This window comes from Poromitra crassiceps, assembly GCF_964638095.1.
Source record: "Poromitra crassiceps genome assembly, chromosome: 19".
NCBI classification, from domain to species: Eukaryota; Metazoa; Chordata; class Actinopteri; order Beryciformes; family Melamphaidae; genus Poromitra; species Poromitra crassiceps.
In genome coordinates, this window is record NC_139646.1 from 4,371,556 (window position 1) to 4,515,734 (window position 144,179).

A 144,179-nucleotide genomic window follows, 5' to 3' on the forward strand; every position below is an offset into this window, starting at 1 on the left:
TGTCCTTATCTTTGGCATTAAGATATCAATGAGTGTATCTCCGGAGACATCTGTGGACCTAATGCCATCTGTCACAATGAAATACCATTCTACTCCTGCACTTGTGAGGCCGGCTTCATCTCCAGTAGTGGAGCCCAGAGTTTTCACAGGACTGACAATGTTACATGTATAGGTAAGATGCCAAGGAACACCCACTGCTCTTTACACAGTCAGCACAATAGCAAGGCCATGTTTCAATGAGGCAGCGCTCTCCTAAACAGCTGCCAGGTTCTGCAGCGAAAGTTCAACTATAATGAACTTTGACCCAAATATGCTGACGTCTTCGAGGTGCATCCAATGGCATTCTGGAATTTACAAGAGCTAGGTTGTGTTGATAGGAGAGGATGGGGTATTCTAAAGTAACGTTGCTTTAGAATACAGCGCGTGCCCCTGTAGTTACCCTGTATAATAGGCACCCGATAGTTATGGAATAACTACAGTATAGGTTCTCCTAAATTGAAATTACATTTAAATTATTATTTCTCACAGGTCATACGTACCCTGTAACAACAGAATACTGTAGGTAAAAAATAGCTATGGTATTATAACAGAATAGGTACCCGGTAGTTACAAAAATAGGTACGGTATAAGTTCTTTATAAGTCCCCATTCATTACCCCCTCATTCCATAAATTCAGATGTTGTTACCCTACTTACCCTGTAAATTCAGATTTTGTTACCCTACTTACCCTGTAAATTCAGATTTTGTTACCCTACTTACCCTGTAAATTCAGATTTTGTTACCCTACTTACCCTGTAAGTTCAGATTTTGTTACCCTGTACTTACCCTGTAAGTAATCTAAAGCATTTCCAAAAGTTGCATAGTGTACCTTGAATCTTTTAAATAAACATGCCTTTTTCTCTTAGAAAATTTCTGCCAAGCAAACAAAATCTACGGATTCAACTTCCCACTCACCCCTATCGGCTTGTTTGGATATGCTGAGGAAGTTTGTCCTAAAGGAACAAATAGTGGCAAGTTTATCTCAACCATGACACTGTAGAGAGCTACTATCCATCTACTGTATATACAGAAGATCTACCATCTATTTACCTACCTACCCACTTATCTATCTAGAAACAGTTGAAGTGACTGGAGCACACAAAATCACTGGCAAAGAAAATTTAATAAGGTGCAAAAACTAACGTTTCGACGCGAGCAGCGGCTTCTTCGAGTCAGACCCTCTAGAGTTAGAGTCTAACCCTCTGACTCTGAAGAAGACGCTGCTCGCATCAAAACTTTAGTCTTTGCACCTTATTAAATTTTGTTTGTTTGTTTCTAGTATTCTGTCCTCCTCTGAGAGCACCGACCTCCCTTTGTGGACGGGCTGTAGCGCAAGAGATTCCTTCCACTTATCTATCTATCTATCTATCTATCTATCTATCTATCTGTCTGTCTGTCTGTCTATCTATCTATCTATCTATCTATCTATCTATCTATCTATCTATCTATCTATCTATCTGTCTGTCTGTCTGTCTGTCTGTCTATCTATCTGTCTATCCACTTATCCATTCATTCACCTGTTAATCTACCTATAATCTATCTATCCATAAATAGTTTTACTTTTCAGATCTTCTCTGCAGAAATGATGATTTGTTTAGAATATCAGGTTCTTTTACCCATATTGATGATTAATTGGCATGTCTTTGTGTCCAACACGTCACCTTCCTGTCTAGCTGGCACACCGAAGGCCTCAGCAAGATGTTCAAACCAGAGAGGATTACAGAGTTTCGATGAGCTACAAGTTCTCCAGTGTGACCTGACGCTCAGGGACATACAACAAGCTGTGAGAACACAGGCTCTCTTCCCTTAAAACCTCAAATACCATCTTGCTTAACCTGTACTGTTACTGGCCACCTACTGGCAAAAGCAAATATCTTTTTTAGGTTTTAAGGAAAATGTGATTTTAAGATTCAATATGACATTACATTACATTACATTACGTCATTTGGCAGACGCTTTTATCCAAAGCGACTTACAATAACACATTTTTCTGTCTGCAATAGAACAATCAACTATGGAGCACAGTCTATGACAACTACAGCTTCTGAAGGAACAGTGGTACAAGTTTAGGTTAGTGGTACAAGGTTGGTTAGGGTTTTTTTTTTTTTTTTTTTTTTTTTTATATAAGGAAAGAGAGAGACGAGGTTAGATCAAGAAGGGCCCAGATGGAGCCTGAAAAGGTGTGTCTTTAGTCTTTTCCGAAAGATCGGCAGTGATTCAGCTGTCCTGACCGAAGGTGGAAGCTCGTTCCACCATTGAGGTGCCAGGGACGAGAAGAGTCGAGATCGGGATGAGCGACTTTTGAGCCCCCGTAGCGAAGGAGGGGCGAGGCGACCTGCACTGGTGGAGGAGCGAAGGGAGCGGTGAGAGGTTTGGAACCTGACCATGGATTGCAGGTACCGGGGAGCTGTCTGGTGTACTGCCCTGTAGGCCAGTACCAGTGTCTTGAATTTGATGCGGGCCGAGATGGGAAGCCAGTGGAGCTCCTGGAAGAGGGGAGTGACGTGAGAGAATTTGGGTTGGTTGAATATCAGACGGGCTGCAGCGTTCTGAATGAGCTGGAGCTGAATGAGAATACATTACTTGTTAAGAAGGGTCATTTTTGCACATCTCTAAATAAAACAAATATCATTCATCTCTCAGCTTACCAGCCCAGCTGATTTTGAGATGTTAGCGGCCAGCACTCAAATCCTGACCTCCAGACCTGATAAACTGATGGCAGAAGACGTCATCGCTGCAGTCGAGATCGCCAACACACTCCTCCTGTCTCCTAACGTCACACAGGTATGAAACACCTCTTCCACCACTGCATCAAACAAGGGGCAGACCCCTGCACATTATTAGGGGTTCAAGAGCGGCTAACTCCTACCCTGAAAACTCCTACTGCTAGCCTGACATCGCCAGACCAATTTCGCAAATGCAAATCCATCTGCCAGAGCAAATAAAGATTGAGCTTGCAGATTCGTCAGGTTCCCAGGCTACCATGGTGATGGAACCCTAATGTATTTGTTAGGATTATTTTTCTCCACTAAAAGTATGTGTACCTCAGAAACCATGAGCCCCAGAGGAACCACATTCGGCAGGTGGGTTCCTATGGCCCCCCACTACTCAGGTAAGGCCAGACCCCCATGCAATGTCGACCCGATGGTGGCGCTATTGCAACATATCATGTAACACCATCTGCTGGGGAAACAGATTTATTTAACTTTGCCTGCATCTATTGCGCAATTTGGATTTGACTTGTGTTACAAGACCAAGCTTCCTAAAGGATAACACTTTTACAGCCTGAATTCTCAATTTCAGAGATGCCGACTTGATCAAGTAATAGTTTTTTAAGCTGATATTGGTTTGGAAATGAACTCTTCAACTGTATTTTTATGAGACTACAGTTCTTTCTATCTGTTCTGATCTATCCTCCTATGCTAATGGTTGTGTTACAGAGAGTTAGGGTGGCAGCAATAGCTACAGTCAGCCAGTTGCTGGATTCCAGTGTACCGCCTGTGCTTGAAAATCACAGGTACGAGTTGAGCTAGGCTAGGGTTTAAAATGATGTTGAACTTTGGTAGTATCTTGGTTTGCGTAACTTTATCCGTGATAAAACCATAGAGATAAATAATATGGATGCAGTATATCCCATAAAATTTCTTCTCCCTGGCGGAGTTCAAACGTTGGCCGTCACCATCTTGATTTTTCATCAGCAGAGTGGGAGGGAATGGGTTGAGTCCTTTCGCACCTCACGTGAGATGAGAGTTTCCCCAGAGCCGCAGCTCCGCCTGCTGTCACTGGACAGGCGAGTTATATAAAGAATGACCCCCCTAAAGATGTTAAGAAAAGGTGAAATTAGCTATATAGACCAAAACCATGTTTTGCCCCTCACTGGAAAGATGTTTAATCCTTTTACAAAGTCAGGCATTTTAACATGGGGGGAATGCCTACTGCCCCCGATTCCTAGTGGCCATTCGAGGAACTACAGCTTTTCAATTCACTTCTGCGTCAAAACCTGGGTTGTGCAACAACCCAGGTTTTACGAGTGATAACGAGGGTTCTCACCTTATGCTAAAAGCTGCTCAGAGCAGCGTCAATCTGAATGGCAGGTGATTGGCGCTCCACCCATGACTTGTCACTATATAAGATAGGCCAAAGTTCAACACCACTTTAAATTTCAGGCCTGTGCAGACATTTAGTAGGCAATAATTCAAACATTACATGTTGTAATTTTGTGATAAAGACCACGCCATGTCTGTGTGCGCCTGTATTATGTGTCTTATGCATGTGTCCACTATTCCCGCGCCCAGCCTCACAGTGACGCTGGAGCAGCTCTCTGTGAAGCAAAGTGTGGATCTGAACACATCTCAGTCTCAGGTGGTCCAGCCCAACCTGGTCATCCAGTCGGCCCAAATCCCTGCTGAAAACATACAGGGAGTCCAGTTCACTTTGTTCAAAGGTGAGCTAACTGTCGTATAGCAGCCAATCACATCACACTTAAGTCTCTCAAAATGGAAAAGAATGTGCATGCTCCATCAATTTCCCTGTTTATAAATATGTGGGGTTAGGTGTTACACCCAGGGGAGTAGTGGTAAATACAGGAGGGGAAACTATCCAAGGTGAGTAGTTACCCACCTTGTTTCCCCTCATTGATTGATACAGTTGATCTCAAAATGCTGTAGGTGAGTAAAGTCTTTGCCTCATTTCAAAGAGGTGGGTAAACCGTGTTTTCTTGCATTGACCCTCCACTACGCCCCTTACACCTGGACCCTTCTTGAAGTAACGCTTCCCGAACTAACCTTCTTACACTTCAAAATCAACAAATGTTACTTATTCCTTGTGAAAGTCTTAGGTGAAGAAGCCTGTGATGCAGGTAGTTTAACTACTGTACTGTTGACAAAATGTACTATTGTAAGTGCTTTGGACAAAAGCGTCAGCTAAATGATGTAATGCAGTAATAATCAACTTGCAGCCCGGGGGCCAGATGCGGCCCGTGATAGGGTGCAGAGTGGCCCCCCGGCCATTTTCTAATTCACAATGAAAACTGTGATGATTCGCGAGCGACCTCTGACCTATGACCCCTCCCCTGAGAGTTAGAATAGCGTCATCGGAGCACTCATAAATCACGGAGGTGAGAAATCGTGATAACCAGCGGATCTCTACCTAATAGAGGCTATCCCATATGACTAGAAATACCCAGAGCAAAGGCATGCATGTAAGTTCCCCGATGAGTAACAACATGTTAATCCTTTGTATACCTCCAAGTCTTAATCTAGGACCTCTATCCCCTCCTCCCCGAGCATCGGGTGGGCAGTCTACCGATACAGGTGGCCTGACGGCACTTTTTCCCTCCAGGGTGAAAGAATTGACTAACCTAGATAGTAGAATCACCCAGTAGGCTACATATTTTGCAAACGAGCTGAAGCCCGAGATCATTCTGTCCTTTCTACATGCATGGAGGAGGCTATTAGCTGAACCCAAAATCATGCCTCTTAACCCTACCTTATAGGATTTGTGGACCCTTCTCAAAAATGTTTTGAAGAAGAAAAATAAATAAATAAAAATCCTGGGGTTTTATAGGTTTTATATAAGTTTACACTTTTCCTTATTAAGCATACAAATCATTGTCCAGTACATTTTGTCCAACACACATGACATCATTGTCCAATATACATTACCTTATTTTTCAACATGGTGTTCATTATACATTCCCTATTTCAGCATCACTCTTGGCTTAGATGACATTTCATTGTTTTCCCTATCTATTTGCTATTTCCCTGTGATTGCTGTCTATTTTGTAATTCACCCTACCATTCAGTTTCACCTCGTTTGATAACGAGTCTTTTTCTCCCTAACTTAGGCTATTATCCCTGCGATAGATAAATGAGAGCCTGTCTGCGTCTTCACATTCCCTGGTGGAGCCGAGACAATTCCATCTAAGTGACGGTTCTCCCGTCTGGCTCCCTGCCTGGGCAGGAGAGCAAAGAGCTGTGAGGTCCGCTCCTTTGGTCTTATCGAGGGCGTGACTATGTTTTGCTGGGTCACGGTGACCTAACCTCTAATTGGAGGCAACACTGTCTATCTGCATGATATCATCCCTGCCCATCTATGATGATTCAGCCATCATGTTTGTGTGTGCGCTGATGTGCGCAGTTCAATTCTAATCAGCCCATGATATCACACTACTCCTCACCCTAGCCCATCTTTAAACATTTCACATGTAATATACAGCCAAGATTACATTTACCACACTTTAAAAGCAGCATTAAACTCAGTTAGTCATCGATTGTCACATCTTCACAACCCTCAGTCAGTACATTATGCTTTTTCAACTTTCCATGTTTCATCATGCTACTGAAAAATCCTTCATTTGTCAACATACTGCATTTCAATTATATAATTCAATCCATGCTCCTAATATAACATTGTGACTTCAGTGCACACAGAATATATATAGAAAAACTTAGGTGAATAGCATTTTAATTTACTAGGAGTCTCCTCTCCTCCAGTCAGCCTTTCCCGCCTGCTGCAGGTGGAGCAAAAGTTCATCCAAAGCTCAGCTTTCCCAACAAAACTAACGTTAAATAAAGTTTGACTGGGGTCCTGCTAAATTGTCAAATATCGCCACCTACTCGCCGCCCAGGCACTTGTATGTACTTAACTAACTTACCCTAACAAACTATCCTTAAAAGCCATTTAACTATCCTGTGTGTGCTTGAAATTGTCAGACTACCCGGCTGATTTATGTTTTACGGTATTAATAGACAGATATTTATAAATACCTTCCAAAATAGGCTATATATCATGATTTATTTGGAGAAACCAAGGACTTCTATGGAAAATCTAACATCCAGCCCCCATATAGCCAGAATGGAATAATCCTGGTTTCATAACCACACGATTCGACTGTGAGATTGGCCGTCGAATCAGGCTCCTTAGAATAAAGTGTTGAATCATCGACTATTCAGGGTCACCCCTAGTAATGTAATATAAATAAAGGTTATGGTAATAATAATACTAATTCTGATTCCCAATGTTTAGGATCTACTTGCAGTTTCGTGGCAGACCGAATTCAGCTCAACACCAATACTTCAGAAATTGTGGTGGAAACTGGGTCCGTAGCCGACGTCCTGGTATACATACGATTCCCCCCCGGTGAGTTTTCCCTCTATTTTCAAGTCGAAAAAGTCACAACTTTCTCATCCACATTGCACAAACCATCCTCCCACTGCAAAAAATACATTTCAGACTTTAACAAGGGTAAATTCAGTTCAGGACCACGTGCATCATGTAGCAATGAGGCGACCTCATGCAACTCAAGCCCATTCGAGGAAACTACATCTTTCAACAGCCCAAGTTTGGCAGGTTTAAAGATGTTTTTGATATCTTCAAAGCTTGAGAAACGAGAGAGATCTTCACTGTCAAGAAACAAGCAGCACAGCTCTAACGTTAGACAGAAACAAGCAGCACACAACTCTAATGTTAGACAGAAACAAGCAGCACAGCTCTAATGTTAGACAGAAACCAGCAGCACACAGCTCTAATGTTAGACAGAAACAAGCAGCACACAGCTCTAATGTTAGACAGAAACCAGCAGCACACAGCTCTAACGTTAGACAGAAACCAGCAGCACACAGCTCTAACGTTAGACAGAAACAAGCAGCACACAGCTATAACATTAGACAGAAACCAGCAGCACACAGCTCTAACATTAGACAGAAACAAGCAGCACACAGCTCTAACATTAGACAGAAACAAGCAGCACACAGCTCTAACGTTAGACAGAAACAAGCAGCACACAGCTCTAACGTTAGACAGAAACCAGCAGCACACAGCTCTAATGTTAGACAGAAACAAGCAGCACACAGCTCTAACGTTAGACAGAAACCAGCAGCACACATCTCTAATGTTAGACAGAAACCAGCAGCACACAGCTCTAATGTTAGACAGAAACAAGCAGCACACAGCTCTAACGTTAGACAGAAACCAGCAGCACACAGCTCTAACGTTAGACAGAAACAAGCAGCACACAGCTCTAACGTTAGACAGAAACCAGCAGCACACAGCTCTAACGTTAGACAGAAACAAGCAGCACACAGCTCTAACGTTAGACAGAAACAAGCAGCACACAGCTCTAATGTTAGACAGAAACAAGCAGCATACAGCTCTAACGTTAGACAGAAACAAGCAGCACACAGCTCTAATGTTAGACAGAAACCAGCAGCACACAGCTCTAACGTTAGACAGAAACAAGCAGCACACAGCTCTAACGTTAGACAGAAACAAGCAGCACACAGCTCTAATGTTAGACAGAAACAAGCAGCATACAGCTCTAACGTTAGACAGAAACAAGCAGCACACAGCTCTAACGTTAGACAGAAACCAGCAGCACACAGCTCTAATGTTAGACAGAAACCAGCAGCACACAGCTCTAACGTTAGACAGAAACAAGCAGCACACAGCTCTAACGTTAGACAGAAACCAGCAGCACACAGCTCTAACGTTAGACAGAAACAAGCAGCACACAGCTCTAACGTTAGACAGAAACCAGCAGCACACAGCTCTAACGTTAGACAGAAACCAGCAGCACACAGCTCTAACGTTAGACAGAAACAAGCAGCACACAGCTCTAACGTTAGACAGAAACCAGCAGCACACAGCTCTAACGTTAGACAGAAACCAGCAGCACACAGCTCTAACGTTAGACAGAAACCAGCAGCACAGAGCTCTAACGTTAGACAGAAACAAGCAGCACACAGCTCTAACGTTAGACAGAAACCAGCAGCACACAGCTCTAACGTTAGACAGGATGAAAACGCAAACAACACCCACAGTGGTGTTGTTTGCGTTTAATCCCCCGATGCAAGAATTAATAAATACTCCGGGGTTACGGCAGCCAATCAGCGTTAAGCAGCAAGCGACTGTTGGCAGTGAAATTTCGCTCGAGTTGGGATATTTCATCTCGGGCGACGAGCAAATTTTCGCTCTGTCTCTGTCGCTCAGACGCCCATCGATTTTTCTCCCGGGCGAATATACGCTCAATCGCTCGTTTGCATTGACTTTGTATGTAAACTCGATGCCAGCGAAAAACTTTAATAGGTCGGTGTGAATGAACCTTCAGTCAAAGTGTTGTGAAACTTTGTACACATGTGTACTGTATCTGATCATGAACAATTTGGGCTCTAGCATAACTTCCACATTAAAAAAAATAATGGTGTCCACCATTTGGTAATTGTTTTGTTTTGAAAACCTTCAAACATCATTCAGAATGACACCAAATGCAGCTCAGGAATCTGCTTGCAATATTATGACAACCACCACCACTACAGCTACAACATCAACTATCACTACTATTACTTACTACTACAAATACTACTGTACTAATAATCATTTACCTTTCTTTCTCTCTGTCTGATTTCTTGCATCTGAAGATGCTGTGGCTGGACAGCGAAAGCCATCAAACATCTCCGTGGGTTTTGTTCTCTACCAGAACGATGGTTTCTTCAGGTCCCGGCTCTACAGGAGACAGAAGTCCACCTCCATCAGGGTCCTGTCGGCCAGTGTCAAAGGTCACGACCGTGCTGTGGTGCCACAACATGTGGAAATGCTGTTCACACCCACAGTAAGATAACTAAGCTGTCAGCACATTTACATCATGACAATTTGTATATTTTACATCATTTTACATTTGTACATCATCTGAGCCTTACCAACGTTTACGGCCTTGACCTGGTCTGTACACTGCTCGTTCATATAACTTGCCGTCAGGTTTAGCGTGATGTATGGGCAGATACCATCACAGTAGTGTTTTCAAATTCATAAATGTGAAATACCTGTACTGTACGTTATTAGCATTACACAAATTTGAAGAGGGATGGTGGGATCTTATGGAGGCAAACAATTTGATAGTGGCAAAGACAGCGTGGAGTTTACTAGTACCATGAAGTTTTCATTGAAAGTTGTATCAGTGAGTTTCATCTCAAATGTCTGAGCCATGGTATCCTTGACTTGATCTTGGGGCGGCTTTAGCTCAGGAGGTAGAGCGGGTCGGCCAATGACGCAAGGGTTGGCGGTTCAATCCCCACTCCCTCCCAGCTGCTGTCGCTGTGTCCTTGGGCAAGACACTTAACCCTCCTTGCTCCCGATGGTGTGTAGGCACCCTGCGTGGCAGCCTGCCGCCATCGGTGTATGAATGGGTGAATGTAGACTATCTACTGATTGTAAAGCGCTTATGTTGCAGAACTCGACAACATTTATTTATTGTTGTTGTTGATGTTTTAGATCAACACCAATGCAAAGCTGTATGACTACGCCTGTGTGTTCTGGGACTACAGCCTGGGTGACTGGAGCACTCATGGCTGCACCAAGGGCAACGCAGTGGGTGGAGTTCCACGATGTTTCTGTAACCACACCACTAACTTCGCTGCACTCATGGTAAAGTGCTGTGGCTCTATTGTGGCAATGTCTTTCAAAATGAGGTTAAAATGTTTTTGTTTTTGTTTTCTTTTTTCTTTAAAAAAAAACCTGTTACAGATAGGACAACCATAAACTGAGAAATATGATTTTGTTTTAATATTGGAATGCTGGTAACGGGGAAAAAAGTGAAGTCCGTCTGAAACAAAAATAAATGTGTTCTGAGTTTGTCACTCCACAGAAACGTGTTATTAACACATTCACTGCCAACAGTTTTTTTTTACTGTAGGTAGCTTCTGCCAAGGGTTTTTTTGAGGATTCTGGCTCATCTTTCAAGAGCCGAGGATTATTTTCTGCTAGGAATTTGTGAACACAAAATATCTCAAAAGAACTAATAGAATGTGTGCTTTCTCTGTCTAAAAGAGTTAGTTTGTAGAGTTAGTAGTTATGTAGGCATTAGCAGTTGAATACAGCATGGTTTCAGCATCTGAAAAGGAAAGTTGAGATAAATGCCTTTTTGTGAAATTCGATAGAACAGTCACTTTAACCATTTATTTTTGGCATCAGTAACACATCAGACATCTAAACGTTCTGAACAGTAATTTCCTCCATAACACCACCCCCACCCCCCTCTCCTTCAAACTCCTCCCTCCATGTGTGTTCTCCTCCTCCCTCCGTGGCTCTGCAGCGGCCGTGTCACAAGCGAGTTTCTGCTGTCTGTGCTGCCTGGCTGCTGGCGGCCGCTCTTTGGGCGAGTCTGGATGGGGCTCGTTCGTTTTCGGTTGTGAGCTCAGCTGGAATGAAGCTGCGTGCGATTCTGGGCTTTCTGCCGGTGTTTCAAAGTGTGTTCCACCCGTAATCTACTATGCAAATTTGCAATCCCCCACCGCCAGCTCCCAGCGCGAAAGCGAAAGCGTTTTCGCCAATCCATTTTCATGAGAATGGCTTCCTCACGCTGCTGTCTTTGCTTGGCTTTCTCTCGTCTGGAGAGCACTGTCGCCACTTAGTGGGTCGGTAAAATAGGTTAAACACATTCAATAGCTCCCATATTTTTCTAGGAGATGTAAAAGGGTTTGATCCATGTCCCACCGTCAATTTTTTTTTTTTTTTTTTGACGAGATATCTCGTCCACGGCAGTCAAGCGTTGGTTTCTGCTTGACGAGATATCTCGTCCACGGCAGTGAACGTGTTAACCACCCAGCCAAATTTGAACTATTAAAAATGTCGGCAAGTTGTCGAAGGTGCAGTGTCGAGGTGCGGACATGTCTGCCCTGCACATCTTACAAGCACCGCTCCCAATAAGGAAGCGGTCAGGGAAATGGAGGTTCACTGCACCCCCCAAAGTAAAGTCCCACCTCAACGAGATTCCAGTCTTCATCCCTTCCTCAAACATTTCGCCTCTCGGCCTCTCTTCTCAAACACCTTTCAAATGGTGACTCTTTGGAATCTGGAACCTGGGACTTTTTCTCCTTCTTCCTCCACTCATCCATGACCACAATCATTCTTCTCTCCTCTCCTCCTCCATTCTTCTGGTGGAGGAGATCGTCTCCGTCCTGCCGTATTAGTGACCCTCTCATCTCCAGCCCTCCATCTCCCCGATCGCTTCCTTATCGGAAGCCGTTACCATTAAGGTTTGCAGGACAGCAGAAGATGTGGACTAAGCATTACCTGACTGACTGACTGACTGACTGACTGACTGTCTGCCTGCCTGCCTGACCTGAATTTAGCTTGTGATGAAAAATAGGATTTTGACAAATACAAAAGAAACATTAATGTGTAGAGAAATCACTGTTTGATTCTGTCCTCTGGGTTTGTTTCTCCAACAGATATTCAGGGAGAATTACAAATATGCAGAAGCCCTGAGCTATATCTCCATCATTGGACTATCTTTCTCTATCATTGGCTTGACAATAACAATCATTCACCGCATTACGGAAAGGTAAGACAGGACACACCTTCTTTTCCTCCACATGCACAAATGTGATTAGATTGTGTCACTGCCTGCCTGGTGTTGCACAACGCTGGATCTGCACAAAATGGCCCTCATTTCTCAAACAAGTGTAGAAACCAGAGCAGATCTGAAGGCAGAAATCATCTTACGACATGGTTCCCGTGTGATTGTATGAACCAACCAGTGTTATGCCAAACTCTGCATGTTTTTAGTGGGAAGGTTCATGTTGAGGCGAGCATGGGGAGAGCATGCAAACTCCACACACAAAGGCCCTTTTCAAGCGATAGCCCACCTGGGCACTATAGACACTAGTCGTGTTTCCATTACTCTCAGAAATGCGCAAAATCTATATATCGCAATAGAAAGTGGGTAATGGAAACACGTGAATTTCGAAAAACCTCCCAAATATCGCAAAAAGTTTTTTCGCTCTCATGAGGTGGTTTTTCAGACGTGTCGATATAGAAGTTTATCGCAAAAGTGTAATGGAAACACATTTTTCGCATTTGCACGTCATGTGACCCATATTATCCCTTGGAAAAGGAGCGGAAAATAAGTTTGGTAAGTAAGGTTCGATAGCCGTGTCAAAACCTCCGCAGCAAGTGGAAAACTTTGAAGCAACGCTACCTAGCAGAAAGACGAGTGTTATGCAAAAGCGTAGCCGGGCAAATTAGATAATGTTTAATGGCAGAAATCGGTCCATGGTGACAGCAGGCTGCCTGTGTGCGCGCATTTGGCACAGCGGCGAGATGAGAGGATGAAAAGCACACACTGGTGCGGTGGTGCTGTCTGAAGTGAATACAGTGACTGTGAGTAGGCTAATACATTGCACACGTTTCAGGTGCAATTATAGAACCAAATCAGCCTTTTCCCCCCTCCATCTCTAAATCGGACCAGTTGTAGGCTATTAGGCTACCTTTTTTCCTCTGCCTGTCGCGCTGACTGCATTCACGCAGCCAGCAACATTTTGCGACTCATTTTCTTTTGAATTGATAATCAGGCTCGTTTATATGCATTGTAACTTCATGTTGGGATTTGCATTGACCATTGGTTGGATTTGAGCATGCAGGGGACGGGATATGGGGCAGAAGATCCCCGTGCGTAATCACTGTGGCAGCTGCTGCAACGGGGAATCACTCAAACGCAACTTCAATGGAAACGCCTACAAGTCGCAATTGTACATTGTCGAAGTTGTAGAAATATCGCAATTCTTTTGCGAAAAACTGTAATGGAAACACAGCTATTGACAGCATGGCGAGACATACCCCCATGGGTGAAGTTTGCGTTGGTTCCTATGGTTGGTTCAGGGGGTGCACAGAACCCCCTAGTGGCCATAGCCAAAAATGAATGTTTTAAATATCCAATTTATAACACAAAAGTTATATTTTATTGTAATGCCTTGCTCTAGATAAAGGGTAGAATAACTGTGTGACTGTGATTATTTTCAATGTTTATTATAAAACATAATATTATGCTGGTCTATCTATGAGCCATATCTGAGCGGCATAACCTTGATGTAAACAACAGATAAAACGTGTGCGTAATGACGTCTCCATGCCGTGGAGAGGTGTGTGTTCGCACTTCATACCTTCACCAGTCTCCTTCCCTCCCTCTGACATGTGTCATTCTGTGTGTTTAAATTGTGTTTTCTGAATTCCTATGGAATGATGGTATTTATTGAAGTTATAGGCTATCTGTCGTGAGAATGTGCCACCGTGACACCTTTTTTCCCATTTTGGACATTTTGGGTGTGTAGTAGACAGCAGCGTTCCTGACAAAATGGAGCTACGTAAAGCTCACTACAGTGAAGCAAGTTACAAAATGTTCAAGACATCATAAAGACAATCTTTATGATGCTAAATGATAGCTAAATAAGAGCCAGGTTCAAAGTAAACAGAAATAGCCTTTAAGGATTGCTTTTCAACTTCTTTAGTTTTCAAGGAAAAGCTCGAAACCAGAACTCCACTATTGTGCTGGTGAGTATCTGCATCAGTCTGCTGGCCTTCAGCATCATCTTCCTCTCTGGAGTCAACAACCCCAATGAAGCCAGCAGCACCCAGGTGGAAGCCACCAGCACCCAGACCACCATCCCTGATTCAGACGTCCATGTTGAGCCAGATGAGGGACCCTGCACGGCAGTGACGGCTCTTCTCCACTTCTTCCTGCTGGCGACCTTTGTGTGGAACGCTGTGTTCGGCACGCAGTTGATGCTTCTCATCCACAAAATACGCCGGAGTCTTCCACCTGCCTTCACCCCCCTCAGCATTACGATTGGATGGGGTAAGAGATTCAACATTCAAATATTTGAAAGGATTGAAGTTTAAGCGCACAGTGGTACCGCAGAAAACAATCAATTTGTGTGTTTTTCTTTTGACAATAATGTGTTTCTGTGTGAAATGAATGCTTTTAATTTTTGCATTCTCAACAGAGATGCATTAATGCATAAAAAAATACTGATTGTTGTAGCTAGATACAATCAAGTACCGGTAGATAATTCCTCAACCTCAGGAGCCACAATTGCAGATCATTTTTCCGTTTTCAAACTAGAACGACATCCGTCTGTCCAGACTTGTGCAGAAATTCCGTCAAGGCGTTACTGAGATATGGCATTACCGAGCTTGAAAATGGCGTTTGTGAGGTCACAGTGACCTTGACCTTTGACCACCAAAATGTAATCAGTTCATCCTCGAGTCCAAGTGGACTTTTGAGCCAAATTAACCAAAATTCCATCAAGGCATTCCTGAGATATCGCGTTAACGAGCAAGAAAATGCATATTTGTGAGGTCACAGTGACCTTGAAGTGACCTTGAGATATATCGCGTTAATGAGCATAAAATTAGAGGTCGTGAGGTCACAGTGACCTTGAACTTTGACCTTTGACCACCAAAATCTAATCAGTTCATCCTTGAGTAGAAGTGGAAGTTTGAGGCAAATTTGAAGAAATTCCATCAAGGTGTTCCTGAGATATCGCGATAACGAACATCAGACTTTTATGGTTTCTGACAACTTTTATGGTTTCGACAACCCGAAACCATAATGCCTCCGGCCTGGCTATCGCCGGCGGAGGCATAAAAACTATAACTATAAACTATAACTCTTTCTTCTTCAGCACAATTAATTACATTTTATTGTTTTGTCATATCAACTAGTGTACAAATAAACTGAAACTGAAACAAGAATGTTGGCAATTCCCCTTGTTTCAAGTAACTGTTATACTGTATATAAAACCTGCATTGAAAAGTGAATACTGTGAAGGTAAGTAAGTAAGTAAGTAAGTAAATAATTTATTTCGGTCAGTTTGTCAATTTCACATAAATGCATTACAGTAATAATGTGCGTTTACATATAGGAGACCGAAAAGGTGTAGGCTGAAGCCGCAGCTTATGAATACCTACCCTTTTTTACATTTCATTACATCAAAAATCAAAAACAAAAAATAAGATAGTTGCAAGAATCAGTTGACAGCGAGAAGGAAAGTTTTCAATAGAGCTTAGAAGCCCTAATGATAGCTTTTAAGTACTTGATTGTACTAGGGGTTTGTATTTGTTAAAGGGATAGTTTGGTTTGTTTGAAGTGGGGTCCTATCAGCTAGTGAGATACACTAACTTAATTAAGTACAGTGTTCAGGAGTGAGTGCGCATTGTGGAACGAGACCGCGCACTCAGCGCAGCAGCCAAACCAGCCTTTTCTCTGTAAGTACGGGGGGTCAACAACTAAAATGTAATTTAGCCACCTAAAACACCTAAAATAACGCCCACCTAAACAAATCGACATCCGTGTACATGCACGCTCTATTTTGACCATTTTCAGCGCTTTACTTTTCCGCAAAACAGCAGTTTCATTCGGCACTGCTTTTTCTCCCAACCGTACAACTACTGTATTCCTCCGCTAAAAGCCAGCACAGAGCACAGAGCCACGGTTTAAAAAAACAGGAAGGCTTAGAAGAGAGATAAAACACTGACTTACTTTAGAGACAACAAGTCACCTGGCCTCTCTGGTCTGGGATGTTTTCCACAATTTATCCTGGGAATGGTGAAAAAGGTCTGCAGCCAGGGCACCCAGGCATTTAGACAGGAGGCGCATCTCTCTGCCTGTTCACTTCACTCTCTGCAAAAGTTCCTCTTCTGTATTCTCTCTGGTTCATAATTATATCCTTTTGTCACCAAGGTGAATGGCATATCATCCTCGCTATCAAAATCACTCATATTTTCGTCCGTGTATTCTATTTGTTGTGTCTTCAAACCGGGAGAAATAAAATAGCCTACCCCCAAATAACTGCGGAGTAATCCAGTGCTGCGGCTGTGTGTTGGCTTTTAGCGGAGGAATACGGTAGTTGTACTGTTGGGAGAAAAAGCAGTGCCGAATGAAACTGCTGTTTTGCGGGAAAGTAAAGCGCTGAAAATTGTCAAAATAGAGCGTGCATGTACACGGATATCGATTTGTTTAGGTGGGCGTTGTTTTAGGTGGGTAAATTAAGTTTTTTTGTTTAGTTGTTGACCCCCAGGACTTAGAGAGAAAAAGCTGGTGATGCTGCTGCTCTGGGTGCCGGATCTCGTTCGACGCTGCGCCCCACTTCAAGAACACTGTACCTAATTAAGTTAGTGTATCTGACTAGCTGATAGGACCCCACTTCAAACAAACCGAACTATCCCTTTAAGTACTCTTAGTTTAAACATTTTTTTGAATTTACATATAGAATTGCAAATTTTAACTCATCGCAGAGACTATTCCATAGTTGTACACCTTTGACAGAGATGCATCTACTTTTAAAGTTTGTTCTTACTCTCATTTGTTTGAACATGCAGGTTCCCCTTAGTTCGTACCGGCTGACTCGGGGTGAAAACAATTTCTGAATGCAGTTGGGAAGACGGTTATTATGTGCCTTGTAAAGTATAATGGAGGTTCTGAGCTCAACTAAATCTTCAAATTTAAGGGTATTTCATTTAATAAAGAGTGGGTTTGTTGGGTCGCAGTATTTGGAATGGTTGACAAGGTGAGCAAGACTCATGGGGCTGTTTCTTGGTTTATTGCTTCCCTTGACAGAATACAGAGCATACAGTAGTACAATGTAACACGCATGAAAACAAACTGATACTTTATAGGTTGTTTATTTAAAAAGTAGCTTGATGAAGCTTCACACACTTTGGTGTTCATGTGTGTGAAACATGCTCCAACTTCAAGCTGCTTATTTTATTTAGAGAATATAAGAATTGTTTTTTTTATATATATATTTAATTCAAGCCACATGTAACTTGTTTGATTTCCTTGCTGTGTTATTTTAGGAGTACCAGCCCTTATCGTGGCGATCACACTAGGAGCTACCTACAGGGTCGACGCGCCTTTGGGATACAGACAAGAGGAATTGTGGGTCAATGACAGTATTTTATTGCCTCTCTGCACTTGTCTCTTCTGTTCTAACAAATAGCTTCTTACCTTTGGACACATCAAGCATTGCCAAAAAGGGCCTTAAAAGTGCTAAAAGTGTAAATATTTGCCTTTATTATAGATGTTGGTATGTTTTTCCTTTTCACTTTGTGATTTTAAAGATCACGTGATGTCCAGATATTTCCAGCAGCTACAGTGGAGTTTGATATGAGAAAAATGTTTCAGGATTTAAAACATCAGCTGTAAATGTTGGTGTCGCTCACTCAGAATCATAGAACTCTTACTAATTGTACAGTATTATCACTATTTTATTTCTGTACCCTCAAGTTGCTGGCTTGCAGCTCTGGACAGCGACGGGCGGTTTGACTTTAGGAAACCAATGTTTTGGGGGTTCGTCCTTCCAGTTGGCCTGGTCCTCATCTACAATGCTGTACTCTTGTGTTTCTTTGCAATAAAGACATGCAGAACAAATCCCAACCTAAACAGGTAATGTTGGAGCTTAAAGTTTAACTGCAACTTTTGTACTCCTGCAACCATTTTTAAATTGACTGATCTTACACACTCTTGCGCACTTATTGCTACTCTGCACTAGTGTGCCATTGGTGAAGCCTTTGCGTGCCAAAGGTGTGTGCCGTAGTTTGCAGAGATACTGCTATACTGCTACACAAGGAGGGCCACTGTTTTTCCCTTGGCCAACCCAACATTATGCATGCGTGTGTTCCAATGAGCTGAAGACTGACTGTATTTAGACCTAAGCCTATTAAACTGGAAAAGATAATACAGTCCAGTTAGACACAAGGTTATGCACACAATCTTAGACAGCAAATCAAGTGTTTATAGTCAGAAGTTACACAAAAGAAAAAAAAAAATGTGCTGTATCAGACAAATTAATCGCATAGCCTACAGGCACTTACTATATTAATTGCAAAATGTCTGTCTGTCCATCCGTTCGTTTGAGCACATTTATCTTCCTAGCCGTTGCTCCAATCGCCTCCAAAATTTGCCAAAACACTTTTCAGGGGTCTGGAATGAATCTGGTGCAAAAAAGGAGAAGAAAATCTGCTCACAGAGGGTCTTCTTCTTTTTGGTGTTTTATGGCAGCTGGCACCCGCCACATTACCTCACCGCCTCCCTCTGGATTCATCCACCCACTGTCTCCCCCCATCCTGCCCTTCTGGTCCTCTTAGGTCTCTTCTTCTTCTTGCTCCTCTTCTTCCCATCGTCTTACGGCGAGAGCATCCAGCTTATCGGAGCATTACCGCCACATTCTGCTCCCAGTATGGATCAGACAATCAACTTACAATCTAAACCCCTAACACACACTCGCACAACCACACACACACACACCTAACTACGTCACGCCCTACTAAACACCCCTGCCTTCACAACTCTCCGCTCACAGAGCGTGTAGCGGTATTTTGTTTTTAGGCCTTCACACTCACAGAGCCATTGTGACTTCATCAGCATCCCTTCTCTGCTTCCCACTGATGATGTCACCGCATCAGTGATGATGTCATCAGTGATGTCACTCAAGCAAGTTCGCTGCTGAGTTTCACCTGTCTGATTATGATGATGATGATGATGATGATTATTATTGACAGCACTAACAACCAGTTTTGCTCCACAACAGCAATTCGTAAATGTGCTCATATCGCCACCTACTGGCAACACAAACAATGATTTATTTCGAGTACCGTTCGTCCGATCGACTTCAAACTGGTGGGGTGCTGCTGGGGACCCCAGAATGTGCAGTGACAAATTTTGTGCAATTCGACCAATCAGAACATGGCTTTCATGTGTCTCGAGAAACGTTTGTCTGATCGACTTCAAACATGCTGTGTGCACTGCTGGGGACTGGAGAAAGTGCATTTTCGACTTTCATGCAATTCGTCCAATTGGGGGGAAGCGCTGCAGGGGATGGGTGATGTGGGAAGGGAAGGGGCACTGCACTAGTTATATTAATGTGTCACAAATTTGGTTACAAGTAAATATACTTGAGTGTCATCAGCATAGATATAATCAATGCTGTCTTCTGATGATATAAGCTAGAGGGAACATAAATATTAAAAAGGAAGGCCACAGTAACTGTCGCTAGTAGTCATGTAGTCATAGTTTAGTATTTTTCATTCAGTATTGAGCCATCATACAGTATCAACCTTTACATGTATTTATCTGCAATGTTTGACTCCAGATAATAACGTCCAATCACCTATGCTCTTTCTGTTGTGCAGTACAAAGCAGACGTCTTTGGGGAAGAAGTTCCTCCATAGTTTTTCAGTGGCTGTGTTACTGGGCCTTTCCTGGATACTGGGCTACATGGTGCTCAGTACCAGCCAAGAGCAGGGAGTGGTCCACCTCATCTTAAGCATTGTCTTCTGCCTCTGTACCACCACACAGGTAGGTTACAAGAACACAGCCACTTTGTGGTACAAGGTTACTTACCTCGCATTGGCTTCTGGTTAGTTTTAGAATTGATTTTAAGATTTTATTGATTACTTATAAAATGCTAAATGGCCTTGCGATATTCTGGAAATATCACAATTCTTAAAAGAAAAATCTATGGCTGTAGCGGGCTCAGTTTTAAAGCCAGAGTGAAGTTTCTGGTATGAAGACCTAAGGTATCACTTGATGCCAACCATGTCATGCTAGGAAGGTGGCAACAAGTTAAGCGAAATTTTGGCGAGGTCAGAAAAACAAACATTTTCAAAGGGGTCCTCTTTTTCACAGAATAGAGAAAAAGCCAGCACTCCAAATGTCCTTTCACAGGTTTTAATAGTTCCTCAAACCGGGCAGCAGCAACGAATGTTTCAGCCAAAGGCCTTCCTCAGGCCTTCCTCAGGCCTTCCTCAGGCCTCCCTCAGGCCTTCCTCAGGCCTTCCTCAGCGTTGTGCTGAGTCAGGCACCTGTGAAAGGACATTTGGAGTGCTGGATTTTTCTCTATTCACTGAACTCTTTGCTTTCCCCACCCAGTGAGTTTTTAATCCATTTTGAGTGTGCTCGCTACCGGTGAGTTTTCTATTGTCATCTTTTTCACAGCCTAATGTTGGCAGGCCTCTTGTGTGTATGTGTGTGTGTGTGTGGGGGAGGGTGTGTGTGTGTGTGTGTGTGTGTGTGTGTGTGTGTGTGTGTGTGTGTGTGTGTGTGTGTGTGTGCGCGTGCGTGCGTGTGTGTGTGTTAGCCTTTCTTTTTTTTTTTACTTAATTTTTATTTGGTTTACATCAACAACAATACATTGTATTCCTTCGATTACAGTTGTTTGCTTGTTCCTTTTCCTTTTCCAGTAGTGTGCTTATTGTACACATTATCATTGCATGCTATTTCATGGTTAAAATCAGCTAATTTTATTTCATGGTAGAAAAAGGGAAGTGGTCCCTGCGAAATTTGGTTTGGTACATACCGCCCCCTTCTGGCAGCAGTGTCAGGTTAGCATAGTGGTATGGTCTGAAAAGTTTGGGAACCCCTGAACGACAGCAATAATAAAATAAGAGTGGGTCTAACCAATTTCTTCCTGCTCACTCTCCAGGGTTTTCAGATATTCATCTTCTTCACAGCAAGAACACCGACCTTCAGGAAAGCCTTCTGCAGGCTCATCAGGCATAACTCTTCTGCCAGCACCCAGAGCAAAGAAAGCAAAGAACAGGCAACGCAAAGCACTGGCATTAACTTAAGTCAAATCAACTCTCAACTACCCAGCTGGCACACAACGTCATTAGACGTTGATCTTTGGTTGGATGGAGGTCGTGACGTCCGTGACCATAATCCAATGTCAGTCCAACGTCTAATGTCAACGTCAGGTTGACGGTTAATACTGACGACATCTGACGTTGATATTATGTTGGTTTTAAGTTGTGTTTTTAAATAACCAAAATCCAACGTCTGGTAAACGTTGTAATATTAACATCCACACAACGTTAAATTCTAACATCATCAGACGTTGATATTTAGTCGATTTTAAGTTGTGTTATAAAGTAACTAAAATCCAACGTCTTCTAAACATCCCAATATTAACGTCATTATAACGTAAAATCCCAACATCATTAGACGTTGAGATTATGTTGATTTTAAGTTGTGTTATAAAGTACCTAAAATCCAACGTCTTCTAAACATCCCAATATTAACGTCAATATAACGTAAAATCCCAACATCATTAGACGTTGATATTATGTTGGTTTCAAGTTGTGTTTTTAAATAACCAAAATCCAACGTCTGTTAAACGTTGTAATATTAACATCCACACAACGTCAAATTCTAACATCATCAGACGTTGATATTTAGTCGATTTTAAGTTATGTTATAAAGTAACTAAAATCCAACGTCTTCTAAACATCCCAATATTAACGTCATTATAACGTAAAATCCCAACATCATTAGACGTTGATAATATGTTGGTTTTAAGTTGTGTTTTTAAATAACAAAAATCTAACGTCTGTTAAACGTTGTAATATTAACGTCCCCACAACGTTAAATTCTAACATCATCAGACGTGGATATTTAGTCGATTTTTAGTTATGTTATAAAGTAACTAAAATCCAACGTCTTCTAAACATCCCAATATTAACGTCATTATAACGTAAAATTCCAACATCATTAGACGTTGAGATTATGTTGATTTTAAGTTGTGTTATAAAGTAACTAAAATCCAACGTTTTCTAAACATCCCAATATTAACGTCAATATAACGTAAAATCCCAACATCATTAGACGTTGATATTATATTGGTTTTAAGTTGTGTTTTTAAGTAACAAAAATCTAACGTCTGTTAAACGTTGTAATATTAACGTCCCCACAACGTTAAATTCTAACATCATCAGACGTGGATATTTAGTCGATTTTAAGTTGTGTTTTAAAGAAACTGAAATCCTACGTCTTTAAACGTTCCAATATTAACATCAATATAACGTAAAAACCCAACATCATTAGACGTTTATATTATGTTGGTTTTACGTTGTGTTTTTAAGTAACCAAAATCCAACGTCTGGTAAACGTTGTAATGTTACTGTCCACACAACGTTAAATTCTAACATCATCAGACGTTGACATTTAGTCGATTTTAAGTTGTGTTATAAAGAAACTAAAATCCAACGTCTTCTAAACGTTCCAATATTAACGTCAATATAACGTAAAATCCCAACATCATTAGACGTTGATATTTTATTGGTTTTAAGTTGTGTTTTTAATTAACCAAAATCCAACGTCTGTTAAACATTGTAATATTAACATCCACACAACGTTAAATTCGAACATCATCAGACGTTGATATTTAGTCGATTTTAAGTTGTGTTTTAAAGAAACTAAAATCCAACGTCTTCTAAACGTCCCAATATTAACGTCAATATAACATAAAATCCCAACATCATTAGACGTTGAAATTCTGATGGTTTTAAGTTGTGATTTTAAGTAACCAAAAATCCAACGTCTGTTAAACTTTGTAATATTACCGTCCACACAACGTTAAATTAGAACATAATCAGACGTTGATATTTAGTCGATTTTAAGTTGTGTTATAAAGTAACTAAAATCCAACGTCTTCTAAACATCCCAATATTAATGTCAATATAACGTAAAATCCAAACATCATTAGACGTTGAGATTATGTTGATTTTAAGTTGTGTTTTTAAGTAACCAAAATCCAACGTTTGTTAAACGTTTTAACATTAACGTCCACATAACGTTAAATTCTAACATCATTAGACGTTGATATTTAGTTGATTTTAAGTTGTGTTTTAAAGAAACTAAAATCCAACGTCTTCTAAACGTCCCAGTATTAACGTCAATATAACGTAAAATCCCAACATCATTAGACGTTCATATTTTGTTGGTTTTAAGATATGTTTTTAAGTAACCAAAATCCTACGTTTGTTAAACATTGCAATATTAACGTCCACACAACGTTAAATTCTAACATCATCAGACGTTGATATTTAGTCGATTTTAAGTTGTGTTATAAAGTAACTGAAATCCAACGTCTGTTAAACGTAGTAATATTACCGTCCACACAACGTTAAATTCTAACATCATCAGACGTTGATATTTAGTCGATTTTAAGTTGTGTTATAAAGTAACTAAAATCCAACGTCTTCTAAACATCCCAATATAAATGTCAATATAACGTAAAATCCCAACATCATTAGACGTTGAGATTATGTTGATTTTAAGCTGTGTTGTTAAGTAACCAAAATCCAACGTTTGTTAAATGTTTTAACATTAACGTCCACATAACGTTAAATTCTAACATCATTAGACGTTGATATATAGTTGATTTTAAGTTGTGTTTTAAAGAAACTAAAATCCAACGTCTTCTAAACGTCCCAGTATTAACGTCAATATAACGTAAAATCCCAACATCATTAGACGTTTATATTTTGTTGGTTTTAAAATATGTTTTTAAGTAACCACAATCCTACGTCTGTTAAACATTGCAATATTAACGTCCACACAACGTTAAATTCTAACATCATCAGACGTTGATATTTAGTCGATTTATTACTTTTTTTTTTTACTTTATTGCATGCTCAGGGTCAGCGACCTTTGTTGGCGGACGTGTCCTGGGTGCCGGTGTTGGTGGCATTGGCAATGGCCGTTGCCCTTGTCTGGGCAGTGGAACCGGGGGTTGCGTAGTTTGGGTCATTGGCTCTGGGGCTGCCGTGCTGACCTGACCCTGGTCGTGGGAGGTGCGAGGCACGGGTGAAATGTTGAGCCGGGGTGCGGGCACCGGTAAAGTGGGTGGCGCCCTCCGGGGTGCTAACCCTGAGGCCGGTACGCACGCCGGCTCGAAGGACCAGTTTGTAAGGAAGTTTATGTGCTTGCCTTGTGTGAAGTGTGAAGTTGCCGGATCTTAGGTAAGGGCTCACGGGCAGTGGTCGATTAGAACCACAGAGATGTCTTTTCAGGCTTTAATGAAATATCAGGCAGATAGGAGCAAGGCAGAAGCCACGTATAGAGCTTACAGATTGCAGAAAGGGGAATAGGACCAAGAAGCATATCATAACAGAACAACACCTTTTTATACCCCCCCACATTCGGGGTATGACACCGTTGGTGATGTCACAACGTCCGGGGAGGTATGACATCATCGGTGACCTCATAAAGTCACGTCTGCCATCACAGTCAGCCTAGACCGTCTGCCATCGCTGATGACCTCACAGGTGAACTCTGACATCATCATCGCTGATGTCACGGCGGTGTCATCATCATTACGTCGTTGGCTCTGGAGCTGCCGTGCTGACCTGACCCCGGTCATGGGAGGTGCGAGGCACGGGTGAAATGTTGAGCCGGGGTGCGGGCACCGGTGAAGTGGGTGGCGCCCTCCGGGGTGCTAACCCTGAGGCCGGGACGCACGCCTGCCTCTGGTCTTGGGAGGCGGGAGGCACAGGTGGAACTGCCTGCTAGCCTGAGTCGTTTTTGAGATATAAGCTTTTACATATTACATGATAAAGCATGCGCGGTGTACACCAACATATGCAGGGTGAACACGGCTGTTTCTCAAGAGAGGTGAGGGCTAGAAGGCTGATCTTTTGGTATGTTTGTGGCACCCCCTGCTACTCTACGACCACCAAGTGTTAGCCTTCTAGCCCACACACAGCCCGCCCACATGCCACCAGGGCTACTTACTATCTAAATTGATCTCAGAAGGGTGGGGGGTGACGCCCCTTGGCCTCGCCCACTTCCATTTAAGGTTATCATTGTAGTTCAGGACCTCCGGCTGAACAGACGTGCAAAGAATTTAGTCATTCTATCCATCCGTTGCAATGCTATGGCAAATTAGCTGTTCCCCGGCCTTCTGAGCGACCCTGATTGGCTCTCATCTTGGCATGGCTTAACGGAATGAAGCGATATTCGCTACACCAGTTCAGGACCTCCGGCTGAACACACGTGCAAAAATTTTAGTCATTCTATCCATCCGCTGCAATGTTATGGCAAATTAGCTGTTCCCCGGCCTTCTGAGCGACCCTGATTGGCTCTCATCTTGGCATGGCTTAACGGAATGAGGCGATATTCGCTACACTAGTTCAGGACCTCCGGCTGAACACACGTGCAAAAAATTTAGTCATACTCTCCATCCGCTGCAATGTTATGGCAAATTAGCTGTTCCCCGGCCTTCTGAGCGACCCTGATTGGCTCTCATCTTGGCATGGCTTAACGGAATGAAGCGATATTCGCCACACCAGTTCAGGACCTCCGGCTGAACACACGTGCAAAAAATTTAGTCATTCTATCCATCCGCTGCAATGTTATGGCAAATTAGCTGTTCCCCGGCCTTCTGAGCGACCCTGATTGGCTCTCATCTTGTCATGGCTTAACGGAATGAGGCGATATTCGCTACACTAGTTCAAGACCTCCAGCTGAACACACGTGCAAAAAATGTAGTCATACTCTCCATCCGCTGCAATGTTATGGCAAATTAGCTGTTCCCCAGCCTTCTGAGCGACCCTGATTGGCTCTCATCTTGGCATGGCTTAACGGAATGAGGCGATATTCTCTACACTAGTTCAGGACCTCCCCCTGAACACACGTGCAAAAAATTTAGTCATTCTTTCCATCCGTTGCAATGCTATGGCAAATTAGCTGTTCCCCGGCCTTCTGAGCGACCCTGATTGGATCTCATCTTGGCATGGCTTAACGGAATGAGGCGATATTCACTACACTAGTTCAGGACCTCCGGCTGAACACACGTGCAAAAAATTTAGTCATTCTTTCCATCCGCTGCAATGTTATGGCAAATTAGCTGTTCCCCAGCCTCCTGAGCGACCCTGATTGGCTCTCATCTTGTGCATCTAGTCTTGTAGCGAAGCTTGCGGGCTTGCCTCGTGAAGTGTGCTGGATCGAAGTTGAGGGCTCACGGGCAGTGGTCGATCAGAACCACAGAGATGTCGGTCCTCGGATGCGGTTGAAGGAATACCACTCGTGACCTGGCTGGTTGTAGGCAGTCGGTCACCAGGGCCTGGCTGGTTGTAAGACAGCCAGGGTTCCGCTCGGGTTCGGATTTGGTCGTGGTAAGGGTAGACATTATGAAGTAGAAAAGAAGTATATAAAAAGTAAGTATACCGGATACAGCGTCACAGAACACTTTGTATATATATGTTATGTCTGACATCGCCGATGACCTCACAGGTGAACTCTATGCTATGACATCATCGGTGACCCCGTAAAGTCCCGTCTGCCATCACAGTCAGCCTAGACCGCCTGACGTCGCCGATGACCTCCCAGGTGACCTCTGACTTCATCATTGATGATGTCACGGCAGTGTCATCGTCATTACATCATTGGCGCGCCGGTTCGCGAGCATCGACTGCCCCAAGAACAGGCCTAACGGTGGGCCATTATGGACCCTTTTCTACAAGTCTATTGAGGGTAATCTTCAGCCACATCAATCACATGGTTTCCTCCCGGTGTGCAGGGACCATATTTTCCATTGGGTAATGTGGGACGTGCACACGGTGACCTTGGAACTTTGACCCCACATGCCTGTCACTCTACTGAGGGATGGTACGCTCATGTGTATATTACAAGTCTTTGGTGTCTAAACATGATTATGAAACAATAAACTCCCCAAGTCCTTCAGGAAAAAAAGTTCCTTTGATCAACCTCTGCCCTGGGGGCCTGACAGCCCTTATGCCGCTTAGCAAAACGTTCTCTGAACATGCAGCACTCCAATCTTTTAATATCTTGTATATGGGTCCCATATGAGTAGATTTGTGTTGTTTGGTGCCAATCGCTTTTCTCGTTTCAAGATTGCGGGCGCTGGAACATACACAGTCGTGCCAAAATGAAATGGCCGCCATTCAACCAAAAATGGATGAAACGACTTGAAACTTGACATAACACCTCATTTCTATGGGTGAAGTAAACCGCAGGACAACACACTGCGGCCCCCACGGACCCCGCCCGCAGCAAAGCACCCCCGACGTTCACTTCACATCAAGGATGCCTTGCCACAAGCAGAAACCGCAGGAGCTACGACATGCCGCCCCCACGGCGGTATTCCTTGGTGAGAGTGTGGCCAGAGCACTCACACCGTTGGAAACCCTTCTACATCCTCAGCAGGTATCTCAGGGTCACCAGCGTTTCGCCCCCCCCAGCCTGTACGCCTCGCCTGAGTGGGGCTGCGAAGATTAATCTTCGTCTGTAGAAGGGCTCCAACTGCGAGCTCTAGTCAGCCACACCCATCTTGCACCCCTTCTTCTTGTGCTCTGAGCAGGTTGAGCAAAGAGGTCCAGGGCACTGTGGTTTAACTCCTGACCCCGGTCCTCCGCCGACTAACAAGCAGTACTAATAAACCCAGAGATAACTCTCTGGATAGTATCAGGTGCTTTGCGTTGCTGTAGCTGCTCTTTGCACTTGGTCTTGTACTTGTAGCTAGCTTGCGCAGTGCCTCAGGGTGCCAGCCCTAACACTGTTGCGTGCCGTCTTTCCGAGCTGTCATCCGTTCTTTCACAGATGTCCGTGGGTCTTCCCCCACCGCCAATCTATACATATATTATGAATATATACTATAGTCAGATTTACATTCAAACATAAGTTGCTGCTATTTGGGCTACTTGGTGTTGGTGTGTGCTGTCTGGGCTACTTAATAATATATAATAATAATCATAAAAAAGGTATTCTGAACAAAGTAGCGCTCCGCCCTTTTAACCCACATTTTTTCTTCAAACGACACGAAACGTCAGCATCTGCATCGTTAGACTGTCCTACACAAAAGTATCAAACAGCTTTTCGATTGGTCAAAAATTGAGCCCACAGTGCATCAAAATGCACTGCCTAAACAGCATCTTAATTACCCTAATTACCTAGGGTAATTAGGTTGTATTTGTGATGTCATCAGTCACTCGAGCAATTGTGATGCCATCAGTGATGTCACTCGAGCAATTGTGATGTCATAAATCCTTCCTGGCTCACCCTATATAAGTGGAAGCAGTGTGTCCGTCCTGGCTCACCCTATATAAGTGGAAGCAATGTGTGTTTTTACATGCAAGCATCCAGTCCCATAAAACACCACTATTATGTTTAGGTAGAGGCTAAATAATCACACCATGTTGCTTGTTTCATGCTCTTTACTTCCCTGCCGTAAACCCACGCTTTTACAACAATGCCGTACATCGGGTGCAGTAACTCTTAAAGGCACAGTAACATGTACCTAAGTTAACAAGGCCAACCAGGCCGTAACATAACGTTATCAGACATTTTCTCCCCCCACCCCCCTTTTAAAGAACATAACATTCAGTCCACAACCCCCTGTGTCCCTTATCACCCAGTCACATAGTCTCCATGCCAGGCGGGCGGGACCCTCACTCTCTGAGGGCGCGCAGGCTGGGGAACAGCCTCTGGCTGTGGCGGTAGGTTACCCCCCACCCGATTTGCTCCTGGTCTGGGCTGCCAGCTGAGCGCCGTCGCTGCAGACAGGGGTGGTGCAGGTGCTGTTGGAGCTGCGACTCTGTGCAGGCGGTTTGCGTGCCAGCGGCTCCCGTTGTCCAGTCTGTACGTGGCCGGAGCCAGCTGCTGAGTCACCTGGAGGGGTTCAGACCAGAATGACTTCAGCTTGTTCTGGCGGTGGGGATGTTTAATCCTGACCCAGTCCCCTGCAGACAGTGTGGGGGTCTGTACTCTGCGAGAGGCATCAAACCTCCTTTTCATCTGGGCCTGTGAACCTTGGACCCGGGCTCTGACTTTCTGGAGCCCTGGCCTCTCTTGTGCAGGAGCTGGCTCAGCTCTCAAACAGTCCAGTGGTTGCTTTAGCTCGCGCCCGATCATGAGCAGTGCAGGTGACACCCCCGTGGTGGAGTGCTTGGATGCCCGGATGGTCAGGAGAGTTTGGTTGAGTGCGGCACTGAAGGTTTTCCCTTCCTCCAGGCAGGCTCGGATTCCATTTTTGAGGGTTTTATTTAGTCTTTCCACCCCCCCATTACACTCCGGGTGATACACTGCTGTCCTGATGTGTCTGATGGACCGCAGTGCCAGGAACTCTGATAACTCTGCTGATGCAAATTGGGGCCCATTGTCCGTTGTGATGACACTGGGTAGGCCCCATCGCCCAAACAGGTTGGTGAGGCGGTCGATGACTGTGTGTGTGGTGATGGAGCTCAGTTCGACAGCCTCCGGCCACTTCAAATGCAGGTCATGCACCACCAGCAGGTAGCGCGCATGTGCGGGCACCCCATGGAGCTCCCCACAGAGGTCAACCTGGATATGTTCCCATGGTGCAGATGGCCAAGGGATTGGAGTGAGGGGTGCTGTAGCCGGCTGGCCTGTCTTCCCGCTCAGAAGGCAGCAGGCGCAGTTACGCACCAGCTCCTCTATGTCAGAGTCTATATGGGGCCACCACACTGTATCTCTGCAACGTTGCTTCACCTTGACCACCCCCAGATGCCCCTCGTGCGCCATGTGCAGTATTCCGGCCCTCAGAGTCTCCGGTACAATGGTGCGGTGGCCGTGAGCGAGGCACACAGCCCCCCAGCAGGAGAGCTCATCACGGACCCGGTGGTAGGGAAGCAGATTGTCGTCCACCGTGGCAGGCCAGCCATCTTGGACATAAGCCCGGAGGGTTTTGAGAGTCTCGTCTTCAGCTGAGGCCTGCTGCAGCTCTGCCAGGGTGACTACCGTGCTGAGGGGCCCATGCAGAATGTTGACCCAGTCTTCGTCGTCCTCCAAATCGGGTGTCACCCCACCCGTCTCCTTCGTCACGGAGACCGCTCTGGATAGGAGGTCAGCCGCTGTATTAGCACGCCCCGGCACAAACTTAAGGCTGAAGTTGTACTGATTCAGCCTATCAGCCCACCTCAGCAGTCTGATGGGCCTGTGCCCCGAGCCCCGGGTTGCCAGCAGTGCCGTCAGCGCCTGATGGTCCGTGCGGATGGTGAAAGCCCTGCCGTACAGGTAGACGTGCCAGCGTTCGCACGCCCACAGACAGGCCAGGGCCTCCCTCTCCCCCACAGAGTACTTCTGCTCCGCCGGAGAGAGTGCCCATGAGGCGAAAGCTACAGGGCGTTCCACCCCCTCCTGGACCTGGGAGAGCACCGCACCAAGCGCCACCCCAGAAGCATCACAGGTGACCAAGGTGGGCGCGCTCAGACTGAAATGCGTCAATGTGGGTGGGGACGTAAGCTGCTGCTTGATGGCATGCACGGCCTCATGGCAGGCAGGGGTCCACTCCCACACAGCATCCTTTCTGAGCAGCTGGCGCAGGGGGGCAGTTGAGTCAGAGTAGTGTGGTATGAACCGCAGATAGTAGGTGGCCATCCCCAGGAAAGAGGAGAGATGGGATGGCGACTGCGGGTCTGGCAGGGACAGAATGGCTTCAGTGTGGGACATGATCGGGGCAATACCGTCCTTGGAGAGCCTGAAGCCGAGGAACTCGACCTCCGCAACTCCAAACACGCACTTTTCAGCATTATGTGTGACCCCCTGCTGTTCAAAACGTTGAAAAACCTGCTCCAGGCGAGCATCGTGCAGCGCGGTGGAGGGTGCGTGTACCACTACGTCGTCCAGGTAGATGGAGACCCCCTGGATTCCGGCCAGGATGAGTGACATCTTCTGAAAGCAACTTGGGGCCGATGACAGTCCAAACGCCATGCGTTTATATCTGAAAACCCCCACGTGCGTGACAAACGCTGTGAGGCTCATGCTGGCAGGTGCCAGGCGAGTCTGCAGGTAGCCGTGACGTAAATCCATCTTACTGAAGACAATGGAGCCGTGGAAATGACTAGTAAGCTCCTCGGCCGTGGGTAGAGGGTACTTATCCGGGATGATGGCTTTGTTTACATCCGTCAGGTCGACACAGAGGCGCAGCCCGCCCCCCCGTTTCTTGGCTATCACCAAGTTGGACACCCACGGTGATGCGTTGATTGGTTCAATGACATCCCCCTCCACCAGGCAGCGTAGCTCCGCCTCCACTGCATCACGGAGGGCGAGGGGAATGCACAGCAGAGGCTGGATAACGGGGCGGACAGACAGGTCAACAGTAGGCCGGTGAACAAATCCAGACATGCAGCCCAGCCCTTTAAACAGATGTGGGAAACGGTCGGGCCAGGAAATGGCGACCTGCAGGACATGCAGGCCCCTCGCATCAGTCATAGTAAAGCCCAGGGCGAGGAACAGATCAAGACCCATGATGTTGGCTCCCCTCTGTGTGATGTAGAACTTGGTGTCAGGGGCAAATTGTTGGTCATATCTGACAGGAAGGCGGGCCACACCCAAAGTGGAGATGGGGGAGTGGCCATAACCCGACAGAGCGTTACCTGCTGCTTCCAAAGGCACGTGTTTGAAGAGTCAATCATACGTGCATTTGTTCAGTATTGACACTTTTGCCCCCGTGTCCACCAGGAGCGGTACGCTTGCTCCACCCACACGACATGTGCAATGCTTGAGTGAGGTCTGTGGGCTCTGTATTGTGTTGATTGGAACAACAGCTGTATCTGAGTGGGCAGGAGGGGAGCGACAGCAGCGTGCAAAATGATTCATCATGTTGCAGTTACGACAGCGCTTGCCCACAGCAGGGCATGACTGATCTCTGGTTGCATGTCTAGAGGAGCCACAGTTATTACAGCACTTGGGCCCGCCCTCTCTAAGGCCTCTGTCCACTCTCTGTACATTCCAACTGTCACTCACCACGTCTGCAGCAGCGGTCCCTGCCGTCTCCTGAGCCACAGTCTGAACTGACGGGGCGAATGACGTCACAGGCTCGTGCACAGCGCGGCCCAACTTGCGCACCTCCGATAGAGCCGTTTCCAACTGCTTCCCAATCACTAACGCATCCGCCAGTGTCATGGAGTCTGGCTGCAGTAACAGCCTCTCTCTCAGCTGGTTACAGGACGTTTTCTCTATCAGTTGGTCCACTATAAGTCCATTCTCTAAAACCCCAAAGTCACAAAGCCTAGCCAGCTCGCGCAAGGCAGACACAAAGTGCGCGACCATCTCACCCGGCTTCTGAGCCCTCTGACGAAACTCAAAGCGGTGCATGCGTCGGCTCCTTCCCGTGCTGAAGTGAGACTTTAGGGCCGCGGTAGCTGTAGCATACGAGCCATCCGTTAACGTGAGTGTGGCGAAGATCCGCTGTCCCTCCTGGCCGAGGCAGTGGCGGAGGAGCGCGCACTTCCTATCCTCTTCCAAATCGAGTGCCCCAAAGCCAGCAAATAATCCTCAAACGACCTCTGCCATCGATCCCAGGGAACAGCTGGGTCACTGGGGACGGGTAAAAAAGGTGGCGGCGGCGGCAAAATCAAGTCAGCCATCCTCGCTAAATAGGCTAAATAATCACACCATGTTGCTTGTTTCATGCTCTTTACTTCCCTGCCGTAAACCCACGCTTTTACAACAATGCCGTACATCGGGTGCAGTAACTCTTAAAGGCACAGTAACATGTACCTAAGTTAACAAGGCCAACCAGGCCGTAACATAACGTTATCAGACATAACAACCACCACCAAGCATCCAGTCAGCAATGGGTCGTGCCCGGCCACAACCCATTGCTGCGCAGCAGCTATAATTTTAATTATATTTTATTGGGGATACTGTAATCCTTTAAGGGACCACTCTCATTTGTTTTGAAACCATGCAGTAGCTATAGTAAAGATAAATTAAAATGTGCAATGTGTATACAGTGTTCCTGGCCATGGCATAAGGGGTTATCATACCAGTTTTTTATAAAGCAGGCTCTGGTAATGTTATACCTTCAAGGATTTTAGTAACCACATACTACTACTGATGTTGTAGAGGTTTTAAAGGCAGCCGTGGGGGACCAGTTCCCACCATCAGCTGTCTCTCTTAAGGGCCTGGCTCAGGTCTTGAAGCTTGCGTTGACACGGGTGTGTCTGCCAGGACACGGTCTAATAATCTCTGAGTACTTCTAATTATCCTGTCCTGTTCCGGACTGCTATTGGCTTCGTCTCCTGAATCACTCTGCATGGGGCGTGGTGTTCGTGGCATAGTTAAGAAGAGCTCATTCTACTTGATGTCATACATCGTCGGCAGGGGCATCACATCTGTCATGATGTCACAGGGCAGCATTGTGATGTCATGGATGGACTCAGGGATGTCATGTGATGGACTCAGAAGGCCCAGAATGTGCCCTGGGAGCTGGCCGGCCCCTGGTGTTGATGCGAAGTCTCCGAAACAACTGACATAATTATTGTTATTGTTATTATTATTGTTATTATTATTGTTATGATTGCTATTATTGTGATTACTATTATTATTATTATTAGTATTATTATTATTATTAGTATAATAATAATAATAATAATAATAATAATAAAGTCTGACATTTAGTCATTTCTGGTCATATCAAAATCAAGACTGAGCAATTACAACATTTTGATCAAACACAAATATAAGTAAAATTAATAACAAAAAATAAGTCAGAGGTCTAATCATAAATCAAAATCTGATTGATTGTCTGTACTACCAACAGGAAAGACAGATCCTCAAGAACAGATTGGAGAGCAATCGAATCAAGCTTGAGTTAAAATAAATATTGCAGTTGAATTCAGGGAATGTGGGGTATAGGGATATATTTTTTTTTAGAGGAAACTGGACGAAATAGAAGAATATAGTCAGGATAGTGTTTTAGAAGTCCGTTCTGATCCACACTCCATTTCAGAAGGTGGCGGTAATGCACCATAAGTTGTTTGCCAACCGCCATAAAACACTACTAGAAGAAGAAGAAGCTGGCCTGAGTTTGAAGTTCCTGCGCGGGTTAAAGCATGAAGATGTTCACTTTTTGGCTCTCATCGGATGGTCTCATGGGATTAGCAGTATATTCAACTAAAGTAAGCAGGAAAGGTAAGTCCACTACTAGTAACAAATGAGGTTAGACCAGCCAAATCTGTGTTTTTAAGTCGCGCAAAGTGACGCTAATGGCGTTAGCATTAACGTTAGCATTGAGCTAACGCTAATGTTATGGGCTACGATTGCAACTCCCCAGCAAGCCTACATTACTAACGTGATTATAGGTACAGGACACACTGGGCTGATGTACCACAGCCTGCCAGTTAACTTTCAGACCATGTCCGGCTAATTTGAATGAGTTTAGACTTATTTTAGTTTAAAGTGTGTTGTTACTAGTTAGCTTGCTAGCTAGGAGTTCTCTTCACAATGCATGGCTTGCAGAAATGGAAATTCTGGGCCAAACTCAATTTATTTGGTGCAGGGTAATGGATAGCACAACTTAGTTGTGTCTTCTGATTTACTTCTCAACATGTGCTCATTAGCTCAGTGTCTATCAAAGTGTTTGTATGCAAAATGAGAATGTAGTGGGTAGCTTCAGCAGCACACATTGCTGTGTATTAATGTGTAAATGTATTCTTGTTAAGTTAGCTAAGAAAGCAGTATGATGAAACAGTATGAGATTTTGGTTGATTAAATTGATTGAGGACAAGGATGTTTGTACTCTATAGACCAGGAAATAACTGGGAGCCTGTAAGATGTTTCCCACCTGCTGCTGCAGTGTCCTCCCTGAAATCCATCCACAGCTTTCCCCCACCTGGATTTCATCTGTCTCCCTCTGCCTCTATGCTTCAGGTAAAATCTATTAGACTTCTGAGTACAAACTTGCTTGAATGATTCATAATTCACTGTATGAGAGAGTGACTGAGACGCTTTTATAGAAATGTCAGAGAAACCTGTATGTAAGTCATGCCTTTGCATATCTTTGCCAACAGCTACAGTGTGTCTAGCCACATATGTTCCGCTGTTCTCTGTTCCTCTGTGATCCACTCTGAACTCGCGTCACACAGCATAGCATAAGGAAATTGGGGAGTCAAGTGTTCAAAACTCTCTGCTACCAGTCTCCGACGTCCAATCACAGATCCAAAGATATAATAATTTCCCTATGGAAGCCAGTAGTTTAGGCGGCGGTTTTAATGATATTCCTGCATGAAACAACCTTTAAAAAGCAGTCTTTCCACAGCCTGTGCTGAATTTACAGCAGGGTGTTTGATCTCACTATCATGGTGCATGCGTCTGAGCAAACATACAACATTGCAGTCACACGGATACGGCAGCACATTGATCAAATCATCAAATCAAGTGTTGAACTTGAATGATTTGTGTCTTGTAAGGACATACAGGCTAGGCACCACAAATATGGTGCATGACAGAAATAAAACTGATCTATCTAGTATCTATCCAGTGCACCTGGGAAGTAAAACTTCATGAAATATTATTATATCTTTGGATCCGCGATTGGACGTCGGAGACGGGTAGGAGAGCGTTTTGAACACTCTACTTCCCCAATTTCCTTATGCTACGCTGTGTGATGCTAGTTGAGAGTGGACCACAGAGGAACGGAGAACAGTCAGGCTGGGGACCTTCAACCTGCCTCTCGTCTCAACATGATGGAGCCCAGCAGATACAGGTAGAGCTGTTGTGTGGTGTGTTTCATTTCATGTTCACATGGATGACCAACAGAAGTTTGATGACCACTATTGACAAAGGCGCATTATCTCACAACACTACTATAGACGGTTTTCACAGAATGGCCAGTCCTCCACTTTAATGATTTTTTTAATGCAACAGGAAGTGAGCTGGGGTTCAATTTAGAATGTTTTTGTTGTCAAGTTAAAACCATTTATAATAAGGCATTATGACTGCATACAACCACACATAACATTACACTGCGTCATTGTATGGTAACTAGGGGTGGGAATCACCAGATGCCCACGATACGATACTGAAACGATACTTGAGTCACGATACGATAGTATTGCGATACTGCGATATTTTCGATATTGCGATATATCGATATTGCGATATATTGAATATTGCGATATTTCGATATATTGCGATTTCTTACTTTTTCAACTGCAAATGATGTCCCCAAAGGAAAACTTTGTCAACATCTGGTTTATATAAGAACAATTTTTCAGTCTGTACATCTGACTTCAACCATTTTATTGCAGCAACATTGTCAAGTAGACAGACCAACAACTTTCATAAAGTCATGTCATAGTTGCATGCACCTGACAAACTGAACTATTTGTTACAGTCTACTTACAGTCCACCTTAACTCATTGAATGCCAATGACGACAGCTGTCGTCAATTCAAATACTGACGTAGAGTGCCAATGACGACGGTTGTCGTCAATTGCGTTTTTTGACGGTGGGACGTGGATCAATCCCTGATACATCTCTGGTACAACTATTGTAGCTATTGGAGGTCTATAACCTATTTTACAGAACCCTTAGGTGGCGACAGTGCTCTCCACATAACAGAAAGGCAAGGAAAAAACAAAGAAGAAGTCGTTATGGAAACGGAAATCGCATCGCATCCGTATGCATCGATATGCTGAAGCACGTTACTGCAGCTGTGCCTGCAGCAGCCAATCTGCTCCCACAATTGAGCCGCTCTGTGTCGGTTGCGACAGCACATCCGCACATCCACACCGTGGAGTTATTATTCTCAACTGGAAGCATCGTTGCCGGTGACAAACACACGCGGAACGCTGTAAAAAAGCTGCACCCTTCACTGTGCGCACAGCAAACTCAGCAGAGAGCCACCACAGACAGGAGGAGGAGTGTGCAGTTGAGGCGAGGCGAGGCGGGGCGGGGCGGGGCGGGGGGGGGGGGGGCACGCAGAGCAGCACGCAACACCCAGACAGACCCAGGCAGCAGGACAGGATTGACAAACGCAAGCCAGAATATCCGATGCCCACCAGCAGCAAATCAAGACCAGCAAGAAGCTGCAACCAGCAGCGCACGCAGGGGCCAGCGCTGCTGGTTGTAGCTAAAAATATTATTCTGCCAAACAAAATTCCCTGGCCTAAACTGTTTTATTGAAGGAAATTATTTTTGAGGTGTGACTACATTAGAAAAGATTAGCTTCAGAGTCAGTGTGTGCTTGAAATGTTTAATTTCACAAAAGGCCAATTATCTCAGCTTCTAGAAAAAAATTACTTTTTTTGGATGAATCAAGCTATCTTCTCCGGCTCATAACTAAAGAACGGAAAATGGGATCAATAAACTTTTTTTTGCAGATGATAGAATAGAGTCTCATCGTTCTTTGTGCGTGTTCAGTGTTTACATAGTAATATCACACAATATTCTGTGGGCCTCGAGAAATCACTGAAAACGCTCTGAAACTCTGGCACTGGGAGCGTCCGTTCTCCAAAAGTGGCTGGCACTCAATGAGTTAACTGGATGTGTGTGTGGACTACTGTACTTATGTAGTTTTTGCAACTTCACTTCACTTACACAAACATCTTGTGCAGCCCATTCAGTAACTGGGGAATTTGTAAATTACTGTTATGACAAAACTGTTACTGTTAAAACAAAATGAAAATATGCTACCGTTTGTTTACTGCTGGCCTTGGAACTAAAGTTTATAGTAGGACGGTGGCCTGGCATGGCCTGCAAAAAAAAAAAAAAAAAAAAAATTTTTTTTTTTTGCAATATCTATACTTGGCGTCCAAATATCGATACAATATCGTCAGGCAAAATATCGCGATACTGTGGTGTATCGATTTTTCCCCCCACCCCTAATGGTAACACACTTGTCTGCTATCTTGTCTCTTGTGTCTGCTTCCAGGGCCAACCAAGTGATGCATCTGCCTCCCCCTCTGTCCAGCCAATGGACACGTCCACTGCCATCCACTCCAACTCCTCACACCTCTTCTGCCCAGTCTGAGGACAACAGCCCATGCTGGACCCAAGTAAGAAAACATCTGCATCTCACACTGGATATGCAGTACAAGCAACTTAAAAAAAAAAATCTACTCCAAATTACAGGATTATTATTAACTTGTTGGATTAAATGTGGATGCAGGGGAATGTGATTGGCTCATTGTTGTTATACAATCTCTTTACTTCCACGGTGATAGACAGCTTGAAGTCTGGCATTGTAAGCGTGTATCTAACTTCTGTATCATGATGTACTTACTGCCGGGCACATTATAGAGAGCCAAAGTGAACGTCACTTCCTGCCTTTCTCTCGGTACGAGCATCTGGAAAAATATGAATGGGGGTGAATGGTGAGAGACAATACTTTTTTGATCCCGTTTGAATTCTGCCACGGGGTACACATGTACATTTGTCAATTTAAAAGATAACTTTGCAAGTCAAGAAAGTCGCAGTTTGTTCTGAAACTGAAACGTAAGGTTTAGTTTTGTCAATCAACTACATCTCTCGTGTCTCACAATACGTCACACCATCAACAACGTGGACTGGCAGGAGAGATGTCACTTATGCGACTGGTTGTGCATAGTCTTTCTGATTTTATAACTTATAGTGGCACAGTTTTACCACAAACTGCGACTTTCTTGACTTGCATGGTTATCTTTTAAATTGACACAAAATTACATTTGTACCCCGTGGCACAATTCAAACAGGATCAAAAAAGTATCGTCTCTCGCCGTTCACTCCATTCATATTTTTTCAGATGCTGGTACAGAGAGAAAGGCAGGAAGTGACGTTCACTTTGCCTCTCTATATAATGTAAATCCAGCTTACAGTCCCTGGCTGGCTCACTATGCTGCTTCCCAGCCGGGGAGAAAGGCGCTGCCGTCATGCCGCCAGGAATGAGCCATGAACCGCGGATGGGACATTGTGAATAGCGATATTCTAGAATGAGAGTTATGAAAAGCCAATTAAATTACATAGGCCTTTGCATTAACATTAATCCAAGTAATCTTTTGCATGCTTATCTGCACAGATATGGACATTTCCGGTGATCTGTGCCTCCTTGTGCTGTTTGATGCCTGCCCGGTAGTGATGCGCGGGTCACCCAGAACCCGCCGGGTCCCGCGGGCTGGGCCGCCCCGCAGGCGGGCTGGGTTGGCAAATTATGAAAATATCGCGGGTGCGGGCGGGGCAGGCTCAGAACGTGACAAAGCAACATTATTAAATAATTTAGAGCAATGAAACACGCAGAGTAATTAACCTTAAAGACGTTAACTCTCTCTCGCATGTAGGTACACACAATCAGACAGACTCCTGCTGCACTCTCTATAGCCTACATGGAGTAAAGAAACGCTTCAATGAGGTAGCCTATGTGCTCTCAAAACAAACACTTTGGAAGGATTATTCGCTGTAATTATTATTTGAAGTGTCCATATAATGCCACCGCAGATTTTCTGTTGTGGACTCGACTGTGATCTATTTGTCAACTTTACTGCAACATGAGTAGGCTGTGAACAATTGAGTGCGCATGAGGTAATTAAAAGAAATCAGACAGCGAGTCTGGCCGTATCTGCAAGCCGTGTGCGCACCTGCTGCACTACTACGTTTAGCCTACTACTGCAACAATTGAGAGCGCATGAGGTAATTAAAAGAAATGGGGAAGAATAAGAACTGTTTCTGTAGCCTGCCTAGTGCCTACCTCTATACCTGCTACCTCCATTTGAAACACTGCGCGGTCACGCCATCCGCACTTTGGGGAAGCGTAGTCGGTCGTGCTATCTGAAGACCATGGATTAATTGAAGAAAGACCGACATGAAAGCAGCAGCGCAACTCATCCAGAGCAGGCCTAGGCTACAACTGTTGTCGCGCAGGGCAGCATGTGAGTGTCTGTGTGTGTGTGTGTGTCTGTGTGAGAGAGAGAGAGGGGGGAGAGAGACAGAGTTATTAGCTGCTTTGCACACCTTGGAAGCTCTGCTGTGCTCCTCCTGCGTCCGGAGACATATTACATTAAATTGGCCGTTGCGGGCTGCTGGGTTGGGCTGGGTTCGGAATTTTCAGATATTTTAACGGGGCGGCCGGGGCGGGCTGGCTCCGATGACGGGTTGGGTTGGGGCGGGCCTTAAAAAAACCTGACCCGCGCATCACTAGAAAGTAGACATCATTATTGTAGTAAGCTAAATTATTTCATACTTGTAAAATAAAACTAGAGAAATTATTCCATTTTCGATTTGGGTCTTTTGAGAGGGGGGTGGGTCGTTCTCGCGTGGGATCCTTACGTCACCTGACAACTTGGTTTTCACTTTGAAAAACATGTCAAAGAAGCTGTCTGAGAGAGCCAAGTCATTAAAAAAATCGATCCTAACCCCTAAACTAAAAAGATTATTGCTCCTAAGGGACCCTAAAGCTGCGTTCACACCGACCTATTAAAGTTTTTCGCTGGCATCGAAAATACGCTCTCCGCCCGGGATGAAATATCCCAGCTCGAGCTAAATTACGCTGGCATCAGTCGCTCCCTGTTCAACGCTGATTGGCTGCCGTGTGAGAGTGTGTCAAATATCACACTGGCTTGGAACAAACCGCTGGTTATTGTGTGGCAACAAACCGCATTGACAGCTGACATGAAGGCTACGTTCACACAGCCAGCCTTAGTGCTTGAATCTAATCTTTTCCCACCTAAGTGACTCAGGTCAGTCTTTTTTATGACTGTGTGAACAGTACAAGTCACATTGAAAGTTACTTTTTTAAAGACGACCTGGGCTACTTTCAAATGTGGAAAAACATCAGATTCGAATCTGATGTTTTGGAATGTGACTCCGGTGTGAACAGACATCTTGCCCATATCTGACTTAATGCTTCAATGTGACTTTTACGTCATTCCAGAGCGACATTCGTCACTATTCTGCACTGGTGGGAGGAGGGAGGACCAGATTGTGATTACAAACATGGAGGACAGCTGCGAGGGAGGTAATCAGTGGAGGAACAGTGAGGTTTTAGACCTCATAAGTATTAGCAAGAAGTAGCAGCTATTGCTCCACAGAAAGCCATTATTAAAAAAAAATCTAAAGGCTCTCTTTCTCCTCTTCCTCGCTATCATCTGCACCTATATGACGGCACGGTGGCTCAGTGGTTAACACTGTTGCCTCAGCAAGAAGGTCCCGGGTTCGAACCCCGGTCCGTCCCAGGTCCTTTCTGTGTGGAGTTTGCATGTTCTCCCCGTGTCCGTGTGGGTTTTCTCCGGGTGCTCCGGTTTCCTCCCACCATCAAAGAAAGACATGTATGTTAGGGTTAATACTCCTGGCTGTCAGTGCCCCTGACCAAGGTACTGGCAAAATAACTGGAGTTGGTCCCCGGCCGCTGCACAGTGGCTGCCCACTGCTCCTAGTTCTAGGAAGGTTCCTAGTAGAGGATGGGTCAAATGCAGAGGATGGATTTCCCCAAGGGGATAAATAAAGGATAACTTAACTTAACTTAACTATATTCCCTGTCTTCCACTGCACAATAACTTGTAAATTGAACCGTAAACAACAGATGAAACAACATCGTCAGCTACCGCCATGTTTACTGCTGTCTTCTTCTGGGTTTATGTAGAACAGCAGTGTGCTGCACATGCGGGTCACTTCAGGTCCGCGACCTGTTCACACTGGAGTCTGATATGGGCCACTTTTAAAAAGTCTGTGTGAACAGCCACACAAAAAATCAGATGTGAGCAACAAGTCAGATTCAAGCACTAATGTTTGCTGTGTGAACATAGCCGAAATGAAGTCTGTACTAGCTCACGTTAGGAGCACGCTGATAGGCTTAGCTTGTAAACAACTACAGTGGCTCGTAGTGGACAAATATCATGACATTGCGTAACGTTATAGCCCCCAGATGTCCGTCAATTATTGTGCCTGTTGACGAGCGATTTAAACAGAGCGACAGAGTGATTCCATAGGGTTGAATCAAGCGACAGAGAGAAAAATAAATATCTCGGTGTGAACACAGCTTTAGGAGCAAGAAATAAATGAGCACAGAATGATTAAAAAATAAGGAGGCTCTAGTTAGTCTCAAGAGATCAGAATGAGCAACAGATTTTTTTGCTATGGTTAGATGGATAACAGTGAAACTATGATCAATATAGTATTTTTTCTATGTTCTCCAATTGTGTTAACTATTAACTACTACTAACTTAACTACTTTATTCAGAATTGACATCACAACATACGTTTACTTGCATTTCACTTATGGTTATCCGCTTGTGTAAAGTAAAGGTAAAGTCCCACTGATTGTCACACACCTGAGTGTGCGAAATTTGTTCTCCGCATTTGACCCATCCCCTGGGGGAGCGGTGAGCGGCAGCAGCACCGCGCTCGGGAATCATATGGTGATCTAACCCCCCAATTCCAACGCTTTGATGCTGAGTGCCAAGCAGGCAGGCAAATGGGTCCCATTTTTATAGTCTTTGGTATGACTCGGCCGGGGATCGAACTCACAACCTCCCAGTCTCAGGGCGGACACTCAAACCACAAGGCCACTGAGCTGGTGTAAGCACACAAATTGAAATATATCATGAAACGACAATGGTTTAAGCAAGTGTACTCAAACTTTTGACTGAGTAATGGCTAACTTAAGTTCTGGCCAAGGGACAACAGTTGGAAATTAGCCATCTGGCTAACACTGTCACATTGACAGTGATGTTATGTGCACTGTAGTGCGAAAGCATGTGAACTAAGCACAAGGCCAAAACACATGCTGTGTGGCACTAAAAATCATTTTCCAAGGTTGGCAGGTCTGCTGTAGCAAGAGTGAGCAAAATCTCAGAACACTGGCAATTGTACAGGAAAGCGGAAATGTCACAATTAAAAAAAAAAAAGATAGTGGAATATCCTCAACTGTTATGTACACAAGGCTGAATTAATTCAGTGATAAGCTCAGTGTCTTCTTGCCCCTAACTGTAACTTCTGTTCCAGCTACTAATGTTGGAGAAGACTTGCTGCACTCACTCTCCCGGGATGAAATCAACAATCTTTTTCCCGGTCCTGAAAACTTCCTGAGGCTGTATGGCACCTTGTGATGTGAGACAAAAGGGTCAGTGCAGGGAGCACGTCAGTGCAACACCAGCCCCCTGCAGGAAGCACCAGCACCCCAGTGCAACACCAAGATCACAGTGATAACATGTATGTGGTATTGCATTTAATATACTGTATGCATCTGTGAGTCTTTGGATGAAAACGTTAGGCCACGCAACAGCTTTAGTGTCTGTCCAGGGATCTTAGTATTCCATTCATTTGTAAGTGTTTGGAAACCTAATATTTCCCAATACTTTTTTCTTCTGATGTAACCTGCAACCAGCACCCAAGTGCCATGCCGATCTGAAACCAGCAATGCCAGTCACCTGCAATGAGCACCGCAGAGCAACGCCAGGATAGCAGTGATGAAACATGTATGTATTTTTTAATACTCTGTATGCAATATTGCAACAATACATTAGCCCACAGTCCACATACCTTTTGTTTTTGGGTCATGGTTTCACTACGCATTTTATGCATAAGGAGAAAAAAATGCTTCCATTTCTAAAATGGAAGCATGGAAAATGGAAATGCTTATTAGCAAAAAATCTATTTCTGGTCTATAATATGAAAGTATAAAAAAACACTTGCAAATGTAAAAGTGCTTCTTAGTAGGGCTGAACGATTTGGGTAAAAAATCTAATTGCGATTTTTCTGACCGATATTGCGATTTCGATTTAATTTCGATTTTTTTTTTAATCAAGTTTCAGTGCAATATTAACTGTAATAAATGTAAAACACAATGGAGCATTTGCCTACCACATTCAAACATCACAATCAACAAACTGCTCTATATTATAATGCAAGGATGAGAACTTGGATAAGAATTCCTTCCAGCAACATTTATTTGCTTTTAAACAACAGCTGCAATTCTCTCTGTGTCTCAGTCTTTAACAATACAAACAAAACAAAAAGCACCAGCATCGCTGCAGCTCTTGAAGTAACTGCCCAAGGATCGCTTGGCCTTTTTTGCAGCCGATGGCCTGGCTCCTTCCTGTGCTGCACTTTGAGGCACAGCAGCAGCATCTGGGGGTGATGGCAGCCCTCTTCTCCTGCAAAACACAGACACAACTGTTAAGTTTCACATTAATGCAATTCACAGCACACACATTCATTCACACATCAAATACGGGGCACAGGGCAGGCTATATACACAAGCAGTGTTTCAGTGAAGCCCTATTTTGCAAGGAAAGCCAGGGGAGAGAGGGGGAGGATAAGGAGAGAGGAGTGGGAGAGGAGAGAATTAATGCAAGTTACCTTTAGTGCCACCTGCACTTGTTCCATCTCTCTCTTCACCCGGGCCTTGATTTGTGGGACATTCTCTGCACTTATGTAGCTTGTTCGCAACTTTTCTGAAAAACAAAATAATTAACCAAATTATTCTATAAGTACTACATGGCTGTATTGCATTTTTAAGATTGGAACTAATTATAGATGATGTAGGAGGGAGAGAAAGTAGGGAGGAGAGATGGGGAGGGAGAGAGCAGAACGCTGGGAGAGAGGACATTAGCTACTACAGAATCATTCCATTTCCCAGACTGACAATATATTGGCTATATAATATATTGGGGGAGGTGAAGAGGGGCATTTAGACATTACTGTAGGCTTACCAAGCTAACGTTACAATACAAGTAGCCTACTGCATTCAGGCAGAGTCAGACTGATAATGTTAAGTGAGAGGGGAAGAGGACATGTAACGTGAGCTAGCCAGTTAGGGCTAGCAAGCTAACTTTACTAGCTAAATGAGCTATCTCCTTAGGGAGAGAGCTAGCGTTAGTAAAGTTAACTTGCTACGTTGCTAGCCCTAGCTGCTAGGCTAAATAACGTACCGATGGCGAGGTGTAGTCTGTGGTGAAGCACTGGAGTCTGGTCCATCTGTTGATTTCCATAGCTTTTATGACGTTTGAAGCGTTGTCGGCACCGCGCTTGCTTAACACTGTCTAACTAACCGATGCTCTAAATCCAAAGTAGTTCCAGCCTTTCTTCGGTGCTAAATCATCCGGCGGCCGCTTCTTGTTCTTGTTCGGCTGAAGCTATTACACTTCCGAGTCTTGTTAGATAGCTGCCCTTCCATTGTAGAGAATCCAGTCAGTGGCGCACTATTAAAAATCCAGTCAGAGTGAATAATGTGTCAACTTTTGTAAAGTTCGCTAATCGGCTCGCTAGCTATATTCTGCAGACTGCTGCAGCCATGGGGCTGCAGCTAGGTTTCTCCTCCTCCATCCAGGCACGTTTGATGCTGGTGCTGCTGCGTAAACATACGTCCGTCTACTACGGCGTGCTGCTGCTGCGTAACGACGTCACGTAACGTGTACCTACATGCAGTCATGTCACATGTTAAATCGAAGCCTTTGCGATTAATCTAATTGCGTTGTTTCAAATCTCGGTTTCGATTTAAATTCGATTAATCGTTCAGCCCTACTTCTTAGCCATGACTACTTGTAGGATAACCTAGGTAATAACATTACGAGACATTGTACATTTTATTTTCGAAGCAAATAGATAGCCGGAGCTACTTTCCTGATAAAACAGGAAATGTCAGGAAAGTAGTCTCTTATGGGGTTGTGTTTCTGTGGCTTTCTCTTTAAAGCTGGAGTGAGTACATTTACAATTGCTGGAGTGAGTACATTTACAATTTGTTTATATAAACAAATGTCCATTACGTTCAAGGCATTGCCAAACAAGTTCCCACAATGCTGTATTTCTCAATATACCAGAGTTTTCAATCCGACACAGTCGTGCCCGACAGGTAGAAAACTCAGGTATACTGAGAAATGCACAGAGAGAGTTATGTGGTGCAGATAGGCTTAATCAGCATTGTGTGAAGTCGTTTTGCAATAGCTGAATATGTGCATAACATAAACATTTGTTTATGTTATGCACTCCAGCTTTAAGCAGCAAGGCCCAGTTCCATGTCTTTACGGTGAGACTTGTGCAGTATATTGGATACTGCATGCCTACATTATGTTTTGTACTTTGTCATTTTCACAATGACATAAGGAGAAGTGTTCACACTGTGATTTTTGTTTTAAGAGTCGCTTTATTGAAACTTGGTTTCAGTATCTGGTCAGCAAAAAAATTATACAAAATCTTTTTCTCCGATTTGATGTATAATGATTGTTTTAACTGTGATGGTTTTTCTAATTGGTAGTTTTCTAATCTTTTAATAATAATAATAATAATAATAGATGGGACTTATATAGCGCTTTTCCAGGGCTCAAAGACGCTTTACAATAGGCTAAACAAAACTAAACACTGAGGGGGGCGGGGGGAGACGTTAGTGAACATATAACGACAGAGATTACACTAAACACTGAGTACTATGTGGGGGGGGGGGGCGATAGTGGTGGGACAAGACAGTAGACAGAGACAGCACACTAGCAAGGATAGGGGGAGGGAGCAGAGGGACTAAGGGAAGGCGGTGGAAAAGAGATGGGTTTTGAGGCGGGAGTGGAAGACTGTGAGGGACTCTGATGTTCTGATGTCTTGGGGGAGGGCGTTCCAGAGTCTGGGAGCTGCCCGAGAGAAAGCTCTGTCCCCAAAGCTGCGGAGTTTGGACTTGGGGGTGGAAAGGAGGTCGGCTGAGGAGGATCTGAGGGACCGGGAGGGTTGGTAGGGGGAGAGGAGATCTGTGAGGTAAGGGGGGGCCAGTTTATGAAGGGCTTTGTAAGTGATGACCAGGATTTTATAGTTGATGCGGTAGGGGATGGGAAGCCAGTGGAGTTCTTTGAGGACAGGGGTGATGTGGTGCCAGGATTTGGTGTGGGTGAGGAGTCGAGCTGCTGCATTCTGAACCAGTTGGAGTCTGTTGATGAGGGTGGAGTTGATGCCGTGGAGGAGTGAGTTGCAGTAATCCAGGCGGGAGGAGATGAAGGCGTGAATGAGAGTTTCAGCAGTGGAGTGTGAGAGGGAGGGGCGAATTTTGGCAATGTTACGGAGGTGGTAGAAGGAGGATTTGACAATTTGACGGATGTGGGGTTCAAGGGAAAGGGTGGGGTCAATGATGACACCAAGATTGCGTGCCTGGGAGGAAGGGGAAACAGTGGTGTTGTCGATGGTGAGGGTGGGGTTGTTGGTTTTGGAGAGAGTGGACTTGGAGCCGATGAGGAGAAGTTCTGTTTTATTGCTGTTGAGTTGTAAAAAGTTTTCTTGCATCCAGGATTTAATGGCAGACAGGCAGGAGTTGATGTGGGAGAGGGGTGGGTTGTGGGGGGAGGTGGTGCTGAGGTAGATCTGAGTGTCGTCGGCATAACAGTGAAAGTCCAGGTTGAAGTGACGGAGGATCTGACCGAGGGGGAGGATGTAAGTGATGAACAGAAATGGACCGAGTACAGAACCTTGGGGGACACCGTGTGAAACTATAGAGGGAGCAGAGGAGTGGTTGTGTAGGGAAATGAACTGAGAACGGTTGGAGAGGTAGGAGTGAATCCACCTGAGTGCAGTACCTTCGATACCGAGATCTTCCAATCTGGAGAGCAGGATGTTATGGTTCACGGTATCGAAGTTTGTTTTACATTGACTTTTGTCATCTAGGTTTCAGAAGACCCAAACGGTTTCCTGCGCCAACAACCTCTATCATCTCCAGTTGTGGTCATCAGTGAGGAAAACTGCATGATCGCCATGGGAGCATGCCAGTGGCGACCTTCGAAAGAGATCGGTTGAAAGAGGGACTTGTCTACCCGATGGCATATTATTATGTCCTACACCTCACTTACTCCAAGTGTGACTCAACAGTGCTCTCAGTACTGCAAGCTGAGATCCACCATGATGCCATCCGTGATGGACATTCAACCCCTTCCTACAAAAAGCCTATGGGCGAATGGAAGGCCTTCATGAGTGAGGTGAGTGTGAGAGAGTGAGGGACAGGCAAATGGAAGGCCTTCATGAGTGTTCTTTTTTTGGAGGAAAAATATATATTGGTCTGCCATCACTGTAGAAATGTCTTAAAACCTTGTCAATTGTTGTCTGAGCTTCAGTTCTGTGTTGTAACAGTCATGTTCTGCCATTTCACATTCAAGACCTTTTAAATGTGTTATTTTTTCGATGTGAATATATATGTTCTCAATCATGATGTTCATTTACGCTGAGTTAAAAATAATTTGCGTGCTTTTAAAAGAAATAATTTTATGTTACATGCATGTGACATTGTGTCCATGTGGGGGTGTGCGAAGAGTGCTCCAAGTGGTGCTCTGCTTTAACTCCCTGTCGTGGGCGTCCCCCCCCCTCCTCTCTTTCACTCATTCAGAGCTTCAACACAACAAACATGGCTGCTGTGAGCACATACGGTCTTGTCTTGGACATGGACAGAGCGAAATATGGGATTATTTTGCTTACGTTACATTGCTGACAGTGACAGGGACTGACACTACATAGCCCGTCAGTAAACAATGTTTAAAAGTGCGGAGGCGAACTGGCGAAGGGAGCTGACCAAACGCCGACAAACATCCCGACTTAAAAGAGCAACAGGTTAGCGAATGTGATCGATAACCTAATTACATTCCCTCAAATAAGTTTTTTATTTTGTGACGAGCAAACATTTTTCACCGTCAGTTTGACGAGGAAATGTGCTCAGTACGAGCGACCCTCTGCCAAGTAACATTATTGAGTCATGACGCTGTTTATTTAATAGGGTGATCTGGTTGTAAAAATAAAACATTTACATCAGAAAGACATTGAAAGCAGTGATTGATAAATGAAATCCAATGTTTTTCTACAAATTGCATCATTGGGAGGTTGATTCTGGCACTCAATATTAAGGGTGGGCAATATATCGATTTTATATCAATATTGTGATATGAGACTATACATGGCAAGGCTGTCCAAACCCTTTTGAATGGGGGCCAGATTTGATAATGTGAAAATACCTGGGGGCCAGCTACTTTCTGTTGTATCTGAATTCTGTTGAATTGATACAGTACATAGAAGTTATGGCAAACTTAGTCTCGACGCCAGACCCATGAGAGTTCTTACGCTGATACACTAGGTTACTGCATGCTGCAGAGCTCTCTCTGGGTCTGGGACACTTTCCCTCAGAGGGCTGGTTATGGGAGGGAACCGTTCACTTGGCCAGTCATATGCCAGTGATGGCTTCAGTCCTCTCCAATCAGTAACGACTTTGCGATCAGACAACACGGGAGGCGCAGCCCATTTGCTCTCTCATCGGTGCTACGACCTGTCACTCATTCAATTTCAACCCGCCTTCAAAACCAGCAGTGGCTGTTAACTGGCACAGACTCACTTATGTAGTATACGGAGCGCAGCGATTCAACGTAATATTTGAGTCTGGGGAGAGACTATGGCAAACTAAGACAGATGGAATTGAATGCTTATGGGAGAGGAGAGTGACTGCTGTGAGGAAGATGTTGAAGATGATGATGGCTAAGACACATCCTTGTTTTACTCCTACTTTGACGTAGAAGGGTCAGACTGTTGTCCACTTATTTGAACGTGGGCTTGCATGCCGTCATGAAATAGCTTTAGAATGGAGAGGAATTTGGGTGGGACTCCAAATCGACTGAGTAGGTCCCAGAGTAGCTTTTGATTTACTGTGTCGAATGCCTTCGAGAGATCAATGAAAGCCATATACAGGTCTTGCTTATGTTCTCTGCACTTCTCCTGGATCCAGGCAGTGGTGGCCGATACAAATTGGCACTGACCTCAAACTATCCAATCAGACAAAAGTTGACATTTTCTCGGAAACGGAAGGTCAGATCGAGATGCCTATAAAGGACTATAATATATTTTCTCACCCCAAATCCATCCATGAGTCTCTACGAGTTACAGTTGCAGAGATACGTCCGCCCTGCATGCAGGACTACAGGAGAGACATAGAGGACAGCGAAGTTGGGGGTTTAAGTCACTGATCAAACACTCGATTTCAGTGATTGCTGTCAGAATATAGAGCCATTTAACACTTATTTTAACACAAAAACATTGCTGAATGTACCTTTAATGTGATAATCTAATTTCTTACGTTCTGAAAATAAATCCTGTTTTCTAAAATTCTGTATTCAATGTTGATTTTTTTCTTTTTGTGATACGAAAGTTTTGACATCAACCAGATTTAAATTTCTACCCATGTCTAGCCAACATTGGAGGCTGATGCCTAGCCAACGTTGGAGGCTGATGTCTAGCCAACGTTGGGTTTTGATGTCAACCCCAACCAAAATTCTGTGTCTATATAACGTTGGAGGCTGATGCCTGGCCAACGTTGGAGGTTGATGTCTACTCAACATGGGGTTTTGACGTCAACCCCAACCAAAATTCTATGTCTATCCAATGTTTGAGGCTGTCTATCCAACGTTGGAGGCTGATGTCTAGCCAACGTTGGAGGCTGATGTCAGCCCAAAGTTGGGTTTTGACATCAACCCAATTTTCATTCTCAACCAAACTTCTACATCTATCCAACGTTGGAGGCTGATGTTTATACAACGTTGGGGGCTGATGTCTGCCCAACGTTGGGATTTGATGTCAACCCGATTTTAATTTCCAACCAAAATTCTACATCTATCCAATGTTGGATGCTGATGTCTAACCAACGTCAGAGGCTGATGTCTATCCAACGTTGGAGGCTGATGTCTTGCAAACGTTAGGTTTTGACGTCAACCAGATTTTCATTCTCAACCAAAATTCTACATCTATCCAACGTTGGAGGCTGATGTCTATACAACGTTGGGGGCTGATGTCAGCCCAACGTTGGGATTTGATGTCAACCCGATTTTCATTTCCAACCAAAATTCTACATATATCCAACGTTGGATGCTGATGTCTAACCAACGTCAGAGGCTGATGTCTATCCAACGTTGGAGGCTGATGTCTTGCCAACGTTGGGTTTTGACGTCAACCAGATTTTCATTCTCAACCAAAATTCTACATCTATCCAACGTTGGAGGCTGACGTCTATACAACGTTGGGGGCTGATGTCTGCCCAACGTTGGGATTTGATGTCAACCCGATTTTCATTTCCAACCAAAATTCTACATATATCCAACGTTGGATGCTGATGTCTAACCAACGTCAGAGGCTGATGTCTATCCAACGTTGGAGGCTGATGTCTTGCCAACGTTGGGTTTTGACGTCAACCAGATTTTCATTCTAAACCAAAATCCTACATCTATCCAACGTTGGAGACTGACGTCTATACAACGTTGGGGGCTGATGTCTGCCCAACGTTGGGATTTGATGTCAACCCGATTTTCATTCCCAACCAAAATTCCACATCTATCCAATGTTGGATGCTGATGTCTAACCAACGTCAGAGGCTGATGTCTATCTAACGTTGGACGCTGATGTCTTGCCAACGTTGTGTTTTGACGTCAACCCGATTTTCATTCTCAACCAAAATCCAACGTCAGTTCAACGTTGGAGTCCAACGTCGATATGACGTTAAACTGACGTCCCGTGCCAGCTGGGTAGAAGTGGACTCAGCGAGACCGCTTTTAGCTGTGAGCAGGCCACCCAAATCACCCAATATGACATAGAACACCACCCTATGTCATATTGGGGCTATATATATCCCTTGTAGATTTAACGTGATTTAGATGAGTGACAGTGTAACGCGGTTCTACTGTCATGTCCTACTGTGATGTCAGCTCCAATAAATTGGCTCTACTTCACATTTTAGTTTTACAATAAAAACACATTTCTGCAATGACTTTACATAATGTAGGCTATATTTATGTGCATCATCCTACAGTACCTCTGCAGCAGGGGAGAGAAAATGGTATCTTTCTGGACAAACTTTCACCAATCTAATTAATCTCATCATATAGGGATAGGCTATATTTTTCTAGCTGATGCGTTTAGAACATTCTTTTCACTTTGATCTTGCTAGGGGCACGGTGGCTCGGTGGTAGAGCTGTCGCCTCGCAGTCAGAAGGTCCTGAGTTCGATTCTCGCCTGGGACACTGTGGGCGCTGTGGTTGTGTTCCCCCCCATATCTTCAGTGCCTACTGCCCAGGTGGGGTATCTCGTCGTAAGGGCCTTTCTGTCTGTGTGGAGTTTGCATGTTCTCCCCGTGCTCCCCCAGGGGGGTTCCTCTGTATATAACCCCCCCCCCCCCCCATTAAAAAAACATGCAGAAGATCAGATCGTCATCGTCATCCGACCAGTGACGACAACATCCGAAGTCGGTCCCCGGGCGCTGTACGAGAAAGCGACCACTGCTCCTGGCCTGCCCCCCAGAGGAAAGGACAAAGCCAGGATGGGTTAAATGCAGAGGACAAATTTCACCGGCCACCGTCAGCATGTGTGTGTTGTGGCCCTCCGTGCATGTGTTGATTGTAATCGTGTGACAATAAAGACGGGCTTGTCCGTCTGAAATCGTGTTTTTTTTTTTTCTATAGTGTAGGGTATTTACATGCTTGCAGTATTTAAACTGCAGTTAGATTGGTTTGATAAGCATAATAATATGGAATAATAGCCTATATATGGAGACAGACAGATGGGATGAAGGGAGGGGGGGGGGAGCAGAGCGCTTGGCTTGTCTGGTTTTACTGGATTTCTCGTGGAATTGGAGCTGAAAAGTGAAGCATGTGCTTCGTTTACTGCACTTACCCAATGACCAGACAGTGCATAATTTTACGCTTAAAAGGCATGGTTGTAATGCTTTAGGCTGCGTGTAGCACCAACACCAAGATATCGAGTGGGCTGGTCCACGCCCACTGATCAGCGCTGCCAGGCGCTCAGCGCAGTTTAAAGGCTGATGCAACGATAGGGGCCATAATGTTTAAACTCAAACATATGAATTGATGGAAAACCAATATTTTGGAAGCATTTATATGATCATGGCGTTTGTTTCATGTGTCTAGCAAATGAAGATGATGAGAAATTTAGAAATTTAAGTTTAAGCTTCCTATGAGGAATCATAAACATCACATTGAAGCAGATAATCTGATAATCTGATATTTTAGTCTCAAAATGTACACTGTCCCTGTTCAAAAATAAATAAAAGAAATTCATTCATTCAATTATTCGTTCAATTTCATTCATAATGAAAGTTAATTATGTTCATTATAGACCTATGTAGTCTTTATGGACATGACTTTAGGCATCCGTTTTGTTAGATTCTCATAAATCATGAATGTTGTCAGCTTTGAACTAGAAAATTAAAGCCGCAAGGACCCACAGTTTTGTATTTTTCCCCGGTACTCCTCATAAATTCAGAGGCCTGCAGGTCTGTATCCTACAGTAGATCTCTGTGTCACCTATGCTATACTATTTATATTATTAGTGTTTACATCAATGTATCACATATATTGCACTTATCTAGCACACTCTTGCCTCCACAGGTTTCTGGTGTATTTCACTGATGCAGCACACTATGATAACATCTGGGGGGTTTCTGCTTATCTAATCACACTCTCTGTCACAGGAAATATGTCTGTGGTGAGTTGACTCATTGCTATGATGGTCTTTTGGTGACTGACTGTAATGGCTGCTACATTTATTTATTTATGAAAGCCAGCACCCCCTTGTTGATATTTCTAAGAATTTGTTAGAATTATTTGTAAGTCTACAACTTACAAACTCCAGCCCCCATGATGTATCTGCTCTGTTGCGACATAGCCTCACTGTCTGTCAAAAGGGTGAAGCAAAAGATAAAGCTCTTTATAACCTGTCTGCATCTAATGAACATTGAGTTCTGAATCTTGGCCTACCTCTTAACATGATCTCATGTTAAGTGGGACAGACACCGTATAGACTATATAAAATGATGGACAAAGTCTCTGTGACGTCAATCACTGCCTCTCTAGCCTGTTTTAAGCAGACAATTGGACTCGAGTCATAGGGACTCGGACTCGAGTCGACTCGAGTCGCAAATTTGACGACTTCCGACTCGACTCGGACTTGGAAGGTAAATACTTGAAACTCGACTCGGACTTGGAAGAAAATGACTCGAAACTCGACTCGGACTTGTGACAAGATCAGCCGAGTGCACCAGCTGGGCGTACGCCTAGGTTTACACGCTACGTCCGATGTAGAACTCAAAGTTACTACTAACTTAATTTTATGACTAGTGCACCCTGTATGCGCTGCGTCTGTGTATGGAGCAGGCGTAAAAGTTACACCCAAATGCATAGCTACTCACTGACAGCTGTCTCATCTTGATCTGCGCGTGATGCGGCCGGAATCTTCTCCAAAAATATCGATCGATATGTGCTGTAAATAGACGTAAGCTGATGCGTCGGAAGATCTTTCAATTTCTTCCTGACTTCGTCAACTGCCCGCAATGCGCAGTCTGCCATCGCATTCAGTACTGATTGCACTTGTGATCAAACTGCTTGTGTTGGCGCTGTTAAATTGAGCTGTGAGAACGTTTCTATGCTTTGAATACAACTCTATAAGTTTGAGCTGAGTTGGAGCTGTCTGTCAGCTGTCTCGAGCTCGTCTGAGAGAAGTGTGTTGCTTGGCAACAAGCACGTATTAACGTGAACGCGCACGTCTGCAGCCTAAATAATCTCTGCCTTGTCATTTTTTCTAACCTGTGACTCGACTTGACATAACCTGTGACTCAACTCGAGACTTCCGAGTTGACTTCATTTGACCTGGTATATGGACACTTGTTTCACAGCCAAAGTCCAAATATCCAAATATGAAATACAGTATCAGCCCTTTGTTGAACGTATTATGACCCTACCAAATTATTGTGCCAGTGTTTGGGAGTCTGAGGCACATTCACAAGCTTATACTCCATGGATTGCAATTGTAAGGATTGCAAAAGACTGTGAAACAAGTGTCCATATACCGGGTCAAATGAGCAGCCACTTTTTATTCCTCTGTTCTGTTTTATTTTTGCCTTGGTTATTTTGTTTTCTAGTCCATTCTCCTGTTTTTGTTTATGAAATTAAATTAAATTAAATAAAGCACTGAGATTTGGGGCTACCATAAAACAAATGTATTATGATTACTATTATACTTGCCACCATACTTGACTAATAACTGTTTTGGTCATGGGTTTCATACACTGTCTGTAATAAAACAACTAAAAGGCAAACATCTTGGTCCCTATCGTTGCATCGGCGCTGTTTCTAGGCCGAACGCCTGGCGCAGCTCAAATCAGTGGGCGTGGACAAGCGCACTTGATATCGTCGTGCTGGCGCTAGACGCAGCCTCAACCATTACAACCACGCCTTTTAAGCGTAAAATTATGCACCGTCATGCTCATTGGATAACTGCAATAAACGAATTGCACGCTTGCCTTTTTAGCTCCAATTCCAGTGATCCCGCAAAACCAGACGAAAGCCAAACGCTCTGCCCCCCCCCCCTCCCTTCATCCAGTCTGTCTGTCTGCATTATAGGCTATTATTCCATATTATTATGCTTCTCAAACCAATCTAACTGCAGTTTCAATACTGCAAGCATGTAAATACGCTACACTATAGGAAGATCAAAGTGAAAATAATGTTCTAAAGGCATCAGCTACAAAAATATAGCCTATCCCTATATGATGAGATTAATTTTATATTGGTGAAAGTTTGTTCAGAACGATATCGTTTTCTCTCCCCTGCTGCAGGTAGAATGATGCACATAAATATACCCTACATTATGTAAAGTCATTGCATAAATGTGTTTTTATTGTAAAACTAAATGTGAAGTTGGGCCAAGTTATTGGAGCTGACATCACAGTATACCACATGACAGTAGCCGTTCTGAAGCGCGTTCCGCTGACACTTATCTAAATGACGTTAAATCGACAAAGGATATATATAGGCCCAGGAGGACATATATGTTTCACTTAGGGTGGTGTTTTAATTTCGATGATTTATTTGGTCCAATATTGAAATGTTCTACAATTGCAGGCTGTGTTACCATTACACATTATTTTAGATCGACCTTTTATATCTATTTCGCCTCATTTGGTTGCTATTTAGTAGCGAAATTGAGTACCCAATTGCATGCTGGGGCATTCACAGGCAGTCAGAGAGAGACAGTCGTATTGTGCCTGTCAGACTGCCTGCAGCCTCAAAGCGGTACGGACGGAGTTGTTTTACCCAGGCTGGACGCGTTGTCACACAGGCTTGTGACAGTAACTCAACGCGGAAGGATTTATTTCACAATAAACTGGTAAACGCACACCAATGCCTGCTCCTGTCAGTAGGAGAGAGGGAGAGAGTGACACAGAGAAGGGTGACAGAGGAGAGAGGGTAGGGACTGGCCCACTGAATAGGCCTGCTTTTCAAAGGCGCAAGGCGCTAAATGTAGGCCAGGTGCGAAGATAGCAGTACGCCGGTAGTTAGCGCCGACACGCCCACTTTGGCCCATTCTGGGACTGCGCCACGCCCATTCGGCCTAAAGCGCATTTGGCAGCCTAAAGCCATATTGATATCGTCCCAAAACAGGCGCAAGGCACGTTTTTTTGCGTTTAAGGCCCGTTTTAGCGCCGAAGGCTTGTGGGAGAATAGGGCCCCACATCAGAAGGGGAACCCTGGGACAAAATATGATCAGATGGGGGTCCGTGGTTTAATTTGAGTCAGTTTAGTGGTCCTTGTGGTCCACAATATTTATAACAGCCGAGCTCCCGAGTACCTCAAAGACCACTTCCTGAGGAGCGGTGATGCTCATGCGCACCACACCAGAGCCAGCATTGCTGACCTGTGCCTGCCGAGGTTTAAAACCAACATGTTGTGAGGTCTCCAGACCATAGTTCAAGCTGAAGGCCACTCATGCATAATCCGATCATCCCCTGACGACAGTCAAGTCCTAGCATAACGTGGTCAGTCAAAGTCCTAGTATGACGTCTGCTATGACGTCAAATATGACGTCAGTTAATCCTCATATATATAGCAAGGGTTCTACGTCACCTCTCTCTCTCTGGCCGATCATAGCAGCAGCAGCTTCACGGCAGTCCATCTCCCTCGAAGCCGTCCGAAGCGTTGTTTTGCGCCACCCACCTCCCCAGTCCGCCACCAACGAGTCTTGACTCCTGATCCCCCACGGGGGGGGGGGGAATCTCCTAGCCCATGCAGGTGCCCTCCTCTTGCCTCAAGAGCAGCGCCACTGGCCAATGGAGTCAAGCGCCAAAGTAATTGCCATGCACCCCGATTGCTAAATAAAGTTTGTCTAATCCTACCAACTGGCCTCTCATGATTGAATTAATTTTCTGGTGCGGTGCATTGGAACAAGCTACCTTTACTTATAAAAAGTACCGGAAACCAGCATCTTAAAGAAAAAAAGGTCAAAACCTGGCTTTCGGACAACTTAAATGCATAAGAATGGTAGCCTGCTACATTTTTGTTTTTCACTGTTATTGAAATCTGATGAATTCTTTATCTCCTGTTTAGTTGTCAGTTTTATTGTTTGAGTCGGCCGAGCCATTCAGATTTTCGTCATCTTCGCTGCCATAAGATCAAGAACCACAACGGAAATAAGTCTGTGACTTTGTTGTGTCATCCTTGTCAGTTTTTAAAGCTATGATGTATTAATTGTACTGTTGCTTTGTCTATTGTCGAATAAAATAAAATAAAATCTTGATTCGAAAAACTTTGAGCATTGAAAGTCCCTGCAGACTGTGGTTGAGTTTGTTCTTCAGAACCTAACCTAAAATAAACACTGACATTTAACACATTTACACTCACATACACAGAGAGAGGTGTTAACCACAACCAAACAAAAAGCAGTTTAACTTTCCATCTGGTGGCTTTCTGCAGCACGCATAGGGGGACTATGAGATGACGTACCCCTCGGCCAGATACAAAGATCTCCAGCACCTCTGTGACCACAACAGGAAATGTTTGCAACAAACACAGGCTTGTATGAGCCCCATCACCTAAATCTCAAGTCTATTTACAGCTCAGAATGTACGTAGTCACAGCATGTTAGAAAAACACTTAGGCTATCTGGCAATAATTTTTGACTACTCTTAAGTCACTTCACTTCTAACAAATAAATGACCTTATTGCATGTTGCTATGCTTTTTTTCTTTCTTTTTTTATTGCACTTATGGGAGAGAAAAGATTACAAAGTTACAATTACATGTTGCAAACACATTTTCGGAGTTCTTTCCTCCCAGCGGCTGTCAGACTTTTTAATTCTGTACACTCCTGAGTGAAGAATGGTTTAAATTGCTGCTCTCATTTGGCTCAATTGGCTACTAAATGCACTTTTATCCAGCACTTTTGAATGTAATTTTAATGTAATTGTTTTACTTTTGAATGCAATTTTTACTTGTGTAATTGTTATATTCTGTTTTTACTTTTGTTGACTATACATGCTATTATGTTGCCGTCTCTTTTTTAACCCTGTCCACTTGCTGCTGTAGCACTGTAATTTCCCCTTGTGGGACAAATAAAGGATTATCTTATCTTATTATTCTAGGCCTAAAAAAATATATGTTTTATATATATACAGTATATATAACTTAACCTACAGTACCCATCTGACCTGAACCATACCGTCCCATCTCCAACCTCCCCTTCATCTCCAAAACGGGCCTTAAACGCAAAAAAACGTGCCTTGCGCCTGTTTTGGGACGATATCAATATGGCTTTACGCTGCCAAATGCGCTTTAGGCCGAATGGGCGTGGCGCAGTCCCAGAATGGGCCAAAGTGGGCGTGTCGGCGCTAAATACCGGCGTACTGCTATCTTCCGACCTGGCGTTAATTTAGCGCCTTGCGCCTTTGAAAAGCAGGCCTATTCAGTGGTCCAGTTGCGCGGAGCGCTCCCCTCTGGCTCTCTCCCTCCCCTCTGGCTCTCTCCTCTGTCACCCTTCTCTGTGTCACTCTCTCCCTCTCTCCTACTGACAGGAGCAGGCATTGGTGTGCGTTTACCAGTTTATTGTGAAATAAATCCTTCCGCGTTGAGTTACTGTCACAAGCCTGTGTGACAACGCGTCCAGCCTGGGTAAAACAACTCCGTGTACCGCTTTGAGGCTGCAGGCAGTCTGACAGGCACAATACACTGTCTCTCTCTGACTGCCTGTGAATGTCCCAGCATGCAATTGGGTACTCCATTTCGCTACTAAATAGCAACCAAATGAGGCGAAATAGATATAAAAGGTTGATCTAAAATAATGTGTAATGGTAACACAGCCTGCAATTGTAGAACATTTCAATATTGGACCAAATAAATCATCGAAATTAAAACACCACCCTAAGTGAAACATATATGTCCTCCTGGGCCTATATATATCCTTTGTCGATTTAACTCATTTAGATAAGTGTTAGCCTGTCATGTGCTATACTGTGATGTCCGCTCCAATAACTTGGCCCTACTTCACATTTAGTTTTACAATAAAAACACATTTATGCAATGACTTTACATAATGTAGGGTATATTTATGTGCATCATTCTACCTGCAGCAGGGGAGAGAAAACGATATCGTTCTGGACAAACTTTCACCAATATAAAATTAATCTCATCATATAGGGATAGGCTATATTTTTCTATCCGATGCATTTAGAACATTCTTTTCACTTTGATCTTGCTATAGTGTAGCGTATTTAAACTGCAGTTAGATTGGTTTGAGAAGCATAATAATATGGAATAATAGCCTATAATGGAGACAGACAGACTGGATGAAGGGGGGGGGGGGGGGGCAGAGCGTTTGGCTTTCGTCTGGTCTTGCGGGATCACTGGAATTGGAGCTAAAAAGGCAAGCGTGCGATTCGTTTATTGCAGTTATCCAATGAGCATGACGGTGCATAATTTTACGCTTAAAAGGCGTGGTTGTAATGCTTTAGGCTGCGTGTAGCGCCAGCACGACGATATCAAGTGCGCTGGTCCACGCCCACTGATTTGCGCTGCGCCAGGCGCTCAGCCTAGAAACAGCGCCGATGCAACGATAGGGGGCTTACTGTTTAAACTTGAATTATAGTTGTTGTTTTTCTTTGTTCTTTGATGTGATTTTATGGATTTTTGGCACCTATATGTAACCTTTTAAGGTTGAGATAATTGTATTATCATTATATGGTCCAAATATTTCAGTAAAGCACTTGAAACACTTGAAATATTCTTGCTTGGGTGCTATCATTCTACTTGAAATGATGGTCAAATGCACCCCTTCCTATCTAGGATGCACCCCTAGTCATCTTGTTCTGGAACCGGCCCTGGCAACATCTCCAGACTCCGCCCATCCCTGTCCCAACACAGCACCGAAGTCCTCATCCACACATTTGTTACATCCCAGATTGATTACTGCAACTCTCTTCTCTCTGGCCTACCCACCAAATTGCTCAACATACTCCAAATGCCTGGATCATCACCTGCACTAAATCATCTGAACACATCACCCCTGTCCTCATTCAACTCCACTGGTTCCCCATTCACTACCGGATCGACTTCAAAAACCTTCTACTCACTTACAAAGCCCTACACAACCTACCCCCCACCTATCTCTCTGACCTCCTCCAGATATACACCCCTTCCCACTCCCTACGCTCTTCTGCAGCTGGCCTCCTGAACGTCCCCCCCTCTCGCCTCAGTACCATGGGTGCTAGGGCCTTCAGCTGCTCTGTACCCAGACTCTGGAACTCCTTGCATCCAACAGTCTGACTCCATCACCACATTCAAATCCCACATCAAAACCCACCTGTTCAAACTGGCCTACTCACTTTAATCATATACACCACTCAATCTATGTTATTCACCTGCCGTGTGTATCTCCTGTCTTTTCTTTTATCTACGCTCGTCGTATTTTAATTATGCTGGTGTTTGCCATGCTTGTTGTTTTTATGTATGATCTTTTAGAATGTTATGTCTCTTTTATGCACTGTACAATGACCTTGGTGTTTTGAAAGGTGTCACCAAATAAAATGTATTATTATTATTATTATTAGTAGTAGTAGTAGTAGTATTATGCCACTTATCCCCCATTCGGAATGACCTAATTTGACTGTTTCAGAGAAGAGGTAGTAGGCCTATGTCTAAAGAAATCTCATTTGCAATAGAACGGTACCAGATATCTCCATACAACTACTGGTCAGTGTTCAATAGCACCCTAGACAATTCAGTAATGGTATATTGTTTAGGGATTTCTGTTTTTCTGATAAATGAGAGAAAATTGATGGAGTCCTATGTTCCTGTCACCACAAATAACAATTTCCGCCTAAACTAAAGCTATGTTTACAGGACTATAATTCATGATCTTTTTAGGTAAATCATTTTCTGACTATTTGGTGATGTAGGGCAGCCACCTGGTTCATACCTCAGCAAATGTGATGAGGAAAAGAGTGAGCATTCTCAAGTTATGGGCTTTTTTGTCACCTTTCCCCTATCCGGACTGGCCTAATTTGGCTCTTTCTCAGGGATTGGGATAGTTCTAAAGAACAGCCAAAAAAACATTTTTTCCCCCAAAATAAATTTTGACAACAATCAATTTCATTAATGGGAAACCCTAAAGATAAGAAAAATCATTGTTGTTGATATAGAGAATGAAATTCCACAGCCAAAAGGTAAACAGTGAACCACTTGAAGGAAACCAGTTGAAATGAAATGATGGAGCCAGGAGTCATAAGAAGTCGTCTGATATGATGTATTGAACATAGATCTTGGCCAAGAGCAAGAGATGCACTCTTGGCCAAGAGATGCACTCTTGCATATTCACGAATGGATACACAGGCTTACATACATTGAACAGAAAGTCAAAGATACTTATAGGACACACATCAGATTACATGTCTTGACGCACACTTGAAGGCCACTCTGTAGACTCAACCTATCTGTTATTCTGGCCCTGTAGAGCGCACCGTGGCACGGTGACAGGGCACAGTGTGCGATAGAGAGGAGCTGCAAATGTAAGGTACAGGTTATCTAAATACGTCTGTCTGTGTATGTACACAGGTTATCCAAATATGATGTCTATCTGTGTATGTACACAGGTTATCCAAATATGATGTCTATCTGTGTATGTACACAGGTCATCTAAATATGAAGTATGTCTGTGTCATAACTATATGTAACTAAAATGGAAATGTATATGAATATATTAATAACTAGTGATTGTCCAAATAAAGGCTAATGTGATGTAAATTTTCTCTATCAGTCCCTCCTATTGTTACTGTTTCAATTGTAACAACAACATTGAAAATTTAAATACAATTATAGTTATCTAAAATCATGGCCTTCCAAAGCAATGTGACTGATTTCTATATGAACATTCTGTGGATAAAACACATAAAAAATGGGGGGGTTTGGGAGAGACAGAGAGGGGAACATATCAAAATCAAATGCACTATTTCAAAATCACACAAATCACACAAATCAACGGTAGTAGTCTATATTAAGAGAACAAATCAACTGTAATAGTCTATATTAAGAGAACAAATCAACTGTAATAGTCTATATTAAGAGAACAAATCAACTTTTAATATTTGCTGAATGGAAACATCCTGGAGCCCCAGAATGCACGTGGCTGTGCACGCAATCAGATGTCGGTGCTTTGAAGGTCTTCCTCGGAGTCGGTGTCTTCCATGAAGAATGGGGACCAGGCCAGGTCATAGGGCGTGGCTGAGGCTGAGTCATAGGGGCTGGGCATACTGGACCATGTTTTTTTTGTGTAAGGATGCCTGTGGCAAAACCATCCTTTTCATGGACATGCAAGTGGAAGGCTTGTTGATAGTCTGGGAGACTGAGGGCTGGTGCGGTGACAAGCGACTGCTTTAGGGTTTGGAAAGCGTTCTTCATTTCTTGTAACCAAGTAATCCTTGTTTCAGTGTTGATGGCCGCAGGATCGAGTCATTGCGGCTGTAATCATGCAACCAGTGTCTCATGTACTTTGCCATCCCCCCGAAACGATGTCATGCTTGTCTTTATGGCAGGAGGAGGAAGGGAGCACATACTTTCACCCTTTCTGGGGACAACAGTCTTTGGCCATTTGACAACAGCTGACCAAGGTGTGTTATAGTGGGCAGGCAAAACTGTAACTTGGCAAGTGATGCATGATGTCCTTTCTCAGCAAGGCAGGTCAGCAGTGTAACAGAGTCCATTTCACACGCCTCCTTAGTTGGTGATGCTATCAGCAGGTCATCAGCATATATCAACAAAGAACTTCCACTTGGCAATGTCACTGATTACAAATCTTTTCTCACGGCTTCAGCATCCTGGAATCAGAAACCTTGTGGCAGATTAATTTGCTCTTTTCCCAGATGTTATTTGTTAGTATGACAAACAGTTAGGGAATACTTCATTGCGAACTTCCATATTTTACAATTATTGTACTCCTTTAATTTTGGCTCTTGAGAAATGTATGGATTTGGAAATGTATGAATTTGTTCACTTTTGCTGTTTATAATGCTTTTGGTTTCATTAGTATGGTTGTGGGGTTCTTTCAGACTTGTTCCTTATATATTCTTGAACTGGTTTCCCAATAATGTGTGGCCTTTTTCCACCTACTATGTCGACTAAAACATAGTGTGTCGCCTTCTGGCCATCTATAATTATGTCAACCTGTGAAAGAATATGTTGGTTTCCCCAATAATGTGTGGCTTTTTCCGCCTACTACAATTATGTTAACCTGTGAAAGAACACTTCTCAGGCTCACTCGGTGCTTGTATCTCTGGCCGATCCTGGCCAGTGCGCAATAAAAGACAGCTATGCCAATCTACACCCCGCCGAGTGAGTTTTTAGTAATTCTGAGGAGTTCTATTATTTGCATGGTGTTGGCCTTGCCAATTACCCAGGGCGTTCCCCTTCAGTCTCAAGAAAACCCACAACAACTAACTTAGGTTCTTTTATATCAGACAAACAGTTAGGTAAGGAATTATAAAATTTAATTAAACTTACCGAACGGTTTGTAGATATCCGTTCTTCGTGACGCCAGTTGATAGAGAATGAAATTCCACAGCCAAAAGGTAAACAGTGAACCACTTGAAGGAATTTGACATAGATCTTGGCCAAGAGCAAGAGATGCACTCTTGGCCAAGAGATGCACTCTTGCATATTCACGAATGGATACACAGGCTTACATACATTGAACAGAAAGTCAAAGATACTTATAGGACACACATCAGATTACATGTCTTGACGCACACTTGAAGGCCACTCTGTAGACTCAACCTATCTGTTATTCTGGCCCTGTAGAGAGCACCGTGGCACGGTGACAGGGCACAGTGTGCGATAGAGAGGAGCTGCAAATGTAAGGTACAAGTTATCTAAATACGTCTGTCTGTGTATGTACACAGGTTATCCAAATATGATGTCTATCTGTGTATGTACACAGGTTATCCAAATATGATGTCTATCTGTGTATGTACACAGGTCATCTAAATATGAAGTATGTCTGTGTCATAACTATATGTAACTAAAATGGAAATGTATATGAATATATTAATAACTAGTGATTGTCCAAATAAAGGCTAATGTGATGTAAATTTTCTCTATCAGTTGTGTTTTGTTCTACCTCGGGTAGGGGTATCTCGAAATCTGAGGGCCCTTTCTGCTAGACTATAAGACACTTGTGGCACTTGTGATGTCACCAATGGCATTGTGATGTCATCTTTCAGTGATGATGTCATCAGAGAATTGCCGTCCAGCCGGACCCAGAGGCCCGTATCTGCCTTGAATGTTCCCGGGATTCGGCACCATTTATTGCAGAGGTTTCAAATGTCAGCCGACGTGAAGCATTTGCAACAGTTCCCTAAACATGATGATGGTGAGTGTTGAAGATGTGGTATCCTGTTGTTGTCTCCAGAGTTCTAAAAGTCTATCAGAATATCCCTTACATGGCTTGCTGTCATTATCTCCCATTATCTTCCATTATCTATATACCATGGAAAAGCGTTCACCCTTCACGGACTAAACCTGCCATCCTACCTCAAGATAGATCTGTCATAATACATGTCACAACATTAACAGACAATATCAGTGATAATAGGAAAATATATTCTAAATATTAAGGAAGTCCAACTATGACCTCCTGCTTCAAGACGTATCGTAACATGTTGATTGACAAACGTCTCGCACCTTAGTTCCAAGCCCTTTTCACCTGTATTGTGAATAATAACAAATAATGCAAAGATTTGTACTCTGATTGATTTGTAGCCTGTTTCCGTATGGAATTTCTTTCAACTTTTCATATACCAACTCGGTAACACTTTACAATAAGGGTCACTAAATTAAGCCTTATTCATGTGTAATAAGCATTAGTTAATGCTTAATATGATCCAACTAACCCTTAGTTAATGTTTATTAACTCTAACCTGAACCATTAGCTAACCCCAACCCTAACCCTCACCCTAACCATTAGCTAACCCTAAACTATTAAATAATGTGTAAATTAATACATGGTTAACATGAAAACCATTAGTAAATTATTACCAGACACATTAGTTAACTGTTAGTTAATGGTTATTAAGCATTAACTAACCCTTAATTTAGTGACCCAGTGTTACCATATACTCGTATAGAAATCTGAAGTGACGTGTGTTGTGCAGCACAGTGCAGAGCGCCTTTAAAGTACACCACAGAGATGGCTCACCTCCACCCCCTTCTCTTCTATTTAGTTGACAGTAGCCCCGTCTGCCCCTCTTTCTTTAGAAGACTCCACAGGAAGGTGGAGAGTTGTGCAACTTAATTCACTTAACATGCAGTTGGATGCTCAGTAATAGACAATGATGAAACAACAGGTATATACAATTTAGTCTGAAAAGCTTCTTTTTGTATACTGAATTAAATGTTTCTGAGACAGATTACTCTATTCCTGGAATAAGAAAGAAAGAAAGAAACTGTAGAACTTGCACTTTATTGATCAGAATGAAGACCATTTGTATCTTCTGCTGTCTTCTTTATGGTAAGTGTTAAAAATAATGCATGTGTTCATTTATTCTGCCATTCAAGTTGAACAAGGGCACCTTAACACTTCAGTGTTATTTCATGTTTGGCAGCTATGTGCACTGTGGAGGCAGCAGACATCAATGTAGAGGGATTTGAGCAAGGTGAAGTCTCATTCAAATGCTCACACTCGTATGCATGGTCAAACGACAAGTACCTCTGCAAGGCTCCTTGCAAAGACAGCAGCCATACACTGATTTCTGTACCGTCTGGTGGAAGAAGAGAGAAGGGGAGGATTTCCCTGGTGGACTCAGGAGCTGGAGACTTCACTGTCACCTTCACTCAGCTTAAGAAGTCAGACTCTGGGACATACTGGTGTGGAGTGATCAGATCTGCTCTAGATACATTCCAAAGGGTGAATGTTGCTGTAATGGATGGTAAATACATAATATTACTGTCACTTTGAATGCCTCATATATATTCACCACAATGCTGTGCACTAACTAAACATAGTGAGCAACTGAAATGATCATTATACTGGTCCTTCTTCTACACAGCCATTGTGATTGAAACAACAACTGACACTCCTGGAGTTTCTTCCACACGGACAACTCAGAATGTTTCCACGATGACACATCCAGTGTCCCAAATGGACAGGAGGACTACAAATATTTCAAAAGGTAGGAAAGGAAGGTAATCTGCTCTTACATGTGCTACTAAGACATACATGCTGCCCTCATTTTTAATAGTGTATACTACTTTATTCAAAGGTCTTTGCAAGCTTCATTTTTCTATTTTTTTTACTTTTTATATCATGTAGAGTCTGATATGTTTTGAATGTTTGTTGCTGGTATGCCAAAAACAATTTAATCAATGCGTATCTATCTATCTATCTATCTATCTATCTATCTATCTATCTATCTATCTATCTATCTATCTATCTATCTATCTATCAACGTGTATGGTAAATACATGATACTGTCACTTTGATTGCCTCATATTCACCACAATGCTGTGCACTAAACATAATGAGCAACTAAAATGATCTTTATACTGGTCCTTCTTCTACGCAGCTACTGGTTATACAGCCAGCTCCTTTCCTTTATTTTTCTTTTATTTATCCATGTTATATCCATAATGTCAGGGCAGCATACCATTTGTTTTGTACTTGATAATAATTTACTTTTCCAAGTCTGAGCTAATAGCTGACCAGAGTTGATTATACTGTATGTAAAAAGTCACACGCATTGCCGTACTGTATACTATGAACTCATCATAAGACATGATTTGACCCCCATTATTCAAGAGATTGTTCATAGGGCTGCAATGTTTATTTTCATTATCAATTAATTTGTCAATTAATTCCTCAACTAACCAATTAGTCGTTTGGTCTATAAAATGTCACAAAATGGTTTCCCCAAAGCCTAAGAAGACATCCTCAAATGTCTTTGTCCTGATCAACAGTCCACAACCCAAAGATAGCCTAATCAGTTTTCTGTCATAGAAGACTAAAGAAACCAGAGAATATTCACATTTAAGAAGCTGGAATGAGAGAGAGAAAAAAGTCTAAACCAGGCGAGCCTCCCCAGGGAGGGAAAAAGTGAACAGCGAGCACACTCCAAAAAATATGCAACTTCGGTGCAGGGCACATGTAATGTCAAGTCACAACAGAAAAGCCAGCACAAAAAAAAAGTCCTTTTAGAGGTTTTAATACTGTACCTTAGTCTGGGTAGGGCAGCAGCACAGCAACAAACACGTTTCGGCACGTAGGCCTTCTTCAGTTTTTCTGTTGTGACTCCCCAGGGAGGCTCAGTGAATGGAAGTGAAAAGTATTAGTTATTAGCCTACATTAGTTCTCAAAAAGAGATCTCATAAAATAGCCTAAATGTGTGTGATTTGGTTAGATAGTTCAAAGATACAGTTTTTGGTTTACTGTTTTTCCCACTTTCCCAGAGGCAGAAACTAATAAATGCCTTCAGACAGACCATTTCTATATGCATTTGGTGTACATGTATGTCAAAAAGCTATGGAGTTATGTGCTTGCAATGGAATCAAATAACATAATCATGATGGGGGGCTTTGACCGTGCTTTGTCTGAGGGGAGGCTCACAGTCTCAGACTTTGAAGAAATAGTTGGTGATTAATTTTCTGTTGATCGACTAATAATTCTAACTGCAAGGCACTGCTAGTGTTGGGGAAGAAAAACAGGGGAACTGGCAGGGAGATAGTGTGCCAGTTTACATGGGTCCTGTTGGGATGTGTGTGTGTGTGTGTGTGTGTGTGTGTGTGTGTGTGTGTGTGTGTGTGTGTGTGTGTGTGTGTGTGTGTGTGTGTGTGTGTGTGTGTGTGTGTGTGTGTGTGTGTGTGTGTGTGTGTGTGTGTGTGTGTGTGTGTGTGTGTGCACGGCTGGACTGCAATGTATTCTTACCGGTGCGATGGCCGGCGGGCCGCTGCATATTTGGGCCGGTCAGGTTGGTGAAAGTATGTATTATGTATTTGATTGGGCCGGTAGCGGCCCAATCAACATTATCTGTGCTGTTTACAACAAGCTCTGTGGCCATTAGTATCTGTTTCTGGGTGTATGAGGCGTACCTGAAGGCACCATGAGGGGCTCACCCACTTACCGTGCAGAGCGAAGTAGAGGCTCAATGGATTTTATGTGCAGATAGCGCGACTACGCTTCCTCAAAGTGCGGATGGCGGGACCGCAGTCCATTCAGGCGTCAATAATGAATGATTCTGGTCTCTGGAGTGGCCCTCCAATCGGTTTTTGAGCGACAGAAAAGTGGATTTTATGCAACAATTTGGATGCAACAACTAGGTGTCATTAAAAGAAGAGGATGTTTTACATCGGATAGCGTCTTAACTTCACGTGAAGACTCAGGTAGGAGCCGGCTTTTAGACCTAGACGTGAAAATGGCACAGTGTAAAATGGGAAATGCGTTACATTCGCCGGGCGCTAATGCGCTCAGTATGAGCCAGAAGCGCCCGGCGAGCGGGGTAAAGTTGTAACAGACTATGGGGAAAGATACATCAGACATATGGGAAATGTTTCTGTGGCTATATTATGTCCAAAGTAATCTACTCTATATTTTTTGGTTTTGAGTAGGCTATCTAAGTTTTAGTTTAGTTTTATAGTTTCACCTATAACAATACTGATTCCTAGTGGTAGGAAGGGACGCCAACATGACAACAATCAATACACTTGTATTTGCGTTAAAAAAATCAGTGTTGTTATGTTTAGTACTGTACTGTACAACCCATGCGAGCGCGAGCTCGAAAAATTGGGCCGATTCGAAATTGTGGGCCTGTCTGACACATGGCAGGTAGCTTTTTTGGTCCCAGTCCAGCCCTGTGTGTGTGTGTGTGGGTGTGTGTGTGTGTGTGTGTGTGTGTGTGTGTGTGTGTGTGTGTGTGTGTGTGTGTGTGTGCGTGCCTGCCTGCCTGCCTGCGTGCGTGCGTGCGCGCGCGCGTTCGTGCGTGCATGCATGTGTGTGTGGGGGCTGTACCCAGGAGGTAGCGTGGGTCGTCCACTAATTGCTTTGGATAAAAGAGGTTGGTGGTTCGATCCCCGGCTCCTCCAGCCTGCATATCAAAGTGTCCTTGTGCAAGATATACTGAGCACTGAACCCAAAATTGCTCCTGATGGTGTGTCAGCACCCTGCGTGGTAGCTTGTGTGCTTGTGCTTGTGTGTGTGTGTGTGTGTGTGTGTGTGTGTGTGTGTGTGTGTGTGTGTGTGTGTGTGTGTGTGTGTGTGTGTGTGTGTGTGTGTGTGTGTGTGTGTGTGTGTGTGCGTGTGCGTGCGTGCACGTGTCTCTGGTGTCACACCAGGTGGGTCAGAGTTTCTCCGAGCGTCACTGGATGTGGTTTCTGGACGCTGTACTGTGGCTGCTTTGTGGTTTTGAGTTTGAGAAACAGAATGTAACTTTGCCCATCTCTCCCCACAGGCTTACTGTCTCTGCTGATGAGAAGTGTCTCCACATGTGATAAGGGATACATCGCGGTTCTTCGTGCTGATGCTTCTTTTTGTGATGCTAATTATCTGACCTCTGATCTTAACTATCGCTCATCACCTCATCCCTTTACCACCACCTTTCTTCTGTAGCCTACACACTAATGCTCAAACATGACAATTAAGACACTCAAACATTCAAAAGAAATGATGTTCCTATACAGTTCCTTCTGCTGACTGGAGTTTTGAGGGAATATTAACCTTAAATTACATTACGTATGCTGCTCTTATCCAGTAACTTAACAGAGACTGTCAGGGTTAAGTGTCATGTGTAACTTTTAAGTCTAGTGATGGCTTTGATCTATGTGATGTATATCAATATTTGTATTCTTGTTGCTTACTGTATTTGTATGTACATCTACAGATGAGGATGAGTGTAAAGACGAACAACCACCATGTGGGAATCACTCACACTGTATCAACACAATTGGCAGCTTCTACTGTCAGTGCCTTGATGGGTTCATGACTGTTAAAGGGCTAAAGGACTTCAATGCCTCAGCTGGACGATGCCTAGGTGACCCTGTGTGTGTGTGTGTGTGTGTGTTTGTGTGTGTGTGTGTGTGTGTGTGTGTGTGTGTGTGTGTGTGTGTGTGTGTGTGCGTGCGTGTGTGTGTGTGCGTGCGTGCGTGCGTGTGTGCGTGCGTGTGTGTGTGTGCACCCGTGCCTGGCTGTCTGTCTGTCTGTGTGGTTAACGTACACATGACTGATGATATCTCTCTCTCTCTTGTGGAACCTCCTCCTACTGTCTCTTCCCTTATTCCTCTGTCAGACTTCAACGAGTGTGACATCCCAAACATCTGTGGTGAGACTGAGAGGGCCGACTGTACCAACACGCTTGGGAACTACAGCTGCACCTGCAAGGCTGGGTATAGACCTACAGACCTCAGCAGTAACTGCACAGGTGAGGCTGTGCTACCTCTGTATGTACTGTAGCTCACTGGTGCATTTAATCTGTAAACACATTTAGCCTACTTCCTTGATTTGACACATTTGCGGGTGGGTTATAGTTAGTTCCGGCCGAGCAATTTGATTGGACAAGAGGGATCCTACCAGTGCTGATATTTCACGATAACAGCACTGGCTCTTCACTGTGTGTAGGGTAGGCTATATCACTCCGCTTCACAGCTGCTCTAATCAACAAAACGCTTCACAGCTGCTCTAATCAACAAAACGCTTCACAGCTGCTCTAATCAACAAAACAAACACCAGCCACGTTACATTGAACGTCATTCACAAAGCGTAACACAGCTACCGACAGCGCAAAGATGGATTTATTTCCTAAGAGAACTACTGTAAGTAACATGCCATCACCAGACTCTTATTTCACGGGCTGTACAATCAATGGAAACGTGCTAATGTGTATGATAAAAAGTAGGCAGCCTGCAGTTAATTAGGCTACATTTTCGGCAACTGGTAGCAGAAAGCTGAGGGGACTATTTTTGTTGGCGGAGGAATAAATAGAGAAATCATATATTTTCGCAGCTTTTTGTCATTTTTTTTATCAGCTTTGTTTAATAGAACTGTTGTATAAAAGCAATATCACACTCAAGGTCGTGCTGTTGTTGGCTAATATCGTCACTGCTGTGATTATCGTCGACCGAATCACAGCCGTGACGATATTAGCCAACAACAGCACTCCCTCTCGTGTGATATTGCTTAAGTGAGGGATCATTCACAAGTCTAAAGCAGAGGTGCAGAAAGGCTGGATTGTTCAAAGATCTGATGTTTATATTGGTTAGAAATGTATATTTAATATTTATGCCTACTATTACAGCATGAGGTCATCATGAAAGATACTCTATTTTCCAGGAAGCAAAGGTAATGGGAGAACATTGGAGTCTTTAAAGCAATCATCAGCAAATAATGCAGTAGACATTCAACAAACAACTTGGCCATCACAGAAAAGTCCTTTTTCTTGGAGGCCAAACTTTCAGTCGTCCTTAAAAGTTTCAATCCATCATTACCCGCTGTGCTTTCCTCAGAGTGTAGGCTGGCTACTGTAGACTAGAGTACGTTTCAGAACAGCTGCTAGAGGAATATCAGTCATTAATTATGGATCTGTCTCTACCTCTCCCTACACAGACATAGACAAATGCAAGAACATCAGCAACAGCGACACCTGTGGCGCCGAGGCCTACTGTACCAACCTGACTGGGAAAGGCTGCATCTGCCTGGATGGGTATACAGACCTCAGAGGTGACTGCACAGGTGAGGCTGTGCTACCTCTGTTTGTAGTTCACTGGTGCACAACGCATCTGTAAAGACCCCATGAAATGGCATCTGTACTTCCTTGATTTGACACATTTCCTGTTGAAACAGGATGTTGGGGCGAGACGTAAGTGAGGGATCATTCAAAAGTCTAAACCAATGGAAGAGTCCACAATCTTATTTCAATCATGAGCGTAAGAAGGTTCAAATCAACTTTAATGATACGATAAGGATTGGCGTATGACCCCATGATGACGCTCAGTGAGAGGAGGGCGTCAACATAGGATAGAAAATGAAAAAAAATGCCCCCGATGTGTAAGGACCTTAAGACTTGGTAGAGGGGCAGGATTGTTCAAAGATCTCATGGGTATGGTTAGAAATGTACATTTCGAGTACTTACGTAAGTGCTCTTGTGTGTGTGTGTGTGTGTGTGTGTGTGTGTGTGTGTGTGTGTGTGCCTGCCTGCCTGCCTGCCTCCCTTCCTGTGTGTTTATGGTGTGTCTGTGTGGTTAACATACACATGACTGATGATGTCTCTCTCTTGTGCAACCTCTTGCTACGCTCTTCCCTTATTCCTCTGACAGACATCATCGAGTGCTGGAACACGAGCGAGCAACAGTCACAGTCTGGGGCACCGAGGCCTACTGTATTTTATTTTATTCATATAAAGATACTCTATTTTGCAGGAAGCAAAAGTAACAGGAGCTCATTTCATGGGGTCTTTAAAGCTATCATCAGTAGACAAATCATGTGAACATCAAAAACACTTTTCTCAGAGTGCTTTGAAGGCCAAAGTTTCAGTCATCATTAGAAGTTTCAATCCATCATTCCCCGCTCTGCTTTCCTTAGAGTCCAGTAGAGTACGTTTCAGAACAGCCATTAATGATGGGTCTGTCTCTCCCTCTCCCTCTATATCAGACATAGACGAATGCAAGGAAGCTGAAAACATTTGTGGAATGAACGGGAATTGTGAAAACCTTGATGGGAGCTACAGGTGCAAGTGTCCATCTGGATACAGTACTGACAACAACGAAAAGACCAAATGCTCAGGTGAGTTCTATATACGTATAATCATAGGCACCGATTTATGTTCCTGCCAGTGGGCGAAGGTAGCTCATTTCATCGTCAGCAAATAACACAGTAGACAAATAATTTGGACACCACAGAAAACGAATGTATATCAACCACTTTTCCCAGAGTGGTTCAAAGGCCAAAGTTTGAGTCATCATTCATTCCATCATTCCCTGCTCTGCTTTCCTCAGAGTCCAGTAGAGTCCAGTAAGTTTCAGAACAGCGTCAGCCATTAATTATGAGTCTGTTTCTACCTCTCCAGACATAGACGAATGCAACGAAGCTGAAGCGAATAATGAAAACATTTGTGGAATGAACGGGACTTGTCTAAACCTTGATGGGAGTTACTTGTGCAAGTGTCCATCCGGCTACACTACTTACGGCAATAAAAAGACCAAATGCTCAGGTGAGTTTTATATATAATCCATCTATTGCCTTTTGGTTATATTTCCTATTAGAGGCTCAATTCAAGGCTTTCATTTCCTCCTATTATGTGCACGTGAGGATTGGCTCTATTCCAGTTTTGTGCCTCCGCCCGGCGATAGCCGTGGCCGGAGGCATTATGGCTTCGGGTTGTCCGTCCGGCTCAAACGTTGAACTGATGAGGTTTTGATGGTCAAACAGTCAAAGTTCAAGCTCACTGTCGCTGCATGTCCGTCTGTTCCATCAAGGATAAATGCATAAATATGCAAGGAGGGTGCTCTGCTCGTTGTTAAGCTGTCTTGCTATTTGCCAAACAAAAAAAAGTTTGTCGCGGTCCGCCATGTTTCTTGGTTGCGTTTTGCCTTTGTGCTCTGGAATGCTTTGAAGGTGGGGGGGGTGGGACTTTTCCACTGGGAAACACCCACGTCCCAGGTGTCTGGAAGGCAGCATTATTTCCATCCCTTGTCCCTGTTGTGTTGACAGTCTACTGTGGAGACAGGCATGTGCTATACAAGTGCAATACAACATTAAAATGGATGGATAGGACGGTCATAGAGGGTTTGGGGTTCGAGGGTTGGTTGGAGAGAGTGGCTAGGGGGATCTGGGTGGTGGGAGGGGGTGTGGGGGTCGAGGAAGGGGGCGGGGCTGGGGAAAAGGGGCTATAGATGCTGCTGTTTGTGTTGGTAATTATCTGACCTCTGATCTTAACTATCGCTCATCACCTCATCCCTTTACCACCACCTTTCTTCTGTAGCCTACACACTAATGCTCAAACATGACAAGATACTCAAACATTCAAAAGAAATTATGTTCCTATACAGTGTGTGTGTGTGTGTGTGTGTGTGTGTGTGTGTGTGTGTGTGTGTGTGTGTGTGTGTGTGCGCGCGCACCCGTGCCTGCCTGTCTGTCTGTGTGGTTAAACTTACACATGTGATCTCTCTCTCTCTCTGCAACCTCCTACTACTGTCGGTAACACTTTACTTGGATAGTCCGCCTACAGATAGTCACTACAGAGTATTAGTAATGTTTCAACAGCTTATTATTTGACATTCAACAATTAATCAATTCAGCTTCATCTGTAGATGTTTAACAGATGATCTATAGAGTATTATGTGACAATTCATGAACATATCTACATATTTTCATAATAAATTAGTTGAACTTGAACTATGCACTCAACCTATGCTTTACAGATGTCACGAATATTCAACAATTTGTAAACAATTTAATTAATATTAGTTGAACCTTCTAATTATCAGCGATTCTAATTATCAGCTCAGACTAAATTAGTTGAACATGACCTATGCACTCAACATATGCTTTACAAATGTCCAACAACTTATATACGAATATTCAACAATTAGTTAACCATTTAATTAATATTTGTCGAACATTCTAATAATCTAGAGACTTCAGGTCCATGGCGTTGCTGTTTCCATACCAGAGGGAAACGCAGTTTCGCAGTTTAAACAAACATTACACAGAGATCTAATGCAACTTCAGCACCACAGACAGGGAAGGCTCCATACCACCAAAGACAAAGTTCAAAAACTGTAGCAAGAAGTCACTTCAAGTGAGATGATGTGACAGTGGGAGCTGCAGAAGGTGAAAGCAGCAGCACATTGAGACAATGGGCTGAACCTGGAGTTTAGTCCAGACCAGCCCACCACCATCAGCCGGACACCAACCATCCTGGTTGATTATTTCACAACACAATCGGTCAGCTCCATGGCTCAGACTAAACTGTGCCCGGCTTGCCCATTGGGTGGGTCTTTAAGCACTGTGATTGGCTCGAAGGTCCGAACACCGCCAGCCGGCAAATTTGTGTAAAAACTAACCAACTCAGTTGTTTAAGCCACCAAATGTTTACTGCTCTGTAATTTATTTTTTCAGACGGTCATCAGATAGCACGGCCAACTGAATATATTGCAATGCATAGGCTATCCAGTATTATGGTTGTTATGCATCACAAACCGCACGTCAGTTTCAAAGTGAAAACCTTTCAAGAAGCATAAACTCATTGTGACGTTCTTCACTCTTTTAAGTTGTGAAACCGATCTCTCACCCTTAGTCTACAGTTAGTGACAGGGTGAGAGATCTCTCACCCACAGTTAACAGACAGGCCAAGAAAAGCCAGACTGTGGTGAACATGTCAGACTTGGGGAAGTCGTTTTCAGCCTAGCTTTTCTTAGCAGTTCCTCTGGTGAACGTTTTCTCTCATCACACAAAATGCTTGAACTGGATACATTCAAATGTGATGGAGGGGGGTGGGGGGGGCACCTACACACCAAACACCATTCTTTCTCATTATGCATTCGTTTAGTATTGAAGATTAATTTCGGCCATGGAGTTTTGTTTGTATATTTGGTATGGTATGAATTGTTTTGTTTGAATTATTAATGAATTAATTGAAAGATCATTTTCAACTAACCTTTTCTGCTGTGAAATTTAAATGAGCTCTGGTTAATGGTGCTTGGTCACATTTAGTTGATCTCTGAAGTATTTTCATGCAAGTGTTGATTTCTGTGGTGCCCGTCTTTCTTCCCACATTCCTCTTTCTGTGCTTTTGCTCTTAGATGTTGATGAATGTGATTTGGAGGTTAACCCATGTGGGGAGAATACAGTCTGTTTGAATACGATGGGCAACTTCTACTGCAAGTGTGAAGATGGTTACATATCATCACAGAATGAGACATTTTCAGGCAGCTCACAAGCAACATGTGGAGGTAACTGACCTTGTCCTTTTTCATCACTAACTGCAGAGACTGCTCCATACATTTGGTCTGTGTTTCCTCCAAATATGAAATGCCTGCTGTCCTTATCTTTGGCATTAAGATATCAATGAGTGTATCTCCGGAGACATCTGTGGACCTAATGCCATCTGTCACAATGAAATACCATTCTACTCCTGCACTTGTGAGGCCGGCTTCATCTCCAGTAGTGGAGCACAGAGTTTTCACAGGACTGACAATGTTACATGTATAGGTAAGATGCCAAGGGACACCCACTGCTCTTTCACACAGTCAGCACAAATAGCAAGGTCATGTTTCAATGAGGCAGCGCTCTCCTCAACAGCTGCCAGGTTCTGCAGCGAAAGTTCAACTATAATGAACTTTGACCCAAATATGCTGACGTCTTCGAGGTGCGTCCAATGGCATTCTGGAATTTACAAGAGCTAGGTTGTGTTGATAGGAGAGAGGGGGGGGGGGGAGTGTCGTCGTGGTAACAGCGACCTCCGTAATTACATGTAGGCTAACTAGGAGGGAAGTAAGGTTGCTTTAGAATACAGCGCGTGTCCCTGTAGTTACCCTGTATAATAGGCACCCGATAGTTACGGAATAACTACAGTATAGGGTCTTCTAAATTGAAATGAAATTTAAATGATTATTTCTCACAGGTCATACGTACCCTGTAACAACAGAATACTGTAGGTAAAAAATAGCTATGGTATTATAACAGAATAGGTACCCGATAGTTACAAAAATAGGTACGGTATAAGTTCTTTATAAGTCCCCATTTATTACTAACCTGATGCTGCCAGATGGACGGTTTAGCTTCACATTACGTTTCACTAAACCAGTCCATCTGGGAATGGGTGTGTGTTAACTTCAACCAATCAGATCGCCATGCCTCTGACGTAACGTTTGCGACCGGAGGACTAATAAACACATATGGGGCCTCGTTCGGGGGTATGAGCCTGTTGAAATGTTTGTTGCTAATTAGCGGCTAACAGCAGCCAGGAGTGTTTGGCTACGCACAGCGAATTGACGAGTTGCCGTCCCTTGCGCTATTAATAGTTCATTGATGAAAACGGAGCGCAGTGCCACGTGTATTTATTTACAATGCTGCCTCGCTATCTCCGTATAAGAACGTAAAGCGCTTTTGCACAGCTTTGTGTGTGTGTTTTGTGGAAGCTAATGTAGGCTAACATGTGCTCTGGCTAGAGTGATGTGGGCTGGGGCCAGAGTTATTATTATTATTATTATTGCACGGGAATTTCCACAAACTAACGCATGAGCCATTAATAATTGGATTGGATTAATAAACGTTTTGATATTTTGGAAATGCTGTCCAGTTGAGAAATAACTGAAGTTATTGCTGCATCTACGATAGCCTCGCTAGCTTTCGCTTCCGCGGCGGCAGCCATGTTGACGAGTGAAAAGAACTACAAAGACCATGTACCCACTACTTGCCCAGACGCTTCTCAGTAGCGTCACACAGAAAGCCCACCTAAGGCTGCCTCTGATTCGACGAGCCGGCCATGGTTCGGGTTTCTAAGCCAATCATCTTAACTGCCTGTGCATATCAAGATGGATTACGTCGAGAGAATCTCTTTTGATCTCGCGAGGTTATCCATCTTGCAAGCAAGGTTAATTTATTACCTCCTCATTCCATAAATTCTGATTTTGTTACCCTGTACTTACCCTGTAAATTCTGATTTTGTTACCCTACTTACCCTGTAAATTCAGATTTTGTTACCCTACTTACCCTGTAAATTCAGATTTTGTTACCCTGTACTTACCCTGTAAATAATCTAAAGCATTACCAAAAGTTGCATAGTGTACCTTTAATCTTTTAATTAAACATGCCTTTTTCTCTTAGAAAATTTCTGCCAAGCAAAAGAAATCAACGGATTCAACTTCCCACTCACCCCTACCGGCTTGTTTGGATATGCTGAGGAAGTTTGTCCTAAAGGAACAAATAGTGGCAAGTTTATCTCACCCATGACACTGTAGAGAGCTACTATCCATCTACCGGTACTGTATATATACAGAAGATCTACCATCTATTTACCTACCTACCCACATACCCACTTATCTATCTAGAAACAGTTGAAGTGACTGGAGCACACAAAATCACTGGCAAACTAAATTTTATGAGGTGCAAAAACTAACGTTTCGACGCGAGCAGCGGCTTCTTCGAGTCAGACCCTCTAGAGTTAGAGTCTAACCCTCTGACTCTGAAGAAGACGCTGCTCGCATCAAAACTTTAGTCTTTGCACCTTATTAAATTTTGTTTGTTTGTTTCTAGTATTCTGTCCTCCTCTGAGAGCACCGACCTCTGTAGGCTGTAGCGCAAGAGACTCCTTCCACTTATCTATCTATCTATCTATCTATCTATCTATCTATCTATCTATCTATCTATCTATCTATCTATCTATCTATCTATGTCTGTCTGTCTGTCTGTCTGTCTGTCTGTCTGTCTGTCTGTCTGTCTGTCTGTCTCTCTGTCTGTCTATCTATTTGTCTATCCACTTATCCATTCATTCACCTGTTAATCTACCTATAATCTATCTATCCATAAATAGTTTTACTTTTCAGATCTTCTCTGCTGAAATGATGATTTGTTTAGAATATCAGGTTCTTTTACCCATATTGATGATTAATTGGCATGTCTTTGTGTCCAACACGTCACCTTCCTGTCTAGCTGGCACACCGAGGGCCTCAGCAAGATGTTCAAACCAGAGAGGATTACAGAGTTTCGATGAGCTACAAGTTCTCCAGTGTGACCTGACGCTCAGGAACATACAACAAGCTGTGAGAACACAGGCTCTCCTCCCTTAAAACCTCAAATATCATCTTGCTTAACCTGTACTGTTACTGGCCATCTACTGGCAAAAGCAAATGTCTTTTTTAGGTTTTAAGGAAAATGTGATTTTAAGATTCAATATTAGAATACATCACTTGTTAAGAAGGGTATTTTTTGCACATCTCTAAATAAAACAAATATCGTTCATCTCTCAGCTTACCAGCCCAGCTGATTTTGAGATGTTAGCGGCCAGCACTCAAATCCTGACCTCCAGACCTGATAAACTGATGGCAGAAGACGTCATCGCTGCAGTCGAGATCGCCAACACACTCCTCCTGTCTCCTAACGCCACACAGGTATGAAACACCTCTTCCACCACTGCATCAAACAAGGGGCAGACACCTGCACATTATTAGGGGTTCAAGAGCGGCTAACTCCTAGCCTGAAAACTCCTACTGCTAGCCTGACATCGCCAGACCAATTCGCAAATGCAAATCCATCTGCCAGAGCAAATAAAGATTGAGCTTGCAGATTCGTCAGGTTCCCAGGCTACCATGGTGATGGAACCCTATTGTATTTGTTAGGATTATTTTTCTCCACTAAAAGTATGTGTACCTCAGAAACCATGAGCCCCAGAGGAACCACATTCGGCAGGTGGGTTCCTATGGCCCCCCACTACTCAGGTAAGGCCAGAGCCCCCATGCAATGTCGACCCGATGGTGGCGCTATTGCAACATATCATGTAACACCATCTGCTGGGGAAACAGATTTATTTCACTTTGCCTGCATCTATTGCGCAATTTGGATTTGACTTGTGTTACAAGACCAAGCTTCCTAAATAACACTTTTACAGCCTGAATTCTCAATTTCAGAGATGCCGACTTGATCAATTGATAGTTTTTTAAGCTGATATTGGTTTGGAAATGAACTCTTCAACTGTATTTTTATGAGACTACAGTTCTTTCTATCTGTTCTGATCTATCCTCCTATGCTAATGGTTGTGTTACAGAGAGTTAGGGTGGCAGCAATAGCTACAGTCAGCCAGTTGCTGGATTCCAGTGTACCGCCTGTGCTTGAAAATCACAGGTACGAGTTGAGCTAGGCTAGGGTTTAAAATGATGTTGAACTTTGGTAGTATCTTGGTTTGCAAATCTTTATCCGTGATAAAACCATAGAGATAAATAATATGGATGCAGTTATCCCATAAAATTTCTTCTCCCTGGCGGAGTTCAAACGTTGGCCGTCACCATCTTGATTTTTCATCAGCAGAGTGGGAGGGAATGGGTTGAGTCCTTCCGCACCTCATGTGAGATGAGAGTTTCCCCAGAGCCGCAGCTCCGCCTGCTGTCACTGGACAGGCGATCTGTCAATCACCCCCTTTTCTATCATCTATTTTACTCCAAACGGGCGAGTTATATAAAGAATGACCCCCCTAAAGATGTTAAGAAAAGGTGAAATTAGCTATATAGAACAAAACCATGTTTTGCCCCTCACTGGAAAGATGTTTAATCCTTTTACAAAGTCAGGCATTTTAACATGGGGGGAATGCCTACTGCCCCTGATTCCTAGTGGCCATTCGAGGAACTACAGCTTTTCAATTCAATTCTGCGTCATCAGAGGAAAGGGGGTGGGGTTGCCCACTAGATAAAACGTTAGGGTTGTGCAACAACCCAGGTTTTACGAGTGATAACGAGGGTTCTCACCTTATGCTAAAAGCTGCTCAGAGCAGCGTCAATCTGAATGGCAGGTCATTGGCGCTCCACCCATGACTTGTCACTATATAAGATAGGCCAAAGTTCAACACCACTTTAAATTTCAGGCCTGTGCAGACATTTAGTAGGCAATAATTCAAACATTACATGTTGTAATTTTATGATAAAGACCACGCCATGTCTGTGTGCGCCTGTATTATGTGTCTTATGCATGTGTCCACTATTCCCACCCAGGCTCACAGTGACGCTGGAGCAGCTCTCTGTGAAGCAAAGTGTGGATCTGAACACATCTCAGTCTCAGGTGGTCCAGCCCAACCTGGTCATCCAGTCGGCCCAAATCCCTGCTGAAAACATACAGGGAGTCCAGTTCACTTCGTTCAAAGGTGAGCTAACTGTCCTATAGCAGCCAATCACATCACACTTAAGTCTCTCAAAATGGAAAAGAACGTGCATGCTCCATCAATTTCCCTGTTTATAAATATGTGGGGTTAGGTGTTACACCCAGGGGAGTAGTGGTAAATACAGGAGGGGAAACTATCCAAGGTGAGTAGTTTACCCACCTTGTTTCCCCTCATTGATTGATACAGTTGATCTCAAAATGCTGTAGGTGAGTAAAGTCTTTGCCTCATTTCAAAGAGGTGGGTAAACCGTGTTTTCTTGCATTGACCCTCCACTACGCCCCTTACACCTGGACCCTTCTTGAAGTAACGTTTCCCGAACTAACCTATCTTCTTACACTTCAAAATCAACAAATGTTACTTATTCCTTGTGAAAGTCTTAGGTGAAGAAGCCTGTGATGCAGTTAGTTTAACTACTGTACTGTTGACAAAATGTACTATTGTAAGTGCTTTGGACAAAAGCGTCAGCTAAATGATGTAATGCAGTAATAATCAACTTGCAGCCCGGGGGCCAGATGCGGCCCGCGATAGGGTGCAGAGTGGCCCCCCGGCCATTTTCTAATTCACAATGAAAACTAACGTGAAATAAAGTTTGACTGGGGTCCTGCTAAGTTGTCAAATATCGCCACCCACTCGCCGCCCAGGCACTTGTATGAACTTAACTAACTTAACCTAACTAACGAACTATCCTTAAAGGCCATTTAACTATCCTGTGTGTGCTTAAAATTGTCAGACTAACCCCCGGCTGATTTATGTTTTATGGTATTAATAGACAGATATTTATAAATACCTTCCAAAATATATTATGATTTATTTGGAGAAACCAAGGACTTCTATGGAAAATCAAACATCCAGACCAGCCCCCCATATAGCCAGAATGGAATGCTCCGGGTTTCATAACCACACGATTCGACTATGAGATTGGCCGTCGAATCAGGCTCCTTAGAATAAAGTGTTGAATCATCGACTATTCGGGGTCACCCCTAGTAATGTAATATAAATAAAGGTTATGGTAATAATAATACTAATTCTGATTCCCACTGTTTAGGAACTACTGGCAGTTTTGTGGCAGACCGAATTCAGCTCAACACCAATACTTCAGAAATTGTGGTGGAAACTGGGTCCGTAGCCGACATCCTGGTATACATACGATTCCCCCCTGGTGAGTTTTCCCTCTATTTTCACAACTTTCTCATCCACATTGCACAAACCATCCTCCCACTGCAAAAAATACACTTCAGACTTTAACAAGGGTACATTCAGTTCAGGACCACGTGCATCATGTAGCAATGAGGCGACCTCATGCAACTCAAGCCCATTCGAGGAAATTACATCTTTCAACAGCCCAAGTTTGGCAGGTTTAAAGATGTTTTCGATATCTTCAATCTATGGCAGATGTTCAGCTGTGTAACACTGGAACAGAACCATCACCAAGGCAACGACAGAACATAAATAAAACATAGACAACCGTTTGTCCATCTTGGCATAGATAGTTCAGGTCAATTGTCACAGGGAAACAAAAAGAAAACATAATGATTGATTGGCCCATGAGGTCCCAAAGACTATGGCTGAGGTCTGCCGTCAAATTAAAGTCGAACTGAACCCGTTCGTCGTGTGCGTCGCAGTCCGTTTCAGACTGAAAACATAACTTGTCTGAGATCACAGGTTGAGAGGCGGGTCATAGTAATATGTCGATGATTTTATTTGAGAATTCTGGGGACTGGATTGGGCTTTGGCCAATCCTGGCGTGTTCCGCCTCCAAATCGAGTGGGATTCAGCGTGTTGTGGCGCTCTCCTCGGGAAGAGCCTGCTGACGCGAGGTTAGTGGCTGAGTGGAGCTCAGCGAGCCGCAGGCAGCCAGCTGCCTTCGTGTTGCCGAGCGGAGAGTGCAGCCCGTCGGCCTGGAATCTCCGAGGTGCGACCCCTGACAACCAAGCTCTTGGATGCGTGCGCCATTATCGCTGCTGTAAATACGATATCCCTGGAATGTGCGTTTTAATGAGCCAGTTACATTTCTTTGCATTCTTAGACATTACCGTTTTTGTTTTTTGTTCATGTTTCATACAATTGGCCAAGTTAGTAGTTAGTTTATGGGATAGGAATTCTGCCAGATGACAGGCACTAGGCACCATTTTCTCTTTATTTTGGAAGAGAAAATTATCCTGAAATGAAGATGTGATTGACAGCTGCCATGTCGTGATATGATTGGTTGAAATGGGGTAGAAATTTGATAGTACTAGGTGACGTCAGCAAACTGTAGATTACTGAAAAATGAACTTTTGATGTGAAAAAGTGTGAAAAACTAAAGAAATTCAATTTTTGTGATTTGTTTTGCATACATTATTAAATAGGTGCACTGCATACCCAGGTATTTGAACTAAAAGAAAGGAAAAGTCATTTTTGGGTTCAGCTCGACTTTAAGCTGTGTTCACACCGAGATATTTATTTTTCTCCCTGTCGCTCGATTCAACCCTTTGGAATCGCTCTGTTGCTGTGTTTAAATCACTCCACAAACCGGGAGCGCACTCCGCCCTCGGGCCGAGGTGTTCATACTCAGAGCTTGGAGAGAGGGAGAGACTATTTGTGCACAATTGGCAGCACCTGTGTCGGCCTGATAGATGTGGGCGGGCTGCAGCGAGCTTGAGAAACGAGAGAGATCTTCACTGTCAAGAAACAAGCAGCATACAGCTCTAACGTTAGACAGAAACAAGCAGCACACAGCTCTAACGTTAGACAGAAACCAGCAGCACACAGCTCTAACGTTAGACAGAAACCAGCAGCACACAGCTCTAACGTTAGACAGAAACCAGCAGCACACAGCTCTAACGTTAGACAGAAACCAGCAGCACACAGCTCTAACGTTAGACAGAAACCAGCAGCACACAGCTCTAACGTTAGACAGAAACCAGCAGCACACAGCTCTAACGTTAGACAGAAACCAGCAGCACACAGCTCTAACGTTAGACAGAAACCAGCAGCACACAGCTCTAACGTTAGACAGAAACCAGCAGCACACAGCTCTAACGTTAGACAGAAACCAGCAGCACACAGCTCTAACGTTAGACAGAAACAAGCAGCACACAGCTCTAACGTTAGACAGAAACCAGCAGCACACAGCTCTAATGTTAGACAGAAACCAGCAGCACACAGCTCTAACATTAGACAGAAACAAGCAGCACACAGCTCTAACGTTAGACAGAAACCAGCAGCACACAGCTCTAACGTTAGACAGGATGAAAACGCAAACAACACCCACAGTGGTGTTGTTTGCGTTTAATCCCCAGATGCAAGAATGAATAAATACTCCGGGGTTACGGCAGCCAATCAGCGTTAAGCAGCAAGCGACTGTTGGGTTAAGACAGCCAATCAGCGTTAAGCAGCAAGCGACTGTTGGCAGTGAAATTTCGCTCGAGTTGGGATATTTCATCTCGGGCGACGAGCAAATTTTCGCTCTGTCTCTGTCGCTCGGACGCCCATCGATTTTTCTCCCGGGGGAATATACGCTCAATCGCTCGTTTGCATTGACTTTGTATGTAAACTCGATGCCAGCGAAAAACTTTAATAGGTCGGTGTGAATGAACCTTCAGTCAAAGTGTTGTGAAACTTTGTACACATGTGTACTGTATCTGATCATGAACAATTTGGGCTCTAGCATAACTTCCACATTAAATCATTGAGTGCCAGCCACTTTTGGAGAACGGACGCTCCCAGTGCCAGAGTTTCAGAGCGTTTTCAGTGATTTCTCGAGGCCCACAGAATATTGTGTGATATTACTATGTAAACACCGAACACGCACAAAGAACCAGGAGACTCTCTTCTATCATCTGCAAAAAAGAGTTTATTGATATCATTTTCCGTTCTTTAGTTATCAGCCGGAGAAGATAGGTGGATTTGAGCAAAAACACACGTTTCAATTTAGAATCTGAGATATTCAGCCTTTTGTGAAATGAAGCATTTCAAGCACATCATTGACCCTGAAGCTAATATTTTCTGATGTAATGACACCTCAAAAATAATTTCCTTCAATAAAACAGTGAAAACAAAGGAATTTTGTTTGGCCAAATAATATTTTTTAGCTGCAACCAGCAGCGCTGGCCCCTGCGTGCGCAGACCCTACATCTTCTTGCTGGTCTTGATTTACTGCTGGTGGGCATCAGATATTCTAGCTTGTTTGCCTGTCTCTGTGCATCGAGCCTGCTGCTGTCTGGGTCTGTGTTTACTGTCAATGGTTGTATGCTGTAGTGCCCTGCGTGCCCCACCCCCCTCCTCCTCCTCCTCCGTGGGAGTGTCTCTGGGGCTCTGCTGCATTTGCTCTGCGTTTGCTCTGCACTGAAAAGTGCGCTGCATCCTGCTTTTTCACAGCCTGTCGCCGGCTCCCAGCTGAGAATAATGTAACTTTTCAGAAAGTTGTGTGGTGTCGGCAACTAAATCATATGGAGGGGCTATCGCATGCAGCGGAGACGGAGGGGCTCAATTGTGGCAGCAGATTGACTGCTGTTCACAGGCACAGCTAACGTTATGCTTCATGCATATCGATGCGATTTCCGTTTCCCCATTACTTCTTCTCTCTTTTTTCCTCGCCTTTCTCTAATCTGGAGAGCACTGTCGCCACCTAATGGGTCCCTAAAATAGCTTTTACACATTCAACATCCACCATACTTTCACAGGAGATGGATCTGGCTTTGATCCACGTCCCACCGTCAAAAAACGCAATTGACGAACATACTCGTCCTTGGCACTCTACGTTACTAAACGAATTGACGAACATACTCGTCCTTGGCACTCTACGTTACTAAACGAATTGACGAACATACTCGTCCTTGGCACTCTACGTTACTAAACGAATTGACGAACATACTCGTCCTTGGCACTCAATGAGTAAAAAAAAATAATGGTGTCCACCATTTGGTAATTGTTTTGTTTTGAAAACCTTCAAACATCATTCAGAATGACACCAAATGCAGCTCAGGAATCTGCTTGCAATATTATGACAACCACCACCACTACAGCTACAACATCAACTATCACTACTATTACTTACTACTACAAATACTACTGTACTAATAATCATTTACATTTCTTTCTCTCTGTCTGATTTCTTGCATCTGAAGATGCTGTGGCTGGACAGCGAAAGCCATCAAACATCTCCGTGGGTTTTGTTCTCTACCAGAACGATGGTTTCTTCAGGTCCCGGCTCTACAGGAAACAGAAGTCCACCTCCATCAGGGTCCTGTCGGCCAGTGTCAAAGGTCACGACCGTGCTGTGGTGCCACAACATGTGGAAATGCTGTTCACACCCACAGTAAGATAACTAAGCCGTCAGCACATTTACATCATGACAATTTGTATATTTTATGATTACATCATCTGAGCCTTACCAACTTTTACGGCCTTGACCTGGTCTGTACACTGCTCGTTCATATAACTTGCCGTCAGGTTTAGCGTGATGTATGGGCAGTTACCATCACAGTAGTGTTTTCACATTCATAAATGTGAAATACCTGTACTGTACGTTATTAGCGTTACACAAATTTGAAGAGGGATGGTGGGATCTTATGGAGGCAAACAATTTGATAGTGGCAAAGACAGCGTGGAGTTTACTAGTACCATGAAGTTTTCATTGAAAGTTGTATCAGTGAGTTTCATCTCAAATGTCTGAGCCATGGTATCCTTGACTTGATCTTGCACGTTTGCTGCCACATGAATCTCAAAACATTTTTCCCCCCGCACATTCAAGGTGATGCTTGTTAATAGGTTTGCTTTGTTCCTTTTATGTTGCAGAACTCGACAACATTTATTTATTGTTGTTGTTGATGTTTTAGATCATCACCAATGCAAAGCTGTATGACTACGCCTGTGTGTTCTGGGACTACAGCCTGGGTGACTGGAGCACTCATGGCTGCACCAAGGGCAACGCAGTGGGTGGAGTTCCACGATGTTTCTGTAACCACACCACTAACTTCGCTGCACTCATGGTAAAGTGCTGTGGCTCTATTGTGGCAATGTCTTTCAAAATGAGGTTAAAATGTTTTTGTTTTTGTTTTCTTTTTTCTTAAAAAAAAAAGCGTTACAGATAGGACAACCATAAACTGAGAAATATGATTTTGTTTTGATACTGGAATGCTGGTAACGGGGAAAAAAAGTGAAGTCTGTCTGAAACAAAAATAAACGTGTTATTAACCACCCAGCCAAATTTGAACTATTAAAAATGTCGGCAAGTTGTCGATGGTGCAGTGTCGAGGTGCGGACATGTCTGCCCTGCACATCTTACAAGCACCGCTCCCAATAAGGAAGCGGTCAGGGAAATGGAGGTTCACTGCACCCCCCAAAGTAAAGTCCCACCTCAACGAGATTCCAGTCTTCATCCCTTCCTCAAACATTTCGCCTCTCGCCCTCTCTTCTCAAACACCTTTCAAATGGTGACTCTTTGGAATCTGGAACCTGGGACTTTTTCTCCTTCTTCCTCCACTCATCCATGACCACAATCATTCTTCTCTCCTCTCATCCTCCGTTCTTCTGGTGGAGGAGATCGTCTCGGTCCTGCCGTATTAGTGACCCTCTCATCTCCAGCCCTCCATCTCCCCGATCGCTTCCTTATCGGAAGCCGTTACCATTAAGGTTTGCAGGACAGCAGAAGATGTGGACTAAGCATTACCTGACTGTCTGCCTGACTGACTGACTGACTGACTGTCTGCCTGCCTGCCTGACCTGAATTTTAACTTGCGATGAAAAATGGGATTTTGACAAATTCAAAAGTAACATTAATGTGTACAGAAATCACTGTTTGATTCTGTCCTCTGGGTTTGTTTCTCCAACAGATATTCAGGGAGAATGACAAATATGCAGAAGCCCTGAGCTATATCTCCATCATTGGACTATCTTTCTCTATCATTGGCTTGACAATAACAATCATTCACCGCATTACGGAAAGGTAAGACAGGACACACCTTCTTTTCCTCTACATGCACAAATGTGATTAGATTGTGTCACTGCCTGCCTGGTGTTGCACAACGCTGGATCTGCACAACATGGCCCTCATTTCTCAAACAAGTGTAGAAACCAGAGCAGAAGGCAGAAATCATCTTACGACATGGTTCCCGTGTGATTTTACGAACCAACCAGTGTTATGCCAAACTCTGCATGTTTTTATTGGGGGGGTTCATGTTGATGTTATGGCGGAAACCCCAGGAGAGCATGGGGAGAGCATGCAAACTCCACACACAAAGGGCCTTGAAGTTTGCGTTGGTTCCTATGGTTGGTTCAGGGGGTGCACAGAACCCCCTAGTGGCCATAGCCAAAAATGAAGTTATATTTTATTGTAATGCCTTGCTCTAGAAGGGTAGAATAATTGTGTGACTGTGATTATTTTCAATGTTTATTATAAAACATAATATTATGCTGGTCTATTTATGAGCCATATCTGAGCGGCATAATCTTGATGTAAACAACAGATAAAACGTGTGTGTAATGACGTCTCTATGCCGTGGAGAGTGTGTGTGTTCGCACTTCATACCTTCACCAGTCTCCTTCCCTCCCTCTGACATGTGTCATTCTGTGTGTTTAAATTGTGTTTTCTGAATTCCTATGGAATGATGGTATTTATTGAAGTTATAGGCTATCTGTCGTGAGAATGTGCCACCGTGACCCCTTTTTTGCAATTTTGGGTGTGTAGTAGACAGCAGCGTTCCTGACAAAATGGAGCTACGTAAAGCTCACTACAGTGAAGCAAGTTACAAAATGTTCAAGACATCATAAAGACAATCTTTATGATGCTAAAAGATAGCTAAATAAGAGCCAGGTTCAAAGTAAACAGAAATAGCCTTTAAGGATTGCTTGTCAACTTCTTCAGGTTTCAAGGAAAAGCTCCGCAGAGCCGGCAGGCCCGGAACACCACAATGATGCTGGTGAGTATCTGCATCAGTCTGCTGGCCTTCAGCATCATCTTCCTCTCTGGAGTCAACAACCCCAATGAAGCCAGCAGCGCCCAGGTGGAAGCCACCAACACCCAAACCACCGTCCCTGATTCAGACGTCCATGTTGAGCCAGATGAGGGACCCTGCACGGCAGTGACGGCTCTTCTCCACTTCTTCCTGCTGGCGACCTTTGTGTGGAACGCTGTGTTCGGCACACAGTTGGTGTTTCTCATCCACAAAATAAGCCCGGGTCTTCCACCTGCCTTCACCCCCCTCAGCATTACGATTGGATGGGGTAAGAGATTCAACATTCAAATATTTGAAAGGATTGAAGTTTAAGAAAACAGAAAAAACAATCAATTGGTGTGTTTTTCTTTTGACAATAATGTGTTTCTGTGTGAAATGAAAGCTTTTATTCAAAATAAAAAAATGTTAATAAGAAAAAAAGAAAAGAAATGAATGCTTTTCATTTTTGCATTCTCAACAGAGATGCATTAATGCATAAAAAAATACTGATTGTTGTAGCTAGATACAATCAAGTACCGGTAGTTTATTCCTCAACCTCAGGAGCCACAATTGCAGATCATTTTTCCGTTTTCAAACTAGAACGACATCCGTCTGTCCAGACTTGTGCAGAAATTCCGTCAAGGCGTTACTGAGATATGGCATTACCGAGCTTGAAAATGACGTTCGTGAGGTCACAGTGACCTTGACCTTTGACCACCAAAATGTAATCAGTTCATCCTCGAGTCCAAGTGGACTTTTGAGCCAAATGAGCCGAAATCCCATCAAGGCGTTCCTGAGATATCGCGTTAACGAGCAAGAAAATGCATATTTGTGAGGTCAGAGTGACTTTGAAGTGACCTTGAGATATATCGCGTTAATGAGCATAAAATTAGAGGTCGTGAGGTCACAGTGACCTTGAACTTTGACCTTTGACCACCAAAATCTAATCAGTTCATCCTTGAGTAGAAGTGGAAGTTTGAGGCAAATTTGAAGAAATTCCATCAAGGTGTTCCTGAGATATCGCGATAACGAACATCAGACTTTTATGGTTTCAGACAACTTTTATGGTTTCGGACAACCCAAAACCATAATGCCTCCGGCCTGGCTATCGCCGGCAGAGGCATAAAAACTATAACTATAAACTATAACTCTTTCTTCTTCAGCACAATTAATTACATTGTATTGTTTTGTCATATCAACTAGTGTGCAAATAAACTGAAACTGAAACAAGAATGTTGGCAATTCCCCTTGTTTCAAGTAACTGTTATACTGTATATAAAACCTGCATTGAAAAGTGAATACTGTGAAGGTGAGCAAGCCTCATGGGGCCATTTATTGGTTTCTTCCTTCCCTTGACAGAATACAGAGCATACAGTAGTACAATGTAACACGCATGAAAACAAACTGATACTTTATAGGTTGTTTATTTAAAAAGTAGCTTGTTGAAGCTTCACACACTTTGGTGTTCACGTGTGTGAAACATGCTCCAACTTCAAGTTGCTTATTTTATTTAGAGAATATAAGAATTGTTTTTTTTATATATATATTTAATTCAAGCCACATGTAACTTGTTTGATTTCCTTGCTGTGTTATTTTAGGAGTACCAGCCCTCATCGTGGCGATCACACTAGGAGCTACCTACAGTGTCGACGCGCCTTTGGGATACAGACGAGAGGAATTGTGAGTCAATGACAGTCTTTTATTGTCTCTCTGCACTCGTCTCTTCTGTTCTAACAAACAGCTTCTTACCTTTGGACACATCAAGCATTGCCAAAAAGGGCCTTAAAAGTGCTAAAAGTGCAAATATTTGCCTTTATTATAGATGTTTCAGGATTTAAAACATCAGCTGTAAACGTCAGATTTTGGTGTCGCTCACTCAGAATCATAGAACTTGTACTAATTGTACAGTACTGTTACTATTTTATTTCTGTACCCTCAAGTTGCTGGCTTGCAGCTCTGGACAGCGACGGGCGGTTTGACTTTAGGAAACCAATGTTTTGGGGGTTCGTCCTTCCAGTTGGCCTGGTCCTCATCTACAATGCTGTACTCTTGTGTTTCTTTGCAATAAAGACATGCAGAACAAATCCCAACCTAAACAGGTAATGTTGGAGCTTAAAGTTTAACTGCAACTTTTGTACAACCATTTTTAAATTGACTGATCTTACACACTCTTGTGCACTTATTGCTACTGTGACGGGTCTGGTTCTCAAAATAGGATCAAGCTCGTGTCTAGTCAATCCAAACCTCGCCACAACAACACAGAACTGAAGGAGCAACAGGGTATCTCTTTTATGGGTTCCTCAGAATCAGCGAGTTTACATCCCCCGCCACGTTTCAACCCTCACGTGACATAACTCTCTCCGATTTAAAATTCCACCCCGACCACTATAGCATCTCCCTGAAACATACCAAAGTAGGCGGAGCTTGCTCTATAATCATTGCTCGCATCCAATCTCCGTTCTGCCCCTTCTCGGCCATGATTCAATACATTAGAATCAGGCCCCCAACTAGTCCCTTGGCCCCCCTTTTCCTCATCTCTCCCCATCATCACATGACGAGATCCTGGTTCATCCTTCACTTCAAGACCACACTCCAGAAATGCAACATCCCTGCAGAGAACTATTCCAGTCACTCCTTCAGGATCGGAGCAGCCACATCAGCAGCCATGCAGGGGGTGTCCTCCGCCTCCCTTCAACAACTGGGGCGCTGGTCCTCATCAGCCTCTGCATCGTACATTCGACCAGAGCAAGACGCCATATTATCAGCCCAAAGATCCCTCCTTCCATGACTAAAGAGGCAACAAGCACTTCGTTGGTGGTGATCAAACTCTCCTTTTCTCTTCAATGCGCCCATGCCCGGGCTATCCACATCCACTCCCTTGCATCCCCGCTTTGCCTTAAAAAAAAACGGTCAGCCCCTCATCTCCCGACATGCATAAATTCTCCCCCTGTCAGCCCATGACCTGACTAAAGCATACCCCAGGCGAGCTCCATGTCCCCCGTTTTCACTCTCCCAGTTCCTGAAATAACTTTAAATTCCTTTGGGGATGTCCTATCTCATACATACCCATATCTCCCATAAGCAAGAGGAGCGTCACATCATGGAGTCATACACCATACTCAACTGTCTATTCTGATTCAATAAAGTTTGTTAAAATTATATTACGAGTCTCTCATGATTGAAGTGTAGTCTTAGACTGAATTTCAATCATGGAAGACCAAATAAGGCATTAATGAAGCACCCCATGCTGTCATACCCCTCAGCCCAAATGACGTCACTAAATGACGTCACCATCTCCGACGTCACCTTCTCTATGACGTCACCTTTGCAGTGTGACGTCAGTTGCCCAAATGACCTCAGTTATGACATCATAAATGCCCTTCTCCTGGTACTATATAAAGCCCCCATCACCACAGCTTAAATCACACTTGTGCAGTCATCACTCACCTTGTGTCAGCATCATCCATCATAAGCATGAGGAGCGTCACATCATGGAGTACAGTACATACGCCATACTCAACTGTCTATTCTGATTCAATAAAGTTTGTTAAAATTATATTACGAGTCTCTCATGATTGAAGTTATATTAATGTGTCACACATTGAACATGAAAAAGGAAGGCCACAGTAAGTAACTGTCGCTAGTCATGTAGTCATAGTTTTAGTATTTTTCATTCAGTATTATTGTTAATAGCCATCATACAGTATCAACCTTTACATGTATTTATCTGCAATGTTTTACTCCAGAGAATAACGTCCAATCACCTATACTCTTTCTGTTGTGCAGTACAAAGCGGACGTCTTTGGGGAAGAAGTTCCTCACTAGTTTTTCAGTGGCTGTGATACTGGGCCTTTCCTGGATACTGGGCTACATGGTGCTCAGTACCAGCAGCCACGAGCAGGGAGTGGCCCATCTCATCTTAAGCATCGTCTTCTGCCTCTGTACCACCACACAGGTAGGTTACAAGAACACAGCCACTTTGTGGTACAAGGTTACTTACCTCGCATTGGCTTCTGGTTAGTTTTAGAATTGATTTTAAGATTTTATTGATTACTTATAAAATGCTAAATGGCCTTGCGATATTCTGGAAATATCACAATTTTGAAAAAAAAATCTATGGCTGTAACGTGCTCAGTTTTAAAGCCAGAGTGAAGTTTCTGGTATGAAGACCTAAGGTATCACTTGGTGCCAACCATGTCATGCTAGGAAGGTGGCAACAAGTTAGGCTACATTTTGGCGAGGTCAGAAAAAAACACATTTTCAAAGGGGTCCTCTTTTTCACAGAATAGAGAAAAAGCCAGCACTCCAAATGTCCTTTCACAGGTTTTAATAGTTCCTCAAACCGGGCAGCAGCAACGAACGTTTCAGCCAAAGGCCTTCCTCAGGCCTTCCTCAGGCCTTCCTCAGGCCTTCCTCAGGCCTCCCTCAGGCCTTCCTCAGGCCTTCCTCAGGCCTTCCTCAGCGTTGTGCTGAGTCAGGCACCTGTGAAAGGACATTTGGAGTGCTGGATTTTTCTCTATTCACTGAACTCTTTGCTTTCCCCACCCAGTGAGTTTTTAATCCATTTTGAGTGTGCTCGCGACCGGTGAGTTTTCTATTGTCATCTTTTTCACAGCCTAATGTTGGCAGGCCTGTGTGTGTGTGTGTGTGTGTGTGTGTGTGTGTGTGTGTGTGTGTGTGTGTGTGTGTGTGTGTGTGTGTGTGTGTGTGTGTGTGTGTGTGTGTGTGTGTGTGTGTGTGTGTGTGTGTGTGTGTGTTAGCCTTTTTGATGCTATTGTATGGTTAACATCAGCTAATTTTATTTCATGGTAGAAAAAGGGAAGTGGTCCCTGGGAAATTTGGTTTGGTACATACCGCCCCCTTCTGGCAGCAGTGTCAGGTTAGCATAGTGGTATGGTCTGAAAAGTTTGGGAACCCCTGAATGACAGCAATAATAAAATAAGAGTGGGTCTAACCAATTTCTTCCCGCTCACTCTCCAGGGTTTTCAGATATTCATCTTCTTCACAGCAAGATCACCGACCTTCAGGAAAGCCTTCTGCAAGCTCATCAGGCATAAGTCTTCTGCCACCACCCAGAGCAAAGAACAGGGAACGCAAAGCACTGGCATTAACTTAAGTCAAATCAACTCTCAACTAGAAGTGAACTCAGCGAGACATGCGTCTTGCCCACCCAATCAAAAGGAAGGGAAGGAAGGAAGAAAAAAAAGTTTTTTGTTCAGCCAATTGGAAAAATAGCACAGAAAATACCAGTATCATTATACCTTCTGATTGGGTGGCCTATACAGCCCCCGCCTCCTCCCATCCGCTGCTGCACACAGATAGGAGAATGATCTATATGCCAGATGCTATTGCCATATTGCCTGCCAGGTCCATGTTGCCCCTGTGGCCTAGTGGTGGCCAAGAGGGTGTGTGGGGATAAATCCCTGTAGTTCAAAGTTCAAATGTTCAAATGTAACAAATGTTGTATAACAGTACAGAACCTACATAACTAACTTGTCACTTTTCATTACCATGCAATAAACCATTCTCAGTCTTTTACTCATGAAAATACATTCAATATCAATGTAGACATTTGTATCAAAAATTAATGTCTTGTTTCAATTTAAAATGTCCCTTTAAAACAAAATATCAAAATAGGCAATTCAGTGCTGGCTGTGTTTTCAGTTTCATCCTCTGTAAAGTCATGATGAAATCCTACAACAGATAATAAGTTTAAACTTAAACATATGAATAGATGGAAAACCAATATTTTGGAAGCATTTATATGATCATGGTGTTTGTTTTGTAAATGATATTGTGTCCGTTCACACCTGTCAACTTCTGGTTCAGGCGCTGGTACTTTCCCGTATCGACTACTGTAACGCCCTTCTGGCAGGCCTCCCCGCATGTATATTCATGCAAACATTTTAGACATTGTTATTGCTTGGATTTTGCTGAATGTGCAGCTTGATAGTTGAATTGTAATACAGTTTGCACTACCGTGTTTTGTGTTATATGCACTTTTATATTGACTATGTTCTTTTATTCTATGTTCTTATACTCATGTTCTGTACGTCGCTTTGGATAAAAGCGTCTGCTAAATGCAATAAAATAAAGTAAAGTAAAGTAAGTTTGAGGATGGAAAACTTATTATGTATAACCAGTTTACAGAAATGTGGTACTATCTGTTCTCCTCATGCTTACAACTGATTGATTTCTGCTTTAGGAACATATTGGAAACAAAAGATAAATAGTGAGATGACTAAGTTGCTTGTATGCCAGCCCGCTACAAGAAATACAAAATGGTCAAAAGGAAATAAGCAATAAGGAAACAATAAGGGAATAAACAAAGAGCCAGAGCCCCCACACATTAAAGAGGAACTCTGGATGGACCCAGAAACCCCACACATTAAAAAGGAACAAGAGGAACTCTGGATCAGTCAGGAGGGAGAGCAGCTTCAGGAGGACCCAGAGCCCCCACACATTATTAAAGAGGAACAGGAGGTAGAGCAGCTTCAGGAGGACCCAGAGCCCCCACACATTATTAAAGAGGAACAGGAGGTAGAGCAGCTTCAGGAGGACCCAGAGCCCCCACACATTATTAAAGAGGAACAGGAGGATCTCTGGATCAGTCAGAAGAGCGCAGCTTCAGGAGGACCCAGAGCCCCCACACATTATTAAAGAGGAACAGGAGGAACTCTGGATCAGTCAGGAGGTAGAGCAGCTTCAGGAGGACCCAGAGCCCCCATACATTATTAAAGAGGAACAGGAGGATCTCTGGACCAGTCAGGAGGGAGAGCAGCTTCAACGGCTGGAGGAGGCCCATATCACCACGTTCCAATTCATTCCTGTTACTGTGAAGAGTGAATATGAGGAAGAGAAACCTCAGCCCTCACAACTTAATCAAAGCCAAACTGATGAGAACAGAGAGGCAGAGCCTCCAGCCAGCTGCTCAACTGAACAGATGAAAACAGAAGCTGATGAAGAGGACTGTGGAGTATCAGAAGAACCAGCCAGGGACTTATATCTTATACTTATATCCAGCTAGTATTAGTAATTCACAACCAAAGTGATGACAAGACTTCAGACAATTCTGAGACTGAAGACAATGATGACGAATGGATGGAAACTAGTGAACCTCAGTCAGGTGGTTCACAGAAAAACTATGAAGTTCTTGGGAAGAAACGCTTCAGCTGCTCAGTTTGCGCTAAAATATTTGCTAATGAAGCACATTTGAAGACACACATGTTAGTCCACACAGGAGATACGCATTTAAATTGCTCAGTCTGTGAATGTTTTGGTGAAAAAGGAACCTTGAAGACACACATGTTAGTCCACACAGGAGATAAACTATTTAATTGCCCAGTCTGTGGTAAAGGTTTTGCTCGTAAAGGAAACTTGAAGACACACATGAAAATCCACACAAGAGATTAAACATTTAATTCAGGGTTCCATGGAAAACCTGGAAAAGTCATGGGATTTCAAAATCTTGTTTTACAGACCTGGAAAAGTCATGGAATTAGTCAAATCCTTTAAAGTTCAGGAAAAGTCATGAAATGTGTGTAATGAAATTGTTACAGTAACCTTCCATGGAATGCAACATAAGGGCAAATGTATTCTCTGTAGCTGTTGACGTAAAGTAGCTCTAGTCTGTGTCTATTTTAGTGCTTCTTGTATCTTATATTAATATTTTTATGTAAAATTGAAATTCCTGTTTTAGATTCCATGACACTAAAGCACTAAAAACCAATATAAAGATCAGCTGTGTCCTATTTGTCCATATCATTTCTGGTATTGATTCAGAATCACATCTGTTAATTGCTATCTGTGTTGGAGGGGGGATTTGAGTGTTTATGTAGGCCTATTTATGTGTAATGGATGTTTTTGTGCTTTGTGGTCCTGTCTTTATGTAGGCTATCGCACTAAACAATTAATAAAACAATTATCTAAAAAAAAAATACTATCTGTGGTAAATGTTTAGTCAAAGTTAGAAACGGTTCCCTATTGCAGAAATAGTGGACTATAGAGAGCCCCAGGGATTTATATCTTTCACCCTGCCCTCCACTCATCCAGCCATGCAGTCCAGTCATCATAGCCCTTCTAGATTCAATAGTTTATTGCCATATAAATTACAAATTGATTGGAATTTGTCTTGGCGTGTGATCATAACAGACAAACAGAAACAACCACAATAACAACAACCGCGCATCCACAGGGCAATGTACAGTAACTATAGGCTACATATATAAAAAATATATAAAAAATAAAAGTCAGTAAAAACAACAGTAAAGTGCAGACAGACAGTATGTCATACAGTAAACATTAATGACAGAGCAAGTGCATTAAAAGATCCTGCTAGGGGTCATACTGCTAATGCATAATGCTATAGGGGGCTTCTCTCCTCTTCAGAGCTCCTGCATGAAATCACTACATGCCCCATTGTCTCCTTTTCCTGACACTGATTACAATGACCAGTTGGATGCGAGAGGCATCTTGCGCGCTATATAACAAGTTTTAAGGCTGGAACCGACCATAAAACATTTGGTTTAAGCAAGAAGAAAAAATAACAATAAGCCATTGTCTCTGTCTGGTTCCTCCCAATTCTACCTACTTATACTCCCCCATCACGTATATAGCCTCACACTGATGACATCACTGATGACATAATCACTGATGACATCATTACTGATGACATCATCATTGGACTATAGCCTCAGCCCTAGGGCAATCAGCCTTAGGTCCATTCATTTCTGCCCTAATTAAAAAATATGGCTTTGTCAGGTCACCTGCACGGGTGCCCTTTACACACCCTGAAGGTTTCAGCCCGATTGCACGTAAAACGGCACAGCTGTGGCCAAAGACATGGTTGATCATTGGACTGGTTATTGCCATTTTACTGATCCTACTCTGGCTCTACAGAAAGTACAAGGGTGAGACTTTTTCCTGCATATATTAGAGGGATACACTCTGATTATTCAAAGTCACTGAGCAACTCTCCCTTATGTCACGACACTGAATAGCAGAGGAACAGTTTGTAAAGCAACACTATATAACAACACGTGTTTTTCACAGATCCATGTTTTGGCAGGTAAGTACAGCACCAATCCTCTCATCTTAACCATAACAGTGGTAACGTCCATGTTATTTACCACATTTACTACATTTATTAGGCCCATCCAGTCTCAGAGCACCAACCAGAGCTCCACTACAGACCAGAGAGATGATCAAGAGAATGCATACGGTGCTCTTCAACATGGTCAGCCTTCAAACCATCATGACTGCTCTTCACAACTTAATACTACACTAACATTTATAACGAGCACTTTCTACTCAATAGAAAGCTGATTGATCTGATTAGCCAAAATGTGATACTAACATCTACAAAACAAGCCGAGGCTCTAATCAAAATGGTATAGCTTTGCTTACAACTGTCTCTCAAATGATCTCCCACTGAACATACTGCATTTGAACAAGACGTATGTTAGAAGAGATGAGGTGCAAGTTGGTATCATGGGATAAGAGTGATTTATTTGGCTTTTCCTTTTATTTGTACTGACCTGTAGGTGATGCTGATGTCTGTGAAATTATCAACGCCCCTGAAGACACTGACAATGGTAGAGTATTTACTTTATTGTTACCATGCAGCAGTTGGAAATGGTAGAATCACAGAAATTAAGGTGAGTAACTGACTGATTTAAATTCCAGTGAAAATCTATATTTCAGGCAGAGCTGCAGGTGGAACCGGGGACATCACCTTTTCCTTTATTGAGCTCAAAAATGTTCACAAGAATAGTGAGTACACAAATTATAAACATTATAATACAGAACAGCCAGCAATGCATAAATGTACCTAAAAAAAACTTGATTCTTAATAATATGATCATCCTCAACAGGGCAGCATGCTGATCCAGCAGAGAGCGCTATCTATGCAAATATGATCAACCGCAGGTACAGTTTTAATGAGCCTTCAGCCTGCTGGCTCACTGACACAAACTCTTCACTGAAACTGTATCACAGCATCATTACTGATGATACAGATGTAATCCTGAGTCAGGCTGCAGTTCAAATCACCTCAGTCACTTTGGCTGTTTGCTTTGGCTCGTCAATGTTCAGAACATTCCAATAATGACACAATTAAAATACTTCCAGTTGTCAGATAAGTTTCAGCCAAAGGTTTAATTATTTTGTTGTCTGTTCGTGTATCCATATTGTGTCCATCAGGGGCGTTTCTAGTGTCTGAAGACATTGGGGGCTTAGTCCAGGGGGGACCCCCCCCCCCCCCCCCCCCGCCCTCCCAACAGGCAATTGCACAATCTTCCAGCAATTTGAGATTCTAGATGAATACTGAAAAACTACATCAGTGGTTCTCAAAGTGGGGTCTGGGGACCACCAGGGGTCCTTGAGAGGGCTCCAGGCAGTCCCCATCAAATTCATGTATTGTTCAACTTCACCATTAGCCTTGATTGACAAACAGACAAGGAACCTATAAAGAAGGAAAATACATCAAGGGGCGGCTTTAGCTCAGGAGGTAGAGCGGGTCGGCCAATGACGCAAGGGTTGGTGGTTCGATCCCCGCTCCCTCCCAGCTGCTGTCGCTGTGTCCTTGGGCAAGACACTTAACCCTCCTTGCTCCCGATGGTGTGTAGGCACCCTGTGTGGCAGCCTGCCGCCATTGGTGTATGAATGGGTGAATGTAGACTATCTACTGATTGTAAAGCGCTTTGGATAAAAGCGCTATATAAATGCAGGCCATTTACATCACTCACATCACAGTGTTTGATTTTGCAATCTGTGGAAGCATTTTTCAATGAAAGGTGAAACAACACAGATACAGTATGATGGTTGATAGTGGGACATATTCCATGCCTGCCCCATTCACTTCAATACAACTGTCCCCAAATTCTAGCCCCAAATGCAAAATTTGAACAATGTGATGAGAGTGATGTCTCTTCCTTCTATATATATATGCTCTATAGTTACAAATTGTTGCATTTCTGATCAACTATATATCATGAAATGTTTGAGGGCTTTAAAGCATGAATGACACATGAATAGATCTGGGGGCCGGGGGAATTAAAAAATTTAAATAAAAATAAAAATAATAATAATAATAATAAAAAAGCCCCCCAATGCCCAGTTCTAGTGATGCCCATGGTGTCCATGATGTGAAATCAAACAGAATTATTGGTTGCTTTTCTTTTCTACCATCTAATCATGGTGTTTCAGGTGGTAGATCATACCTTGGCAATTAACCCTGACTTCCTCAGTTTCTCACACAAATGAGTTGACATCACCAGTGATGGCAGTGTTAAAAAAAATTTTTTAAATACAATGTATTTTGTGATGGTCATGTTGCATTCTGAACTTGTTTCTGCAATGTCTCAGACACTATGGGTGCGCTATGCACTATATGACACCTGCTAGCTGCTGTGCGTGCACAGATGAGCTCTGCGTCAATGTGGTTACAACACTGACTATACATTCTGTCATCACAGCAACAGTTCTCATGTTGGTCTAAAGACAAACTGTGAAATGGAGTTGTTTCCACTCATGCTGACAAGCTGTGACTGAGCTTGTTTCATCTCTGTTCGTGTATCCATATTGTGTCCATCAGGGGCGTTTCTAGTGTCTGAAGACATTGGGGGCTTAGTCCAGCCCTCATTAGGGAGGTCCCCATGGGACCCGCCCCCCCAACAGGCAATTGCACAATCTTCCAGCAATTTGAGATTCTAGATGAATACTGAAAAACTACATCAGTGGTTCTCAAAGTGGGGTCTGGGGACCACCAGGGGTCCTTGAGAGGGCTCCAGGCAGTCCCCATCAAATGCATGTATTGTTCAAGTTCACCATTAGCCTTGATTGACAAACAGACAAGGAACCTATAAAGAAGGAAAATACATCACTCCCATCACAGTGTTCGATTTTGCAATCTGTGGAAGCATTTTTCAATCAAAGGTGAAACAACACAGATACAGTATGATGGTTGATAGTGGGACATTCCATGCCTGCCCCATTCGCTTCAATAGAACTGTCCCCAAATTCTAGCCCCAAATGCAAAATTTGAACGATGTGATGAGAGTGATGTCTCTTCCTTCTATATATATATGCTCTGTACAAAAGGCCAGCAAGTTCTGCTGTTGGAATTCTTTTAGTTTCTAGACTTTTAATCAGGCAGATTGGCCACCCTTTAGGATCACCCAATATCAGTAGGACCCGAATCTTCAAGGGCATTCAGTCCTTGATGGCAGTCAACCACATGTCCTGGAAATCTAGTCCTAGTTGCTGTGTCGCTCCAATTGCCTTATTTAGATTGTTTAAAGTCATTTTCAGATGTTAAGTGTACGTGCATCAAATAGTAAGTGTATTTAATGTCATTTACTGTCATGCTTGAATTACTTAATTACTTGTTCATTAATGTCAGCACTAGGTACCGTTAGCATTGGCTACGTTAGCATTGGCGTTAGCTAAGTTAGCATTAGCGATAGTTAGCATTAGCTACTGTTAGCATTAGCGTTAGCTACGTTAGCATTAGCGATCGTTAGCGTTAGCCTATTAGCATCGTAAGCATTAGCATTTCTGTTATTTGAGGTTCAACTGTTACATTTGATGTATCTAAACTAATTACTGCTTTGTTTGTGGTTTAACTGATAACATGATACACCATAGCCTATAGCCTACTATAATGTGAATTGTACATGGAAATGAGTGAAGTCATTATCAAGGTTGTAACAGCTTTATTGTTTCTTCTTTTATAGAACCATACATTATAACAATCTGATCATTTGGACTAACAAAGTGGTGCATAATTGTGATGTGGGTATGAAGACAAAATAAATAGACCTTTTGGACATCGTCTCCTCTTGTGTGTTCTAACCGGGCCTTCTGTGGAGGTTGCCACCGGATAATAATCAGCATAAATTACCCCAAATTCTTTACATGGTCCTTCGACGAGCCGGATACCCCAAATGCAAAATTTGAACGATGTGATGAGAGTGATGTCTCTTCCTTCTATATGCTCTATAGTTACAAATTGTTGCATTTCTGATCAACTATATATCATGAAATGTTTGAGGACTTTAAAGCATGAATGACACATGAATAGATCTGGGGGCCGGGGGAATTAAAAAATAAATAAATAAATAATAATAATAATAATAAAAAAGCCCCCCAATGCCCAGTTCTAGTGATGCCCATGGTGTCCATGATGTGAAATCAAACAGAATTATTGGTTGCTTTTCTTTTCTACCATCTAATCATGGTGTTTCAGGTGGTAGATCATACCTTGGCAATTAACCCTGACTTCCTCAGTTTCTCACACAAATGAGTTGACATCACCAGTGATGGCAGTGTTAAAAAAAAAAAATTAAAATACAATGTATTTTGTGATGGTCATGTTGCATTCTGAACTTGTTTCTGCAATGTCTCAGACACTATGGGTGCGCTATGCACTATATGACACCTGCTAGCTGCTGTGCGTGCACAGATGAGCTCTGCGTCAATGTGGTTACAACACTGACTATACATTCTGTCATCACAGCAACAGTTCTCATGTTGGTCTAAAGACAAACTGTGAAATGGAGTTGTTTCCACTCATGCTGACAAGCTGTGACTGAGCTTGTTTCTTCTAGACAATTATTAAATGATGCAAATATCACTTTTAACTGTTGAGAACAAACAGCACAGTTTATCAGTCTGTCTATCAGTCTCTATCTAGTCTGCTTAATGAGCCTTGAAATGTCTCTTCTGTACTGGAGAGTTATATTATTATATGTGACGTTCTCTCACGGAAGGGAGGGGAGGCTGGCCAGCCAGACTCCTTCCTGTAAATTGGCTTGCTCATTTCTGGTCACTCAAGTGACGTGTGTTGTGCAGCACAGTGCAGAGCGCCTTTAAAGTTCATCACAGAGATGTTACCACCCTCACCCATCACCTCCACCCTCTTCTCTTCTATTTAGTTGACAGTAGCCCCGTCTGCCCCCTCTTTCTTTAGAAGACTCCACAGGAAGGTGGAGAGTTGCGCAACTTAACTTGATACTTTTATACTGAATTAAATTGTTTTATTTTTAGCAAGTTAGATGCTTCGCACGCAGACGGACTACTACTCTATTCCTGGAATAAGAAAGAAAGAAAGACAAACTGTAGAACTTGCACTTTATTGATCAGAATGAAGACCATTTGTATCTTGTACTGTCTTCTTTATGGTAAGTCTGTTAAAAATAATGCATGTGTTCATTTATTCTGCAATTCAAATTGAACAATGGCACCTTAACACTTCAGTGTTATTTCATGTGTGGCAGCTATGTGCACTGTGGAGGCAGAAGACATCAATGTGAAGGGATTTGAGCAAGGTGAAGTCTCATTCAAATGCTCATTCTCATGGGCAGGGTCAAACAACAAGTACCTCTGCAAGGATCCCTGCACGGACAGCAGCCATACACTGATTGATGTAGTGTCTGGTGGAAGAAGAGAGAAGGGGAGGATTTCCCTGGTGGACTCAGGAAATGGAGACTTAACTGTCACCTTCACTCAGCTCAAGAAGTCAGACTCTGGGACATACTGGTGTGGAGTGGAGAGACTTGGTCAAGATACATATCAAAGGGTGAACGTTGCTGTAAAGGATGGTAAATACATGATACTGTCACTTCAGAATCAGAATCACTTTTATTGCCACAATATGCAAATTACATATGAGGAATTTGTCTTAGTCACTTTGAATGCCTCATATTCACCACAATGGTGAACCACTGATCATTATACTGGTCCTTCTTCTACACAGCCATTGTGATTGAAACAACAACTGACACTCCTGGAGTTTCTACCACACGGACAACTCAGAATGTTTCCACGATGACACATCCAGTGTCCCAAATGGACAGGACTACAAATATTCCCAAAGGTAGGAAAGGAAGGTAATCTGCTCTTACATGTGCTACTAAGACATACATGCTGCCCTCATTTTTAATAGTGTATACTACTTTATTCAAAGATATGATAATGTCACTTTGAATGCCTCATATATATTCACCACAATGCTGTGCACTATCTAAACATAGTGAGCAACTGAAATGATCATTATACTGGTCCTTCTTCTACACAGCCATTGTGATTGAAACAACTGACACTCCTGGAGTTTCTTCCACACGGACAACTCAGAATGTTTCCACAATGACACCTCCAGTGTCCCAAATGGACAGGACTACAAATATTTCAAAAGGTAGGAAAGGAAGGTAATCTCCTCTAAATGTAGACATACATGCTGCCCTCATTTTAAATAGTATACTATTTGATTCAATGGTCTTTGTAAACTGCATTTTTATTATTTTTTATTTTTTATATCATGTTTGTAGAGTCAGAATTTTTGTTGCTGGAATGCCAAAAACAATTTCATCAATGTCAATGTCATCTACCTATCTATCGATCGATCGATCGATCGATCTATCTATCTATCTATCTATATATCTAAATTGTCCTCTTTATAAAAGTATTTCATGAGAAAACTGCTTGTAGAGTTTAAACTGAAAGATTAAATAGATCCCACTTCTCTTACTATAATCTTTGATTTGCCCATGCAGCCTTAAACTGGCCTGATGGAAGAGGAGAGAACAACAGCACAGGTGGGTTACTGTGTCTGAACATCTTGGCCCATGTTAATACGTCATTGGCAGTCAACCGTTGGATTATTTTTGACGTATTAATACGTCATTGGCAGTGAACGTGTTAAGTTGCACACTCAAAAGTCAAGTGATGATTCCAGCTATTATGAATGTATATACATCAAGCTATTGTGTCCTTTCTGTTTGGTCAGACATTGCAGTGTATGCTGCTGGAGGCTTGGTTGCCACGGTCATTGTCATGCTGGTTGTGCTGGTCGGGGCACTGAGCTACAGGAAATGGAGAGAACGATCTACATCACAAGTTAGCTCCAACACTGCAAACGTCATCACTGCAGCTGAAGGAGTGGTACATACATTTACTGTATAGTTTCCTCTAGATGTCTCTTACTGTCTCTTTCCTGAGCAGAACAGCTGTCTTCTGTAAGAAATTTGAGGGACACATTAGTTTCCTATTTTAGAGGTAGCCCTGCATCACATTCACCTAAATTCATTCAATAATTTTATTGAAAATATATTTATGGTGTTACAAAAAAAATCTTAAATTTCTTAAATGTTCCATAATGAGGCTAATGAGTGATGCTATTGTGTGCTACTTCAATGTGTTTTTCTGGTATTGATATGTCTATATCTATATACATCATATAGAACAGATATGCTCTACACAATCTATTATACAGACACATTAATAAGCAATTGCACAAAACCATTAATATTTATCATGCTGTAAAGCTCACTAGAACTAGCACCAGATCCAAATGTGTTTGTTTGTCCCTCCTCAACAGGCTGACTCTGTGTACGAGGAGATTGAAGAGGTGGTCAGACCAAGATGCACTGTGGCACACATCACCCCCATGATCTACGGAAACACATTTCCATCTCAAATGTCTGAAGTCACTGATGATTACTCTCTTGGACACCAAACAAATAAATGTGCAGCATCTAAAATGACGTCAAGCCGACCTACAGACAGATATACAAGCCACGTGCCAACTCATACCTTCACATCCCAACGTGATTCAACTGAATCAAGCCCATCAGTTTGGTTTGGTTTGAATCTCCAAAACAATTAGTCAGCAATTCTCTGAGTTAATCTTAATCTTAATTTAATAAATTAAATATTCATTATCATCATCATCATCATATCAGAATGAAAGCAGTTAGCAGTAGGATCAGTGATCATCAGTCAACTGCACTCACCTGTCTTTTCCGTCCGCTGCAGAAAGCTTCTCTAAATGCTCTGCAACTTCCTTCTGACTGTTATTACTGACTGTATATAATCTTCACATATGTCAGGAAGAACTTCAGTGCATGAGTTTTTGGTCACACACCTCAAGAAAGTGAGACGTCCACGCCCCGAAATCATTTGATTGGTCACCGCAACTGCTTCTTCCTGAAAACGCGCGGCAAGTAAAATTTTTTTGGTTAAGATTAGGGTTAGGGTATGAAACCAGTCAAACTCAGGGTGTCCTCGGTCCTGTGGCTTAATGAGTAAGGTACTTGCCTTTCTATCTGAGGACTGGGGTTCAATTCCTGGTGAAACCACACATTTTTATTTATTTATAAAACATTAGGGTTATACATTAGGTTCAGGGAAGCACAGCAATTTGGTTATGGTCGTGGTTAGATAAGAAAACCCTAACCTTAATCTTAACCAGATCTTTTTTACTTAACGCACGTTTTCAGGAAGAACCAGTTGGGGCGACCAATCAAATGAGTTCAGGGCTTTGGTCATCCCAGTCCATGCTAGGGAAAAATGATGGTCCGGGAATGATACCAACACGGAGATATTGAGCGAGCGAAATAACTAGAAGTGAAATGAGCATGCAAAGCACGTCTAGTTTATATTATATATATAGTTATATATAATTCAGTGAAAGCAATCACATTGACCAAATGTAGTCATCTGTCTGCAGCAGAGTGTTGAGTGTTTTTTGTTTTTGTTTGAGTTTGTTATTTTTAGGGGTTCAAGCCCTGAAGGGGCTGAAACCCTATTGTTTTTGTGCCGGTTTATTATTATTCTTGTCGTTGTTGTCCTTGTTCATCTGCCCCAACGCAAATTCCCGTGTTTTTGGCCCAATGACAGATATTAGGTGCTAGTTTCTGCTCAATAAATAGTTTTTGAATCGGCCTGAAGGTGGCGCTATAATCAAAGGTTTTACCTTAAAGGCCATAACTTCCACGCCGTTTGTCAGATTTTCAAACTTTTTGTTGGACATGTTCAGGTGAACCTCCTCTACAAATTTGCCTCAAGGACCCTCAAGGTCCGTCTGGAAAATTTTTGAGCTATTTGGAAAAGTATGGAAAACACATTTCTGACATCTCCTCCTAGACTGTTTGACCGATTTGCACCAAAATCACGAGGAAGCATCTATAGACCAAGCTCTACAATCAAGATTTTTGGATTTTTGAAATCTGCTTTAGTTTCGGAGATATTAATTGTTAAAGTTGTGAGAGGCCGTGGCCTCTCAGCTAAATTGTCATAACTTCATGACCCATTAACGAATCTTCACGAAACTTGCAGGAGGTCTTCGGAGACCATCCCAGACCATGTGTGTCAAATTTTGTGCAATCCGACCAAAAGGGGGCCCATAAACCCCAGAAATGGGCGTGGCCTAACAAAAAAGGCTGTAACTCTGCACCTGTTTGTCCAATGATCGCGAAACTTGGCAGATATATCAGGGAGGATGTCCTAGTCAAGATCAGAAGTTTTGTCATCATTGGTGAAATTGGGCGGGGTCTATGGTGTAAGCATGTAATAGCTGTAAATCAAGTCCATTCGCATAATCGGTTGCAAACTTTTCAGCCTCATCTGGAATGGCATTTATGACATGCTATTTCGCAATTTGACCAAAAGGGGGTGCCGCAGATGTAAAAAGTGGGCGTGGCCTAACCCCAAATATGTTGTAACTTCACCTGTTTGTAACTCCCAGGCTGTTTCTCCAATTTTCAAGCAACTTTTTTCCACATGTTCACCTGAACGTGCTCTACAAATTTGCCACAAGGACTATTAGGTGTTCAATTTGTGCAAGGCTTGAACCCCTGCCATTGCCGCTTGCGGCTATATTTATATTTGATCTTCACACCTTGAGCAATGTGTTCTCACCATTGACGTTCTCACGGTCGAACGGTTTCGGTGTCGTTTTTCAAGACTTGGTGGTTTCATGGTCCCCTGTTGTGTGTGTGTGTGTGTGTGTGTGTGTGTGTGTGTGTGTTTGTGTGTGTGTGTGTATGTGTATGTGTGTGTGTGTGTGTGTGTGTTTGAGAGATAGTGACTGTGTGTGTGTGTGTGTGTGTGTGTGTGTGTGTGTGTGTGTGTGTGTGTGTGTGCGCGTGTGTGTGTGTGTGTGTAGGTGTGTGTGTGTGTGTGTGTGTGTGTGTGTGTGTGTGTTTCAGTCTTTAAATTCAGTTGAAAACGGTTTCCAAGAAATAAAGTAGTTGTGTTTACATTTGCAGAACTGCCATAGGGTGCAGAAGAGACACTTCACTTGTCTCTGCCCCCTGGTTAAAAGGTTTTCAAACTTGACTATATACACTGTGTGGCTGTGTGGTATCTAACATTAGAACAGCTTGAAATGTTTCTTGGCATTGATCATTCTGCTTAAAACTATGAATACCACAACAAGGCTAAGAGTCTAAAAGCCCTGCTAGGGACCATGCTGCTCCTAACAGGAGATTAAAATGTTCTAACTAACCATCTATTTGATCTTCTAATCTGGTTCTACATTGAATACAAATATCTGAATATTAAAATGTAATATTATAAAAATCATAATGAATTGTGGCGCACAGAAAGTTTGGGAGCCATCTGTTAAACTACCATGATTTAGAGTGAAATGTGCTTGTTTCATTCAGACATGAATGGAATGTTTATTGTGCATTGGAATTAATATTCAAGTGAATCAACATTTTTGTTGATTTTGATATCAAATATTTGACATCACACAATCTCTCCCCCTCCCCCTTCCATTTCCTGTGTGTGTGCAGGTTGCCAGGCAGCAATGTTTGTGCTGTGGTGTGATGATGTCCTCCTCCACTCCATGCTGTCACATTTAAATAGTTTGATCTCATGTATTGACTGACAAAGAAATGGAGCACATCAGCATATAACTCAAACCCAGTCAAGTGGATGTGTTAGGGTTAGGGTTAAAGGTCAAAGTTCAAGGTCACTGTGATTTCATGACCGCTATTTTCATGCTCTTTAACACAATATCTCAGGAACACCTTGAGGGAATCTCTTCAAATTTGGCTCAAACATCCACTTGGACTCAAGGATGAACTGCTTCAATTTTGGTGGTCAAAGGTCAAAGTTCAAGGTCACTGTGACCAGGGCCGCGGGAAGTACGGGTGCTGCAGGTGCTGCAGGTGCACTATGTTCCTTTCTTGTTTGGGAATGTTTCGGGAAACGATTTCATTATTGATATACTGAAAATGTAGCCTATTTAAATAGAATGATCAACAATAACAATCAAGGAAGTTACATGCTTGTAGGCTAGAGAAGAAGAAGAAGCGCGCATGCGCGCACATGTTGTGTTGAATCAACCAACAACCAATACGAATTGTTTAATCTGGCAATAAAGAAACGTGAACTTGACATGCTATTTTAATAGCCTACTCAAAAATGCATCTTTATTAGTCTGTCTCTGAACATCTTGGCCCATGTTAAGTTGCACACTCTTAATGTCAAGTGATGATTCCAGCTATTATGAATGTCTATACATCAAGCTATTGTGTCCTTTCTGTTTGGTCAGACATTGCAGTGTATGCTGCTGGAGGCTTGGTTGCCACAGTCATTGTCATGCTGGTTGTGCTGGTCGGGGCACTGAGCTACAGGAGATGGAGAGAAAGATCTAGATCACAAGTTAGCTGCAACACTGCAGACTCCATCAGTGCAGCTGAAGTAGTGGTAGGCTACATACATATCATATCATTTCCTCTAGATCAGTGGTTCTCAAACTGGGGTACCTGTACCCCTAGGGGTACATGGAGCTACTACAGGGGGTAGGCTACTTGAGAGAAAGGAGAAAATGGAAAAATGTTGAAAATAAATACAACGTTAAAATAAATCTGCTCAGGAGGCACTAATTGCAACTCTTTCCCTCCATTTCTTATTTTGTAATATTATATTCTCCAAAAGGTGGGTTATCATTCATTCCATGCATCATATGCTATAGTTTTCTCTTGCCGCTTTCTAAGCAACATGTTGTCGTCGGGTAAAGGGGGTAGCCTACTTGGATTCAGAAATCAGGGAACCAGTGCTCTAGATGTCTTAATAAAATTACTTTCCTGAGCAGAACAACTGTCTTCTGCAACAAACCTGAGTGAAATTTGTTTCCAATTGTAGCTCTGCTCATCATATTCACCTAAATCATTAAATAATTTAATTGGAAATACAATATTTATGATGTTACAAAAAAAACGTAAATGTATTTTATTTTCAATACGAGGCCAATGAGTGATGCTATTTTGTGCTATTTGAATATGTTTTTTTTCTGGTATTGATATATCTATGACTATATCTAATCTATATATAGAACAGATATGCTCTGCAAAATAGAATCTACTATATAGACACATTAATAAGCAATTGCACAAAATCATCAATATTATAGAGCTGTAGCACCAGTTAAAAATGTGTTTGTTTGTCCCTCCTCAACAGGCTGACTCTGTGTACGAGGAGATTGAAGAGGTGGTCAGACCAAGATGCACTGTGGCACACATCACCCCCATGATCTACGGAAACACATTTCCATCTCAAATGTCTGAAGTCACTGATGATTACTCTCTTGGACACCAAACAAATAAATGTGCAGCATCTAAAATGACAACAGGCCGACCTACAGACAGATATACAAGCCACGTGCCAACTCATACCTTCACATCCCAACGTGATTCTACTGAATCAAGCCCATCAGTTTGGTTTGGTTTGAATCTCCAAAACAATTTGTCAGCAATCGTCTGATTAATCTATTTTTTCCCCCCCAGATTTTTTATCCCCCATTAGTGCTAATTTTAATGTATTTTTCCTGGTTGCTGCTCCACCTGGGGAGAGCCGAAACTGGCTCCATGCATGTCTCCATGATTGTCTCCATGATTGTCTGTCTTTCTGTCTGTCTGTCTGTCTGTCTGTCTGTCTGTCTGTCTGTCTGTCTGTCTGTCTGTCTGTCTGTCTGTCTGTCTGTCTCTGGGGTATTAGTCTGAATATTTATATTTGGATGTAAATAGATTCAAGAAGCTGTTTAAGTTAGAGAAGTGAGAAAGTTTTACTTCTACCTACTGCTTTTCAGACAATGTTTCCTTGTTTTGTTTGTTTACTCATCTGTTTTTTATTTTATTTTAAGTTTGAAATAAATTAATTCATTCATTCATTCAAAGTCCACTTCTCTGGCTGATTCCAACTCTGCTCAGGTGTGCTCCTGCACTCAGGTGTGCTCAGTAGCTAAACCTGTGCTGAACCTGTGTTCACTCATTTTGGCCACTAATTAGCCATTTTTGCCCATTAGTCTGCTGTAATGAGCTAATTCAAAAGTCTGCCTCTGTTAGGTCACTTCCTGAAAGATTCAGCGCACGTAAAATGGCATAGCTCATTTCTGCTCACTCACACATACGTAATAGAGAAACTTTGCATTCTTAATATAGGATACTTAATCTGAAGTCACGTGTGCAGAGCGCCTTTAAAGTACATCACAGAGATGGCTCACCTCCACCCTTTTCTCTTCTATTTAGTTGACAGTAGCCCCGTCTGTCCCTCTTTCTTTAGAAGACTCCACAGGAAGGTGGAGAGTTGCGCAACTTAATTCACTTAACATGCAGTTGGATGCTCAGTAATAGACAATGATGAAACATGCATACAGTTTAGTCTGAAAAGCATTTTTTTAATAGGCTACTGAATTAAATGTTTTATTTTTAGTAAGTTATATGAATGTTTTGCACCCAGACGGACTACTCTATTCCTGGAATAAGAAAGAAAGAAAGAAAGGCAAACTGTAGAACTTGCACTTTATTGATCAGAATGAAGACCATTTGTATCTTCTACTGTCTTCTTTATGGTAAGTCTGTTAAAAATAACACGTGTTCATTTATTCTTCCATTGAAGTTGAACAAGGGCACCTTAACACTTCAGTGTTATTTCATGTTTGGCAGCTATGTGCACTGTGGAGGCAGCAGACATCAATGTGATGGGATTTGAGCAAGGTGAAGTCTCATTCAAATGCTCATTCTCGTGGGCATGGTCAAACAACAAGTACCTCTGCAAGGCTCCTTGCACCGACAACAGCCATACACTGATTTCTGGACCGTCTTCTGGAAGAAGAGAGAAGGAGAGGATTTCCCTGGTGGACTCAGGAGATGGAGACTTAACTGTGACCTTCACTCAGCTTGAGAAGTCAGACGCTGGGACATACTGGTGTGGAGTGATCAGATCTGGTCTAGATACATTCCAAAGGGTGAACGTTGCTGTAATGGATGGTAAATACATGATGTTAATGTCACTTTGAATGCCTCATGGTGCACCACTGTGCACTAAACATAGTGAGCAACTGAAATGATCATTATACTGGTCCTTCTTCTACACAGCCATTGTGATTGAAACAACAACTGACACTCCTGGAGTTTCTTCCACAAGGACAACTTGGAATGTTTCCACGGTGACACATCCAGTGTCCCAAATGGACAGGACTACAAATATTTCAAAAGGTAGGAAAGGAAAGTAATCTGCTCTTACAGGCACTACTAAATTCAGACATACATGCTGCCCGAATTTTGAATAGAATTTCATCAATGTCATTGTCATCTGTATCTATCTATGTACTGTATGTATATATGTATGTATGTATGTATGTATGTATGTATGTGTATCTATCTATCTATCTATCTATCTATCTATCTATCTATCTATCTATCTATCTATCTATCTATCTATCTATCTATCTATTATCTAAAACGTAGCATTTAAACAACTGAAAGATTATTAGATCCCACTTCTCTTACTATAATCTTTGATTTGCCCATGCAGCCTTAAACTGGCCTGATGGAAGAGAAGAGAGCAACAGCACAGGTGAGTTACTGTCTCTGAACATCTTGGCCCATGTTAAGTTGCACACTCTTAATGTCAAGTGATGATTCCAGCTATTATGAATGTATATACATCAAGCTATTGTGTCCTTTCTGTTTGGTCAGACATTGCAGTGCATCATGCTGTTGGAGGCTTGGTTGCCACAGTCATTGTTATGCTGGTTGTGCTGGTCGGGGCACTGAGCTACAGGAAATGGAGAGAAAGATCTAGACCACAAGTTAGCTCCAACACTGCAGACGTCATCACTGCAGCTGAAGGAGTGGTACATACATTTACTGTATAGTTTCCTCTAGATGTCTCATCTTAATGTCTCTTTCCTGAGCAGAACAGCTGTCTTCTGTAAGAAATTTTAGTGACATTAGCTTCCTATTTTAGAGGTAGCTCTGCATCACATTCACGTAAATTCATTCAATAATTCTATTGAAAATATATTTATGGTGTTACAAAAAAATCTTAAATTTCTTAAATGTTCCATAATGAGGCTAATGAGTGATGCTATTGTGTGCTACTTCAATGTGTTTTTTCTGGTATTGATATGTCTATATCTATATACTGTACATCATATAGAACAGATATGCTCTACACAATCTATTATACAGACACATTAATAAGCAATTGCACAAAACCATTAATATTTATCGTGCTGTAAAGCTCACTAGAACTAGCACCAGATCCAAATGTGTTTCTTTGTCCCTCTTCAACAGGCTGACGTGTACGAGGACATGAGGCCGGTCCAACCGCGAGGCACTGTGACCTGTGGCGAGTCTGTGTACGAGGTCGAGATGAGGCCGGTCCAACCGCGAGGCACTGTGACCTGTGGCGAGTCTGTGTACGAGGAGATGAGCCCGGTCTAACCGCGAGGCACTGTGACCTGTAGCATTTCTAAGATTTGAAGGCATTGGGGGATTAGCCCAGACCACTGTAGGGGTGTGTATGAATTGTTAAACTTCAGCATTAGCCTATTTTATTTGGATGAAGTTAACACAATTGGAGGACATATAAAGTATTATATTGATCAGTTTCACTGTTATCTACCTACATTACAGATAGTCATGGTCATGGATTTCTGGACAAGATCACGTGAAACAATACAATACAACACAAACATGTTGTCAGATTTGGGTCAGGAAGACAATATGGGCTCTATCATCGCAAAGTCTGTAATGTTGCGTTAGCGCCCTGAATAGCGTCATGCAAAGCCCTAATTGTGGGCATGTTGGCCCGCTGCGCTTGGGGTCATCTCGGTGCAAACCTCCATATATATATATATATATATATATATATATATATATATACACACACACATATATATATATGTGTGTGTGTACATATGTATATATATACACATTGAGGACATTGAGGTGGAGACACATATTAATACCAGGTGTAAATGTAATCAGGTTAATGTGGTCAAACACTATCCGATTGCAATCTGATCACAGAAAACACATTAGTGACAGGTGTAAATGGCCTCTTAGATGTCGATCGGACGAACGGGTCTCGAGATAAACCACTTTTTGTGGTTGCCAGTAGGTGGCGCTTTGCCGAATAGCACAAAATTCGGCAGTGTACTCTGACTCTGTTGGGTTCTCAGCAGCGCAATCCCCAAGTTAGAGGTCGGTCAGACGAATGGTTCGTGAGATAAACCACTTTTTGTGTTGACAGTAGGTGGTGCTATGCCGAGTCTGTGTGTGTGTGTGTGTGCGTGTGTGTGTGTGTGTGTGTGTGTGTGTGTGTGTGTGTGTGTGTGTGTGTGTGTGTGTGTGTGTGTGTGTGTGTGTGTGTGTGTGTGTGTGTGTGTGTGTGTGTGTGTGTTTGGGAAGGGGGGCGCAGTAAAACTTCAAAAGTTTGTATCAATTTGTTCATGGTTAGGTGCTCTTTTTTCCATAATTATTGACTGGCCTAATGGGGTAGTTTTCTGTAAATTTGCATATTTAAACATAACATTTAAGAAAACTTGTTGAAGAATCCCTGATTTGTTTTGGCTGTCAGAAGGTCATATGTTGAGTTGGCTTTTTGATAAGGAAATTTTTGTTTTAGCCAGATTTATAGAAAATGCCTGGCGACTAAGACAGGGAACATTGTATCCAGTATAATTGTTTTTTAGAAAGTGAATGTTTCAATGAAATGCCTTTTCTTTTCTTTTCTTTTCTTGATTCTGTACAAAGGTATATTATGATTTGTTGTGTGGCCATCTTGGCGATTGTAATTATGATATAGTGTCTTGTAAGCCCATATGGGCTGGGCACCAGGTGCATGACACTTAAATAAAAATGTCAATCAATCAATCAATGTAATACTTTTTTTTGTCTTCATGTAATCAACTGGGGAAGCTTCATGATCATATCTCTTTGTTAAAAATGTTACCCTATTCACTGGAATTTGTGGCTCCCTCTTGGGACACCATCTTGGATTTGTCAATAAATAATTAACTGATGGTAATTTCACTGATTCAGTTGTATTCCTTGAGCCTTAAAACCTAGAGGTAGACACCAAAACCACCTTTCTAGGTTGAATAGTAATTGACACAAACCGTGTTGGTGCAGCGGCCATATTAGATTTGGTGCCATTGCAATCCCGAGGGTCGGAGTAGTGTCCTCTAGTAAGAGAGTGGCATCAGCGGAGGACCAAAATGCGAGACTCATTAGCCAATGAACAGCCAGGAATGGGTCTCACGCTACTTTTGCATGCTAAAATAAAGCTGATAATGTACAATTTGATTCATTTCAAGGGATGAAAAACCCTTTCAAAGTACAACACTGTCTATTTTTCTGCAACTCGACAGTGCTGCTTTTTTTACTCAAGAGTTCCACTTGAGAACTGAGAAAAAACTGGTCCATTGGAGTGAATGGAGATGTCGGAACTCTTCTATTATACGGCTCTGGGTCGGAGGATCGGGCGCTCTGTCTAAATCAAGTTAGCATACCCTGGGCTTCAAAGGTGTGCATGTGTAGCCTATTCACCTTATGTTCAGACCTTACAGTGGGCCAAATTCTTCCGGGTCCGTCTAACACTTCCGGCGGTCACGGCGCCAAATATGAAAGAACGTCATGAAGAAGAGAGTTGTTTTTGGAGCGGACAGCGCAGGGTGTAAAACAAAAACGTAGCCTACTACTTTGAGCTCGGTACACAGCAAGCAAGCAGAGTAGCCACTGTTAGCCAGGTCAGATAACGTTATCGTCGACAATGACGAGCACTTTCTTGTAAAACATACCTGGACTCCAACATAGAAAGCTTCAGATTGTTTTCTCTCCTCTGAGCGCAGCTCGAGCCACTTACTGTACGTCTATAAGACCTGCAGAATTAACGAGCCAGTTACATGGCATTGCATTCTTAGACATTGCCGTTTGCTTTTATTTGGTATGTTACATACAATTGGCTAAAGTATTAGTTAATTCAGAGTTAGATTATATTGGAGCAGCCAGCCATTTTTTTTTCTTTTTCTTTTTGCCGAAAGTCGCAGGACGGCCACAGAACCGGGTCAAATGGGCGTGGCTACATAAGGTGAATAAGGGATTATTCTAACACCATTACATCATCCAAGAAAACCTTTCTATCTGCTATTGTACTACTATTTTCTGTACTCATTTTGTAGTATCTTTATGTATTTGACATATTTTTTCAAGATCACTTTGGAGTTTTACACTTGATCTCTACTAACCAATTAGCCTAGTATCCATGTGATAAATGCTGGCCTTTTTATTGATTCACTCATTTGATAAATGCTGTTATATTATCATAACACAGTGTGTGTGTGTGTGTGTGTGTGTGTGTGTGTGTGTGTGTGTGTGTGTGTGTGTGTGTGTGTGTGTGTGTGTGTGTGTGTGTGTGTGCAGTTGCTTGGTCTGCTTTTCTTGCACACCAGTTTGATTGCTGCATTCACACCTGCCCAAACGAACCGCACCAAGCGGGGAAATGAACTCTATTGCGATTCAAGCGAACCAAACGAGTTAGGTGTGAAAACGCAGTGACATGTCAGAGCGTACGTGTAGGACCACTTCCTCTGAGTTGAGAGAGGCACTTCTGTGTTTCCACAGAAAACATCTACACTTTAGAAGAACTCTTATTGAACATAATACCATGTAAATTAAAACAAAAGTATTGCTTTTGCAGGGAGGAGGGCGTGTTTATTATTTCTATACGGTTAAGGCTCGGGGTCAGTGTGATATTTTCTGCTGTTTTTTCAACTGTTTTGAAACCTCTGCTTCAGTAAAAATGACATTTATTAATCTAATTCAGTGGTACTCAACCTCGCCCTACTCAGGAGACACACTCACACAAAAAACCTTTACAGGAGCCACAATCCCAAAAACAGTCAATTTCCATTATTTTAATAGATTTTTATTTATTTATTTTAAGTAGGACTTAAAAAAAAGTATAGGATACTTAATCTGAAGTCACGTGTGTTGTGCAGCACAGTGCAGAGCGCCTTTAAAGTACATCACAGAGATGTTACCACCCTCACCCATCACCTCCACCCTCTTCTCTTCTATTTAGTTGACAGTAGCCCCGTCTGCCCCTCTTTCTTTAGAAGACTCCACAGGAAGGTGGAGAGTTGCGCAACTTAACTTGATACTTTTATACTGAATTAAATTGTTTTATTTTTTAGCAAGTTAGATCAATGCTTCGTACCCAGACGGACTACTACTCTATTCCTGGAATAAGAAAGAAAGAAAGAAAGACAAACTGTAGAACTTGCACTTTATTGATCAGAATGAAGACCATTTGTATCTTCTGCTGTCTTCTTTATGGTAAGTCTGTTAAAAATAATGCATGTGTTCATTTATTCTGACATTCAAGTTGAACAAGGGCACCTTAACACTTCAGTGTTATTTCATGTGTGGCAGCTATGTGCACTGTGGAGGCAGCAGACATCAATGTGAAGGGATTTGAGCAAGGTGAAGTCTCATTCAAATGCTCATTCTCGTGGGCATGGTCAAACAACAAGTACCTCTGCAAGGATCCTTGCGAAGACAACAGCCATACACTGATTTCTGTAACGTCTGGTGGAAGAAGAGAGAAGGAGAGGATTTTCCTGGTGGACTCAGGTGATGGAGACTTAACTGTCACCTTCACTCAGCTTACGAAGTCAGCAGTAGCGGAGCGTACGCCGGGGCAGAGGGTGCGGCCGCCACGGGCCCACTCGTCAGGGGGGCCCATCAAAAAAAAAAAAAAAAAAAAAAAAAAAAAAAAAAAAAATTTTTTTTTTTTTTTTTGCAGGCCAGGCCACCTGGCTGGCAACCTGTGTTTTTATTTTTCTTCTTCAGAACAAGCTTGTCTGTAAAGTGGCTTCACTGTAGTCTTTCTTGGACATAATATTACTTGGCTCAATGAGTGACAATTGTGTTTTCGGATATAGGGGCTATCAGCTATTTTACAGTTGTGACTTAAAATGACTTTATTTAATAAAGTCAGTGGTGTGAGTCTGAGAGGAATTCAATCAATAGACAATAACATTGGTGTGTTTAAAATGAGATATTCCACTAAATATGGCTAAAACCGATTCAAACATGCAAAAAAGGCACATTTTTCTTCGCGGCCTGGCAGGCCCGGTTCTACGGGGGTGCAAAAGCATGCATTGCACCCTTATTTGTCTGCATGCTCAGTTGAAAAGTAAAAAAAAAAAAAAAAATTTTTTTTTTATAAATGCTACAGCTGCACACTTACTGTTTAAACTTGAATTATAGTTGTTGTTTTTCTTTGTTCTTTGATGTGATTTTATGGCTTTTTGGCACCTATATGTAACCTTTTAAGGTTGAGATAATTGTATTATCATTATATGGTCCAAATATTTCAGTAAAGCACTTGAAACACTTGAAATATTCTTGCTTGGGTGGTATCATTCTACTTGAAATGATGGTCAAATGCATTATTTTTAGTAAAATAACATGTCAAATTTTTCCCGAGTGGGCCCGGCCTTCGGCCGGGCATCTGCACCCCTTCCTATCTAGGATGCACCCCTAGTCATCTTGTTCTGGAACCGGCCCTGCGGCCTGGCCTGGCCTTCAAAAAAAAAAAAAAAAAAAAAAAAAAATTTTTTTTTTTTTTTTTTTTGATGGGGCCCCCCTAAGAGCTTCGCCCCCTCTGGGCTGATAGGGTCGCTCCGCCCCTGGAAGTCAGACTCTGGGACATACTGGTGTGGAGTGGACAGATCTGTTTCAGATACATACCAAAAGGTGCACCTCGCTGTAAAGGATGGTAAATACATAATATTACTGTCACTTTGAATGCCTCATATTCACCACAATGGTGAACCACTGTGCACTAAACATAGTGAGCAACTGAAATGATCATTATACTGGTCCTTCTTCTACACAGCCATTGTGATTGAAACAACAACTGACACTCCTGGAGTTTCTTCCACAAGGACAACTCAGAATGTTTCCACGATGACACATCCAGTGTCCCAAATGGACAGGAGGACTACAAATATTTCAAAAGGTAGGAAAGGAAGGTAATCTGCTCTTTCACTAACACAGACCACACCATAGTTCGAAACAAAATTAATTTATTGTAGTTTGAGTGTTTGGGTGCAAGTCGTAATGGGGTCGGGGTGCGGATGATGTTGATGACGTTCGACTAGTCAGGAACCCGGGGGGGTCGAGACTCAGGGTGGGGGTAACGTCTCCGGTGAAGCGCCTCTTACGTGTGGAGCGCGGCTTCACAGGGATGGAGTCCCGGCTCCATCAGCCCCCCCGTGGTTCCTGTGGGCAGAGGATAGAGATTCAAGGTTATGCAGATGTCAACAGTGGCCCTAGCTAACATGTTTTAGAATTGTTGTGGGAGGAAACCGGAGTACCCGGGGAAACCCCACGCAGCACGAGGATAACATGCAACTCTGCACGTGCTGCCCGTAATGGATTAAAATAGGGGGCGGGAGGGTTTTTACATCTGATGCAAACAGGGTTTGGTGGGATTGTGGCGTTATATACAGTATAGGCTACAGTAGATTGGGTTGATTGAGCCCAGGTGAATGGATTGGAGGAGGTACAGGTGATTACATTTACGTGGTGATGAGTGACAATGGTGTGGTCTCATGTTCCTGAACCTCAGTTATCTCAATAACTCCATTACATGTGCTACTAAGACGTCATGCTGCCCTCATTTTGAATCGAATTTCATCAATGTCATTGTCATCTGTATCTATCTATGTACTGTATGTATCTATCTATCTATCTATCTAAATTGTCCTCTTTATAAAAGTATTTCATGAGAAAACTGCTTGTAGAGTTTAAACTGAAAGATTAAATAGATCCCACTTCTCTTACTATAATCTTTGATTTGACCATGCAGCCTTAAACTGGCCTGATGGAAGAGAAGAGAACAACAGCACAGGTGGGTTACTGTCTCTGAACATCTTGGCCCATGTTAAGTTGCACACTCAAAAGTCAAGTGATGATTCCAGCTATTATGAATGTATATACATCAAGCTATTGTGTCCTTTCTGTTTGGTCAGACATTGCAGTGTATGCTGCTGGAGGCTTGGTTGCCAAAGTCATTGTCATGCTGGTTGTGCTGGTCGGGGCACTGAGCTACAGGAAATGGAGAGAAAGATCTAGACCACAAGTTAGCTGCAACACTGCAGACTTCATCACTGCAGCTGAAGGAGTGGTACATACATATCATATCATTTCCTCTAGATGTCTCTTCATAAAATTACTTTCCTGAGCAGAACAACTGTCTTCTGCAAGAAAATTTAAATTAGTATCCTATTTCAGATGTAGCTCTGCTCATCATATTCACCTAAAGTCATTCAATAATTCTATTGAAAATATATTCATGATGTTACAAAAAAATCTTAAATTTCTTTCATTTTAAATTATAAGGAGGCTAATTAGTGATGCTATCTTGTTCTATTTGAATAAGCTTTTTTCATGGTATTGATATATCTATATCTTTAGCCTATATATAGAACAGATATGTTCTGCAAAATAGAATCTACTATACAGACACATTAATAAACAATTGCACAAAATCATCAATATTATAGAGCTGTAGCAGCAGTTAAAAATGTGTTTGTTTGTCCCTCCTCAACAGGCTGACTCTGTGTACGAGGAGATTGAAGAGGTGGTCAGACCAAGATGCACTGTGGCACACATCACCCCCATGATCTACGGAAACACATTTCCATCTCAAATGTCTGAAGTCACTGATGATTACTCTCTTGGACACCAAACAAATAAATGTGCAGCATCTAAAATGACAACAGGCCGACCTACAGACAGATATACAAGCCACGTGCCAACTCATACCTTCACATCCCAACGTGATTCAACTGAATCAAGCCCATCAGTTTGGTTTGGTTTGAATTTCCAAAACAATTTGTCAGCAATTCTCTGAGTTAATCTTAAAGGGAATCTATAAGGTTTCCACCTTAGTCTAACCTTAGTCATTTTCATAGAAATGTTCGTAAAATGCTTTTTAAATAAAATAAATATATTTAGAATCAGCAGAGACCATACTTCACTCGGGGGAGGGGGGGGGGGGGTTGGTCAGAGCGATATCTCTCTCTCTCTGTATGTGTGTGTGTGTGTGTGTGTGTGTGTGTGTGTGTGTGTATGTGTGTGTGTGTGTGTGTGTGTGTGTGTGTGTGTGTGTGGGTGGGTGTGTGTGTGTGAGAGAGAGAGAGAGAGAGAGAGAGAGAGCGAGAGAGAGACTCACTAAAAGGCACACTTATTATTGGAGTATTGGTGGGTGTGCATGTTAGGATACCAGTGTGCATCTGACTATCTCTATGATCTAACTAATTGTTTCCAAGTGTGAGAGTGAATGCATCTGGAATTTGATTATGTGTACTGTTGTTTGGTAAGATGGATAGGGAGCTTGCCAGTAGGTCATTAGCAATAATGAGTGGTGTTACACTATAACATTTCACTGCAATTTCAGGCTAATGTGAAACATTAAATTGTTCTTTCCTGCACATTGTAAAATAGTGGAATGTATTGTATGAGTGCTTTGGGAAAATATCAATTATAATTACATTAAAGAACTTTATGAGTGAAATAACACGTTCATAATGCAGACAGATTCACATTTCACTCACTCTCACACAGAGACTTCACATTCTTACTATAGTTCTGATTCTGATTCCCGTTGGAGATCGCAATCACTGGCCTTTTATTCAGGCCTCGTTCACGAGTTGGCATGCAGCCTCTCCTCTCTCTCCCCAGAGGGTTTTCATGCTTATTATGTTCAAAGCAAGAAATAATTCACTTCCAGGCAATATTCAAACAATGTTTTGTGACAGGGAGGGGGGCTATAATTTATGAGGAGAATACAAACAAAAAAACATTGTGTTCGTATGACAAAGAAGAGTATGTGTATTTCAGTCTGTGGGGTGGATCTGTAGAATGGCTTGGGTGATGTGTTGAAGCAAAGCACAAATATAAATCAATTTAACAAATGATACAAAAACGTTTTTTTTTAGGTATATGGTTGAGGATGGGTTGTGTTAAGGGCTGTTTTTTGTTTGCTGTTCTTTAAATGTATTTTTAAACACTGGGTGGATATTTGGGTTGTAAATAACTTGGGATAGATGTTTATTTAATTTTGGTTAGTCTGAATATTTATATTTGGGGTAACACTTTACAATACTGTAACACAAAAATTGGGTAGTTACTAAGGAACGAGTCAGGAACGAACCATTAATCATGAACTAATGATTAATTCCCTAGTAACAACTATGGTAACTAATAGTCTGTTCTTAAAGGGCCCATATTTTGCTAATATAATGTATTATTATTTTATTGTTGGCCTCCAGTAGAGTAACTTATTGCATCATTCATAGTTTAAAAAAATCAGTTTATCTTGTACTGGCTCTCACTGCCCCCTTCAGTTCAGCCTCTGTATGAAACGCTCTGTTTTTAGGTCCTGTCCCTTTAAGAACCCCCACCCTCCGAAATACTCAAGGCGGGCAGCGGGGTGAAAGTTTGTTTGCGCAAACCTCTGCTCAGACAGAACCCGGACCCCACGTTGAGAACCACTGCAAACCACAATCATGCAGAGAGGGAGAGAGGGAGAGAGAGAGGGAGAGGGAGAGAGAGGGAGAGGGAGAGGGAGAGGGAGACGGAGGGGACACTGTGTTTGGCTGGAGCAAACACAGCGTCCTCACTCCTCACAGCCTCTCAAAGTCGAGGAGTGACGATTTCTTTGGTGTGCCGTTTTCCTCCAAGCAGCCTGACGCTGATTTCCCCCCTCTAAACAGAGCTCGATTTAAGTTGTTATTTCGGTCTTTTTCAAAATTATTTTTTCATTTTGTAGATACAAGCAGTGTTTTTATTCCAACATGAACCAATAGTATGTTTAATACTAGATTGAAATGCGGCAGTCTACTGGCATGTCAGAACAGGGAAGGGAGGGGCAGGGCGCGCGCGCCGCGGGCCCGGGCTAAGCTTGGCAAAGTTGGCATCACCATGGTAACAAGTCCTACTGACGTCACTAGAACTATGGTTCTCGCACAAAATCGGCATAAATCCATGTCATCTCGTCTACGAGAGTTCATGGGCGAGAGGGGGGGTTCATGGGGGTAACATTAAAACACTTTCACATATTTATTTGAAGCTTAGCCCATGTTTAATATGACCATCCAAGATTGTAACAACATATATATGATACAAAATTAAGAAATGCATAATATGGCCCCTTTAAGTAACTACCCATTAACTACTCATGAACTAGCAGAAAAAAATTAAGGAAGTAATCATTACTTACTGGTTCGTTCAAAGCAGATATAGCTGGGGAGCTATCAGCCCGCACACTCACCGGATAAAAAAAGTTTTAGGTGCAAGGCACAAGAGTTTCAATGAAGTACATTACATTACATTACGTCATTTGGCAGACGCTTTTATCCAAAGCGACTTACAATAACACACTTTTTGTCAGCAATAGAGCAATCAACTATGGAGCACAGTCTATGACAACTACAAATCCTGAAGGAACAGTGGTACGAGTTTTAGTTTAGGATTTCTTTTTTTTTTTTTTTTTTTTTAGAAAGAGAGAGAAAGAAGTTAGATCAAGAAGGGCCCAGGTGGAGCCTGAAAAGGTGAGTCTTTAGTCTTTTCCGAAAGATCGGCAGTGATTCAGCAGTCCTGACCGAAGGTGGCAGCTCGTTCCACCATTGGGGTGCCAGGGAGGAGAAGAGTCGAGATCGGGATGAGCGACTTTTGAGCGCCCGTAGCGAAGGAGGAGCGAGGCGCCCTGCACTGGTGGAGGAGCGAAGGGAGCGGTGAGAGGTTTGGAACCTGACCATAGATTGCAGGTACAGGGGAGCTGATTGGTGTACTGCCCTGTAGGCCAGTACCAGTGTCTTGAATTTGATGCAAGCTGAGATGGGAAGCCAGTGGAGGTCCCGGAAGAGGGGAGTGACATGAGAGAATTTGGGTTGGTTGAATACCAGACGGGCTGCAGCGTTCTGAATGAGCTGAAGCGGTCGGATGTCGGTGGCAGGTAGGCCAGCCAGGAGCACGTTGCAGTAGTCCAGGCGGGAGGAGACAAGAGACTGGACCAGGAGTTGAGTCGCTTCTCTTGTGAGGAAGGGACGGATTTTGCGGATGTTGTAGAGGGAGAACCTACAGGAGCGTGCTGTCGCAGCTATGTTGGCTGAGCAAGACAGCTGGTTGTCGAGGATCACCCCAAGGCCCAGCAAGCACGGACGGACCCGGACGAATCGAGAGAGCCCAATCGGGGCCAGCTCAAGTCATATCATGACGGGTCAGATCTGGCCCAAGTATCACTATCCAACTAATTTCACTCACCACTGAAATATCCATGAGGATAACTAAATGGTTGCAATCAATCACGTATTTCTCAGCCTGGGCTATTTTTTATCCAAAATCCGAGTGATCAGCACGTGTGGAGCTGATTAACAAACTGTTTATTCGTGGAGGTGGGACTACGAGGAGATGAATTGCGGGGGAATCCTGCAATTGTCTCACTTGCATATCGTGTTGCCAGATTGTTTTGAAAGAGAGAAAATACACTGCGAGGCGTAAATATTTGAGTTGGGAGTTGCATGCTGTAGCATGTGTTTCGGGGTTCTGCTTGCTACAGATTGTAAACTGTTACACTGTGATGTGCGATCCACAAAAGTTCGGTAAAGTTGGAAATATATTGACAGATTTGCACTTCCCGGATCAATAGCTCATAAACGAAGCGTGTACTGCACACACGACGCCTCCCCATCTTAGTAAGGTAGACAACGAGCTACAACCTCATTTTCACCTAAATGAGCGATCCTCCGAGCTGGACAAATAACATTGGTCTGGTGACACTTGTAAATTTTGACTGAGGGGACCCTCAATGATTCTTCCAGATTCAGTTTTGAATTAAATTAGCTATCGTTTTTAATAAAACTGTCCCGACTCCATGGATGTTATACCGGTATAAAAATAACAAGGGTTCCATGTTTTGAAACAGTAGGCTATATTACTCCAACCTACAGCAGAATATTTCAGCGAACAGTTAGCGTAGCCGGCCTGTAAGTTGTAGATCCTGAGTTCAAATCCCACATGGGGTGGTATTATATTTTTTGAAAATGTAGCATAAAATTGTTAATCTGGACATAATTATAGCTTTATGTATAAAGTTGCTGAATATACACTGTGTACATAGCAGAATAACTGAACATGCCCATTCATGGTAACGGTCATATTTCGACGTCAGCTTGACGTTCCCGCGTAGACGTCTAAATCATCCCCAAATCACCATGTCATCTGGCCTAGTCCTGAACGTCACTGGAACACGTCATCACAACGTTATCATGACGTAATTTTGCTTGCTGGGGGTTCTTAGCTGTTTGGGAGGGCAGTACAGTGGTGTTGTCGATGGAGATGGAGAGATCTGTGAGAGGACAGTCTTTCCCTGGGAGGAAGAGTAGCTCTGTCTTACCAAGGTTGAGCTTGAGGTGGTGGGCAGACATCCAGTCGCCAATGTCCTTGAGACATGCAGAGATGCGAGCCTCGATTTGAGTGTCGGAGTAGTAGAGAAGGAGCCAGCACTCGATGATGTCCTTTTGAGGGTTTACATTGTACCTTGAAACAGGAATAAAAACCCTCAAAAGGACATCATCGAGTGCTGGCTGCTTCTCTACTACTTGGTCAGTTCTTAAGTAACTACCATTAAGGATCTTTAAGGAACTACCATTAAGGGTCATTAAGGAACTACCCATTAACTACTCATGAACTAGCGGAAAAAATAATAATATATATATATATTTTTAAGGAAGCATTACTTACTGGTTCGTTAAGGTAAAGGTAAAGTCCCACTGATTGTCACACAATGTGTGAAATTTGTTCTCCGCATTTGACCCATCCCCTGGGGGAGCGGTGAGCGGCAGCAGCACCGTGGTCAGGAATCATATGGTGATCTAACCCCCCAAATCCAACCCTTTGATGCTGAGTGCCAAGCAGGGAGGCAAATAGGTCCCATATTTATAGTCTGTGGTATGACTTGGCTGGGGATCGAACTCACGACCTCCCAGTCTTAGGGCGGACACTCAGACCACAAGGCCACTGAGCTGGTTAACATGGTAACTAATGGTCAGTTCCTAAGTAACTACCATTAAGCCAGGAACTACCTATTAACTATTCAGGAACTAATCATTAACTATTCATGAACTAATGGTTAGTTCCTGACTAGTTCCTCAATAACTACCCATTTTTTGTGTTACAGTATTGTAATTGTAAAGTGTTACCATATTTGGTTGTAAATAGATTCAAGAAGCTGTTTAAGTTATTTAGAGAAGTGAGGGGGTGGGAATATATAAGTTTGACTTCTACCTACTCCTTTTCAGACAATGTTTTGTTTATTTACTCATCTGTTTTTTTGTTTGTTTTTAAGTTTGAAATAAATAAATTCATTCATTCATTCGAAGTCCACGGGCCCTATCGTTGCAATCGGCGTAGAAACTGCGTTTAAGGCCTGGCGCAGCGCACATTAGTGGGTGTGGACCAGCGCACTCATATCTTGGTGTCGGCGCTACACGCGGCCTCAACCATTATAACCACGCCTTTTAAGCGTAAAATTATGCACCATCAGCTCATTGGTGAAGTGCAGTAAAGAGTCACAAGCTTGCCTTTTAAGCTCCAATTCCAGGAGAAATCCGGTAAAACCAGACAAAGCCAAGTGCTCTGCCCCCCCCCCCTCCCTTCATCCCGTCTGTCTGTCTCCATATATAGGCTATTATTCCATATTATTATGCTTCTCAAACCAATCTAACTGCAGTTTAAATACTGCAAGCATGTAAATACGCTACACTATAGCAAGATCAAAGTGAAAAGAATGTTCTAAAGCATCAGCTAGAAAAATATAGCCTATCCCTATATGATGAGATTAATTAGATTGGTGAAAGTTTGTCCAGAAAGATATCGTTTTCTCTCCCCTGCTGCAGGTAGGATGATGCACATAAATATACCCTACATTATGTAAAGTCATTGCATAAATGTGTTTTTATTGTAAAACTAAAATGTGAAGTAGAGCCAATTTATTGGAGGGGACATCACAGTAGGACATGACAGTAGAAGCGCGTTACGCTGTCACTTATCTAAATCACATTAAATCGACGAGGGATATATATAGGCCCAGGATGACATATATGTTTCACATAGGGTGGTGTTTTCATTTCGATGTTTTATTTGGTCCAATATTGAAATGTTCTACAATTGCAGGTTGTGTTAGCATTACACATTATTTAGATCTACCTTTATATCTATTTCGGCTCATTTGGTTGCTATTTAGTAGCGAAATGGAGTAGCACAATGCATGCTGGGACATTTCACAGGCAGTGAACTTACAACTTCTTTTTCCTATGGGACGTGTGTTGTGTCTGTCTGAGTGAGGGAGTCAGAGAGAGACAGAGAAGGGTGACAGAGGAGAGGCAGAAGAGCGCTCCTCGCAACTGGCGCACTGAATAGGCCTGGTTTCAGAGAGAGACAGAGAAGGGTGACAGGGGAGAGGCAGAGGAGCGCCCCGCTCAACTGGCGCACTGAATAGGCCTGGTTTCAGAGAGAGACAGAGAAGGGTGACAGGGGAGAGGCAGAGGAGCCCCCGCTCAACTGGCGCACTGAATAGCCCTGGTTTTCAAAAGCGCAAAGCGCTAAATTTACGCCAGGTGGGAAGATATCATTAGGCCGGCATTTAAGGCTGAAACGCCCATTCTCGCCCATTCAGGGAGTGCGCCACGCCCATTCAGCGTAAAGCGCATTCACCAGCCTAAAGCCATGTTGATATCTTCCCGAGACAGGCGCAAGGCACCGTTTTTAGCGCCGAAGGCCCGTTTTAGCGCCGAAGGCCTGTGGGAGAATAGGGGCCCACTTCTCTGGCTGATTCCTACTCTGCTCAAGTGTGCTCCTCCACTCAGGTGTGCTCAGTAGCTAAACCTGTGCTGAACCTGACTCATTTTGGCCACTAATTAGCCATTTTTGCCCATTTAGTCTCTGGTAATAATTACCTAATTCAAAAATCCGCCTCTGTTAGGTCATTCCTGAAAGATTCAGCTCAATCGCCCGTAAAACGGCATAGCTCATTTCTGCTCACTCACACATACGTAATAGAGAGACTTTGCATTCTTAATATAGGATACTTAATCTGAAGTGACGTGTGTTGTGCAGCACAGTGCAGAGGTCCTTTAAAGTTCACCGCAGAGATGTCTCACCTCCACCCTCTTCTCTTCCTTTTAGTTGACAGTAACCCCGTCTGCCCCCTCTTTCTTTAGAAGATTCCACAGGAAGGTGGAGCCGCGACCCACAACTATAAAGGACTTTCCTTGAGTCGCGAAGAGTGCAACTTAACTTGATACTTTACAGTTTAGTCTGAAAACCATTTTTTTAATAGGCTATGAATTACATTTTTTATTTTTAGCAAGTTAGATCAATGTTTCGCACCCAGACAGACTACTACTCTATTCCTGGAATAAGAAAGAAGAAAGGCAAACTGTAGAACTTGCACTTTATTCATCAGAATGAAAACCATTTGTATCTTCTACTGTCTTCTTTATGGTAAGTCTGTTAAAAATAATGCATGTGTTAATTTATTCTGAGATTCAAGTTGAACAAGGGCACCTTAACACTTCAGTGTTATTTCATGTTTGGCAGCTATGTGCACTGTGGAGGCAGCAGACATCAATGTGGAGGGATTTGAGCAAGGTGAAGTCTCATTCAAATGCTCATTCTCAGTGGCATGGTACAACAGCAAGTACCTCTGCAAGGCTCCTTGCACAGACAGCAACCATACATTGATTGATGTAGGGTCTGGTCAAAGAATAGAGAAGGGGAGGATTTCCTTGGTGGACTCAGGAAATGGAGACTTAATTGTCACCTTCACTCAGCTTGAGAAGTCAGACTCTGGGACATACTGGTGTGGAGTGGACAGACCTGGTCTAGATACATTCCAAAGGGTGCACCTCGCTGTAAAGGATGGTAAATACATGATACTGTCACTTCAGAATCAGAATCACTTTTATTGCCACAATATGCAAATAACATACGAGGAATTTGTCTTAGTCATTTTGAATGCCTCATATTCACCCCAATGGTGAACCACTGATCATTATACTGGTCCTTCTTCTACACAGCCATTGTGATTGAAACAACAACTGACACTCCTGGAGTTTCTTCCACATGGACAACTTGGAATGTTTCCACGATGACACATCCAGTGTCCCAAATGGACAGGAGGACTACAAATATTTCAAAAGGTAGGAAAGGAAGGTAATCTGCTCTTACAGGCACTACTAAATGCAGACATACATCTATGTCATTGTCATCCATCTACTATATCTATCTATCCATCTATCTATCTATCTATCTATCTATCTATCTATCTATCTATTATCTAAAACGTAGCGTTTAAACAACTGAACGATTATTAGATCCCACTTCTCTTACTATAATCTTTGATTTGCCCATGCAGCCTTAAACTGGCCTGATGGAAGAGAAGAGAACAACAGCACAGGTGGGTTACTGTCTCTGAACATCTTGGCCCATGTTAAGTTGCACACTCAAAAGTCAAGTGATGATTCCAGCTATTATGAATGTATATACATCAAGCTATTGTGTCCTTTCTGTTTGGTCAGACATTGCAGTGTATGCTGCTGGAGGCTTGGTTGCCAAAGTCATTGTCATGCTGGTTGTGCTGGTCGGGGGACTGAGCTACAGGAAATGGAGAGAAAGATCTACATCACAAGTTAGCTGCAACACTGCAGACTCCATCACTGCAGCTGAAGGAGTGGTAGGCTACATACATATTATATTGTTTCCTCTAGATCAGTGGTTCTCAAACTGGGGTACCTGTACCCCTAGGGGTACATGGAGCTACTACAGGGGGTAGGCTACTTGAGAGAAAGGAGAAAATGGAAAAATGTAAGAATACATCATGAAAATAAATACAACGTTAAGATAAATCTGCTCAGGAGGCAGTAATTGCAACTCTTTCACTCCATTTCTTATTTTGTAATATTATATTCTTCAAAAGGTGGGTTATCATTCATTCCATGCATCATATGCTATAGTTTTCTCTTGCAGCTTTCTAAGCAACATGTTGTCGTCGGGTAAAGGGGGTAGCCTACTTGGATTCAGAAATCAGGGAAAGGGGGTACTGAAAAAAGTTTGAGAACCAGAACCACTGCCCTAGATGTCTTAATAAAATTACTTTCCTGAGCAGAACACCTGTCTTCTGCAAGAAACTTGAGTGAAATTAGTTTCCTATTGTAGCTCTGCTCATCCTATTCACCTAAATCATTTCAATAATGAGAGACTAGAGACAGGTAGAAGGTACAGATAAACTTTTAATGATAGTAATTAGATTTGGCGAATGGCTCCATGATATGATGACGGATCTTCCTGAGATGAGCGGAAGACGTCAGCGATTTATAGGATAGAGAATTCCCCTATAGGGAATTATCAGGAGCCATGACAATGGTGGTGATCAGGGGAGGAGGTGGGGCGAAACACTGCTTCGATGAGGTTCAGCAACTGAGAGGTGACAGCACATAGGTGAGTTACAACACAGTGAGATACATGGGCATCTTTATACAACTCATTCAGATGATTGGCCAACAGAAAAGACGAGGGAAATGAGCTGATTGGGTATAGGCCAGAGAGAGGGAAACCGTGGGGGACAGTGATTGGACAAGGAATGAGGGGGCGTGTATATTAATGATGTAACAGTTAGGGGTGAGGCTGCAGGAAGGAGAGAGAAATAAAGGGACCATGTAATTTAATGAATGAATGATACAATATGGGGGATTGTCTATGTAGTCTACATTATTGAAAATAGTCCAAGACATCATTAAAATTTAATTGAAAATACAATATTTATGATGTTACGAAAAACGTACATTTCTTAGATTTTCGATATTGAGTCCAATGAGTGATGCTATTTTGTGCTATTTCAATACGTTTTTTTCTGGTATTGATATATCTATGACTATATCTAATCTATATACTGTATATAGAACAGATATGTTCTGCAAAATAGAATCTACTATATAGACACATTAATAAGCAATTGCACAAAATCTATTATAGAGCTGTAGAGCTCACTAGAACTAGCACCAGTTCCAAATGTGTTTGTTTGTCCCTCCTCAACAGGCTGACTCTGTGTACGAGGAGATTGAAGAGGTGGTCAGACCAAGATGCACTGTGGCACACATCACCCCCATGATCTACGGAAACACAGTTCCATCTCAAATGTCTGAAGTCACTGATGATTACTCTCTTGGACACCAAACAAATAAATGTGCAGCATCTAAAATGACGTCAAGCCGACCTACAGACAGATATACAAGCCACGTGCCAACTCATACCTTCACATCACAACGTGATTCAACTGAATCAAGCCCATCAGTTTGGTTTGGTTTGAATCTCCAAAACAATTAGTCAGCAATCGTCTGATTAATCTATTTTTCCCCCCCCCAGATTTTTTATCCCCCATTAGTGCTAATTTTAATGTATTTTTCCTGGTTGCTGCTCCACCCTCTGCCAATCTGGGGAGAGCCGAAACTGGCTCCATGCTTGTCTCCATGATTGTCTGTCTGTCTGTCTGTCTGTCTGTCTGTCTGTCTGTCTGTCTGTCTGTCTGTCTGTCTGTCTGTCTGTCTGTCTGTCTGTCTGTCTGTCTCTCTCTCTGTCTCTCTCTGGTATATTAGTCTGAATATTTATATTTGGATGTAAATAGATTCAAGAAGCTGTTTAAGTTAGAGAAGTGAGAAAGTTTTACTTCTACCTACTGCTTTTCAGACAATGTTTCCTTGTTTTGTTTGTTTACTCATCTGTTTTTTTTTTTATTTTAAGTTTGAAATAAATAAATTCATTCATTCATTCATTCAAAGTCCATTTCTCTGGCTGATTCCAACTCTGCTCAGGTGTGCTCCTGCACTCAGGTGTGCTCAGTAGCTAAACCTGTGCTGAACCTGTGTTGCCTCATTTTGGCCACTGATTAGCCATTTTTGCCCATTAGTCTGCCATAATTAGCTAATTCAAAAATCTGCCTCTGTTAGGTCACTTCCTGAAAGATTCAGCGGACGTAAAATGGCATAGCTCATTTCTGCTCACTCACACATACGTAATAGAGAGACTTTGCATAGGATACTTCTCTGAATCTGAAGTCACGTGTGTTGTGCAGCACAGTGCAGAGCGCCTTTAAGTACACCACAGAGATGGCTCACCTCAACCCCCTTCTCTTCTTTTTAGTTGACAGTAGCCCCGTCTGCCCCTCTTTCTTTAGAAGACTCCACAGGAAGGTGGAGAGTTGTGCAACTGAATTCACTTAACATGCAGTTGGATGCTCAGTAATAGACAATGATGAAACATGCATACAGTTTAGTCTGAAAAGCATTTTTTTAATAGGCTATTGAATTAAATGTTTTATTTTAGTAAGTTAGATCAATGCTTTGCACCCAGACGGACTACTACTCTATTCCTGGAATAAGAAAGAAAGAAAGAAAGAAAGGCAAACTGTAGAACTTGCACTTTATTGATCAGAATGAAGACCATTTGTATCTTCTGCTGTCTTCTTTATGGTAAGTCTGTTAAAAATAATGCATGTGTTAATTTATTCTGAGATTCAAGTTGAACAAGGGCACCTTAACACTTCAGTGTCATTTCATGTTTGGCAGCTATGTGCACTGTGGAGGCAGCAGACATCAATGTGGAGGGATTTGAGCAAGGTGAAGTCTCATTCAAATGCTCATTCTCAGTGGCATGGTACAACAGCAAGTACCTCTGCAAGGATCCTTGCACAGACAGCAACCATACATTGATTTTTGTACCGTCTGGTGGAAGAAGAGAGAAGGGGAGGATTTCTCTGGTGGACTCAGGAGATGGAGACTTAACTGTCACCTTCACTCAGCTGGAGAAGTCAGACTCTGGGACATACTGGTGTGGAGTGGACAGACCTGGTCTAGATACATACCAAAGGGTGAACGTTGCTGTAAAGGATGGTAAATACATGATACTGTCACTTCAGAATCAGAATCACTTTTATTGCCACAACATGCAAATTACATACGAGGAATTTGTCTTAAGTCACTTTGAATGCCTCATATTCACCCCAATGGTGAACCACTGATCATTATACTGGTCCTTCTTCTACACAGCCATTGTGATTGAAACAACAACTGACACTCCTGGAGTTTCTTCCACATGGACAACTCAGAATGTTTCCACGATGACACATCCAGTGTCCCAAATGGACAGGACTACAAATATTTCAAAAGGTAGGAAAGGAAGGTAATCTGCTCTTACAGGCACTACTAAATGCAGACATACATCAATGTCATTGTCATCCATCTACTATATCTATCTATCTATCTATCTATCTATCTATCTATCTATCTATCTATCTATCTATCTATCTATCTATCTAAATCGCCCTATTTATAAAAGTCTTTCATGAGAAAACTGCTTGTAGAGTTTAAACTGAAAGATTAAATAGATCCCACTTCTCTTACTATACTCTTTAATTTGCCCATGCAGCCTTAAACTGGCCTGATGGAAGAGAAGAGAACAACAGCACAGGTCGGTTACTGTCTCTAAACATCTTGGCCCATGTTAAGTTGCACACTCTTAATGTCAAGTGATGATTCCAGCTATTATGAATGTATATACATCAAGCTATTGTGTCCTTTCTGTTTGGTCAGACATTGCAGTGTATGCTGCTGCAGGCTTGGTTGCCAAAGTCATTGGTTGCTGGTTGCTGGTTGTGCTGGCACTGAGCTACAGGAAATGGAGAGAAAGATCTAGACCACAAGTTAGCTGCAACACTGCAGACTTCATCACTGCAGCTGAAGGAGTGGTACATACATATCATATCATATCATTTCCTCTAGATGTCTCTTCATAAAATTACTTTCCTGAGCAGAACAACTGTCTTCTGCAAGAAAATTTAAATTAGTATCCTATTTCAGATGTAGCTCTGCTCATCATATTCACCTAAAGTCATTCAATAATTCTATTGAAAATATATTCATGATGTTACAAAAAAATCTTAAATTTCTTTCATTTTAAATTATAATGAGGCTAATTAGTGATGCTATCTTGTTCTATTTGAATAAGCTTTTTTCATGGTATTGATATATTTATATCTTTATATATATAGAACAGATATGCTCTTCAAAGTAGAATCTACTATACAGACACATTAATAAGCAATTCCACAAAATCATCAATATTATAGAGCTGTAGCACCAGTTAAAAATGTGTTTGTTTGTCCCTCCTCAACAGGCTGACTCTGTGTACGAGGAGATTGAAGAGGTGGTCAGACCAAGATGCACTGTGGCACACATCACCCCCATGATCTACGGAAACACATTTCCATCTCAAATGTCTGAAGTCACTGATGATTACTCTCTTGGACACCAAACAAATAAATGTGCAGCATCTAAAATGACGTCAAGCCGACCTACAGACAGATATACAAGCCATGTGCCAACTCATACCTTCACATCCCAATGTGATTCAACTGAATCAAGCCCATCAGTTTGGTTTGGTTTGAATCTCCAAAACAATTTGTCAGCAATGGTCTGAATTAATCTTAACGGGAATCTATAAGGTTTTCACCTTAGTCTAACCTACAATCTTCTCAATAGGTTTACATACAGTATGGGGGAAGTAGGCTATAGAGTGCCAAAGTCACTCCCTCTTCCGGGTTAGGCATACGAACCAAGGGATTTTCCGCCATTCATTTTCATAGAAATTTTCGTAAAATACTTTTAAAAATATCACAGGCTGATTACAATGAGGAGAATGCAGAGCTAGATGTCCCTTCCACTCCGGATGCTGTGCGGCTGGATCCTGTAGCACCACATGTCGGCCCAGGACCCAATGAACCAGATGCCTCCCAATATGCTTCTGCCTACCAGGAACTGGACCCCAAAGGTCTGGAGTAAATGGGGGTGGGGTGCCGGGCGTGGGGTGGGGTAAGTGGGTGGGGTGAGGGGTGGGATGGGGGATCTGTTATTGCGTTGACAGCTAATGCAAATGTAGCCATTCAGGAGTGATCACAACTCTAGTGTATATTTTAAATCAAATAAAGTACAAATGTTTGAAGATATTTGAATTTGCATTCCTCTCCTTGTATGTCAGGTATTTGCTGTCACCTCTCAGTAGTAGGCTATGTAAAGTAAGTACAGCTTAATTTATAAAGAACTTTTTTAAACCTGACTTACAGTGCTTCACAATCACAATGTCAAAGGAAGATTTCCAACATCAGACTAACATTCTCAAGGATAAACTACATGCCTCAAGTCAAAGCAGAAAATCAAGTCAAGCAAAGCTGAATATGAAGTCTCACCTGTACAGATACCTGATGAAAGGGATTTACCCTGACCAGTTGCAGGGTGAGATGCTACTATGTGATTCAATTGTATTGCTGTACAACAATAGGAGCAAATTGCTTGTGGTGTCTTAAGAGTTCAGGATGGTGAGTTTATCGTCATCAAACTAACATTTAGGTTAAATTGTGATGCAGTGACACCTGCAGAGGGCGCTAGATGCATAGTTATGAGTTTGTTACTCTTCCCCATTGACTTCCCACTCACATCCAACATTACAATACCTCCTGTGGAGTGTCCTCCAAACATCTGATCATAATGTAGCCGGGCATCACCAGACCAATTCACAGTGGTTAAGGTTAAGGTTAAGTTTATTTCATATGGACATCACAGAGCATTGGAGATGTAACATACATGTATGCACAGCAACCAGATACACAGTGTTAAAGGACGGCTTTCCCGTGGGGAATATGAATATATATAAAATCTCACGCCCCTAAGGTTTTCGAATCCATTGAAATTTTTGAAATTGGTTGTTCACAGCCAGAGCTATCAACCATCTCTCACATATATTTTGGCCCAGCCGACGCGTTTTACGTCAGATGGGCCAAGTCCGCCTTGCGGAAGTCGAGCACCTATGAACTACAAGTGTTGTGGGGCTGTGCCGCCATGGTCCCGCCTCTAGAGGTCCTCCACGCCCCTTCACAACTCTTGTACCAAAACAAAAGGCAGCCATCTTTTTTCACCGCATAGACTAGGCTAGTTATTGTTAGCTCCCCATAGCTCCTTGCAAAGAACCATATCTCGGGAACGGAAGCACCTCCAGACACGGGACTGGCGGCATTGGAAAGCTCGTCAAATTTTACATCTAGTAGAAGGTGCGTTGAAGTTACGAAATCAACGCTGAGCATTGATTTTGATTTTTGATTTTTTTACATGAAATAGTTACAACATCAGATATGCGTAACTCCTAGGAAAATGCCTTAAAATGCATGAATTTTTTTTTATTAAGACATCTCCCGACATATATACTACCGTTTAAATTTGGTGCAATTTGGAGGCAATTTTTTTATTTTTTTATTCTTGTTCTACTAATGTTTTTATGTCGAAGCCTTCTTCTTCTTCTTCTTCTTTGACTTTTATGGCGGTTGGCAAGCATATATGTGCATTACCGCCACCTACTGGAGTTTAATATCAGCCAAATGCCTGAGGGGTGGGCGTGGACTCGAAGGCCACGTGAGCCCAGTGCATTGTGGGAAGTGTAGGATTTCGGGTCCCCGCACCCGCCCCTCCCCTCCACCAGCCCCCCCCCCCCCCACCCCACACAGAGTGGATTTTGGTTGATAGCTCAGGCTGTGAACAACCAATTTCAAAGATTTCAACGGATTCAAACTCCTTAGGGGCGTGAGATTTAATATATCTTCATATTCCCCACGGGAAAGCCTTCCTTTAAGTGTTTATAGCGGAACGCTAAATTTTCAACACCTGTCCGCAGGCGACTTTTACATTAACATACACCCCAAAGGACATACCCAAAGAGAAACATAATCAAATATAAAACTACAAGAGTAAAGCCACACATACAAATGTATTGACAATAAAGTCACCAGGAAGTCACCAAAACACACCACAGAGGACTACTGTACATACCCAAAAAGAAACATAATCAAATATAAAACCACATGAGTAAAGCTATACATACACATGTATTGACAAGGACGTCACTAGAATGCTGGAGGCTTTTTAAGGGCAAAATCACACCTTTTCATTAATTAATTGATATCTTGACCAAACCATGGAAGAGAGCTTCTTTTAGGGCTTCTTTTGTTTTAGTGTATCTGTCAATTGCTGCATTAATAGTTGTCATAACATTTTCACAGCAAATCAGTAGGAGGCTCCTACTGATTTACTTTGCCCTAATCAGATCAGTGCTGGAGTATGGACATGTCCTCCTGGTTGGATGCAGCAAAGGACAGGAGGAGGGTTGTTTAGGCCCAGGTAACGCTTTAGAATACAGCCCGCAAATAAGCATGAAGTTACAGTATAGGATTGTTAGCATCGATGATTTCCGGACTCGTTCCTGTGGCTCTCTATGACCGAGCTTCTTAAGCGGGGAGCGGAAATCCGGCAGCGTCTGAAATCGGCGCTTCCAATGGGAGAGCAGAGTAGAGCAGGGGAGGGCTTATGCCAGCAGCCTGTTTCCGTGCAGCAGACTTCTCTCACAGATGGCCAGCCAGACTCCTTCCTGTAAATTGGCATTGCTCATTTCTGCTCACTCACTCAAGTCACGTGTGATGTGCAGCACAGTGCAGAGCGCCTTTAAAGTACACCACAGAGATGTCTCACCTCCACCCTCTTCTCTTCTATTTAGTTGACAGTAGCCCCGTCTGCCCCTCTTTCTTTAGAAGACTCCACAGGAAGGTGGAGAGTTGTGCAACTTAACTTGATACTTTTATACTGAATTAAATTGTTTTATTTTTAGCAAGTTAGATGCTTCGCACGCAGACGGACTACTACTCTATTCCTGGAATAAGAAAGAAAGAAAGACAAACTGTAGAACTTGCACTTTATTGATCAGAATGAAGACCATTTGTATCTTGTACTGTCTTCTTTATGGTAAGTCTGTTAAAAAATAATGCATGTGTTAATGTATTCTGACATTCAAGTTGAACAAGGGAACCTTAACACTTCAGTGTTATTTCATGTTTGGCAGCTATGTGCACTGTGGAGGCAGAAGACATCAATGTGAAGGGGTTTGAGCAAGGTGAAGTCTCATTCACATGCTCACACTCATGGGCAGGGTACAACAGCAAGTACCTCTGCAAAGATCCTTGCACCGACGACAGCAGCCATAAACTGATTGATGTAGCGTCTGGTCAAAGAAGAGAGAAGGGGAGGATTTCCCTGGTGGACTCAGGAAATGGAGACTTAACTGTCACCTTCACTCAGCTCAAGAAGTCAGACTCTGGGACATACTGGTGTGGAGTGGAGAGACCTGGTCAAGATACATATCAAAGGGTGAACGTTGCTGTAAAAGATGGTAAATACATGATACTGTCACTTCAGAATCAGAATCACTTTTATTGCCACAACATGCAAATTACATACGAGGAATTTGTCTTAGTCACTTTGAATGCCTCATATTCACCACAATTGTGAACCACTGATCATTATACTGGTCCTTCTTCTACACAGCCATTGTGATTGAAACAACAACTGACACTCCTGGAGTTTCTTCCACATGGACAACTCAGAATGTTTCCACGATGACACCTCCAGTGTCCCAAATGGACAGGACTACAAATATTTCAAAAGGTAGGAAAGGAAGGTAATCTGCTCTTACAGGCACTACTAAATGCAGACATACATCAATGTCATTGTCATCCATCTACTATATCTATCTATCTATCTATCTATCTATCTATCTATCTATCTATCTATCTATCTATCTATCTATCTATCTATCTATCTATCTATCTATCTATTATCTAAAACGTAGCGTTTAAACAACTGAACGATTATTAGATCCCACTTCTCTTACTATAATCTTTGATTTGCCCATGCAGCCTTAAACTGGACTGATGGAAGAGAAGAGAACAACAGTACAGGTGAGTTACTGTCTCTGAACATCTTGGCCCATGTTAAGTTGCACACTCTTAATGTCAAGTGATGATTCCAGCTATTATGAATGTATATACATCAAGCTATTGTGTCCTTTCTGTTTGGTCAGACATTGCAGTGTATGCTGCTGCAGGCTTGGTTGCCACAGTCATTGTCATGCTGGTTGTGCTGGTCGGGGCACTGAGCTACAGGAAATGGAGAGAAAGATCTAGATCACAAGTTAGCTGCAACACTGCAGACTTCATCACTGCAGCTGAAGGAGTGGTACATACATTTACTGTATTGTTTCCTCTAGTCTAGATGTCTCTTAACTTAATGTCTCTTTCCTGAGCAGAACAGCTGTCTTCTGTAAGAAATTTGAGTGACATTAGTTTCCTATTTTAGAGGTAGCGCTGCATCACATTCACCTAAATTCATTCAATAATTTTATTGAAAATATATTTATGGTGCTACAAAAAAATCTTAAATTTCTTAAATGTTCCATAATGAGGCTAATGAGTGATGCTATATTGTGTGCTACTTCAATGTGTTTTTTCTGGTATTGATATGTCTATATCTATATACTGTACATCATATAGAACAGATATGCTCGACTACACAATCTATTATACAGACACATTAATAAGCAATTGCACAAAACCATTAATATTTATCGTGCTGTAAAGCTCACTAGAACTAGCACCAGATCCAAATGTGCTTCTTTGTCCCTCCTCAACAGGCTGACGTGTACGAGGAGATATGGCCGGTCCAACCGCGAGGCACTGTGACCTGTGGCATTTCTAAGATTTGAAGACATTGGGGGATTAGCCCAGACCACTGTAGTGGTGTGTATGAATTGTTAAACTTCAGCATTAGCCTATTTTATTTGCATGAAGTTAACACAATTGGAGGACATATATTGATCAGTTTCACTGTTATCTACCTACATTACAGATAGTCATGGTCATGGATTTCTGGACAAGATCACGTCAAACAATACAATACAACACAAACATGTTGTCAGATTTGGGTCATGAAGACAATATGGGCTCTATCATCGCAAAGTCTGTAATTTTGCGTTAGCGCCCTTTTTGCGCCTGAATAGCGCCATGCAAAGCCCTAATTGTGGGCATGTTGGCCCGCTGCGCTTGGCGTCATCTCGGTGCAAACCTCCATATATATATATATATATATATATGTATACACACACACATATAGACGGTTTTAACTTGACAACAAAAACATTCTAAATTGAACCCCCGCTCACTTCCTGTTGCAGTGTTTGCTATGGACATAAAAGAAAAAAAAACATTAAAGTGCAGGACTGACCATTCAGTGAAAACTATCTATACAGCTGAGCGGCGAAAACAAAAGTAACGATGTTGAGTGAATATTTCTGCAGTTTGCCGAATGCTGAGAAAAAGGAAGTGCTGTGGGGTTGCGCTCTGGTGAAAACCGTCTATATATATATGTGTCTGTGTATACATATGTATATATATACACATTGAGGACATTGAGGTGGAGACATATTAATACCAGGTGTAAATGTAATCAGGTTAATGTGGTCAAACACTATCCGATTGCAATCTGATCACAGAAAACACATTAGTGACAGGTGTAAATGGCTTCTTAGATGTCGATCGGACGAACGGTTCTCGAGATAAACCACTTTTTGTGGTTGCCAGTAGGTGGCACTTTGCCGAATAGCACAAAATTTGGCAGTGTATTCTGACTCTGTTGGGTTCCCAGCAGCGCAATCCCCAAGTTTGAGGTCAGTCAGACAATTGGTTTGTGAGATAAACCACTTTTTGTGTTGCCAGTAAGTGGTGCTATGTCGAGTCTGTGTGTGTGTGTGTGTGTGTGTGTGTGTGTGTGTGTGTGTGTGTGTGTGTGTGTGTGTGTGTGTGTGTGTGTGTGTGCGTGTGCGTGCGCGTGTGTGTGTGTGTGTGTGTGTGTGTGTGTGTGTGTGTTTGGGAAGGCGGGCGCAGTAAAACTTCAAAAGTTTGTATTAATTTGTTCATGGTTAGGTGCTCTTTTTTTCCATATTGACTGGCCTAATGGGGTAGTTTTCTGTAAATTTTCATATTTAAACATAACATTTAAGAAAACTTGTTGAAGAATCCCGATTTGTTTTGGCTGTCAGAAGGTCATATGTTGAGTTGGCTTTTTGATAAGGAAATTTTTGTTTTAGCCAGATTTATAGAAAATGCCTGGCGACTAAGACAGGGAACCAGGCGCGGACTGCATAATCGGGCACGTCGGGCAAATGCCCGGTGGCCTGGCCTGGCCTGGCCTGAAAGAAAAAAATAAAAATAAAAATTGGTGCCCGCAGTCAGGCCACTCACTGAACAGCAGGCCAGGCGCCGCCTACTGGTTTACTAGTGGTTTTATTACTTTATTCAGGATTAAAGTGGGTGCATCTCATTGTAAAATTGGACTCAGCCCAAATTGGGCTTCAAACGGCCCAAATTGTGCTTCAAACGGCCCAAATCTGGCTACAGACGACCCAAATTGGGCTTCAAACGGCCCACATCTGGCTTCAAATGGCCCAAATTGGGCTTCAAACGGCCCAAATTTTTCGCCGCCGCCCTTCGGACACCGGCACACGCGTCAGCCCGTATCGGCCTGGCCTGCTTGGTATCTAATGCCCGGCCTGAATTATGATCCCAGTCCGCCCCTGCAGGGAACATTGTATCCAGTATAATTGTTTTTTGGAAAGTGAATGTCTCAATGAAATGCCCTTTCTTTTCTTTTCTTTTCTTGATTCTGTACAAAGGTATATTATGATTTGTTGTGTGGCCATCTTGGCGATTGTAATTATGATATAGTGTCTTGTAAGCCCATATGGGCTGGGCACCCAGGTGCATGACACTTAAATAAAAATATCAATCAATCAATCAATGTAATACTTTTTTTTGTCTTCATGTAATCAACTGGGGAAGCTTCATGATCATATCTCTTTGTTAAAAATGTTACCCTATTCACTGGAATTTGTGGCTCCCTCTTGGGACACCATCTTGGATTTGTCAATAAATAATTAACTGATGGTAATTTCACTAATTCAGTTGTATTCCTTGAGCCTTAAAACCTAGAGGTAGACACCAAAACCACCTTTCTAGGTTGAATAGTAATTGACACAAACCGTGTTGGTGCAGTGGCCATATTAGATTTGGTGCCATTGCAATCCCGAGGGTCGGAGGCTTGGGCGCTCTGGCTAAATCAAGTTAGCATACCCTGGGCTTCAAAGGTGTGCATGTGTAGCCTATTCATAGCTTTCAAGGGGCGTTACGTGCTGCCGGGAACGCCCACCTGGCGGTCAAAAAAAAACTTGTTCATTCCACTGCCGCCGAGTCACTAGTTTCTCACGCTGTGTTTGTTCAGCCAAAATGCCGATTACCTGTTGTGCTATCGGTTGCACTAACCGACGAGGAGACACGCCTGGCTTGTGCTTTTACAGAATGCCGTCGGAGAAAGAAAACTCAGACAGGAGGAGGTTGTGGATTTGTGCGATTAGACGTGGTTCAGTCGCTGGGGAGGGCAAATGGCTACCATCAAAGTACACACGTCTTTGCGGCCAACATTTCATCAAAGGTAAGCTCAAGTAACGTTAACGGGGTATTTTAATCATTATTGTAACGTTACTTGAGCTTACCTTTGAGGAAATGTTGGCCGCAAAGACGTGTGTACAAACGGCTGAACAAACACTGCGTGAGAAACTAGTCGACTTGGCTGGCAGCGAATGAACAAGTTTGTTTTTTGACCGCCAGGTGGGCGTTCCCGGCAGCACGTAACGCCCCTTGAAAGCTATGAATAAGGGATTATTCTAACACCATTACATCATCCAAGAAAACCTTTCTATCTGCTATTGTACTACTATTTTCTGTACTAATTTTGTAGTATCTTTATGTATTTGACATATTTTTTCAAGATCACTTTGGAGTTTTACACTTGATCTCCTCTACTAACCAATTAGCCTAGTATCCATGTGATAAATGCGGGCCTTTTTTATTGATTCACTCATTTGATAAATGTTGTTTTATTATCATAAGGATCAAAATTAGGTAAGTGTAAGGTAAGTCTGTCCGATTTGTGACGGAAGTGGTGTGTGTGTGTGTGTGTGTGTGTGTGTGTGTGTGTGTGTGTGTGTGTGTGCAGTTGCTTGGTCTGCTTTTCTTGCACACCAGTTTGATTGCTGCATTCACACCTGCCCAAACTAACTCTGTGGCTGCATTCCGATCAGCTAGTTGTTCCCCTTCGAAGTGGACTGCACAGGGTATTTAGCAGTGGTGTAGTCTACGTGCAACGCAGGTAGACGCAATCTACACACTGCGAAATTACTCAGATTTGCGTTGGCGCACTGGGAAATGCGCTATGATACGTATCGTTTTCAATTTCCATTCATAAAATTCACCCTGTGCGCTCTGTGTGTTACCCTACGTCCACACACAGCACCCAAGCATTGCCTTACCCACGCTTTTAAAGGCTCCTTTTTAGTCAATGAGGCTGTGTACACAGGGCGCCTCAACGTGAACCTTCTGTGTACCCACGCCTCGCCTGAGCTGCGCCGATTTTTACATGAGTTCTATTTTCAAGCCGACAAGGCGCGTGATGGCAGACTTTTTCTGTCAAGCCAGGAAAGAAAAACGCGACAATATCCGTGGGAAATGGCAAAGTCAACTGAATTTCAAAATAAAATGGTGTTACAGCGTTGAGCAGAGAGAGAGAGAGAGAGAGAGAGAGAGAGAGAGAT

General features: G+C 42.8%; 2 protein-coding genes across 2 annotated transcripts; both read left to right on the forward strand.

Moving 5' to 3' along the window:
• Positions 1–2,706: 2,706 nt before the first annotated feature.
• Positions 2,707–60,822, forward strand: LOC310793493 (adhesion G-protein coupled receptor G7-like; the record flags this gene model as incomplete). The annotated part of the gene is made up of 12 exons (XM_083655295.1): positions 2,707–2,823; positions 3,075–3,151; positions 4,335–4,483; positions 9,456–9,646; positions 10,306–10,458; positions 12,264–12,376; positions 14,319–14,665; positions 17,668–17,749; positions 18,098–18,256; positions 20,002–20,167; positions 21,294–21,475; positions 60,774–60,822. 12 exons carry the CDS (start codon positions 2,707–2,709, stop codon positions 60,820–60,822), a joined length of 1,785 nt encoding a protein of 594 aa, XP_083511421.1.
• A 5,421-nt stretch (positions 60,823–66,243) lies between these two features.
• Positions 66,244–95,424, forward strand: LOC310793494 (adhesion G-protein coupled receptor G7-like; the record flags this gene model as incomplete). Its single annotated transcript, XM_083655296.1, has 22 exons — positions 66,244–66,292; positions 70,505–70,654; positions 70,910–71,006; positions 72,149–72,348; positions 73,267–73,398; positions 73,682–73,825; positions 76,419–76,568; positions 76,678–76,827; positions 78,445–78,549; positions 79,270–79,379; positions 79,587–79,727; positions 80,381–80,457; positions 81,318–81,466; positions 82,530–82,643; positions 86,593–86,783; positions 87,304–87,456; positions 88,300–88,412; positions 89,331–89,689; positions 90,999–91,080; positions 91,341–91,499; positions 93,187–93,355; positions 94,381–95,424. The coding sequence occupies 22 exons, from the start codon at positions 66,244–66,246 to the stop codon at positions 94,633–94,635; spliced, it is 3,249 nt and encodes a 1,082-aa protein (XP_083511422.1). The 3' UTR covers positions 94,636–95,424.
• Positions 95,425–144,179: the final 48,755 nt, after the last annotated feature.